The 138,219-nt window shown below is 34.0% G+C and overlaps 3 protein-coding genes across 11 annotated transcripts; all 3 read right to left on the bottom strand.

Moving 5' to 3' along the window:
• Nucleotides 1-23,182: 23,182 nt before the first annotated feature.
• Nucleotides 23,183-38,089, bottom strand: LOC123313726 (protein peste-like). Of its 3 annotated transcripts, none has more exons than XM_044898715.1 (7): nucleotides 37,931-38,089; nucleotides 28,277-28,712; nucleotides 26,509-26,706; nucleotides 25,647-25,938; nucleotides 24,785-24,987; nucleotides 23,583-23,656; nucleotides 23,183-23,524 (listed from the first exon to the last, which is right to left on the bottom strand). In XM_044898715.1, exons 2-7 carry the CDS (start codon nucleotides 28,700-28,702, stop codon nucleotides 23,236-23,238), a joined length of 1,482 nt encoding a protein of 493 aa, XP_044754650.1. In that variant the 5' UTR covers nucleotides 28,703-28,712; nucleotides 37,931-38,089; the 3' UTR covers nucleotides 23,183-23,235. The 3 variants fall into 3 exon arrangements, with proteins under 3 accessions (XP_044754650.1, XP_044754651.1, XP_044754649.1); XM_044898716.1 differs by having other exon boundaries at nucleotides 37,935-38,079; XM_044898714.1 differs by lacking the exon at nucleotides 37,931-38,089 and adding an exon at nucleotides 33,113-33,271.
• Nucleotides 38,090-41,738: 3,649 nt separating this feature from the next.
• On the bottom strand, nucleotides 41,739-66,760 carry LOC123313345 (protein croquemort-like). Of its 2 annotated transcripts, none has more exons than XM_044898201.1 (7): nucleotides 66,633-66,760; nucleotides 65,522-65,959; nucleotides 53,492-53,695; nucleotides 51,116-51,407; nucleotides 45,286-45,488; nucleotides 45,152-45,225; nucleotides 41,739-42,294 (listed from the first exon to the last, which is right to left on the bottom strand). In XM_044898201.1, the coding sequence occupies exons 2-7, from the start codon at nucleotides 65,942-65,944 to the stop codon at nucleotides 42,015-42,017; spliced, it is 1,476 nt and encodes a 491-aa protein (XP_044754136.1). In that variant the 5' UTR covers nucleotides 65,945-65,959; nucleotides 66,633-66,760; the 3' UTR covers nucleotides 41,739-42,014. The 2 variants fall into 2 exon arrangements, with proteins under 2 accessions (XP_044754136.1, XP_044754135.1); XM_044898200.1 differs by lacking the exon at nucleotides 66,633-66,760 and adding an exon at nucleotides 66,175-66,327.
• Nucleotides 66,761-77,285: 10,525 nt separating this feature from the next.
• On the bottom strand, nucleotides 77,286-137,254 carry LOC123313523 (protein peste-like). 6 transcript variants are annotated; one of them, XM_044898443.1, is made up of 7 exons: nucleotides 137,132-137,254; nucleotides 84,754-85,200; nucleotides 81,963-82,175; nucleotides 80,725-81,019; nucleotides 78,456-78,655; nucleotides 78,330-78,403; nucleotides 77,286-77,739 (listed from the first exon to the last, which is right to left on the bottom strand). In XM_044898443.1, exons 1-7 carry the CDS (start codon nucleotides 137,153-137,155, stop codon nucleotides 77,478-77,480), a joined length of 1,515 nt encoding a protein of 504 aa, XP_044754378.1. In that variant the 5' UTR covers nucleotides 137,156-137,254; the 3' UTR covers nucleotides 77,286-77,477. The 6 variants fall into 6 exon arrangements, with proteins under 6 accessions (XP_044754378.1, XP_044754381.1, XP_044754379.1 ...); XM_044898446.1 differs by lacking the exon at nucleotides 137,132-137,254 and adding an exon at nucleotides 122,214-122,407; XM_044898444.1 differs by lacking the exon at nucleotides 137,132-137,254 and adding an exon at nucleotides 108,266-108,636.
• Between the last annotated feature and the right edge of the window lie 965 nt (nucleotides 137,255-138,219).

Below are 138,219 nucleotides of genomic sequence, written 5' to 3'. Positions count from 1 at the left end.
TGAAAGTGTTAGATGAACTTCATTTTAGAACCAAATATCATAATATTCAAAAATTGTTGCAAGCAAAGTTGTGGCTATTATATAAGTTTTTTCTTTATATAAAATCATGTTTCATGGCTCAACGATTCCAGAACCAGAAACAAAATATGAAAAACTAACCTAATCAGAATCCGAATTATATATGAACTACTATCATGAAAAGATTTTCAGTTACAAAATTTCACATAAATGAAATTTCGAGGAGTAGCTTTTGTTTCGAGGTATGGACGTAATCTCTATGCAAATACGAGACGAAATTTTCTAAGGGAATTTAAATTTTTTCAGGAAACTTGTTTTTACTTATTCCTGGCAGATTCCACACTAATTCATTAGAAACTAGTTATTTATGTTTTTTTTTTATTTTAATTTGTATTACTAAAATGATAAATCATGACATGAGTCATTTCATGTTTACTGATTTTATTATATTGAGTTGATAAGTTTTTGTACCTCGAATTAACAATGTCTCAAATCTAGGATTAATATTGTTGATCCTATAATAGCTCATTTAAGTAGCTATCAAACATAGGTACCTACCTAACCATTTTGCTGTAGATTTGATTATCGAATAAACAATGTATGAGGAATTATCGATATCTGTCTATTCTTTCAAGATTCCGAAAAGCTGTTAATCAGTTTATTACTACATCAATGGTAATCTCAATTTCGAGAATTTATATTTGTATTATTACATTAATCTATTGTCGGGAAAGATTCCCTATTCGATTTTCTATTCAGTGTGAAAAATTATAATCATCGGTAAATAGTAGCTGAAACACCAAAGCTATTTAGGTATATAGGATATAGGAACTATTCGAAGTTGATGTCCATTTTTTTTCCATATTTAAACCATAATATTTTCGAGTGCATTCCAAACTTTTTAATTTGCTACAGAAATTTTATGAAAAAAGTTCAAACAAAAAAGCGATGAACAAAAAACACTACAAGATTGAATGAAAATTCAAAGCAAAAATGTAATAGATATTTCTCTCTACTTTCTTGACCACTGTCACTGACAAATAACATAGAATTTCGAGATTGACAGTCATTTAAATTATACAGGGTCTTTTTATAAATAATTGTACCATCACAGTGAGATCGAAATAGTCTCACTTTGATGATTTCAATAATTTTTTCGTTTTCGAAACGGGAATAAGAATTGACGATACAAAAATTCGAATGACTGCCAATTTAAAAAATCCATGATATTTGTTGATATGGAGTGGCAAAGAATAGTATCGATAAAGACTCTGTAGCAACCTCAATTTTTTATTGAAATTTCGTGAACTTTTCTGCTTCCAAAACCATATTAATAGCACATTATAAATCCAGGGAGTCCGATAGGGTAACAATTCGCTGAGGAATTAGAAGAACTTTGGATCACTTAATTAATACACTTGAAATGCGTGAAATCGTACATCGTTTTTGAGATATATAGTTAATTCAAGAGCGTTTATTTTTGTTGTTATACCTTGAAAGTGCTGATAGTAATGTTGCCCTATTCATATATTCTGAAGCGTAAGCCAACTGATGAAAAATTTTGTTCAATACATTACCTGGAAAAAATCGTAACGATGTTATTGCAATTTTGAGAACTGGACTGATTGATTCGATGTGGACTACTTATCGTATTACCCATGTAACTGCCATCACGTATATCACTTATGAAAGAAAGTGACAACACCAATTGATTTATGATACGTAACAAATTTGATTAACATTAAACAGGAGCTGCAAGAGCAACAAAACAAAATAGATGGCAATCAAAAGAACTGTTAAAGGACGCATTGAATTAATTCCAATCTGCCCAGAGTAGGTCAAGGTAAAAGCCAAGACTCGAATCTCACCAACCTTACAATTTCGAAAATGAATATGCCACCATTGAAATTGTCAACATTGACAAATTATCTCATACAGAATAAGGACTTTGAATGCTACTCCTATTCATTGAGATACATATTTGTGTAATTATGCATTTTATTCCTTATCACTCATATTCCTTCAAGATTCCTTTGAGGTTGAAAATATTTATTTGTAGTTTTTGAAGGTGCTAATGAGATCTGAACCAATAAAAGTCTTGAGTTGGTCTCTCATTCAGGGTTACGTTTCATTGTTTCAACCAAACTACAAGGACTCGATTTCTGCAATTTTTTTTCTATTTAGCTTTTGAAAAAATCGTCACCAGTCATATTTATTTTCTATAGAGTCGAAAACAGGGTGTTCCCAAATGAAACTATTCAACAAATGAGTGATTTTTTAAATGGAACACACATTATATTTTTGCATATTTTCCATGCACTTTAATACCTCTATACCATGATGCAAAATATGAGGGATGTTTTTCCAACGGTACGGATCTTATTCGGATAAAACTGCAAAATTTCGACGAAACAGTAGTTCAGTAAAAGCCCTTTAACGATTTCCAGAAGCGAGGAACATGAATTCGATCAGGATTTCTTTTAACTTAAGAATTTGCTTAGTCGTCGTTTCTAAATGATCAACCTCTTTTATACAGGATGTCCGTTATCAATGTCCAAATATGAAGAATTTCAAATAGTTTTTTCTCCTTTTTTTCAAATGTAACACCCTGCATTTTTTTCCATGATGATGTACGCAGTTTAAAACCTTACATATTTTCAGAAGTAACCAAAGGGCTATTTTCACTCCTGCGTCCAGCGTGCATGAAAAATGAAATCAGAACGGAAAATTTTATGAATAATAATTTTTTTGGTTGCCGATAAAACTCTGTAATCGTTAGAATACAGGGATTCATTCAAAATATCCGTTAGTGATTATGTTCATTATTCCTGAAATTTTTGGTTGAAATGTCATTTTTCGTGTCCGCTGGACACAGGAGTGAAAATAGCCCTTTGCTTACTTCTGAAAAAATGTAAGGTTTCAAACTGTGTACATCATCATGGAAAAAAATACAGGGTTAGGCATTTGAAAAAATCGAGAAAAAACAATTTGAAATTCTTCATATTTTGACATTGATAACGGACACCCTGTATAAGAGAGTTTGATAATTTAGGAACGATGACTAGGCAAATTCTTAAGTTGAAAGAAATTCTGATCAAATTCATGCTTCTATCGCTCTCGGAAATCGGTAAAGGGCTTTTACCGAACTACTGTTTCGTCGAAATTTTGCAGTTTTTTCTGAATAAGATCCGTACCGTTGGAAAAATATTCCTCATATTTTGCATCATGGTAGAGGTATTAAAGAGCATTGAAAATATGCAAAAATATGAGGTGTGTTCCATTTAAAAAATCATTCATTTGTTGAATAATTTTATTTGGGAACACCCTGTACATATATTAGAAAATAATTTCCTGAGATGCAGAATTGAAAGTAAAAGGGGAATGCTTTTCAACTGAATTCCTAAAACTTCTGGTTTGGCAGCTATGGAAGTCTAACGCACTATTGCAGGACCCTGTATAATAAACCGCTTTCCGATTGGTGTTTTAGAATCAATCTGCCAAATATACGTTTCCACATGGTGGAAGTGAAGTCAAAACCATATTCATTCACTAATGAATGAAATGTCTGGGCTGTTAGCAATCCGTAGTTCTTCGTCTGACTCATTTAAGTTCAATAATTGATTCTTGACCTTAACACCGCGACAAGAGTTGGGTCATGATGAAACTTTGGATACTCGTTCAGCATATGAATATGAGATGTAGAGGTGTACATAACTGGGTAATATGAAGACGACAATTTCACAATATAATCTGACTAATTGAAATGGTATTTGTTAGAGAACTTGAATTACAATTGAGTTATCTACACATTGCAACAAATGACATGTGAACAGAATCTCCATAAGTTTGGTACTTGGTCATAGTGTAATATCATTGTCATAAATTTGCGTTTTCGAACCCTAAGTAATAAGGCATGTGTAAGATGAAACAAAATTATCAAACATCAAACCAAATAAATTTCAAGAAACAATTTATAGAGTCCAAAAACATTCAAGAAATCATGGCAAAATGGCTCTATTTTTCAATGGACAACTATAACTTTCATACAAGACATTTTTTGACAACCTCTGTATATTCTGAAATAGTCGATCGTTCTGGTAATTTATCCCTACACTGTATGTGATACCTACCTCTTTCAAACGGAATAAACATAATTTTATAAATTGAAATTGTAGCAAAAAAGGGAGATATAGCATATATTTCTTCCATTCATTTCACAGCGAAATCATCGATAAATCAAACAAACAACAATTCATTATTTCAAGGAATAATTTGAAAATTTTATTTTTCAACTTTCTATTTCTGATCCGGACCCCATTCAAATCATGAAAAAAATTATTTAAGTAATTATCAATAATCCTCTAGAATAAAGAATGTTTTTGAATCCGTTGTGTGAAAATTTGAGCATTAAGAGCAGATAAATGGAAAAATTATGAAGAATTGAACATCTTGGGTTTCTTGATCAGATTTATTCACAGTGCGGAAGAAGTAGGTAATGACAACATAATTGATAGTGAAAAAGTATAATATATAATAATAATAATATATAATTCATTCAAGATCCGTTCATATCTTAAAAGTAAGAACGTTTGTTTTCAAAATATTTCAAATTTAGACTTATACATTGTGTAAATGAGCAGGTGCTAAAAAAATTAAGGGGTGATTTCTTTGTGTGTCTTTCCTATGAAATTCTTTCTTGAGCACCCGCTGCTTAGATAGAGCTCCCTAAAGGTGTCATCTGAGAAGAAATTTTCAATTCTTCTTCTAAGAAACCAGAAAACTGACAGAAATGAAACTGAGCAGAAATTCTATGGGACTGAGAAGGTAATAAAAAAAAAATTGATGGTGTTCCCTTATAATTGCAAAGGGTAGAAAAAGCCATCCCCATTATTGGAACATTTAATTTCGATTGCTTTATTCATTTTGAACGAAAAATAAGTCTCTCGCAATGTTTTGTAATGGTTTTAGGGAAAAGTTATTCATCAACAGGTACATATCTAAGGTAAGGGCTGTATCCTGTATCTAAACAGGGGCTTTAAAAATTTTTATATGAGAGACCCATTCTATTCTTTACAGTCCAAAATTTTAGGTATCTACAATCGAAACTCTATTCACATATTCCAGCATTTCAGCAAATTTAATTTCTTTTGAAAGAAGATCTGAATATTTTTATCAAATAAAGTTATGATATTATTGAATTATTTTTGATTCAGTTCATGCGAGAGAAGTTACGTTTTATGGATGCATTATAATCTTACATCATAATTACCAAGCAGCGGCTGATTCTGAAAAAAAATATCTAATAATTCAGTGTAGGAATTCTCGTTCTGCTATTTCTTGATAATTCCGAACAAATTCGAGTATAGGTATTGATACTGAGTTTAAGTTTAATATTAAATATATAATTAATGAAATATCAGGATATACATTTTGAGTATTATAGTAGGTACTGCATGGTGATTTTCGACAAATCGGGTGAATGTAATGAATGTATATTTTTAAACTAAATGAATTATGTGTAGTCAGTTCAGATGATCGAAATAGGAGTGAAAATGTTCAATACACAGCCACAAGAATATGAGTGCGGTTCGCCCAATGTCTAACAAGAACTGGAAAAATAATTTATGAACAATATTACTCTATAAAATACTGCAGACATGTAGGTAAAGGTTACATTCCGACTCGAGGTCAAAAAATAACATACTATTCTAAGAAATGATCGCTTACATTGCTACATATAAATAACACGAAATTTAGAACGAGAACTTCAATCCTCATTGAAGTGTGAAGACTAGAATTTCATACTCAGTTTTCACGCACAAATCAGCATCGACAAAGTCCCAACACAATGCCTCTTTACAGGTTTCTTCTTGGTAACCTCCACCTCCAGGGGTATATCTGTGGTTTTTGATGCTTCTAACTTCTTGCTGATTCTGTCCAAGAGTTTCTGGTTGAAGAACTGTTGTTCCAATCTTCTTTCAGCGTCAGCTGTCAGAGGTTCGACAAAAATTTCCACGCTTTTACTGTTTCCATCACTAGTTTCATAGACATTTTGGTTATTATCTGACACCCATCTAGCATTCGCCAATTGGTAAGAGAGACACACAAGTACGATAACAGCGAGTTTGAACATTTTGCCGGATGTTTAGTTTTTGCTGTTTTCAGGACTGCGACCGCCGTTTAAATGAATAAATTCCAGGACACTTCTGCGAAATCACGGATTACTGAAATCCCCTACTGTAGTAAATAATTAATTAAGAGCAAGATAAGTGTTGAATATTTATAAATCAATTATCCTTCAACAGACAGATCTTCCTTCTAGAGATAAGATAACTCGAAAATTGCTGTGTTTTGCTCCTCATGTTAAAGATTTCCGACCATTCAGCTTTCTATATCTTTGATCGAGTTCGAGCTGAATGTGAGGGTTTTTTGAAGAAGTTCCTTCACATTGCTATAAAAAAAATGAAAAACCTTGGAATTCTAGAGTTTCTCGGAAACATCCAATGAGCTGTTAGATCGAGAATTGTAAGGAATTTTATTCCAAAACGTCAATAATGTCAGGTGTAGTGAAAATCTTGGATTACAAAAGTCTCCAGATGGAGCTGACCATCTGCTGCACCATAGACTAAGTCTGCATAGGAGCACTATTTTGTTATTTCCAAGTTGTCGAAGTCATAGTTATCTTCCAGGATTAAAAAAAAACGTTGCCTTTCGCAACATTCCCAGTACCTAACAGTAAAATGAACCGGTTCAATTAGTAGTTATTGGGAAAAGCTACTAACTATATGATTTCCTAAAATAGGTACCTTACATTGTACCTGTTAACATTTCCATAGAGAGAGAGGATGTATTTCAGGTACCTGCTGAAACAAAGTGTGAAAACAAGTTTTCAGCGAATACCCTTTATTAGACATACTATAGGCATAGTACTTTAGAGGAAATCAATTCAGATACACAACACTCATTGATTTGAAAATCAAAAGTGTAAGGATATGAATAGAGCTGACTAACAAACTATCATTTGGGTTACCAACATCAAGACTATTCCATCGAGGAAGAGTATATTATTATGCTGACCATGGTTGCTGTCTTAATATTGTTGGACCTCTTCAGAACAATACAACTCTCACTTCGATGGAAAAGGTTTCAGCAGAATACATGGCCCCTATTTAAAAGCCAGTAGATGCTTGAAAGTTATAACAATACTCCAACGCCATCTGGCAGGTAACGATATCTAACTCAATCCCTTCTGAACTTCCAGAATGAAGAGGGTTGAACTCCAATATCGACTAATATTTTTGGGCGTTATTTTCCACTATGGTGCTTTTTCACCTATTTTCCGTCACTCATTTCAGTGATGGAAAATGGGAAAAAACCGTATTAAAATAATATTCTAACTCAAAAATTTCGCTGAGGAACAATCTGAAACAGTTTTACCCTTATTAAAACGATTAGTCGACGTCCAAGAGTGATTAGGATTTCAAGGATTTCAATTTCGCTTTAAGTAGCAAATGTACAATTTAGTCAAAAGAATCACCGATCCTACATCAATCTTCCTAATTTTTTTTATGGATTCAACATCTATTTCTTGTTAATTTCTCGAAATATCATTGTTATTGTTCTTTACAACATTAAGCCTGATTGCTCATACAAAAATGCATTGGTACTTAGTTATTTTACATGGAAGTAGTTGATGTTTGTTTAATTCATCTAATTTTTCATGGTTCTTCAGAGTGCAAGTTTTGTTTGAAACTAATTGAACTGAATTACATGATTTCCACTACGGTGAGTTCTTTTTACGACTTCTTTTGCTATCACAGGTGTTTCTCCAGGTAGTTGAAATTTCCTGTGTTTCACAGTTTGTTCTATCTGACCCCATTTTTATTTTTAAGTTCTTGATATTTGAAGAAGACAAAGCTTTATTTGGGAACATTTTCAGTAGTACTCAGTAGGTGAAAGTTCGTTAATAAAATTGGTCATTAGTGAAGTAGTACTACAATGAGGCAGCAGATCACGAAGAGTCGATTATGAAGGTCACTTTTTCTATTAGGTCAACTTCCGTAATGATAAAACCGGGAATATTCGAAAATAATTATGCTGAACAAATAGGTTCATTCAGCATCAATCATATCCACACAGATCCATAGTTTTTGTGACACCAACAACCTCAATTCGAGTGAGTAAAACGCAGTGCTTATTGCGTCGACTTCTTGATCGATGGAATTTTTATTCGATCTTATTATTGAATATTGATGGATGATCGAGGTCGTTCAGGAAGTTCGAGCTATTTTTTCGGTAGATTGCATAAAGACATGTCTGAAATACAAGAATGACTTCTTAAAGCATAGGTACGCTTTTCATTTATCTACACGCCACATAAGCGTCAAAATTGCCGCGATGCCGATGGTTTTCTTGACACTAACCTAGTCATTTTAATCACGACTATCTAATATGATGAGACTTCACCCAAAATAAAGGAGCTTTCAGAACACTGATCCAGAAAAATGACGACTGTTAAAATAATAAATAAATCATAATATAGGGTTTTTTTTTCAACTTATAATATTCCAGGATTTTTGGAACATGGAGGTTTCATGTGAAATTTGCAGTTTTTCACGTTTTTAAATATTTTATGGTGATGATGACGTTATGATATATCTCAAATTTAGGATACTCCGTATAACATTTTCTTAGATCAACAAGAGGGCAATTTAAAATACTAATCTATAAGTCCGAGATATACGTATATTAATGACAAATAAACAGTTTTTGTTTCACTGAATGTTTTCTGCCTTAGATTCGTACAATTGTATGAAGTCTTCATAAAAATCTCGCAATGTATACAGGGTGTTTCCAAATTAGACGTGAACCTTGGAGGAGGTGTTAGTTTCACTCATTTGATTTCGTTTGCGCCATATTTATTGATAACCAAAAATCAACTCCGAGATATTTGAGTTCCTGTGTTTTTCAAAAAATTTCTCACTTTACTTCATTTTTCGTCAATTTTTTCTACCTTGACCAAGTTCGATTATAATTTTGGAATATTTTCATCAGAAAAAGATATGATACGTATGAAAAAAGCAAAACTATCCTGTATTAGATGTTGAAAAAGAATAAATATGATTGAAAATTTGGTATATGAAGAAGAGAAAAATCAATTTCTAATATCAATTTGCCTGCAACTTTCGAATTCCAAAATTCATGTATAAAAAAATTATTTTAAAAACTTGCCAAATTCCTCCTTCATTCCCTAAAAAAGTTTTCGTTAGAATGCTGTCACTAGTTTCGTTTCCGCATTTTTTTTTATAAACAATCTCTTGAATGTCCAATATGAAAAATAGGGAATGAGTAATCAAAAGGAATCTTTTTCAACATTTAATACTGGATAGTTTGGTTTTTTTGAATTGACGAAAAATGAAGTAAGGCGAGAAATTTTTTGAAAAACACAAGAACTCAAATATCTCGGAAACGGTTGATTTTTTGGTTATCAATAAATGTGGCTCAAACGACAGCAAATGGGTGATACTAACACCTCCTCCAAGGTTCACGTCTAATTTGGAAACACCCTGTATATAATAATGATTCGAATGAGATATCTAGTTGCGAGTCTAAAAATTCTGTTAATTAACCATATGAAGGTATGTTAATCAAATGACAGGTATATTTGTTCACTCGAATATACTATTTTTTATTTTGCGAGTGCGACTTGACTGAACTACTCATATTATACTTTTTCATAGCGTAGATCGAAAACTGCTGATTTCAATATCTTCTGCAAAATTGCCCTCAGAATAACTAGATATATCTGTCACACTACACATATGTGGATCTTTCAAACAGAGTTGTATCCAGCCAAAGTACTCAATTTCTCAAAATTAACAGATAGATACTTATTAATTGTTGAACATCGAAATACTCGAAAACGGCGTATTATAAGAAAAAATATGAAGAATACCTTTATTTTACAAAACGTTCAAAAACCTATAAATATAATATATATAAAAAGATTCATCGAACAAATGAAATACATACTATATTTCGAAATTCATTTCATGCGATGGTGAGATAAAACTCAAAATATATTGTTTTTATGATTTTTCAACAGCCTGTATCTTTTACTGACTGGCTTCGCAAAAAATAGTAAGAGAAAAAAGTGTTGTTGTTTTTTCGTCATTGGCGTGTAGCACCATCCTCAGTCTTTAGGTAACTGGCGCAGAGTATTTTTTTTCAACCTCCTGTTGTTGGGTGTAAACATGTATGTAGAAGCAAAAAATTTCAGTTGTTCTAATTTTGATTTACAGATATTGGGGCCCTTAAAAAGTTTTGCCCCAGAACATTTTCGTCATTTTCTCGATACATTGCAGATATTGTTTAAAATGCATCAAAAATATCTTATTGAATTGCAAAAACATGTATAAAGGGACAAATGATTGAAAACAATTAAACTGGATAGTAAGTTACATATTCCACAGTCTTTTCAGATCTACAGGTTCAAAAGAAACATGGAGAGTGGATTTTGCTTTTGTGGTCGATAATGCGTTGCCTCATCGAGCATAATTAGTGCACAAGTACCGTCAAAAGCAAAATCCCTTAATCGAAGTGAATCCCTCCTAGATCCCCAGACATCAACCCTATTGGATAAAGAAATTTTTCCTAGAAGAACGTCAGCCAGAAACTCTCAGATGAAATCTTATAGAAATTAACTTCAATTCGAACAACTATGAATAGAACACACTTCATTTGTAGCTTCTTTAAAAGTGTAACACTCAACAAAACGATAAAATATTTATTTTATTTCTACAGAAACACAATCCAGAAAACGACGAAAAGGTCTACCCAACATAAAGAAAAACTTTGTAAGGCCTTCAGTGGTTCTGTATTCTCAGCCAAAAGATGTACTAACTAAAATTTTTGATTGCCTTACATTCACACCCTGTTCAACAAGACTAGATTGAAAAAAAATTACCCTGAGTCAGTGGCATATAGAAAGGCGTAGGATAAAGCTTTGCATCTTGGGATCAAAATCAAACATCATCAGAGTGGTTTCGAAGTTATAACTAGTCAAACAGCAATTTTCCATCTGTCCCATATCATTTGCTGCTCAGTTTATTTAGACGCCGCCGTAACATTATGTATTTTGTCATTTCAAGATCAAGGTGACGGCATTTCACATGTAAAAATCCAATGGGTTGTTTTATTAGTCTACTGGAAGATATACTTTCGATCCTTGTCATTCATTTGCATAACGGATTTTCTCGGAATTCTCCACTATAAATATGATTGTGCATGCCATGATTGTCCTCTGATTGAGGTTAAATAGAATTCTAGAAAATACAAGAATAGATCGCAGTGAAGGTGAAGATTATTTCAAGAAGGAAGTTTGAAAATAAGAATTATTAAAAATTGAAGTAACAAGTTGATATTACTTGCTTCTTATGGCGTACTGTTCAATCTTTACAATTTTTGCAAAAATCGATCCGTAACTGTTAATTTGAGATATTGTTTTTTGTTTTGTACACCGAATTCAACATATAGGTACTTGGCTCTCTTGTGTCTAGTCTTGGAGCAACAAACTAACAAATGCAGTTTGAAATGGGTCTATTGTAATCTAACTAAATGGAGTTTTCCCATAATAACTTTTCTTCGAGTCTATCTATCTTTTCTACGTAAAAGAGTCTACGCCTTTCTACTAGAGTGCATGAGGTTTTCTAAGGATTCTATCTGCACTGCAACTATCAATGTGTTTTTGCTTTGAAAATGTTTTTTCGTAGAAAACATCGTGAATGACATAATACTGCGATAATCTGTGTTCGGTACTTCAAAGGAAACGTTGGGCTGGGGAAGTTGTAAATTCCGAGATGAAAAGGCTAAAGTACAGTTTACTTCTACTTTCTTAGCAATCATGCCTTTTGCCAGTGTAGTAAACATTCTAGGAAGTTTTTAGGTCATAGTTTACTAACACATTCATCTTCATGATAAAATGTGTACGATAAACATAACATCTCCCTTAATCAACTAAAAATTACCCCTATGAAATATTCGCTAATATTTCATCATCCGTACCGATGATAACCTAAGCCTTCCAATGTAGTTTAGGGAAAATGATATTACAGGATTTATCATTGAGTTATGGTCAATTTTTGGTGTCAGGACTATTTGTGACAAACTGTTTTAACAGAAGTCTAATACAATTCTTATCATTATTAAGAATCAGATTATTTGAATGATACGTAATTATTATTATTAAAATTTAAGTTCACCTTGAAGTTGAGTTTTTATTTAAAAATATCCACTTATAAAGGTCCATAGAGCAAGCCTTATTAATGTATAATTTTCGAGATCTAAATATTGGTGAGAATTTCAAGACAAAAATTCCTAATCTTCATTAAACTGTTATCAAAGTGGAATTGCTTCTCATTGGTTCAAGAACACACTGATATATTATTTGAACTTCGTGGAGGACATATTATGAAGACGAATTACCCTGCAATGAATCGGGATTGGAAAGCAATAATTTTCATGATTCAAAGAAGCTTAAAACACAGCATAACGCTCATATAATATTCTTCATTACCGGTCTCACCTTTTTTCGAAGTGAATAACTTCGCAATGATCTAAAAAGTTGCAAGCATTAGGTATAATAATATTTCTTTAATCTGTTGATCAACACTGCTGCTTTCACAGGTAACAAAAGAATACATTCTGTATATCATAGATTTTTAATTTTATAAGAAGATGGACATTAGTTGAAGAGATCTTTATCAATTCTTTCAAATGTTTCTTCACTGCCACCTTAAAACTATCCAATGAACTTGAAGATCTTATTCCTTTGGATAAGTCAACAGCAGCTTAACTTGGTCTCCTTCTTCCATAATTTGTCTTCACATTCTTGTCAAGGTAGAACCTTTCCATGTCTCTTGTATTATAGTGATGAACAATGTTCTTCACTTGCCTAATTTTTCTCATAGTCCAGGGCAAAATTTCAAAACCCGAATTTTCAAAAACCTGAATTTAAGAACATTTTTAGAATTTTAATCCAACCATTTTTGTTGCAGCAAGAATTAAGATGTGAAATATTGGTTGTCTCCATGAATTTGAGTTCTGTTTAAAACTATTTTGAATTCATATTGAATGCTACCTAAAGAAAATGTGAATTTGTACGATGTATGATGTTGTCTATGTGATCTAACAGAGTAATATAATAAATGTTTGCAGAAATTGTTTTTCTAGTAATTATCCAAAACTTTTATATTCAAATTTTTCCGATGTTGTAATTCAGTCGGAAATCGTCAAAATCAATATTCACCACTAAAAACCACCATCTACCCCTTTTTTCGACCAACTACACACACCGTTGAGAACTTTTTTCTTTCAATTATGAGCTGTCACTTCATAAGACAAATAAAATGAGGGTAAAAATTTGGATCCCAATAGAAAAACAATTTTATTATCAATCAATTATTACTAAGTAAAAGTATATATTACCAGGTGGAAGATGGTATCACCATACCATCAAAATATTACTAGCAATTAAGTCACTGAAATTCGTTCACATAATTTCGAATTATCTACTAATATTTTATTTCAATAACTTCCGAAAATAAGATTTAGATGAGCTCTCCTATCAGCCATAAAATATTTTTTCATGAAATGTAATCAAGTGATGTTGGTGCCAAACTAGTAGGTACCTAGAACACCTTAATTATATGATCACAAATGATCTGTTAGCTTTTGAAGACAAAATAGTTTGGATAGTGAAACAAGTCCCCTTGCAAACAAAAAACACAAACACTGGAGTCTACTGTATGAAACTTTGGAGTTCCATTTCGAAACATTTCTTCATTTTTAAAAGTAAAGGAATTCATTATATGAACGATTACTTAGTGGGATACGAATAAAGTACATTTACGAAGATATCTCTGTTATCTGGATGATTATGAAATCAAAACGCCGCGATCTAAAGAAATGTTATCATCATTTTTGTGTGAGTTTTCTTTCACTTGTTGTACATGCGCTTCTCTTTTGAAAATATTATGTGAATGTGCGTGATAGTGAGCGTGAGTATGGGCATGATGATCACTTCTTTTAACACCAAAAACCTTGAGAATTCGTTTTGGATACTCGACTTCTATTGCAGCTTGTGGGATGTCAGGAATTTCATCACTAAAACTACTGAAAGTATGGAAATGAGCATGCTCGTGAGAATGCGGATCTCTTTTCCTTCGAGAAATTACTTTAGGGCTCCTGAGAAATTGCCCATTAACTTCACCCTTTTCTGCATTGATTATTTTCGAATGGACCTTTATTTTTGTATTCGAATCTCTTCTACCGATAAGTTTTCCTGCTTGATCCTGGTTCATGTTGTTATTGGTATTCATCAATATTTCCCTCTTATGAACACCATGAGTGTGAACATGATTGTGACCATGTGAATGAGTATGCTTTTTTGGACTTCTTCGTGAATTAGGACTTTCAGAGATTCCATCCTGGACTTCTGATATTTCTGTTTTGTAACCACCATGGGGGTGAATATGAATGTGGTCATGCGACCGGGAGTGTTCACCTAGAATCTTTTTCAATCCCTCAATAGGACTCAATTGGTTGCCATCTTGATCTATTTGGTTGCCTTCTATCTCGATGAAATTTGTTGATTTATATTTGTACACATTCTTCATTATTTGATCCAAAATATCACCATATGATTCAGTCATGATTTTTGAAAAACTTTCCGGAAGTTTTTCCTCTTGAATAAGATTCTGTTGCTTGTCTAAATTTCTGCTGAGATCTTCAGGAATTGCTCTCCTGTTGATACCATGATCTTCAACACTCATTCTCGAATTGGAAGCAGGAGTTGTGGCGTTTTGTTCAAAATTATGATGTGTTTTGGCGTTTGGTCCTGGGTTTTTCTCCGTTGGAGAATTTTCTTCCAACTGATTCAGATTTTGTTGACCGGATCTCTTATGAAAATGGTGAACTACAATATGACTATGCGTTCTAGGACTTCTTCTTCTTCGCATCGTTACTTCAGGAAGGATAGTGTCTTGGTCGATATAATTGTTTTCTAGTTCTATGAAATTCTTTACTTCGCTCAGATAACCGTTCATTTTTCTTAGAGTTTTAGTACGCTCAATATCTGTTAATCGGTGAATCTTTTCATTTAATTTCTGGTCTAAGTTTTTTCTGGGTTCACTTGAAATTTCCCTTTTGTGTTTGTGGATATGAGTATGAACATGGATATGTCCGTGAGAATGATGGTGCCCCCTTGGATCAGCGGACCTCTTATTTAACAACTGCCATTCCCTTTCATTCGAATGACCTTTAAGAATGATGTGTTCATTTTTGTACGGTGGAATTGTTGGGTATCCAATTGGTACTGAATGTTGTTTCTTTGGTATTGAGGATTTGATGTTGTCTCCTTCTGTAAGAATTCAATTGATCACAGTTAGTCATCAGACAGTCATATACAGAGTAGAAAGTAACGCACAAAATTCATAACCTCGGTTTTACTGTTTTGAAAAAAACAATTTTTATTTGATTTCGCACCTTTTCGTGTATACAGGGTGAGTCTTTAATTCGTAAAAATATTTTAACAGTAGTTTCTGGAGGTCAAAAGAAACACTTTTTTCTTTACCATTTTTTTTGAATTGGCTTGGTTTAAAAGATACAGGCTTTTGAAAAACCATAAAAAATGTCATTTTTAGTTCTATCACACAAACGGTTGTATCGAATGATATGAATTTCGGAATACAGTTCTTCATTTAATTGATGAATCATAATCGAACACAAGATATCAACCACGTGTTACAGTTTTTTCATTATGACCACTACGTACCATAAAAATACCAAAAATTCAAAGAACCAACTCAACTAAGTTGGACGCTATGTAATGAATATTTGAATGTTTTGATCAAAAGATCAAACGTATTCTTCACATTACCTCTTATAACGAGACGTTTTCGAGTAATTTGTTGTTCAAAAATTAAAAAGTATCTGTGAAATTAGAAAAATTGGATAGGTACTTTGGCTGAATACAACTCTATTTAAAAGATCCACAGATGTGTAGTTTCACAGATTAAGCGATTTATTCTGAAGGTAATTCAGTTTTTCCATGGGTGGCATGAAACCTTAAAATGACTATATCTTTTTATTAGGGCCGAATCGGAAAAAATTGTTTGAAAAAGAAGTGTTTCTTTTGCCCTCAAGAATCTACTGTTGAAATATTTGTACGAGTCAAAGACTCACCCTGTATAATTGGTTAATTAGTATAGATATTTAGAGAGGCTCGACATCAGTTCATAATATTTATAGTCCATTCAAGAATGCTTGACATCTCTGGTGGCTATGGAAAATCGAATTTAGGTTGGTAATAGCCCTTAAGTGGAGATTTTTTGTTGCGGAATTCAGGTTGGTATATTGAATGAACACTGATCGATAGATCTATAATATGTTAATCTATGCACCGACCGACGATAATTTGAATTACTGCTGTTCATGTTCTTGATTTAATTTTAAAAATTGGAAACATAATTGCATCAATTTTGAATGCTGATTAATATGCTCTGCATTCGAATATTTCTACTTTTCAAATACTTTTCTAGGATATATTTAAATATTCCAGCTCTGTGATTGATTCTACAGACATTATTGAAGATCTTTTGTGACCAGACATTAAGCTACGTCTGGACTTTCAAGGCCTACTGAGATGTCAATCATTCTTAAATGAACTATATACTTCAGATCGTCTTGAATTTCATACTTTTCACCTTGTTTTTTACTGTGTCGTATATATATAGATTATGTGTTCACTAAACAGCATTTGGGGAGGACGTAGTTTTATGCTTTAAGATTGATTCTCACTATTCCCACTATACCTTCCATATCCTTTCCGTATCCTCTCTCTTCCGTCTACATAAAATATTGTTTGATGAGAATCATTGGGAGTATGCACACCATACCTTCCACCTTCTTTCTATATAATATAAAGTAAGAACTTGATGACTTTCCCCATTTTAGTGCGTGTTTTGATCTGAGATAATATGTAGTAACACACTATATTTTCACAAAAAAGTGTGTAGTGTGTTACTATATATTATCTCAGATAAAATAAGACATTTTCTGATAACCCCTGTATACTTTGAAATAATATACAGATCTGGTAATTTTTCCTAACCCATGATCCTATGAAGCTATGCAAAAAATATAACTAAGCACGAAGATTTGATATGGTAGCAGGAAGAAAGACTAATCCCATTATTATATATCCTTACCTTACAACACCCACTATATGACCTTTTCGTCGAAAACATGTGGGCTAAAATATGGAGTAAATATGGAAAGCAGACGGAAGGTATAGTGAGAACGCGCAAGATTTTAACGGAAGTATATGGTATGGATATGGAAAGGATACGGAACGTATAGTGAGAATCAATCTTAAATTGGAAGAATAGTGAATCTGAATCGAATGCTTGTAGAAGTTCACCGTGACAATGCTACAACGGATAAGTAATGCAGGGCATTATTTTGACGTTTCAAGAATGGTGATTTCATCGTTGAAGTCTAGACAGCCTGATAAATAACATTGTAACATATTCAGAAACGCTCGAGTGAATCATTTTTTTCGTACCACAAAATGGACCATGACGTTCGATGAACTATTGAAAATGGCTCATAAATCACAAGTGATTAATGAATAGATGATAAACAAGTCGTGAAAAAGATAAATTAATCAGAAGTTATTTATGAGTGTGGTAATGCTCGCGGAGAAAATGCATATTTGGGACTTAAAACGGGCCAAACTTGTAATTTGTACTCCCAATAGGGAATAAACAGATAAAAAAACGAATTTATTTAGATATAAATATAACGTCATTTTGTTCTTGCCCTATTCTCCATTTTGGATTCGGTTCGCCATATTAAGTATTTTCGAACCAAAGAAAGTACTGTTCTCGGTTTACCGAAATTCAACAACCAAAAATCTTTATTGAAATTTGAATTGTTCTACATTCATCAAATAATTTGTGCAAGTTGAGCTTGCTTTGGCAACATTCGATCGCAATTTTGGTTGTTTTTAAAGTGAAATGGATTAGTGACCTCATAAAAGAGCTTGAAAGGACATAGAAATAGTCTTGCGGATCTTATGGAACTTTTCACCAATATTCTACATTCGAAACAACCAAGAAATTATCAGACTAGCAGTTATAAAACATTGAGATTCTTGTGTAAGCACATGTATTAATTAAATCAAACGATAACATGATTTAGGACGTTTTGTTTTACCTTGAGCCAAATTATTCATTTGAATTATCTCTGTAAAATTTGGGGACTTTGATTGTTCCGCTTAATAACTTGACTTCGAAACATTCGTCAATACATATTATAAAAGTCATAAGAGAATTAATAATAATAATTATTATTGAACATATTGAAGTCGCCAAATATTTGTCTTCTGCAATTTCAATCTTGCTCCCTATGATGATAAATATCTATTTTACACATTGATTCAATAAAGTAACATAGGTACTAGGTATTTTCAGATATAAAATTCCCAAACTAAGTACCTAAGTAAATACATTGTTTTCTAACTTGAAGCATTGAGTATTTTGAAGTTTATTTTTCCCCTTTTTGTGGAGTACCAGTATTCAACTTGAAATCTTACACGAGACGAAAAGATGAGAAAAAAATTCTCCATAATATTGAATTCAAAGCTTACCTTCTTCTGATGAGACAGTCGAGAGATAAACAATCAAAATGAACGAATAAAACAGCTGCATTGTGATTCTGTCTTGTAGTTCAGTTAAAACTTGTGAACTGAAGATTTTATTCTGTTTTATATAGTTATAGCTGATTATTAACTGATGTTCATTGTATCTTCGAGATTCGAATCTAATATGGCGAACTACTTAAAATCACATCATTTTTTTATCATTTACAAAGTAGGTATATGCATTTGTTCAGCAACCATTATTTTTCGAACTAATGAATAATACTACGATTAGTTCGATTCGAAAAATATGCAAATCACAATTTGTTGACCGAATGCACGTAGTTGTTTCAATTCACTTTTTCTGGAACATATATTGAAAGAATCATTTTGAATTAACACATTCACTTTTTTCCTCAGAGATATTGAAAGGAGGAAGTAAATATTCGATGGTGCAAATTAATTCTGATGCAAAACACCCGCTGGAATTAAACCAACAAATGTTACGATTTAAATTGAACTTTATAAGAAACCACCATCACTCAAAGAGGTGACGGCCATTTCGTCGTGAGAGAGTAGATGCTGATCATGGTTTCGGTCCCATTTGTCCTCGTCAGAGTAACACAACACATACCCCGATCCACATGGAATGAATTTACGGCCCCTTTATTCGATGTCAGTTGTTAATACTTTGAGCGATGATGGTTTGTTAGTTCAATTTGGATCTTAACATGTGTTATGCATCTTAATTCTTCATTATTCACCTCCCTAAATCTTCAAGGAGTTATAATAATTATACGAGGATATATTGAAAAATTCTTAACTTACTATAGAACCAAACAACATTAAATGTCAAAATATTTTATTACTCCACATATTCTAGAAAAAAAAATGTTTCTTCTTGCTTTGCAAACCAGACCTCCACAGATCTTATTACCTCCTCGTTGGAAGAAAATTTACGACCTTTTTTTCAGTTGAGGAAAGAGATTGAGTCGGATTGGGCCAAATCTGGTGAATAAGGAGGGTGTTCTAGTAATATATATATATAAATGCCGGTTTATAACGTCTTACGACGTTGTCCGACGCCTAATTTCCATCGGTGTCGCAGTCCGCAATCTTCTGCTGTTAACTGTCTGGCACTCATTGATTTTTCGATGGCCTTCTGCCATTCTAGTTTAGGTCTGCCTCTCTTTCGTCGACCCTGTGGCTGCCATTCCAGAACTTGTTTAGGAAGACGATTATCTTGCATCCTCTTAACATGACCGAACCATGTGAGCTGTTTCACCTCTATGTCTTGCCAAGTGGTCCCCTCAATTCCCATTCTTGTCTTCACTTCTTCATTTCGTATCCGGTCTCTTCTGGAAATTCTGAGCGATCTTCTTATCGCGTCCATCTCAACAGCTTCTATTCTCGATTTCAACCTTTCTGGAATTCTCCAGGTTTCAGAACCATATATGAGTGAAGATTTGATCATGGTCTCGTAAATTTGAAACTTTCTACTTTTGGTTATTTCTCCACTCCATAGCACACTGTTGAGACATCCTATCATTTTTTTTGCGGAAGTTATTCTCCTTTCAATCTCTCCTATGTCTGTTCCGCTCTCGTCGAATCGTACTCCCAAATAGACATAGTCCCGACAGCCAGATATGCGATGCCCGTTTTCAAGATCCAGAAAACCAGGCGGACCACCTATCCTCAAGTACTTCGTCTTCTCCAGGTTAACTGTTAAGCCCCATTCATTGTACTCCTCCACAAGTTTACGTACCATATACTCCATATCCTCTTGGTCTCCAGCAAGAATCGCCTGATCGTCTGCAAATTGTAGGGTATAAATATAATTATCCTTCAGTTCTATCCCCATCCCTCGTATCTTTCTTTTCCATCTTTTCAGGCAGGCTGCCACATAAATTTTAAAAAGAGTTGGTGAGATGCAGCAGCCCTGTCTCAATCCCTTTGTGACTGCGAACTCCTTTGTTAGAAATTTTCCTATCTTCACTCTTGATTTAGATCCTCTATATAGTTCCTGTAGTGCCTCTATGTATCTGTAGTTTATATTGGAGTGTTTAAGGATTTGCCATAGTCTAGATAACGGGACAGTGTCATAGGCCTTCTGAAGATCTACAAAAGCGATATGGGTTTCCATGTTTCTTGCACTTCTCTTTTCTATCACTTGTTTGAGGCAGAATACATTGTCCGTGCAGGATCGTCCGGCTCTGAAGCCACTCTGTTCTTCCTCTTCGTACTCCTCATACTCCTCCTCAATAAGGTCTCTCAAAATTTTACCATATAGTCTACTCATGAGACTGGTGACTGATATGCCCCTATAGTTACTGCATATTTTTTTGTCGCCTTTTTTGTGTATAGGAGTGATATAAGCCTCTTTCCAAGATTGGGGAGCCGGATGTCCATTTATACATTGGTCTATAATATATGTTATATGTTTTATGAGCTTATCACTGCCAAACTTGAGCATTTCCGCGTGGATTCCCTCCGGGCCGCTAGATCTTCCGTTCTTCAGGGACATGATGGCTTTTCTTACTCTATCTTCTCGTATTCTTATTTCCTCTCCAACGATCCGTATTTTCTTAGTCGGTGATTCACCAATGAATTGCTGTCTTGTTTCACCCAGTAATTGTTCATAATATCTCTTCCATTCCTCTGGTTCAATGACTTGGATTTGTGCTTGATCTTCTCTATTGTTTTTTAGCTTTCCTATAAACTTCCAGACCTCCGAGCATTTCCGTCCACCTATGTGCCTGTCAACCTCTTGGCATTTAAGGTCCCACATTCTGTTCTTTTCCACTTTGATCATCCTACGTAGTTGTCTATTGGCGTCTTTATAGTCCTTATGATCTCGTTCATTTTTCGTGTTGAGCCATATCAAGTATTTCCGCTTTTTCTCATTTACCAATGTTTCGATGTCCTCGTTCCACCACAGCTTCTTACCGGTTCTTCTTGCCTTTACTCCTATTGCTTCCGTGGTAGCTTCTTTCAGACTCTCGATGACGTTGTTGTAAACTTCTTCAAAGCTTGCTTGTTCTAAATTTGGTATCAGTTTCTGGTCTAATCTTCTATGATATAGCAGTACGGTACTTTCGTTTTCGAAGCTGTAGAAATTATATTTTATGTCTTCTACCTCATCCAAGCTGTCACATCTCGTGCTTTTGGATTTCAGTCCTCTAAATGGAAAGAGTACTTGAGCTCTCAGCAAGTGATGGTCTGTTCCGCATGATGCTCCTCGTAGGACACGCACATCTCTCCATTGGAATATTGATTGTTGTCTTGTTATGACATAGTCAATAATTGTTCTCAAATTTCTACAATTTTGTATCCAAGTAAACCGATGAATATCCTTGTGCTTATAAAAACCATTTCTTATAGTTAAATTGTGTGCTGCACATAGGTGTATTAATCTTTTACCATTATCATTCAAAACTTCTTCACCGAATGGTCCCACCACCTTCTAGTAATTCAAACCCTAAATCACAAATTTTTTGCATGGCAACATGAGATTTGTGTGCAGGGGCATTGTCCTGCAAAAACAACACATTTTTGGATATCTTTCCGCGTCTTTTCTTTTTAATTTTTTTCCGTAGAGTGGTCAGTTATGTCGAATAGTAATCTCCGGTTATTGTTCTAACCTTATCCAAAAAATCAATTATGATTACTCCATGGCAATCCCAAAAACACTGAAGAAGAACTATTCCAGCAGATTTTTGGACACGAAACTTCTTAGGTCTTGGAGAACCAGAGTGTCGCCATTCCATCGATTGTTGCTTTGTTTCTGGATCGTAGAAATGTAACAAAGTCTCATTCATGGTAACAATTCGGTTTAAGAAGTCTACATCGTTTTCAAATCGAGCACAGATTTAACGCGAAGCTTCTACCCTTGCACGCTTTTGGTCAACATTCAAACATTTGGGGATCCATTTTGCAGCAATTTTTCTCATGTACCAATTTACGTGAACTATACGATGAATGCGTTCGTATGAAATATTCAGTGCTTCAGATATCCGTTTTAGCCTAATTCGACGGTCTGATAAAAAAATTATGTCATGAATTGCATCGTTATTCTCGGGGATTGACACAGAAATTGGCCTTCTCGATCGGTCATCATTTTCAATGGATACAATTTACCTCTTTTGAAGCTTGCAGTCCAATATTTCACGGTCGCTTACGAAGGACATTGATCACCAAGGGTATTAATCATATCTTCGTAAATCTTCTTACCTCTTAACCCTTTCAAATACAGGTACTTGATGATGGCTCGATACTCTAATTTTTCGATTTTCCCAATTTCGATGGACATGTCTTTTGACTTTTTTGACCTTAAACTTCACGTTGTTGCTATGGTGCCGCAATTTTTTTTATGCATGGAACTGGTCTAGGCTAATTAGATATCAATACATCCTCGTACATCACTTCTTTTTTGAACGGACAAAAAGGAGACAACAGAAACCACCCTCATCTTAATGTATTTAATTTACTATTTAATTATATACAAATAATAAAAATTTTCATTTTCCAGACGGCACATTCACTGTAGGAATATCTTGCGTGGAAACCGGCCTTTTCACCTGTTCGATCTGGTATTTCTTCTTCGCACAAGCACAGTCGTAATAAAAGTGTACAAACAATCCTACAAGGATCAATAGACCAATCGTCATGAAAGTTATGGACACTCCGGTGCAGATTTCAGGAAAATGTTGGAGGAGTTTGATGCTTGTAACTAAATGGTCTTTTATGGAGATCTTCTGGTCAAAATAGAAAATTGGCACGTAAACTTTATTCACCGTTTCGAAAAGTCTGAAAAAGGTTTAATTTAAAAAGGATAACTTTTTTATTTTCGAACAATTATACTTACAGAATATTTTGAATTGGTTGTAACAACATATTGAGCTGCATTCTAGCTGCGAATTCTATGACAATTCCTGATTTCTAAAAAAAAAACAAATTACTATATTTCATTCATTGAATGAATGAACTTAATTTGAATGTCGATGAAGCAACAAGAAATTAATGAATTTGAATTTTGAAGTCTCTTTAGTTTTGAAGCTTCGTTTAGCTCTACTAAAAAAAGGGAAATAGAACATGAAATTAGCTGTTAAAACTAAATGATTCCCCTTTCTGAAGCATCCAAAATGGATGAGAAAAATAACAAAAAAATGATTTTTTTCCAAACATTTCACATTTTACAGAGTTAAAACGCGAAGAAGGTCTTTTAGTATCTTCAAATTAAAACAAGAAAAAGATATCAGTGTTCTTATGTGCATATGCATGAATATATAAGATATTGTTTCTGTCGGTCATCTTCAACAATTCTGGTTGATGCTGAGGTAGATTTAATTCCTTTAAAGAAGCATGGGGACTATGGGGAGTGAAAATCCTCAGCATTGCAGAAGGATAATATGTTGAAAAATCTTTAGGAAGTAAAGTGAATATAGCATATAAAATATTTGAATGGGAAAGTGTCGAAAATAGATCTGTTTGAACTATTTTCAATATCTCAATGTCTCTGACTATTGGGGTAATAAAATGAATACATTTAGAGTGACTAGTGGACAGCGAATGAAGTTTCAGTAGAGTTTAAGCTATTATATGTTTAATAATTGCCTTTTGGGAGTTATCTATCTAATAGTTTTGCATCTAAACTTTCAGCACACGAAGGATATATGAACCTTCATCGAATGCAAAGTTTGAAATACCATGCAAAACCCAGCAAACGTTGAAAATGGCAATAAGGATTAGCTGATCCTGAAATCAGTAATCAATGAATATTTCTATTTAGGGCTGAAATAAGAGCCTTGGAAAAGCTTGAAATATCCGATAGAGGAAACGACTAGAATGTCATATGAATAAAAATCTGCACTCTGTCAAGTTTCTCTGGTTGAGATCACGAAGTTTGATGAACCATATACCAAAAGTGATTAATGAAGATTTGATAGTCGATTAGTGAAAAATGGTTCATTAATGAGTGATTCATTGATAAAACAAAGATCAAGCAAACAATAGAATACGATGAGTGTATGCATCGATAGTGGATGAAATATTTTTAGTCCTACTTACTGGCTCCAAAACAATATAAAATTCGTCTCTTTCCTTGTCTGGAACCACACCCTCAATAGAGTTGATGTAGTAGGGGTCAGCATGATAAAAATTAGGAAACGAAAGGAATGTAGGCGATCCCTGCCTACATAGAGATACGTTGAAAACTCCCGAAGGATTACATTCACCATTACAGAAACATTTATTCTCGGGTCGCAGTGTGCCTGAAAAATAACACATTACATTTATTAGAGAAATATCTTTCTTTGTCAAATATTACTCTTTTAGCGCAAAAAGATTTAGAGCAACTTCAAGTTTGAAAATGTTTGAATGAATTCAATATTTTATCACTTAGGCTCGTTTTGCACCGACTTATTCAAGGCAGGCCTAATTTTAAAGGTTTTCAGTGATTACTATGCTGACTGCTATAAAAATCATAAGTCAAAGCCTTAAGGTGCCTACAGATTACTCTGACGCGACGTGGGCCCACGTCATAATGCGCATGACTCAAAAATCTAACATGGGATTTTGCGCGGAAGCGTTCAAACCGGTCTGACGTAACTTTGGACGTGCATTCCCACGTCACGTCAGACCAGTTTGAACTCTTCCGCGCAAAATCCCATGTTAGATTTTTGAGTCATGCGCATTGCGACGTGGGCCCACGTCACGTCAGAGTAATCTGTAGGCACCTTAAGGCTTTGATTTATGTTTTATATTGCAGTCACCATAGTAATCACTGAAATAAGTATGTCTCACCGTTATAAATCGGACCAGACTGGTATAATACTTATAAATGAAAGTTTTTCTTTGTCTAAGTAAACTTTATAGGAGAATTTAGTCATCATATTTTAGTTTGCAGTTTTTTTCAGTTGATTTTGCTTACCATTATCGAATAGATGATCTGCTGTATATTTGTAACCCTTTATACCCTTCACAGTGACCTCCTCAACATATTCCAACACAGCGTATCTGCAAAGTTCTGGAGAAAAGAAAACTATCCTATCCTTAGTAGGGTTGATGGGATAAAATTCACCAGCAGATCCTTTGATGTCGTTGCAGTGTCCAGTATAAAAATCTGTGGTGGTTCTGAAGTTCCATGTTGCAATTTTCCCGAAGTTTTCATCCGTGTCGTAATACATGTTATAATAACCATCTTTTCCTTCGGAACCATTGGTCTGAAAACGACTTTAATGAATTCTGGGTACGATTGTCTCAAAATATTTGGATATTTGGGTGGGCAAAATTCGTTGTCTACTGAGGTGATCTCGAGAACTATATAAGAGCTATAGAAGAAACCGTATGACTCATTTCAGGCCTCTTTTTCAGAGAAACAAAGAATGGTGAAAACCGTAGCATCCCACGATTCTTCGTTTTCCAGTTATTAGCAAAAAATTAGATTCTGAAGATTTCAAAAAGTTCTCTTAACTTTTTTGTCTTTGAAGTTACAGATCTGAAATTTGAACCTTCTACAGGCACTTGTACACTACAGCCTTGCCTATAGAATAGAATACATTTATTGATCCTTCCAGACATTAATAAAAATGTATAAGACACGTCAAGACAATTTTTGAAAAAAATTAACATAGTAAAGAACAAAAACAGAAGAAAAAAGAAATTTTTGATCTTAACATAACTTATCTTCTAAAAATTCTTCAACACTATAATGACACTTGTTGATCAAAAGTAATTTGATCTGACTTTTAAATTGCTTGTCAGTCATACTCTTAAATTTTTTATTTACTCACCCCATAAAACAATCCGAATTTATCCTTGATTTCTCCGAACGATGCCAAATTCAATATACTCAAAATACTGTCGTCGAAACCATCGAACAGAATTTTTCCTGCTGGTTCTGTAACTTGGACCGAGCTCAAACTGGAGAGAGAGTAGGAAATTGCCTTTCTGGAAAAATATCCGGAATGCCTAACTTTGTAACCTATCGTCTGAAAAAAAAAAGTATGTCTTAATACTGGAATACAACGCTGGAATGTTCACGCTTTGAGATGTCCTGTTGAAAAACGAACACAGGTATCTGCTCTTGTCGAAATCAGCAGGAGCCAAAATACATTGTTTGTACAAAAAAACTAGCGTTTTCGACAAAGTCAGTGTTTGTCAAAATTACAAAGAAATTTCCTACTAACTATTACTAACTACTAATAAAATTTCATCTAGAATGGACTTAATCTGTGAAAAATATGATTTCAATCACCAGAACAGCTTGAAAAATTAAGAAAGACGAATTTATGTAGCAAAAAGGATAAATTGCTCTCTATAACAAATCTAGAATCAACTTGAGGTGGTAATGTTTCTATGAAAGTAAAATGAAACGTTTTCCTAATAATTGGGGAGCCGACGATGCTAATAAATCGGGATTTACTCGAGCGTCGTGGAGACCTAGTGGATTTTGGTTTTGACCCATTAATCTGACACTAATTAGGGGGGGTTTTCTCAATTTGACACTTTGAAGATGATAAAAATGCTTTTTTTTTCGAATATTCCCCTGCCTGTACCTCTAATCGTTTCTGTATTCATTATGAAAGTTGTAGATAATAAAACTCTACACAACTTTCGTCTGAAGCAATTTTACATACTCTTTCTTAACCATTCTCGAGTTAGAGGGCGATAAGGGCGAGGAGCTTAGCCACGCATGCGAAAGGGCAAGGTCAATGTAGAATCCCAGTCTAATCTACTTTCATCCAATTGTCAAAATGACAAGGTATTTCTATGATGACAATTTCTAAATTAGTCTCTGACTGAACCTTAGAATGTACTATTTTCCAACGAGTGGATTTTCGCTTCAGCTTGTATCGCATTTATCGCCATATATATCAAAAACGTTTGAACGTAGAAAAATTGCTTAGGACAAAATTTGTAGAAAATGTTATGCTCTACAACTTTTATAATGAATGCGAAAAAGATTTGAAGCCCAGGGGAGGAGATAATGCAAAAAAACTAATTTTTGTGACCTTTATGGCCAATTTTTATTGTTTCGGCTTGCTTAAACTGTCAGACTATATTTTTCCCTTATTCTTGAATCATTAGCTTCAAAATAAGAAAAAACGCCACCGAGCTCGAGAAATTACACGTGACGTTTTTTTTTGCAACTTTGGCGCCCTCCCACACATTTTTGACACGCTTAGATTGTTAGATTAAGAGAATATATACTTTTCAACATGTAATTAATCACATATATCTTTCTTACACGCTCGAGTATGTACAATGGTCGTTTTTCTTTACTATTCTGACAGGCTATCTTATACAATTCCCCCTATATACAGGTCTAATTTTTGGTATAGGTACTCTACAGGGTCCAAGGTATGTCCCCTTATATAAATCTGACACGCTCGAGTAAATCCCGAATTTCCCTCTTCGGCTCCACAACTATAACGATATTATTCGATAATTATTTCAATGTTAGCGTTATTTGAAAATTGCAAGGTCATTTTCCACTCGGACATGATACCTCAAAACGTGAAAGTTGGCCATACTCTTCCTTATGAAAACCAAGCTTACCAGTGAAACTGCATTGACTGTGGTAATCATGTCTTCTAAAGGCCTAACACTTTCTTTTGCATCGAAATGATACAGTTTCCTATGCTTGAAAGAAACTGTTTTGTTGCTGTTCCATGTGATATTTATTTTTTCTCTGCATTCCTTGAATTTGTATGGACCGATTCTCTCGAACTTGGGCTTTATACCCCGGTTCCTTATATCCTCTGGATTCGTCCAATTGAAGAGATAAACGTCCATATCTAACGGAGGATTGTTGATGAGCCATGCTGAGTATGATGCTGATCCTTCTTTGAAGGTCATCGCCGTTTTAATGATACCATCGTGTATTGGATCGAGGAATACTAACAGAAGGATGCCCAAAAGGCTCAAACTCAAACCCAGGACTAAAACGATGATTTGGACGTAAAGCCTTCTTCTCTTCTTCATGTTCACATTTCTGAAAAAAAAGCAATATGATAATTAAATATCTTATTCGAAATATAAAGTGTTGAATAGATGTGGCCGATACTTGATGACAATCCATTATTGAACTGAAAATCTGTATTATGATTTTCTCTAACATTGCGTATGTGACTACGACACGTGTTTCGCTATCACAGTAGCATCTTCAGGTGTGTTAAGGTGAACTGAATTATTCAGTATAGAACGAAAAGATATATACACAATTAATGATAGTTTCCAGAATATTTAAAACCATTATACTACAGGTACAAATCGAAGAGTAAATCAAAATAGTTATTTATGTACCAAGAACGAAAAACTGTCTATTACGGTCGAGTCTGCAAATTGATAGCAGAGGCGCAGCCGAGGATAGCAAGCAGGCGAGACAATATAAAGAGTTTTTTGCCGAGGTGCATATTACATTTTTTCGCCGACCTCACATATCTTTTATAATCCTGATTATAATGAACACTTATATTCAAATTACGTGCCTAATTCACATCTAGCAGATTTCGTAAAGATTTAATTTGACAACAGCAAATGACAGTTATTGTCACGAACACTCATGTTTTCATAAAATTCTGTATTCCCAAAGTTGATTCAATTGCCACTTTATGCAGTACTGAATCTTATTGAAAAAAAGCCATCAGAAGAAAAGAGTTTGCGGACGAAAAGTTTATGCGGACGAAAATTACTTGCCTTCGAAAATAGTCTACTTTTCGTTCGGAAATCGGTGCGTAAAATGTCATACTTTAAGTCGATGAAAAATTAATTTATCAATGTTTAACAGAACAAATTTTAGAGGTGGCTTTTTCCACCTCTTGCAATGATAGTGGAACACCACCAAAATTTTATTATATTGCCTTCTCGCTCAATTTCATTCCTTTCAGTTTTTTGGTTTCTAAGCAAAAAATTGAGTATTGCTTTTTAGGTGCTAATTCTGGGCTGCTATATTGCAGAGGGACTGCTCGAAAATAATATACTAGAGACACAACACAATTTTCTGATACGGAATGACCCCTTATCTACTGCGATAGCGAAACACGTGTCGTGGTTGAATAAATCATGTTAGTGAAAATCTTATAGGTCTTTTAATTTTTTAGTTACATATTTTGAGGATTTTCCATTAATAATTGTAGTTTCAGCAGAAATTCAGCATCATATGAAATATTTTTAAGAGAAATTATCTCCTATGAAATCAAAATCAAATAATCATATTTCTGTATGCAAATACTAGATCCAAAAAGTCTTTCTTGCGCTTAGGAGTAATGTTTTGTGCTCCTCGACCTTCTACTGTCACACTAGGTACATGCAAGAATTCGACCACTCAAATTCAGAACTTTTTGTTCTTCATTCTACCATACCAAAGAAAAATTTTTATGAAGATTTCATCTGTATATATTCAAACAGCAACAATAGTTTGTATATCTATGTAGATATAATGAATTTTGATTCAATTTTTCTCCCAGAAATATATATTCTCTATTATTTCTATGATTCCTTCTATTCTTTGGAAGACCACGGTGTTCACGGATTTCCTCAAAATTGATGATAATTGATGGTTCATTAAAGGTTATCAGAATCAGTAGGATATAGGATAATTCATCAGAGATCAAGGCATGGAGTTTGAAGTTCAAGTTATAACAATTATTATTAGTCATCAAAAATCATTAGAATAAATCACGAGGAAATTTTTTGATTAGTTAAAGCCATGCACCTAATCAACATCCTATCCGACAAAACAAGAATGCTGTATCAGCCAAGGTAGAGAGCTAAATTCACAGGAAAAACTCGAAAGCAATCGAAATATTACTACTTCTCCATAGATATACAAAGTGTCCTGGAATTAGGAGCCAACAATTCAGCATTGTATTCTATGATCTCGATATTGAAGAATGTTCGAATAATTTCCAGTTTTTCAACGGAGCTACAAAACTCTTCCAAGGAACGAATCTGAAAAAGGTTTTTTCATTTTCTCTGGAACTGCTTGCGTGCCAGGGGCATGAGATATTGTGTGATTTTTTTCACTTAGGGACAAAGAGTAAAAAAACTTCGATCTATTTCTATATCACACTGAGGGCTTCAAGGGTGAATATCTCGACAATTTCTTTGTTCCTCGATATTTTCCAATTTTGATTTTTGAGGCACTATTTTGTAAACCCAATGTGGTTACTTAGAAGGCATAGTATTTTCTCTTCTGGAAGCATCATTTTTGAGAAAAAAACTATATATAGTGGATATCACTGAATGAATTTCTGGGTACCAGTTTCAGACGCTTCTGATTAGATGTTCATACTATTTTCATAGAGAAGCCCATAGCTTCCTACAATATTCTTAAAACCGTAAGATACAGTGTGGAATTATTATAGACGGCTAATTCTGGGTCAAGCTGTATGAAAACAATAGTACCTTGTGTTAGTATGACCTTTCAAATCAAGCAGAATAACAGGAGAAATAATCAAAAGCACTTATAGAGCGGAAATATATAGTGGGTGTTCTATTCTGAGGTATGAGTTGTTTTTGTGTTGTTTTTCTCAATATAACAAAATAAAAAGGTAAAAAAAACAGGACCAGACTGAATGAAGCTATATTTCAAATTAACCTCAAGAAAATCTTCCCATACACGGTGTTCCCGGACGAATGCGACAAACGGGAACCATGAACTGAGGTTATCAATGTGAACTAGTACAAAGAGGTTTCAATTGTCTGAAAGCTTTAATTTGGATTGAGAAGTGTATTTCATGTCTGTGAATAATAATGAATAAAAAATATTGACGGCACCAATACAATTACATATATTGTCCTGCCTGGAGGTGTCTGTTGTCTGCTTTAGTTTGGGTAATAAATACAAGATGATAATTAGACCTTGACTGAAATTAAAGTTCAATAAATCTTGAACTAATCAACTGATCCCAAATTTTGCGGGGGTATCTATTATCTTTTTTAACATTCTAAAGCTTTTATGATAAAACATAATTAGATACCTAGTTCCTACTTCCTTTAAATGGCTGTGGATTTCTGCAGCGTTGAAGTTGACTTTATATCTGGGTATTTTATCTCATTGTTATCGTTTGGTAAGAAATGAATACGATGTGATCTGGTTGCTCCACATTTTTTTAAGTGAGTACTTTGGGTGAACTGGAAACAAGTCCAAAGACCAGATTGATATATATCTGCTTTTCTCCCATTTCTGTATAATCAATTATACACTCTTTCTTTGGTAACACCAGAACTGTATAGATGTTCAACTTGAAAAATGAGAAAACTATTTCCGAAAGAATAAGCTGCTACTGTTGACTCACACAGCGAAGAACCCAAGTTCTTAGCAAGAACCGATTTCTGAGGTCATACTGCAGCCGAATATTTCTCCGAAGAATAGATTCAAGATAAGAGCCTGGTAAATTTTGTTATGTACACAATTAATTTGCTGTTAATAGGATATTTGAAAACGTTGTTTCTGGTACTTGAAGATGAATGATTGCCGAAGTTTGCTCTATAAACAAATTTCGAAAATCTCACAAAGAAAGCCCTTATTTATTATTTCCTATATAATGATATGTTCAGTTTGCTTAGATATTGAATATGGAATCCATTCTTCAATAAATTTTTTGCCCGATGTCTAGAATAAATCCCAGTAAGTTTAGCTATATTTGTAAGTATACAGGGTGTGTCATCGACTTTTAAATATACTCGAACAGAAGATACCAGAGCTCCAAAGAAACACTTTCTTCCTCTACCTTTTTTTCCAATTCCACTTGGTTGAAATGATACAGGCTAATAAGAATCCATTAAAAACAGTTGAACCCCACAAGCGGTTTTATCGAATGGAATGATTTTCGAAATTCCTATAGTTTTTCATTGATATGATGAATTACCTTTTTGTTTTCATTAAGAAGATTCAGAAAAAATAGAAGAGAAATCAAGAGGAGAATATTCAATATTTATCGCAAACGAAATGTGGTAACTTATACCTTATAAGTTATACTTATACTTCGTTCACCAAATGCAATGGAAAAAGTCAGGCTTGTTTTTCTGATATAGTAGCTCATTTCTGAGATTGAAATGGTTTATTTAATGTTTGCAAATACTTCACTCTCAGGTTTCCAGAGGTGGCATAGCATATTATGAAAACTTAAGATGACTAAGTATATCTTTTTATCTAGGCCGAATCGAAAAAAAATTTCAAGGAAAAAAGTGTCTTTTGAACTCGAAAATCTCCTGTTAAAATATATGTATAAGTCAAAGACTCACCCTTTATATGGTTTTGAATAAGTGACAGATAAAGCGGCTCTGTCTCCAACTGCGTTTCAACAAAATTTACTTCACTTACATCCAATCTTTGTTGTAGCGATCTCATTGAATTTGTATTGAAAATAGTAGGATTATCATTCTCACCTAAACAAAACGATTCCTTCAATGAAACTCCACACTCTCGAAGCAACATCACAGAACTAAAACACACTAATTATGGTTCATTTTCCTTCAAAACAATAATCTTTGAGAACACTGATAACGTTTGACCCACCAAAAGAAACTGTAGCAAAAATTGATATTGTAAGGTCACTTGAGCACGATGCTACGGAGAATCAAATTGATAATTTCATTTCGTGAACGGCATAATGATGTATATCAAAAATTAAGCGAGGTCACAGCGTTGATGAGTTTTCAAAATTTATATGTGGTAGTAGGAAATGATAAGGGAAGTGTTAATACATAATTAGTTGAAAATATTTAGGTTCTTTAAATCGAACTCTTTCTAATATCAGTTGTTTGACGTATTAACTCCATGGAAAAATCTGAATGGGATACCGTTTATAATTTCTTAATGATGCCTCCTTTCACTTCCCAGAAAAGATAGATTATTCCAAATTTATATTGAGGATTTTTAGGCCTGTTCATGAGATGGATCAATTATCTTGTAATTGCATTCGTTGTTTTCTGATATCATATGGTAAGCCCGATAGTAGAATGATAAATGGAAAATACTCTTCTATTTTTTATATGAGTTGCTCCCATTTCATCAAATGGGAACTATCACTGGATCATCAACAATTTGTTATTTATAAGTTTATTGACTTGTTTATTGTTTTCTTCGAATCTTATAAGAAACTGTGCGGTGTTTAATTTTGATGCAGATAATATTCCTTATTCATTTGTTTCATAAGCATTTATTGAGAAAACAGAAACTCATATATTTCTCCCATTGAATGGTGTCAACTCGATCTTTACTTTAGAAATGATTTAAGTAGTATAGATGACAGTTATAGGATACCGAATCAATTTTGAAAACAAAAGTAGGTGACAGATGATGCAAATATAGATAAGAAATCGTTGATAATTCGAACAATTGACGACCCCTTTCTGATGAATTTTTTATAGAGTTCACAGCTGCTTACCTCACATCGAAAGGTATTTTCGAGTCGAGAACTGTCATCTTTATGAACAAAAACAATTCTTTGTTTTACCAATCTCCTCTTGCTCATTTCGCAAGTAGGAAATCTGAGTTAGAACTGATATTTTTTATGTTTCTTTCAAGCCAATTATGACTAATTGACTGACGTTTGTTACTGTTGTCACATTTTTGTTCATGTCTATTGTATGGGCTCTTTTTGTGCCGATGTTAAGCTGAATCTTAAGATAAGGAAGTTTAAAACCATGTTTATTATCTGAAGAATTCTAGTTTCCGTCTCGTTCTCGACGCTTTTGAACAGTTACTTGCCCGGCTATTTATTTGTTGTTATGAGGAATATTGTTGAAAATAGCCCCTGATTATTTAACTCCAATTATATAGCTACTTCAATATAGAAAATTGTTTGACCAGCATGGATTGTTAATGATATTCCACGATTATACTTATTTTATCGACTCATTTCCAAATTTTCCTGAGACGATAACTCAAAATTATTATTTCCATCCTCATTCTCATTTTCAAGTTTAATTCCTATTATTTGATATCAGGAATATGGCAATTGATTCAATTTTGTTAATTTGTGACGATATTTTTTATGAAAGTTATGTCAGATGAATTATATTTAGAATTTTTGAAAGAAAGAAAGGATCGAATGACAAAATAGGGTTTCCATTTGAAATAAGGAACTTAAGAAAGTAGGATCATGCCAGTGGCGGTTCTAGGAGTAATTTTGGGGGAGACATAATTTTATATTTGAAATTCTGTAAGTTGTGTTTGTTGATAAAAATACGTATTACTTCATATTTGTAATATAAGCTATAGGTTTGACAAAAAACTACTTTGAAATCTATTCTTATTTGAAGAGGGGAATTAAATCAGTTTTCGATATTCGAAAAAATATTTCTATCAAGTTCTCAAAGAGCAAGTCTTCTAGTAATGAATTCGGTCTTGAAGAATTTTTAGCTGACTCAATTTTTCTTGGAATTTTTCTAAGGTCAAATTTCGATACGTGTATCTTACAGAAAAAAGTTATCGTAGATCTAAATGTGGTGAGCAACTCTTCTAGTGACAAATGTCGAAATTTCATCAAGCTCGGTACATTCATTCGGTCCTTACAAATTTTTTATTGACCTCATATTTTTTGGGGATTGGAAAGGTAAACTTTCAATCGCGTATCTCCCAGAAAAATCATTGTAGATCTAAATGTGATATATATTCTGAAATAGCAATTCTTCTAATGATAAATCTCGAAATTTCTTCGACCTTGGTGAAGCTGTTAGATTTTGACTAATTTTTATCTAACCTACTAATACATTCTTCTTCTAGTAATAAATCTCGAAATTTAATTTTTTTAAATTCGAGAAAATATTTCTCTTAGTTTCTCAAAAGGGGCCATGGGGGCATTGCCCTCCCTGGAAATGGCCTTGGATCACGCTCACTCTCGCGCCTGGTTTTCTGGGTTAACCAGGAGTTTTCTTTCAAAGCAACTTAAGTAACGCACAAAATGGTATTTACTGTTTTGTAGCAAAACACGAAGATATTCCTTCTGAATTGTATACGTACTAAATTTTTTATATACAGAGTGAGTCAATGACTTGTACATAAATTTCAACAAAAGTTTCCTGAGGTCAAAAGAAATCACTTTTTCCATTATTTTTAATTCGAATTGGTTGGAAATATGCGGGCTGTTAAAAATTCATGAAAAAATTTAATTTTGCGTTACATCTAACACTTATTATCTCAACGATTTCATTGAATGAAATCATTTTCAGAATATAGTTTTCATTGATGTGATGCATCTTCTACGAACACAAAATTTCACCCTCATCTTAGTTTCTCTTGAAAGTAAGTCGAATGGCTATATATTTTCGTTTATGCCGAATCGAAAAAAAAGGTGAAAGAATAATATATTAATTTTGACCTCAGGAATCTATGGTTAAAATATATGCACAAGTCAAAAATTCACCCTGTATAATTGATTAGAGTTTCTCTTGAAAGTAAGTCTATATATATATTTTTGTTTAGGCCGAATAGAAAAAAAAGGTAAAAGAACAATATATTTATTTTGACCTCAAGAATCTACGGTTAAAATATATGTACAAGTCAAAAATTCACTCTGTATAATTGGGTAGAGGATGTGTCTGTCATAGACCTCAAAATACATAACACAAGAGAGAATTCGCATGCAATTTGTTTAACCATTTCATATCTATAATAAAGAGAGGGTGGTTGAAAACCCTCATCAATCACCCAATCATTAAACAAAAGATTTAATTTTTCTAGCACAAAAAGCTATAGGGTTGTCATTAAAACAAAAATTCAACTACTTTTCAGCCTCCTATAGAGGGTGCATGATAAACTACTTAATTATACCTGAAAAATTCAAATAACGTAATTAAAAATTAAATTGACCAATTTGAGGTATTTTCTATAAAAAAGTAAATACCGAAGTATGAAGTTTGCACGTTGCTTTTTGGTCACTCTGTAGTTGTAGATGTATCGGATCTACCGAAATTATTAAATAAAGGAACTGGTATTTTATTTCGATTCATAATTAGCTAGAAACAGATGAAAATCAAATGATTATCAATAAAATAGTTCACTACACTTTAGTGTAATCGTTCTGTTGAACAGAACTGTAGCTGTTAATCGATTGTACGATTAAGTATGTAATTTTTTTCGAATAATACCCAAAACCGAAAACCGTGAAAATATGTTTTGATACTGCTTTCGATAAGTACAAACTCCAAAGTTCTTTGTGCATTTCCATTCAACCAAACTGTGATTGTTCAAAAAACAAACTTTACCAAAACGCATGGTCCCTGCATAACTATTGCCAATGGAGAATATGTATATAGTTAATGACACAAAAAAACGTTTTTTTTTTCATTTTTGTTGAGTGCCTAATATCTTTACCAGGAGATATTTCAGTTTTATCTATTCTTTCCTAAATATCCTGCATATTAGCATTTGAACACAATAACTCAATAATATTAGTAAAATCTCTCATTTCATCAAAATATTTTTTCCAGTCAATAGGTTTACGCAGATTGTGTGTCATAACTATCAGGATATTTGAACTAAAACATGGCGATAGGACCAAATATGAAATGTGGCTGAATAAATTTTTGAAGTGGAAAAAGATACAAGGCGGGCAACTTTTTTTTCTTTTTCCGAATCAATTCCTAAACACTCTAAGCAAAATAATTCAGTGAAAGGAAATAACATTCAGGTACCCGCAATAGTTTTCATAAATGAAATTATATTTGAAATGCCAGCCTCCTGAAACAATGAACTCAATTCCATTGTATTACGTGAATGCTACCACTTAATTTCCCAGATTGGAATCACGTGGCGCCCGCTATAACAAAATGTGAAGTGAATACATACATAAAATAATATTGATAGTCCGAAGTTGTACCTCTGCGCCGATTTTGAAAACTTTCGACAATGAAATTATTGGCTTACAACTTTTACGCCCTGTATATTTTTCCATAGCAATATTTTAAGAAGGTTATAGTCCTTAGACTATTTCCCAATAGTTATGATTCACACGGTATATTTTATTCACAAAATACTAAAACATGTCAAAAATTCTTCCCGATGGAAATTTTGGGAAGTTTTTTTATGTAAATATAATCAATTTCACGAGATGACATATCGCCTACAAATTTAAATGAAATACGTTGCGAATGAACAATAAATGCAAGAAAAGCAATGGAAAAGAAGACTCAGTCATATGCTTGCATAAAACAAAGGAACAACCTTTGTCACTTCCAAGTTAATAAAATTATAAATCTCACCTACGATCTATTCTTTCGTCTTCAGCAATTTCGATGCAGCAAATTTTTAAACTAAATATTCAGAACACATGCACCCAGATTGAACATGTTAAGTAGTTCTTGTGGACAAAATTAAATGATTGCAGTCAACAGCAAGATAGAAATTATCTACTGAATGAGATAATGACTTACATTTAGCTCGACCTCAGCATGAAGTTTAGTTGATGTTTATTTTCTTGGACAAACATTTTTCTGGGAAATAGTTCTGTTATCAAATTATTTATCTATTAATTGATCTAACTGGGAAGAAATCTATTATCCGGATCTCCTGAGCATATCATCAATATTGCGAAAACAAAAGATCTTTGCCCATTCATATTCTTTATCACCTACTTTTAATTCATTCGATTCTAAATAATGTTGTTTCAAATCAAGATTATCTAAAGAGGAATTGGAAAGTTCTAGGGAAATTTTTGCAACTGATGATGTGATTACTTTTGGGCTTTGAAGTGAGTCGGTAGCTTTTGCGGGCTACAATTCATAACTAGAAGAAACTGAACTGAAGAAAAAAAGTTTTTGTGATATTTCCAAAAGTAAAGTTGTATACTCCATTCACTTTCATTTTAGCACTCGGTTGGCCATGAAATAATTATCTCATTCTCAAGTTTTTGTAATTAGAAAGGAGTAGGGTTTTTACTCATGAAATTTCGTTGATGTCATAACGCCGATGCGTTACAACTAATATCAATTAATATCACAAAAATGCCGAAATTAATTGAAAAAGAGAGAAGACAGGGTTTCAGGAAGTGCCATTTAGAATTCAGGTACGCTCATTCAAATATTAGGTAACCCTGATATTCTAATATCTACAATATATCAGACGGTAGCGAACATATTCAATGTGAGAAAGTTTATATTATGTTTTATCTTAATCTAAACGATTTATATTTTAGCTGAATGTTTCCGCAATCAGAAAGATTGTAAATGAAGAGGATGACAAAAATTTTCTTCTATTGGGAGAACCAAAGAGTGGTGGCATTTGAGAATTTTATTTTAGAGGAACGAATGCGAAAAGTTACTACAGGATTTTCGATGAATGTCATCGTAGAATAAGTTCCAGAAAAATAATTTTTCTATTTTTCATTTGACTTGTCCTATATATTGTAAATGTCCTAAGAGATCAATGAATATATAATTACTATTATATCAAACTATCAAAAATACACAGGCATAAATACAAGCCAGTTGTCCTGTTAATTGTTTATTCATGTGAAATGTTAGTTTAGAGCTGATGTTTCTCTCGCCTTGAAACTTCCTTTAATCATTTTGACATTCATTGATGCAAGATGATTTTTTGTTGAAAAATTTAACATTCTTGTAATTATACGTGAATTCCTTCGGAAGGTACCCATGCATCAGATGCATTTCATCTTCGGATTGATTTTTTTTAAATATACAACTGCTGTAACGTCTTCAAGCCGTAGCCAAAGAAGATAACCAACATTAACTCTCCTCAAGCTGCTGCATAGGTCAATAATTCAATTTTCTTCCATAGCAGAAATAAATATATATATAAAAACTGATCTCTTCTATTTTCCATGCAATTAACTAGATTTGGTATGCCTCCAATCAGTTTGTATAAACGTCAATTATGTTCGTCCCATATTGTCGACTTCATATTTTCTGAAGTATTTCGACATTGTGATAAAATACGTAATTACTGAGATTCTTAAGTAGAACGGACAACATAGCGCTGATTTAAAACCCAAAAATGTTTTGACAAGCGTCATAACCCCACATTTTTGTACTATACATCGTGGAATGTGTAATTTCCATGGCCAACCAAGTGCTAAAATAAAAGTGAATGGAGTATATACAGGCTGTCCCAAAACTAGTGAATCAAACGTCACACCACGATAAAGTAGACCAAATATTATCGAATGATATCAACATTAGTTCAACGAAAATGTACCGTTTCCAAAATAATCAGAATTTTATTAAAATATCTAAATTTGCCGATTTTCGAACTATTTTCTTGATCACAGGCAGGGCCGCCGTCAGTATCGGCAAACCGGGCACCCTGCCGGGGCGGCACATTCTGGGGGCGGCAAATCAGTTGATAAAACGATACCAATTTTTTCACACCATTTTTTTTTCTTCAAAAGCGAAAAGAAGAACATTAAGCACCACAAGCGATTATTTTAAAATTAAAATAAGGAATGTATATGGGTCGAGTATGCCACCATGCCTATCAGAATTTAGTTTCTTATCCACTGGGCGTTGTTCTACGGAATGACCGACTGACCATTTTATTTATTAATAATATGGTCAGTCGTAGTTACAAAAAAATTTCACGCTTATAATAAACGAATTGCACCCTTATAAACGACGCTACGCACATTAAAGCTGACTTACCAGATATTTGTAATGAAGCTCGCTCTTAAGAACTGCTGCATCAATTCTGATTGGCATGGTGGCATACTCGACCTATCTACATTCCCTATTTTAATTTTAAAATAATCGTTTGTGGTGTTAAGACATTTATACGTCTTTGAAAATAAAACGAATTTCCCCTCGTCAACTGATTTTATTTTTTTCAAGCCGTATAAATGGCAAACAAATTCTTGAACCTTATTGAACATATTATTCTGATTGCTTCCATCTGCAAGTCGAAGGTCAGCGAATGTTTTTTGAAGATCTTCCTTTTGTTTCATTATCTGCAGAGTTTTTTTTTACCTTTCTTGGTAAAAGCTGGGTTAAAATCACATCCAGTCAAAGCATGCAGTCCAGAATTTCCCAATTTATGATGCATTCTACTGACATTAATCATCCTCTGATGATTAGTCCCAACTTCTATCTACGCGCATTAAAGCTGACTGACCAGCTGTGTCCCGATTGGACGTTGACTGACTATCATAATTTTGATTTACATACTAAAACACAAAAGTTTATAAAGTTTCAGCCTTAAGAAATTGATTTTATTATGTCGGTGATCAGGACATGTTTGATCGCGCACCTGAGGTACATGTTCTAACATCCACTTGACTGACCGCAGCATTTTATTGTATATTATGATTGTAATCACCTGAGAAAAAACCAGGCGTAATAAATTCAGAGACTTTTTTTGGCTCTGCCTCTCCGTCTATAAGTTATGAAGGACAAACACTTGATTTTTCCGGAGTTCATACTATGGCTCATACATGCCGTATACCCTGACACGCAAAGTATTTACCAATTTGGCCTAGGGCCAACTAGTTTGGCGTGAAACAGGGTTTGGTCGGTAAAATACGTGTAATGTACTAATAAACTTGAACAAAGCGACCCACTACTGAGTACTTACTTACCTCTGACAATTTCCTGTAAAATATTTGGAACAAGATTATCCTCCTTCTATTTGATGTGATCCTATATGTTTCTTTGATAACTGATGTGAATATATGAAGCGATTCATTTATGTTCTGTGTTATTATGATAATAATGAATTATTTGGCCATTGTGAAGAAGATAATAATTCTTATCCATCAGAACGAATTAAATTATAAGAAAAGGCTTGCTTCTTAATAGAAGTTCTTCTGTCTGTCACCTGACAGAAACAACTTTTCAAAAAGATTCGAATAATCTTGTACATATCGAGGACAGTATTGAACAAGTCAGTTTTTTCAAATATATTCTATTTCTTAATGCATGTCACAACAAATATAGTACCTACTATTATAAGTTATTGGCAGAAATCGCTGCTTTTTTTCATAGAAAAAGTGCAGGTTGCTGCTTATACGTTCATTGACCATTACTTTGAGGACAACTGCAAAAATATATTTTTCCACATGCTCACCTGCTGAGATGTGTGTATGATTGAAATTTATCGTTAAAAATGTAGTCTAAATCATCCGTTCGTTCACAAAGGGAAGAAAGAGAGTTCCCAACTAAAAACTAATAAAATTGAATTCAAGTCATCACAAATAGTAAACTGCCATAATTTTGCCATTAAGAAACTATATACAAAATATTATGTCAAATAGTTAAATGGCAAGGAATTAGTGCAAAAATGAATCTTCCCCCCTGCTTCTCAGTCAATATTCTCTCAATTCTCATAATTTAAGGACCCTCAATATTTGTCACAGCCATTTGTATGTGTCATTAGTTTCAAATGTTCTGGGCAGTGGGATAAATTTGCATGTTTCTCCTCTTCTCTTCTGTGCAGATAGTGATAGAAAAATCTTATATGTATAGCTGCACCTGAGATGATCAGAATGTAGGAAATGATTCTGAGGAAAGCTTCTAAGCGGTCAAGCACTTGCACAAGAAGCATATTCCTGAAATCTAACTGATAATCAGCGTAAAACCAAAATAGTGGGATCATCAACTCAGGGACATCTTTGAATTTGCTGAAAAAAAAAATAGATGAATGAACTTCAAATTTCACGATTATTGTTGAATTAAAAATAGAATTATATGAATTGTTATGTTTCGCTATCACAATATCATCTTCAAAGGTGGATGAAGGTAAGCATATGAATGGCGTAGTTTAACAACTCCTGTTAGTTAAAATCATACGACATCAATTCAATTTGGAAATTGTTGAACTGAACGTGAAGAATATGAATCGTGATAAGACCCTTATATGTATTCTTTGCACTTTCAAGAATGGATTCGAACATCTCATAATTACATTGATGGGTGGTTTTTTCAACTTTGAACAGTCGAAAATCACGAAAAAGGAAAATCCTACCGAAAAATGCAGTTTAGGGTGCGTAGGATCGCCTTGAAAACATTCATGAAATATTTCATTTATATTTATATATTACTTATTATTAAAATAACATCAACACTCTGTCGGCTAACCAAAAGAATTTCGGACAATTGCGATTCGGATAATCGGGATTGTACTGTAACTAGAAAGATTAGAATATAAAGCATAATAATTTTTGAGATGTATTGTTTCTACATGTGACTTTCTGATACTATTACGCCCATTACTTGAGTAGATGAATATACAGGGTGAGTATTTGACCAGTATCAATATTTTAACAGTAAATTCTTGAAGTTAAAAGGAGCACTTTTTTTCTTTATCATTTTTGAACCTTTCTCGAACACAAGATATCCCCCACGTCTTCCAGTTTTCCCATCATGATCATTACGTACCATTAAAATACCAAAAATTCAAAAAACCCAACTCTTGAAACTATTGAACGCTTTCTAATGAATATTTGGACATTTCGTAAAATAAAAGTATTCTTCATATTTTCTTGAATAATGCGCCGTTTTCGAGTAATTTGATGTTTAAAAATTGAAAGTATCGGTGACATTTGAAAAATTGGGTACTTTGGCTGAATATAACTCCGTTTAAAAGATCCACAGATGTGTAGTATCACCAGGGCCGCCGCCAGATATTTTGCCCGGCAAAATGATATTTTGCCACCTTGCTGGGACTATAATGAGTTTAAGTACATCATTCTTTATGGAATAACGTACAGCGTACAGCATGTTCAAAATGTAGATATACAAAGATGAGTCTTTTTTATAAATTGATAAGCCTTAGTAAATGTTGAATCTAAAAAAAAAATAAGAACAAAACGAATACAAAAGAGTGGGTTATATACCTACTAACTACACCGGCGTCAGTATCATATAGTAAAATATATACAATGAAACGTTTGAAAAATACAGATATAGAACTGACCTTCAATATGAATCAATTTGAAATTCTGAACTACACAGATAAAGAGATTTATGAAAATCTATAACAGGCTCAATTCGTATAAACACGATATACTATTGTAAAGGGTTGATAGATACTTTTGCTTCTCAAGTATGTATTTTAAATTCCTCCCAGAAATTAACATTTCGAATTCAGATTGACACACAGAATATAAAAATTATTTCTGAATCGTCCCAAAAACTATACAGACTGTGACGTTTATCAAAGAGAACGACTGGCTAGAGGGCAAAAAAAGGGACAGTGAGTTTTCGCTGCGATGGAGATATTTACAGACCGACTTTGATAGTTATTTATGAGTAGAATTTTTGATCGCTTTCCATCTGGCGGTATTCCCCTTTCAGATATCGATTGAAATTTATTCTGGGAGGATTTTGCATTTCTTCATAAACTTTTTAGGGTTTTCACTCCCAATCTCTGAAACAAAATCAATTAAAAATTAAATCAACGATTTGCTCCTGCGTAAATTCTTGCACTAATTTGTCAGGAGCAAATTAACTAGAAAAATTTGTTGCCTGACAATGAACTGAAAGTAAATAACGTTGAAATTATAATTCTAAGTTGTAACGTTTCGGAGTCTCTATCAGACTCCTTCATCAGACGAAAAATCTATTTTCGAAAATCTTCTGAATTGTGGCTTTTGTTTGACATTAATTGTCAATACATATAGAAACAGAGACTGCATAGAAACGTTGATTCATTTAATTTTGAAATTACCGGATGACAGTTCCTTCTTCAGTAAATTGATCCAAATATGATCTATTCCTACCGAACAATTTGCCAAATTATTATCTTGATCTAATAGAATACACGTAGACTCTTTAATCTTTCGTTTATAATGGTCTGGTTCCGTAATTAAAATTTTAGTGTTGTCCCAATCCATCATGTGGTCTCCCGTATTAGAACAAATGTGATCTGCGAACTGTTTTCTTATTTCTAGAGGTCTGGACGTTTCACCTGTATAAGTTTTACCACAAATACAGGGTATGTTGTAAATACAATTTTTTGATTTTTGTTTTTATTTAATTAGTGCAAGAATTTACGCAGGAGCAAATCGTTGATTTCATTTTTAATTGATTTTGTTTCAGAGATTGGGAGTGAAAACCCTAAAAAGTTTATGAAGAAAGGTATTCCCCTTGTTTCTGGTTAAATGCATTTTTATTAGGTACCTTTAGAAGCATATATGTGAATTGTTTGCCGACCAAGCGAAAAAAGCCGCCTTTTCGATTTCACTCTAATAATTAATAATGTTCGTCTTTTCGTTTTTGAAGAAAAAAAAGTGGTGTAAAAAATTGGTATCGTTTTATCAACCGATTTGCCGATTGCCTGGAGGCAATATTGTTTTTACAGGGGTGGCAGAGCTCATTAGGAAAATTTAAAATACTTATATCTTTTTATCAGAGCCGAATCGGAAAAAAAAGTAAAGGAATAAAGTGTTCCTTTTGACCTCAAGAATCTACTGTTGAAATATTTGTACGAGTCGAAGACTCAACCTGTTTGCTACATTTTTTAGGAGATTCACCTACCTTATGCTAGGATTTGGTTCCATATACATATTCATTTGAACTCCGAGCGTCATCACAAGAAGTGTCCCGGTTCTCTGAAAAAATATTGGAGGTTCTTAAAAATTCTAATATCCTCGAATATTTATGATAATTACCGGATGCAACCATATCTCCAAATTGTGTTTACTGCCATTTGGCCTCATACCCTCTATGTCGTCTCTGTACTTTGGATCAGCTCTAGTGAAATGAGGCAGCGATACATAGGATGGCAATCCATACGAACACTTAGAGTAATCTGACACTCCGTACTTGAGACATTTTCGGAGACAAAAACAAGTATTTTTTTTATTATATTTACCTGAAATCAAGCAATAGATTGGTCAAAGTCGAATTCATAGTCTACTAGTGGCGGACTCATCGTCAATTAAACCGAGGAGGCTAAAATTTTTATGAGCAATGGATTCGAGCATAAAAAGTGAAATAGTTTCCAGAATAAGTTTTATCGTCCAGCAAGAACCAGCGTGGAGATTAATTTTTTGCCAAGAAATTATGGTTGAAATTATTCCTCAACATCCAATGTATGTACATTAGTTTCGCAAGCTTAGCTTAGTCTCCCTTGCACTATTGAAAGCTTAGAAAACTGTGAACTTACGTCGATGGAGGGTACCCTCCATAGTCGATCGTGTGCATGAGGGAGTCAGCGGAACCATATTGGCGAATATGGCTATTCTAACTGATGATAGAAAAATTCTCGAAAGATGGAAGGAGCATTACTCACAGGTCTTGAATCAAAATAACGACTCGGATTTATCCATTTTAGACCTGCTTCCCGCGTATAGTCCGATGACATCGCTTGATGACGAAATTTCAATGTCGGAAATCATAAGCGCGATTGAAAAATGATAAGTCACCTGGTCTAGACGGCATTCCGGCGGAGATATTCAAAGCCTTGGATGAGGACATTGTCAATAGTCTCCTAATACTATTCCGCAAGATCTGGGAACAGGGAGATGTGCCACAAGACTTCAGAGACGCTTTAGTTATCAACCTCTATAAGAACAAAGGCGATACGTCGAATTGCAACAATTACAGGGGCATATCGTTGCTTAATGTGGCCGGTAAAATTCTCTCGAAGATTATGGCTAATCGTCTGGTTCCACTCTTAGAGAAGCTTTTACCTGAATCCCAGTGCGGCTTTCGACCAAATCGAGGTACAGTACACCTAATTTTTACTCTGCGACAGCTACAAGAAAAGGCCCGTGAACAACAATCAAGGATTTATACAGCCTTCATCGATTTAAGCAAGGCATTCGACTCGGTGAATCGGAGAGCGCTCTGGAAAATCATGGCACGTCTAGGAGTACCCGAAAAATTCCTAGCAGTGTGTAAAAGCCTTCATACCAACAACACCGCTAGAATACAGCATAATGGCTCTACAACCGACCATTTCTCAACCAACTCTGGAATAAAACAAGGCTGCGTATTAGCGCCTTTACTGTTCAATATTTTCGCCATAGCTGTATCGATAATTGCTGACATGAGCATGCCCGTAAGAGGTGTTGGGATAAGATTCAGATTTGATGGAGGCCTGTTTAACCTGAAGCGCCTCAGAGCAAAAACCCTTACCAAGTTTATCACGGAACTTCAATATGCAGACGACTGTTCACTCATCGCTAGCAGCTCAGAGGATCTACAGATAATGATGGACACCTATAAACATGTATACGAAGCTTTAGGCCTTAGACTCAATATTGACAAGACCAAAATCCTGGTAAGTCCGCCAGAGGGCCTTCGAACAGATGTCAGCCTGGACAATGAAACTCTGGAACAGGTCGAGCAGTTCAAATACTTGGGAAGCTTCATAAATACTAGGGCTAACCTTGACACGGAAATACACAACCGTATCAATTCGGCATCACGGGCATTCTGGAAGCTGAAGGACAGAGTGTTCCAAAATCACGACCTCAATCTGAAGACCAAGACAGCTGTTTACAGAGCAGTGGTCCTCCCAACGCTTCTTTACGGAAGCGAAAGCTGGACTCCCTACAGGCGACATATTAAACAGCTTGAACAGACGCAGCAACGTCATCTAAGACAGATAATGCACATCAGATGGTTCCACAAAGTTTCGAATGCAGAAGTCTTGCAGCGCGCGAGTTGTACAACAATTGAGACTCAAGTAACGAGGGCCCGACTCAGATGGAGCGGCCACATTCTGAGGATGCAAGACACAAGACTCCCCAAAATAGCTCTATACGGCGAACTCACTGAGGGAGCCCGGAAACCAGGAGGCCAGTATAAGCGGTTTAAGGATACACTACATCAATCCCTAAAATCAGTTAATGCTAATCATAACTGGGAACAACTAGCGTTAGACAGGTCACAGTGGAGGTCTTTGGTCCACAGTTATAATGGAGAATCGAGAAGGATACAGCGGCGGCCAGATCTGGTTGGAGACTATCCATGCCCTGAGTGTGGAAGGATCTGCAGGTCACGGTTGGGTCTCTTTAGTCACAGGAGGGCACACAGTCGCAACTAGCACTAAGAAGTTACAAGTCTTTTCAAATTTTTTTTTTTTTCTGTCCTTCTTCTTTTTGTAGATTTATTCCCGGTAACGGGATACAGCAATGATGATGATGATTGGCGAATAGCCTTCTCTAATATGCAACACACATTACAGTATAGCGCCACGGCTGCAAATACATTTTCAAGAGCTCGACTTGATCCAGGCGTTATAAAATAATATTCTGTTTGAATTTATTTATGAAAATAATGATAAATTAGAAATGTACATACATTATGAATTGTATGAGGAGGCTTAGCCTCCCTTGTCGTCTACTGAAAATTATTTATATGGAATTATTCCACGGAAATGTACGTAATAATGGTCAGCAGACTCTGAACACCCATAGTTTCTGTCACCGAAATTATTGAGTTTAACTTCAATTCAAACTGTAATTCTCATGTTGATGTAAGTACTCCTGTTCCCATGTTTTTAATGATCTAATTTTGTGGATTTTTTGTTAAAAATTTAGTTGCCTTGAATAAGGAATAGTGTTTTTTTCCGAAAGTAAGGCTTTAGCACTGAAGAGAATGTAACATCTCAGTTCTTTGACTACAGCAGGTAGGCGACCTATCTTCAGTAGTTCAATTCAGTTAATCGATATCTAAACCATTCAAAAATATTGAGTTCTCTACCACCGTGATTTTTGAGAGAATTTACTTTTTTTAACGGCGCGCCATGGTTATTTTGCATAAATACGAGGATATATTGAAAAAATCTTAGCCTACTATAGAACCAAATAAAATTTCTATGTCAAAATATTTTATTACTGAATATAGTCTCCTCTTAATTGGATATATTCATTACAGCGAACCTCCAACATCTCCAGACCTTTCGAAAAAAATGTTTCTTTTTGCTCTGCAAACCAGACCTCCGAACTTCCTCGTTGAAAGAAAATTGCGACCATTAAATTTTTTTTTTCAGTAGAGGTAAGAGATGAGTGTCGGACGGAGCCAAATCTGGTGAATAAGGGGGGTGTTCTAGTAATTCAAACACTAAATCACGAATTTTTTGCATGGCAACATGAGATTTGTGTGCAGGGGTGTTGTCCTGCAAAAACAAAACACCTTTGGATAGCTTTCCGCGTCTTTTCTCTTTAATTCTTTCCCGTAGAGTGGTCAGTAATGTCGAATAGTAATCTCCGGTTATTGTTCTACGCTCATCCAAAAAATTAGTCATGATTACTTCATGGCAATCCCAAAAAACTGAAGCAAGAACTTTTCCTGCAGATTTTTGGACACGAAACTTCTTAGTTCTTGGAGAACCAGAGTGTCGTCATTCCATCGATTGTTGCTTTGTTTCTGGATCGTAGAAATATACCTCTCATCCATAGCAACAATTCGGTTTAAGAAGTCTACATCGTTTTCAAATCGAGCACAGATCGAACGCGAAGCTTCTCCCTTGCACGCTTTTGGTTAACATTGGTCGCATTCAGCGGACGGAGCGCAAAACGCTTCTGCTACCCATCGGTAGCGGTAGCGGTCGGGAACATGTTGAACGTTCGCTGGCAAGCCGAGATAGGATAAGGCAGTCCAACATCAGCTGATTAGTTGAAAAGTCTGTAGGAAAGACGTAAACAAACGGATTTTTTAAGTTTCGTTAACCTTGTGCTGGTTAAGTCAGTTTTTTTTTGTGAAAAACATAACCTAGAATTCTGACGAATTACTTTGTTGCTCTAGTATATTTCCTATAACTTATTTAACATCCTTCTTTATTACCTTCCATCAATTTTCATTTCATTTTCCTCAACAAACTCAAGCTCGTGCATCTTCCACACTAAATAACAACTACCTACTCAGTTCAAGTCCAACTTTCGCTCCTTTCCGCTACCGCTACCTAGCACAAATCAAATCCGCTCCCAAAAGTGGCGTCCGCTCCAGAACGTGTTGAGAATGTAGCGCATATGTCACCGAACGTTTACGCTAGCGTTTGTTAACAGTTGCGCAACTGTTTCGTCCGCTGAATGCGACCATTCAAACATTTGGGAATCCATTTTGCAGCAATTTTTCTCATGTCCAAATTGACGTGAACTATATGATGAACGCGTTTGTATGAAATACTCAGTGCTTCAGATATCAGTTTTCGCTCAATTCGACGGTTTGATAAAATCATGTCATGAGTTGCAGCGATAGTTTCGGGGACTGACACAGAAACTGGCCTTCCTGATCGGTCATCATCTTCAATGGAAAATTTACCTCTTTTGAAGCTTGCAGTCCAATTTTTCACGGCCGCATACGAAGGACATTGATCACCAAGGGTATTAAGCATATCTTCGTAAATCTGCTTACCTCTTAACCCTTTAAAATACAGGTATGTACTTGATGATGACTCAATATTCCAATTTTTCGGTTTTCACAATTTCGGTGGACATCTTCTTTCTTTAAATTTATTGCGCAACTCTGGTTTACTTTTTCGACCTCAAACTTCACACTGACACTTCTAATGAGTTATTGTTCGTTCCCATGGTTACGCAATATTTTATTTATGCATGGAACTGGTCTAGACTAACTAGATATCAATACATCCTCGTATAATCTAAAACAAGAATTATCTATCTGAAATCCAATTTTAGTGTAAACGAACGGAAATTTCCGAGCTTTGTTCGCTGAAGAGTCGTGAATTCGGTAGTGAAATATCTCTGGAGGTTGGTCTTCTCCAATGTCCTTTTTGTAAAGAAACAAATTGAACCAAGTCATAACCTAGACTAGTCTAGGTTAGAATCTAGATTCTAAATTCTAAATCATCCTTGTACACTTTCACTAAGGCCTCTGTTACAGCGTGTAAATTTTCAGCATCCATCTCTCATTGTGATTGAGAAATCCAAATCTCAAACGTACAGCCACTGGGATGAAGCAGGATACTTCATATTTCAGTGGCCGTCCTTCAAATCCGGTACTGGTAAGTCCCTGTTATATGAGTGGTACTTTTTGCACTTATTTAAAGTTTTCAGTATTGCAGTACACACCATGTGAAGAGGTGTAAGTTGGGCTGAAGAGTTCGTAGTCATGCCTATTCACAGATGAGTTCAGATTTCGTCTGATTGGCGGATGTTGGTGTGGTGAGAAGGGAGTCAACGGTATAATAACATTCCATAACGCTATCACCGCTTCTGATGTTGATTCAGTGTTCATTTGGGAAGGAATTTGTTTCAATTGGCGCACATATCTTTTTATACTCATTAAAACAACCAAACAACCATGGTAGTGGCATTGAGAATTAACTCCCGGGTTTGAATACTCAAAGGTAGTGGTGAGGTAATATTCTCTGGGAAATCTAGCTCGAGCGCAATCATATTTTTCAAGAAAGTGTTCGAAAATTAATAATAATTTATCAAAGAAGGTTCAGTGCCTGATCACCATTCATTTCTGAATTGCAGAAAGTTTCGAAAAACTGTAGAACTATTCCGGATATCTATTACTTACCAGTATCTAAGAAATCTTCTTCTCCTACGTACTTATATGCTTCTAACCCTTTCCACGAAACAGTTCCATTGTAATAAAAAATAATTTTTCTGCAGAAATCTGAGGAAAAAAACTCGATTTTATCTTTTTTGGGATTTTGAGGGAAGAGTTCGGAGGTGGCTTGGAATTGTCCACAATAACCACTGTAATCGGTTATGTTCCTATAATTCCACCTGTATGTTTTACCGATAGTGGTGTTTCCAAGACCAGTTCCCATATTGAACACACCCTCATACATCTCTGAATCATTTCTCTATAAAGAAAATATAATGATCAAATAATACTCAACACTGAAAGGATGATGAAATTACGAATTATAATATAAAGGTTGTGCCATCTAAAATACTCCTCAAATCATAGCAATTCATAGAATTGATTCACTTTCCCAAATTGAATCTCTTCAAGGAAAATGTGCAAAAGCTAACAAACTTAACCCGAATTTAATGCAGAGCGCTGAGCTTGAGCACTCTTTTTCTGTTTCTTCTCTATGTGAATACGTAAATCTTTGAATTCATATTGAGGTGATTGACATCATAAGGAATAATTAAATGATGGTGCTTTTCATGTCATTATTTTAATATGGTCGTTTATGCTTCAAACGGTATTGCTTTTCCAAATCGAACATTCTGTGAATTTTAACATTTTTTAATGTATAAATATGTATAAATGTATAATATAAGTCTACGTTGATTTCCTATGTTTATCTCTGAAGGTATTTGAGTTTAAATCTACGTTGATTTTCTATGTTCAAAATTCACCGTTGTTTGAAAAAAATTAAAGGTGGATACTCGTAACAAACGGTTCACTTTTCGTTTAATGCAATGAAAGACACAATGTCAATTGTGTGGTACCTTTAGAATCTGATATACCTGGGAATTCTCAATTTATGACTACGCTCGTCCTTTAAGTCTCTTACATATGGAGGCATAATAGTTCATATTCAGCTCCACTATATACCGGGTGTGGCTTAATGAATGGATAATATGGTGCATGCGGGTAGAGGACCTCAGAAAAATATGTTTTATGTCTAGTAAAAGTCCCTTGGTTTTCGAGATATTGGAGATTTTCTAAAATTCAAGAAAATTACACCCTTCACCACTCGTTTTGCAGGCAAGTCTCCAAATGAAGGAATTTTTTCAAAGTGTTTTTTGAATAGTATTCCTGGATAGATGCGCTATCGAATGTAATTCATTATTTTTGAAGCGCATGATTCATAAGAATCTGTAAAGCATTTAGTAGAGCTCCTGATGAATACTTTTTGTGAAACTTGATTCAATGAAACGATATTTCAAATTTTTTTTCTCTCGTATTCTTTCATTATTAAGCCCGACAGTAATAAAGTTAATAATTTTTAGGCGAATATCAAGTAATGAAGTGAATTTAAGTACTTTTGTAATTAAGAAAACAAGCTAAAATTTAATCCCTATTACATTGAGTCAAGACCTTTGTTACAAAAATACTGATATTTACTTCATTACTTGAAATTAACCTGAAAATATTGATTTCACAACGGTGGAGTTCAATAATGAAAGAAAACGAGACAAAATAGCAATTTCAAAATATCGTTTCATTGAATAAAGTTTCACAAATGATGTTTAAATTGGCCACCATGAGTTCTAATACATGCTCTACAGTCTACACTACACCTTCTCATTAGAATGATGATTCATTAATCATTGCTTCATTATTGCATGTCAACAATTTTGAAATAACGTCTCATTGAATTAAATTTCACAAAAGGTCTTATCTCGAAAACCAAGGGGCTTTTACTGAACATAAAACATATTTTTCTGAACCGCCATAAGGTCCTCTACCCGCAGGCACCATATTATCCCTTCATTACGCCACACCCTGTATATTTCGATGTCTAGTGTACTTGACTTCTATTATTTTGAGAAATATCTTAATTTGAATACTACCAGGCGTATACAATCAGTACTCATTCCACTCTAACAGAGGGAAATGCCGACTGCATGTTTTGTTCAATAAGTTTCCAAAACAACACTTATTTATAACAATTATAAAAATTTCAAAAAGCAGTACAATAACTCCTCATTAATGTAGAACCATATCGCATAAATGAATAATTGAGTTATTGTTTTCTTGTGTAAACATCACTTTGTGGTTTTTTCTGTTAGACTTGTTTTCTCTTCAAAATTGTATTTTGATCATGAATAATAATTATTAGATATTATTATTATTTTCAACATATAACCTTCGATTTCACCAATATACCCCTGACCGTGAAGTGAAACAATATTCACCATCAAAAAAAGTTTTCCTTAGTTGTCCTTTCCTAGAAAAATAAAAATCAAATAGTACTCCAGCATTTCTAACCTTGTAGAACCAAGCGACCCGGTCGTAATTTGGCATGTCATCCAAGAATGGTAGATAACTTGCAGTTTCCAGGAGAGAATCCTCGTAACCATCAAACAACCACTCCTTTATGGTCGTCGTCTTATGATAGGGGCTATCACGAATTGCGATTGCAAGACCTTTTCTGTAGAAGAAATTCCAGTTTCTCGCCTTTTCAGATGCAAACTGGAAAAAAAAACACGTTGAATATGAACATGGCCAGCTTTTTATATCGATAAGCTTACAGAAATTAATGGTCAATCAGTTAATGACTACAGGAAATGAACAAAATGTATCTCAATTTTCCTCAGCCGTGGAACTTGATTTCAGTACAATCTGAGGACAAAATACCCTTTGAAAGGGTGTCCAGAATGTGTCCCTACTCAATAATTCACCAGCATATTCTAAGATAAAAAAAAAATTTCGAAAAAAATTCTTAAACGGAGCCCTTCGAAGCACGGAATTTATTTTCTTACCACCGCAGCAGAACTCATGAGATTTGGCAAGAAGCTCAAACTATAACTGTGAAGAAGCACGCTAAAATTCATTCAGTAATTAGTAATTTATATCCCACAATTAAAATATAATTTCTTCAGCCGAAATATTTTTGTTATGACATTATAATCTATTGTCGTTCAACATCCAAAGACCTGTGTGTTTTTCTACAGAAATAGTTTTTTAAAGCATAATTGGTCCTATCGTCATATTTCGATCCTCAGTGCATGTCCCAATAGTTACCTTGTACATTAAAACTGAATTAAAATTAAAAATGTCCCGACAAAAATAATTATAATAACTGTCTTTATGAAATCATCAACAATTATGCTGTAACCCATAACATACCTGATATTATACTAATTTATTTAGTGGCGCATGCACTTTGAGTTTGGGGGGTAAGATAATGAGCGAAAGTGGGGCAAAGGGCGGCTGAATTTATTTGAAAGCCAACGGAGAATTTTGAGGCAAACCGCAATATTTGGGACCAGTCAAATCGTAGAGTTATTTGATTAGGTCACAGCTGTATCATTTTACGATATATTAAGTTTTTCAGAGAGAACGCATTAATAAATGAAATCAAAATTTAGTGAAACTGGTTGTGTGCCCGTCGTAAAAAACACCTTAAATTAATTTAATGGTATTCAAAAAAAAATTTACTGTGTAAAAAGTGTAATATTGCTTGTGTTGCATGAGTAAAATAATTTCTTTCAATTAACCAACAAGTACTTATAAGAGATTTATTGTCAATTCAATGCGTGGGTTATTATGAGCCTTGTTTTTACCATTCAGTTTCCAGGACACTTGCAGATATTCTATTGAACCTAGAAAGTCCTACGTGGTGTCAAAAAACTTGTTATTTAGTTTTCTACTTATTAATGCTTTCAAATTTTGAATACTACCAACAAGTAATCAGTGTTGCCAACATTTGAAAATTGTAGTTTTTCTCAAAAATTTTTATGGAACACCCTATATAATAATACATTTCCAAATAGATAATTTCAAGAGCTAATTGATAACACCGGTCAACACCAAATTTGACTTTGAATGCAAAACATAAAATTTCGATATCTTAGATCCTAATTAGACGAAAAAAAAATGTATGGCATGAAAAAGTTTACTTCTATGTTCAGGAGACTGATTCAACGACATTTTTCGAAATCTCTGATTTGAATTTTTATTGAAAATAAAACTATTGAAATAAATATGTTTATTGTTTTTACTATTAAATTAACTTACAAAAAAGTGGAAAATGATTTAAAAGTGCACGCTTTTACTTTTTATTTTATGTTCATAACTACTTCATCTTACTAAACCCCCAAACATCTTTCACAATAACTACAAGCAACAGGTGGAGCCCATGGCTTGTCTTGATTCCAAACAGAAAAATCAAAATATGCTTCATAGGCTTCATAGTGAACGTGAGATGTCTTTAATTTGTATTTCAGGCCCCAAATGTAATAAAATTTACCACATATAAAACAAAATGCATCAGCATCGTATTTACACCTTCTTGACCACATTTGTCTGGGCTTATACACCAGATCGTTGTTTATGACTCGAGTGCCCTCTAGCGAAACTTTTTAAAGGTAAACACCCCACTCTCATCGCACGGTCTTTTTGAAAGTATCAAAAATTATAAAAAAAATGAAGAATGAGTATTATTACTCTATCACCAAAGCAAACTTTATACCAAAAAAAGGTATTTTCCTTTCGTTTTTGTGCATAATTAACCGGAAAATCCTAGTATAAACGTTAGGACAACGAATGAAAAATTTTTTGTCGTGTAATGTCGTGTAATAATCATAGGTCTCCTAGTCTTAATTTAAGAGCCATTAATCAATTTATGTTGAAAAAAAGTAATTTGATTCTTCTCAGTGGATTATTATGTAGAAGCGTGGGTATAGCAACAAAAATTATCTGCATAATCTAGAGCTGACATTTCTAGCTTTGACAAATTTTTTTATGTTGCTTTGGATAGGATTTTATTCATTCATTACTAAATTATACCAATAATCTAGATTTACCAAAGTAAATTACTTGTAACTCTTAAGCTATGACCAGGAGACCCATGATATGCTATATCATTAAATAACTCTTGGAAAATGTATTAATATATAGGGTGTTTCATTTAAAAAAATTGAGAAAAACTACAATTTCCAAATGTTGGCAATACTGATTTCTTGTTGGTAAATTTCTAAGTTTAAAAGTATTAAACAAAAAAGACTTAATTAGAATTTTTTTTGAGACCAAGTAGGACTTTCTAGGTTCCATAAAATATATTTTACAGGTCTGTTGGAAACTTTTTGACAGATAAATGCTTTTGAATAAGAAATTGTAGACCCTCTTTGACCTACGTTTTTGAAAATGTCTTTTCAAGTACTATTCAAATATCTAATCATATACAAGTTGTTCCATTCAACAAAAGGTAGCTTTTTGTTACCACTCTGTCTTTAATTGATTTTTTAAATTTTTTCATCAGAAGAGTAAAATTCGAAAGAACATGAACAACTTTTGTGTGAAACTTTTTCATATGCTTTTTTGAATTTGATATTTCTCACCCCCTATGCCTCGCACCCCTCTACATTATTTTTTCAAATGGGATTATGTATATGGATTTTGATACATCAAATGAAAGATTATTTGATTAAATATTCAGCGGTGTGGCTAAAAGTAGGATTGGTTGTGCCGTTTTTTTATCGAAAAATTACGAACTAATTCACGATTTGTGATTGGAGAGTACTGCAATCAGACCATTATTCTTACTTCTTCATTACTAATTTATTATTGAGGGAAATCCTCGAATCCATGAATTTGTAATTTCGAATGCAGGTCCCCCTATGATTTTTTGAATTTGCATGAAATCTCTCACCCTTTACGCTCCAAACCCTTCTACTTTTTTTTTCAAATAGGAATATGCTTATTTTTGGCACGCTGTCTATCACAATCAATAAACATATTTATATTAGACAAAAAAGGGAAGGGGTATGGAACGTAAAGGGTGAGAGATTTCGAATTAAAAAAAGCATAGTGTCCTGCTTTCGAAACTACAAATTCATGGAATCGTGGATTTCCCTTAATTGAAATGAAATTCCCGCTTTAATATGACCAAGAACCTGCAGACGCTTTCCCCACTGCAGAAAGTGCATACATCATAGAACCCCTTTTTTTACCATCTAATCTTCAGAATCCACGAGGTCTCCACGATGCTCGAGTAAATACTTATTTAGCATCATGAGCTCCCCAACTACAAGATATAAGAAATATTCGAATATTTCAGATTTTTCATTTTGAATCTAAAAAAAGTCTTGCGGGACGTCATGTTGGAGGACTCATAAAGGCAAAATTTTTTTGTCAAGAAACGGAAATTCTATCTGGCATAGTTTGGAAGCATCGTATTTGTCACCACCCTGTATATTATTGTCTAAATCGTCGCCAAATTCTATCATTAAGGGAAAGTAGTACCTACATACGATTCGAGATCAAGACGATCGACTTTGGTTGCTTTACAGATGCTAGCCCAAATACGAAAATGTGTCACATCTTTGAGCAATAGCCTGAATTACGTACTGAGAGGTAATATTAGGAATATTGAATAATTTTTAGTTATTCCTGAATTTTAGCGTAATTTTGGCATATATCGTTATGAAAATCTTTGCATTATATAAACAATTGAATCGCCGATGTCACCCCGTCGTTATTTTTATCGAAATATGTCGAAAAACCGTCTAAAAATGATCGTGAAAACGAGTTTTATTGACACTAACGTTCAAGTATTTTTCTCATAGAACAATAACTAATTGGAAAAAAAAGAGACGGGGTGACATGAAGACGTCCTTTAACTTCAATTCAAAAAAAATCAAGGTTTCACGTAAGAAATTGAAAGCATAAATTAGGAAGTAGTGAATGCCGTTCTTGAATGGAGATTCCTGAGGTATTTCTTCCCTTTAAGAAATTGCTATTTCGGAAAATAGCCAACCCAATTAATTTCATATGCAACAATGTGAGAACAATAATTATGGAAATTTGGCCGACTCTAAAATACCAAATAACTCGTGTAGTGTTTGTTATAAATTCGATGGAATATTCATTATTTTTGTATAATTAATAAGACGAACACAAAGTTGATTTTTTTTGCAATGGTACGTCGATGTCCCCAAGGAAGCTGGGTGCGGACGTGGAGGATGCCACTTTCAAGTGGACCTGGTGCCGACAACATAAAGCATATAATTAGTAGTTATGTTCTCTATTATTAATGCATATATTTAACGAAATTTTTTGTTTCTTCAGATTTTATCTTGCCGCTTAAACCCATAAAATAGCTTTCAAATCAGGTCTGGCCTATCTGCTGTAATACTGAGAAGAATTAAGGGGAAGTAATACCTCAAGAATCTCTATTCAAAAATGGCATTCACTAGTTCCTAATTTAGGCTTTCAATTTTTTACGTGAAGCCTTGATTTTTTTTTTTAATTTAAGTTGATGGACGTCTTCATGTTACCCCGTCTATTTTTTTCCAATTTAGTTGTTTTTTTATGAGAAAACAAAACTTGAACTTTATTGTCGATAAATGTTGTTTTCATAATTATTTTTCGACGGTTTTTCGACATATTTCGATAAAAATAGCGACGGCGTGACATCAGCGATTCAATTGTTTATATATTGCAAAGATTCTCATAGCGATTTATGCCAAAATTAAGCTGAAATTCAGGAATAACTGAAAATTATATTACATCTCACGTGGTAATTTCTACTCTTCAACTGATTCAGTACGTAATTCAGGCTATTGCTCAAAGATGTGACACATTTTCGTATTTGGGGTAGCATCCGCAAAGCAACCAATGTCGATCGTCTTGATCTCGAATCGTATGTACTACTTCCCCTCAATATAAAAATGATAAAAGCTAACAATTTTCCGAAGCATTTTGACGAAGACGTCAATTCAGTTTGTCGACCACACCTTACTAATATGCCAAAAGAAAATACTTGAGTAGACAATAATCTTTATACAATAGTTATAAGAATAATCATATAAATGAGTCAAAAATTCAGATAGATAACATCCATTCTGTCTTATTTGAAGTCGTCAGAGCAACATAACTCACAACTCGAAGAAAATATCGAATTTATGGACTCTTTATTCGAAGCCTACGGACGCTATGATATATTAATAAACCCGAACGCCACCTGACGTGAAACGAAATTCAACATAATTCTCCTTTTACTAAATATAAAGCTTACTATTCTGAACCGCTACAACGTCCTCTACCATATTATCAATTCAATACGTCACACCCTGTATAGGAGGAATTGTCTAAGACAGCCTGAATAGTTAAAAAGACGATCATCAGCTTATCAAATTGAGATATATGTGGTTAAAAGCATGTTGAAAAGTACACATTTTCTTTAAATGACATTTTAATCGTGACAAAAATTTGTGGGAGGGCGCCAAAGTTGCAAACAAAAAAAAACTATCACGTGTACATTCCGAGTGCGTTGGCGTTTTTTGTTCAATTTTGAAGCAAAGGATTCAAGAATAACGAAAAATATATAATCTGATAGTTTCAGGAAGCCGAAACAATAAAAATTGGCCATAAAGGTCACAAACATAAGTTTTTTCGAATTATCTCCTCTACTGGGCTTCCAATCGTTTTAGCATTCATTATAAAAGTTGTAAAACATAACATTTTCTACAAATGTGGCCCGGAGAAGATTTTTCTACGTCCAAACGCTTTTGAGATATATGGCGATGAATAACATTAGACTGGGACTTGCTCTTTCGCATGTATGGCTAAGTTCCTCGCTCTCATCACCGTCTAGCCCGAAAACGGTTAAGACTGGGTAAAATTGCTTAGCCAAAGTTGTACAGAATTTTATTATATTCAACTTTCATAATGAATACAAAAATGATCAGAGGTAAAAGATGGGAGATATTTGAAAAAATGCATTGTTATCATCTTCAAACGTCAGGTTCAGAAACCCCCCCTTGATTAGTGTCAGATCAATGAGTCAACAAGTCTGCAACACCGAGATAAACCATCTGTATGAAAAAATGATACGCTCGACTATATATACCAGTACCGCTTTTTTTTCATTTTCAAATGATCGCTGCTGTGACCTCGCGTCACTTCCGAATTATCAGTCTCTTGAAAAGTAGCTGCCTTCGGCACCAACCAATCCTCTGAAAATCTGACATGTTTCAAATTTTTTTTTAATCATTTTCAACCGTTCCGTACGGCCAGCCCCATCGCGCAAACTGTCAGATTAATATGAATTTATTATTCGAGACAAGTATGGCATATACAGTATCTTAATCTGACACGCGAGTACGATTTTTTTTACATCTTTGAAAACCTGCAGAAGCTTTCCCCACAGCTAAAAGTGCATACATCATAGAACCTTTTTTTTACCAGATAGTCTTCAAAATCTATTAGGTATCCACGTCGCTCATTAATTCTCCTCAAGCATATCATAATATGCACATATCAATAAGTAAATATTCCTTCATATGGCAGAATGTATATTATGTGAACACAGATCTCTTGTACTTTCCACCTATCCTGTGGAATTGTATGAACGTTTATCACATATTTTCAATATTTTTTATAAAAGTGAAAGGAGTATGTATATCAATATTTCGGTCGACGATTTTGTGTATTCGATTCTCAGGATTCAGATCTGAATCAAATGGGAATTCCAATATACAGGGTGCATTTGAAGGTGAGGCTTTTTTTTCAAGAGAAGGTAGAACTGGTCAAAATGAAGCGTTTCCCCAAAAATCACCTATGCAAAACTTCCAAAATGACAAAGTTGAAAAAACATTGAAAATGATTACTGAAATAGATCCTAATACGACTCTAGACCGTTTGTTAGCTGAATTATCTCGAAGCAGTGGGAAAAACTTATTTCCTGATTCGACCATGTGGTTTCGTTTAGGATATTGGCTCGTTCGATATTTACGTGGTAATTGAAATGGAAACTTAGGATTGCCGAAATGTTCTCATTATTTTTTAGTAACTCACACTATTTTATGAAATGGCTCATTTCGATAACAACTGACAGAAGAAACTTAGGACACAAGTGTGAAAAATAGAATACTACTTCAAAATCTCACCAATAAAATTCGTCTAAATTATTCCCGAATTTTTTCACAATGGGCATCACAATCTTCTTATACGAACATTCCAACAATCCTCGTAAGAATGGAATGAAATGGGGAAACATCATAGCACTTTTTCAACATAACTAACATAAGCACTTTCAAGAAACTGCCTCGATTTTCTACATTTTTTTCACCATAAATTGCACGATACAACAATTACGATTTTCAAAAAATGACCTGGTGCATCTAATCCGATGAACTTGGTACTGAACCATTCATTATCCAGCCATATGTTTATGTTTTGTTTCGTTTTTGCGATGCCGGAGTCACCTTCCACAGTCCCGCACTTGAAATTCAATGAAATTTTGCCGAACTTGGATATTTTATATAGACAAATTTTAGTTAAACGACTTATTTTGATGAGTTCTGTCAAAAAAAAAGCCTCACCTTCGAAAACACCCAACAACTGACGAACTGACAATTTTAGGCCTTTAGGGTTATGTCTGCAGAGTCCGCAGAGTGAAAATTTTCAAATATCCTAATGAAAACAGCACCTAGCTTAACGTTCAATATGAAACCAATTTATGAAAAATTTTCAGTGTATTCTCACAAAATCCGAGAGGTAACCCTTAAATGTAACAGTAGACACTAGTCGGAACTCCTGAGTATTAACCTCAGATCAATAAAATCTTTATTTTAATGATCTGAGGTATTAACTCATACTCAAACTCAAAGTCGGAACGTAACGTTGGAACTTCAACAAAAACAGCCTACTTTATGACGAATTCGACGATATATAAAATTGATTTTTCGTGAATATTAAAACATCTTTATTATAGATACTGGTTTTGCTGGAGAGAGACAGATGTTTGATGGATCGAATAGGATGAAACAGATAATTTATAGTCCATCGACACGGCATAATCAGTTGGTATCAACTCATGTTCCAATCCAGGTAGTGAAAAAGGACCTCCCTGAATTTTTTCGTACCATGAATTACTAGGATTGCCACTCAATATACATATTGTCATATTGTACCATTTAGTTAACATTGAGAGACTAATTTACCGAATACCGTTTCAATCCATTAGACTTATCATTTGAAAATTGATTGTTTGGTGTAATCGAATAGCTAGATACGAGTATATAACGTGCGTTCAGAAAAATTCGTCAAGTAGGCTATGGAATTTCGAACGTCGATATTTCGTGTCTTAACGCATACTTCATTCGCTTTTATTTTAGCACTCGGTTGGCCATGGAAATTTGACACATTTCACTCTGCATAGTACGAAAATGTGGGGTTATGACGCTTGTCAAAACATTTTTGAGATTTAAATCAGCGCTATGTTGTCCGTTCTACGTAAAAGACTCAGTAATTACGTATTTCATTACAATGTCGAATCACTTCGGAAAATATGAAGTCGAAAAATATGTGACGAACCTAATTGAAGTTTGTACAAACTGATTGAAGGCATATCAAATCCAGTTATTTGCATGGAAAATACAAGAGATCAGTATAATATCATAATATGCACTAGCTTGAGGAGAGTTAATGTTGGTTATCTCGAAAATATCAACTCGAAGATGAAATTATACGATGCAGTGATTGGGAATGGGAATTAACAGATAATTACAAGAATGTTAAGTTCTTCAACAAAAATCATCTTGCATCAATGGAAATAAAAGGGATTAAAGGAAGTTTAAGTCAAGAGGAACTTGACATTAATTAACAATTAACAGGACAACTGGCTCGTGTTTGTTGCTGTTTATCTTAATACTTTAATATAATAATAATTATTATGTATTTATTAATACTTTAAGACATTTACAATGTTTCGGACAAGTCAAATGAAAAATAGGAAATTCAATTTTCGGGAACTTATTCTACGATGAATTCATCGAAAATTCTGTAGTAACTTTCGCATTAATTCACCCCAACATAAAATTCCCAAATGCCAACACTTTTTTGGGTTTCAGGGCTTCCCAATAGAAGGAAATTCTTAATCATCCTCCTCATTCACGATATTTCTGATTGTGGAAATATTCAGCTAAAATATAAGTCGTTCAAATTCAGATGAAACATTATATAAATTCACTTACAATGAATATGTTCGCTACCGTCTGGCGTATTGTGGATTTTAGAATATCAGGTAACTATGTATTTGAATGAGCGGACCTGAATTCTAAATAGCATTTCCTGAAACCCTGTCTTATGTCTATTAATTGATATTAGTTGTGGCAACGGCGTTTTGACATTAACGACATTTCATGAGGGCCAACCTTACTCCGTTCTAGTTACAAAAACTTGAGCAAGTTATTTTATGGCCAAACGAGTGCTAAAATTAATGTGAATGGAGTATAATTCTTAGCTTTTGCTTTACTATTTTCCAGGTTATAAGTTAGCATTTTGGATTGTTGTTGAATTAAAATTATCAGGAAATTATAAAGATGTTTTTTACGCACGTGCAAAAAGCGTTTATTATTGAACCCTCCTTCAAAATTGAGGAGAAAATAGAAGGAGAGAGGAAATATTCTTTAATGTTCCAGCGACATTCCCAATGTTCAATGTTGTTAAAAAAATCAATCTTTCGACAGTACTGCTTTGGGATGCGTTGACGGAATAGGTGTGTTCAAGCAAGAAAAAGTAGTGGTCGACCAAAAAAGAAAACCTCAGAGTTATTAAGCAATTCAGCAATAATGAAAATATGATAACAGAAGACAGAAACTCCACGAACCTCGGTTAAAATTGTTACCAAGAATTTTTGTGGATTCTTGTGATCTGACTCAATGGAAGAAATGCTCGCACTTTCTGCGAAATTAACTTTTCCTTAAAAGTACCTTTCCACTTTCCATACAAAATTACGTCTAAAGGTTAATGTCATCATTATTTACATTGGGAAGATAAAGTAATTCAAGAAAAGACCTACGTTCAAACACATTCATTTGAACGCACATTACAATGTATGAAAGTGTCACGTGAAAGCCTTCGTTTTTTGTTGAAGCCGGAAGCATCCTCATAAATAGACAGGGTTGAGCAAAAAAATTAATATTTCTTCAATTACTGAAAATGAAAACACTTAAATCCGTCGACTTATTTTTAATTACTCTCATTTTCTGGCAATAAAATTGAGTATTTCTCTTCAACCTCTCAGCCTCAACCTCATGCATCCAACTTTTTTTGAAATGGATACCTACCATGAGTAGACTCATTGGAATGAAGCTGTCGCAACATATCATTTCACCATAACCATTGTTTTTTTTTTCAATTTTGCGGTCATCAAAAGAAACATAAAAAGTCTCTTGAAAAAATAATTGAATTAATAGTTTCCCAGCCCATAACTTGAAATTATGACGCTGAAATACTTTAATAAGCCTGACGAGATCCTAATTCCTTAATTGTATTCTATTAAATTTTTTCATTCTCCTGTAAATTCTCAATCTTTTTATCTGCGTTTGACGTATAAAGTGATATTAGCATAAGTAATCAAAAATTAATTAATTAACTTGGTAAATTTTATCAACAAAATCAAATCATTTCTTACAGCAATTATGAAATATTGTGACGTTAAGTTCTTGCCAAAAAAATACATACCACAATAACTGTAATTTTGATATCTATTTTGAAATATGATATGATTTCGGATTATATTCCGAAAATAAAGGGCAACACATTCATATAAGAAATCATTATAATCCTAAACTGAGAACTTTTCAACAGACTAAAGTTAAAAATAATGAGGTCGGCATGCTGGCATCTTAAAATTTGTAGAGCACGAGCAGAAGGAAGGACATTGCAATAACATCAAGTTTATCAATTTATTGATGTGCTATCTTACAAATATCGAGTTACCTACTTTAGCCAGATTTACAAGATGTTGTTAAATTTTAATGTCCATATCCAATTTTTTGTTGAATCATAAAGCGTTTGATTACCTCTTGATTTATTAAGCACATAACATTCATTGTTTTATAAACGTTTTTTTTCAGATAGTCAGGTACTGGTCATATAAAAGGGGTTCGGAATTTGCAGGAGAATAAAAAGATCGATTAGAAATGAAAAAGGGATTTTTGTACGAAACTAATTCATATTATAATCAATCATCAACTTCTACGTGTTTTTGGAGAAGATAAACAAGAAGAAACTCTAAAAATTAAGGAACGAAATTGTGAAATCTTGAAACTCAATGAATAAATAGTGGACCCCTATCCTGGACGTAAACTCTGTCACTCGAAAGTAATTCCCCATATTTCCGAAAATAAAAACTCATTGAAGTTGGACACCAGTGTCTAAATGTATCAAAAATAATATTTTGAAGGTTGGCTGTATGTATATTGAGGATGATATAATTTTGTCATAGCGAATCCGTGAATGCTGAGGGTTCATAAAAGTAAAAGTAAAGAAGAAAGGTTCACTCACCATGGGCACGACATTCACTGAAGTGACATTGTCCTCTAACGCTGCCTTAGATTTTTCTTCATCCAGGAAAAACACTTTCTTATTTCTGTACGTGACCGTATTGTTTTCGTTGATCGTTATATTCCATCTGTGAGTTTCTTGGTTCATCACTATAGGACCAACTTCTTGAAATTTCGGTTTAACTGAAGGATTGAATAGATCCTCTGGATTCGTCCAATTGAAGAAATAAAATTCTATAGGTAAGAGATTGGCTGCATCCTTCCATTCTGAGAAATAGTAAGTGTTTGGCTTGAGGACCAGAAATTCATCGATTATTATATCGACGATCTTCTTATGAATATTGAGGAGTACCATGCCAATAATTAAAACGAATCCAGATAAAGCAGGTTCTAAATATTTTCTACATCCTTTGTTCACTTTCATCTTGGAAACGGTCAACTGAAAATGTCATCAACAGGCCCGTTGAGATAAACGAAAAAACAGAGTTAAATTTGAATAATTATTTTCAATCTCGATTGTAGAACCTGAATATTCTCAATGAAATAGGGGAAATAATAAGAAAGTGTGCGAGTGAAATAGTTTTCTTGTAATGAATAGGTCCAAGTAGCAGAAAAGGTGAATTTATAATGAGATTTTCTATAAACAAAACATACTTGTAGAGTTTGGCGTGGAAGCGATGAGGACAGAGCGGATTCGATTAACCGATAAACAACCCATCAAAGGTTTGCAAGGTACTGCCAAGAGTTCTTTTTCATGTCTGCAAAATCTGAACCGTTCTGACCTTGACAGAAGTTGTCAAAATCTCGCCACCACCGTAGATTCAATTTGGGAGTAGGCTATGCGAAATAATAACTTATGATAATTCTTGGGATGTTTAATCATTGGAGCTTGACCAATGATTCGAAAAACTCAAGACAATGTTAATCATATACAATGAATTGTGCATCAAGTGGTTGAGGGAAACAACATTGGTGAATAAAGCTAGGAAATGATACAATCAAGAGATAAAACAATCTGATTATTACACCCGATACTCGTTAAAATACTTGAAATATTTCAGAAATTCGTTAGAATCATGTATAAAAAATTATTATTTTTTTAATTTATTTACCTTCACTATATGTTGGCTTCTAAAAATGAAAACGACTTGAATAAGAGAATGAGGAACCGCTTTTTCTGAAATTTATAAGCAAATGGAAGATGTGTGACAAACTGAATCTTTTAATGAATTGCTGAAATATAATCGATACTTCAAATCAACCTTCTAATTGTATTTAATTAATGATTTGTTCGAATATATATTCTATTTTATGGAGTAATTATATAAACTTACACTGATAATGAATTACGTTCAAATAAATCGAATGACTCCAAATGAACAGTTTATCCGACTGGTTTATTGTATACCTTCTTCTCTTTCAGAAAAAAGGATTATTTTCAAATGACCATACTCAAGGATTCTCAATTATGTAAATGGAAATTAAAGAGAAAATTCAAACACTTAATTTCTTTTACTTACATAAATTGTGTAGGTATCGTTCAAGAATGGGGATTTTTTTTCACTTGAATCTTCCATCGAAGAAGAGAAATATTTTTGGATATATGCAGTAAAAATTCAATCATAGTCGCTTATAGACTACCAACCTTCTTATACTTTTGAACGAAAATTCTCCGCATCAGTGAAAGTTTAAAATATTGATTTGATTCTTGACTTGAGTAGGTGCATTGAATGAAATATTCAAAATAATACACATTGGTTCATTATTTCATTTTCACGCTTTATTCCTGTCTTTGAGGAATTATTTCAGGGATATTTCAGATGTTTCATAATCGAATTTTGATTTTGAAGGCCGATTATTTCTCGATTGAATATTTAAAATAATTTTCATTTCTTGGGTACATGAAATTTGACGCCACATTATATATGGGTGAATTTGGTAAGATACTCGAGATGTATGAGGCACTTTTTCCGATATTAAATATTTTTCCACGAGGGAAACTTGAAATTACACAGAAAAGTTGCTGACAGAAGAGTTTGCTTATCTCTTCCTTCAACTCAAACTCTTAAGGGACTGTTACCATTTGAAACCACTCAACAGAGACATCCAGAACCAATTAAGAATGGTAAGTTTCAGACTATAATTCATTATTTTCAATGTATGCGAAATATATCTGCTGTGCCTTACCGAAATATTGATAGAAAGACACTTATTATTTGCACGTTTCAATGAAAATAAAGTGAGCTTCGCATTCAAGACTAATTTTAGAAACCCAAAATGATTCATTTGGGTAGTAGTAGTGAAGTATGTAATGAAGGATCGTAGAACTGGATTTTTGTACGAGTCACCTCTCGTTGGTTTGAAAATGTATGATTCTTGTGCCTAATTCGAAAGGTACATATGTAGGAAATGAAAATTAACAAGAACGAAATCAGTTCTATATATTGAGCTGTAATGTCAAGTGAATTAGTTTTTCTATAATTGAAGTTTTTCGTTGAGTAGAGATAAATTTCTGATTTGTTACATATGATGCAATATTTTGTGGATAAGATGAACTCATTAAAAGTATGAAAATTTCATATAACGTGCGTTCAAAAAAATTCGTCGTCATGTAGGCTATGGAATTTTGAACTGCGATATTTCGTGTCTAAACGTAATTCTTAGCTTTTGCTGTACTATTTTCTAGGTGAACTGTGAAGTTAGAGTTTAGCATTTTGGATTGTTGTTGAATTAAAATTATCAGAAAGTTATAAAGATGGTTTTTACGGACGTGTGAAAATCATTTATTATCGAATCCTACTTCCAAATTAGATAGAAAATAGAAGGAGAGTGGAAATATTCTTTTATGTTCCAGCGACATTCCCAATGTATATCCCAATGTTGCTGAAAGAAATAAATTTTTCGAAAATACTGTTTTGCGATGCGTTGACGGGACAGGAATGTTCAAGCAAAAAAAAAGTAGTGGTCGACCAAAGAAGAAAACCTCACAGATATTCAGCAATAATGAAAATATGATGGCAGAAGACAGAAGCTCCACGAACCTCTGTTCGGGTTTTATCTCAAATGGCTGGAGTATCTGTTGGCATATTTTATGCCACACGATTTTGAATGAAAGACATCAATCAGTATGTTTTCATAAAGGTTGAGGTGTTATCAGAAAATTGAAAAGATTAGTTACCTATCCTTGTAGCATCCTAAAAAAATTGGAGTTCGGTAATCGGTATGCATCAGTCAATGGCAAAATGTGGGACCTATTTTCTTTTAGGGAACTTTAACAGTACAACGTTATGAATAAGGAGAAAGCGTCATGCCTTTTTTATAGCTAAATGGAATTTTGATAAATTGTCCAATATTATTATTTTCATGTAATTCAGTTCTTTAGTTCAGTCCTGGATTTTCAGTAACGACCAAATTAATCAATATTTATAGAGAATTAATAAACATATTGAGATTCTTACTATGCTTTATTGATATTACTGAAATAGGTAGAATCTTTTTACGAAAAAAAACATAATACCACGATCCGTTCAAGATACATGTCTCTTACTTATGAAAATAGTGGACATCAGTTAAAATTTTTAACAAAAATTTTTCTAACCCCCTCACTGCCCTCATATTGTTTGGATTCTTGTGATCTGACTCAATGCAAGAAATCACAATAACTTTTCCTTAAAAGTGCCTTTCCACTTTCCATACAAAATTACGATTATAGGTTAATGTCATCATTGTTTACCTTTTGGGAAGATGAAGTAATTCAAGAAAAGACCTACGTTTAGACACCGAATATCAACGTTTATAATTCCATAGCCTACTTGGCTACGCACGTTATATAGTTGATCACTTTATCTAATTCATTTACGAGAGAAGCATAAATTAAAAAAAAATTGTTATGGAAGTAGAGTATTCTGATACAACCTGATTACAAGATGAATAAAAAATATAGTCTGACCAAAATATGATAGAGCTAATTAATGAAAAAGAGGGAATATTGTGTTTTCCACAGTACACAGAAAAAAGAGTCATGAATGAATCACATTACCCATTGCTAGTTTAAAGTATCTGATTACAACCTATTACAAAAAATTACCACAAATATTTGAGATGGATATCAATAGCACAGAAGATAAAATATAACCATAATCCTTATTTTTTCACAGATCGTTAAAGAAAATTAAGATTTTCTCAAAGCAGTTCTAACTTAATTACATTTGCAATTCATAAAAATTTGGCTATTTCAGATTTTTAAGGATATTGGTATCACCAATTATGACTGTTAGGTAAGTTTTAATTACGAAGCGAAGCATCAATATTAATCAAGAGAACCTTCGGAATGTGGAATCCCGTAAATTAAACGCAAACATTGTTCTTGTCCTGGCTGTTCAACTTGCATGGACAAGACTCAAGGCACAATTTTGTTAATTTTTTTCCATTCAGGGACGTCACATAAAAAAATGAATTGCGTTTCCAATATACGGAATAAGTTGCTCAGCTTGATCACTGTTGGTATAATGAACAGAACAGGGTGTCCGAAATTAATATAAAATATATTTAATAAGGAGAGTTGGAGGAAGTACGTAATCGGAATATGAGCGTTTTTACCAACATATTTTAATAGCGGAAGATCTACTCCTATGTTAGTGCCAGAAAGGGATACTTTTCTTAACTGTTGTTCGCCAACCCTCCACCCTTTGATTCTTTTTCGAAATAGCTAAATAAAAACATGATCACGCCAATTAATATTACCTAAAACATATCAAATGCAACTTCGTTTCTTCGAATAGAACACCACGTATATTTTTCTATTTTAGTAGTTCGTGCTCCCCTTATTTAGAATATTCATTCATATGTGGGCCCATCTTCAGAGTTTCAAAATTTCGAAATAAAAATACAGAATACAAAAAATATGTGAAATTATTTCAAAATTCTTTATATTCGAACAATTCACCTAGAGAGACTCGTCTCTCTTTTTTTTCTGAAAAATAATTTCGAGAATAATTAATTAATATCATACAACGTGAATAAAATTTTTTCGTATCTATTTTTGTAACAAGGTGAAATTTTATATTTTACTTTTATATTTTCAGGAGAATATTTAATAATTTATTATTTTGGATTCCCTATGTCCTCATCTATTATGATTGGTCTTCAAATTTGTTTATTTTTCGAATTCGTCTTAGTGATGTGTAAATGATTCACTGAATTGATGAATAAATGAGAAATGCTTCAAAAACAGAACCTCTCTGGATATAAGTCTTATTTGTCGCAGTAAAATATACAATTGAAATTTTCTGAAAATTCTGTAGGAAAGTTTAATTTCTAGGTTCCCCAAAAATCCATGAATTCTCAAAGAATATTTCATTTATCAATAAATGGCTCCTATGAGCTCAGTGATATATTTATAGAGAACCAATGTTGGACTGTCTCATCGAGATTTTAATTATGAAGAATATTAGGTTTCACGGATGAAAAAAACATTTTTTAAATTTGGTTGTTGTCGGTCGGAGAATCTTACTACCACACTATATGGACAGAGCTTCATCATGATAAAGATGGCCAGTAAATATCGTTGACACTAACATTGAATAGCAGCAATTTTCATACATATACAGGGTGTACCAAGTTCGAGGGCCTATTACACGTTTCTGAAGAACTGGACCTATTTGAAATCTGAAAATTTGGATTATGATATTGTTCGACATAATTTACTGAGCTGAAATATTCTTGAAGCCTAAGCACTTTCAGTTATACAGGGAATGGAAATAAATTTAAAAATTTTTGTTCCATTTTTTCATTTCTGATATGTGTATTCAATTTTGAATACATTTTTGTTCAATTCGTTCCATTCGTCCAAATGGTTTTCATAATATGGAGAACAACTGAAAAAAAAGTATGTAGTGTAAAATCAATAAAATCTACGATGCATTTTGTGGAATCGAAAAGTAATTGTGATTACTAGATTTGTTACATGTGAATTATTGGGAAAATTTATTTTCTATGAACATGGATTTTATTGATATGAAACAGATTCAATTAATTTCACTCTACGTATCACATAAAATCAGAAAATCCTAAATAACTCGGGAATTATTTATTTTAGGAGCATTAACATGTTGGAACACTTTCATTATTTTTCTTCGCAGAAACCAACGCAATCATAAAAAATTAGGTTTCTAATTGGAAAAAACAAAAGTTTTGGATTTCAAATAGGTTTAGTTCTCCAGAAACGTCTAATAGGCCCTCGAACTTGGTACACCCTATATACCACATTATGGTATCACATACCAACAAATTCTTTCATTGAATTTGTTACATCAAAAGTGCGTCGTATAGTTTCGTAGCAAAGTGTATTTGAAAAAGAATTCCTAACAAATACTGCAAACTAATTATTTCTGCAAAATCTGCCTCTTGCCATATAATTTCCAAGCATGCACGATCCTCAAAAATATTCATAAGAATGAAAAATATGGATTATAAGGGTGACCGGCCACCGAATGCGAAGTTGAGCGAAGCTGAACGTTTTCACTGCTAAATGACAAGCTGCGTCACTCGATTCGTAGCTTGTCAATTATATTAGCATTGAAAACGCTCAGCTTCGCACAACTTCGAATTCGGTGGCCGGTCACCCTAATAATATAGGTTTGGGTAAGGCTATCCTCTGCAAGGATGAATCCATGTGAATAAAATCTTCGAATTCAACATTTTTGCCATATTCGCTTTATAATTCTCCCTTTAATTTTTCATTATTCTTCACTTCAGGTTGAATGAACTGAATGTTTTTATACTCGTAATTATTCCAGAATTGATATATTCTATTAGATATCAACTCGAAGAGGTCTGACGAGTGTTACTATTCGATTTCATCGAAAACAGGTATAAGAATTTTTTTGCCGCCGGTTATGCAAATTGTATCAAATTTAATCGTTTTTATTTTCGTCTGTTTTCATATAAAACTAACAAAAAGCAGTTATCTGTTTACGGAGAATATACATTATATATACATAGGTATGCCAAACAATAGAGAAAAAATAGAGGTTATAAGTGCACTTGTACCTATAATTAGCGAAATATCCTATACAACTCATTAAAAAATACTGCCGGTCCCTGCGAAACCGCTTGGTGGAAATTTTCAGAGATTTCGAATTATTGTTATCTGATCCTCATTTACATTATTTATAATATCGATATAGTATACAGGATTGACCAAAAGTCTGGAATAAAATTACGAGGATATATATTGAAAAATTCTTAGCCTATACTATAGAACCAAACAAAATTTCAATGTCAAAATATTTTATTACTCAACATATTCTCCTGGATACATTTATTACAGCGAAACTGCAACGTCCCTAACCTTTCAAAAAAATGTTTCTTCTTGATCTGCAAATCAGACCTCCACAGCTTTTATTATCTCCTCGTTGGAAGAAAATTTACGACCTTTTAAACTTTTTTTCAGTTGAGGAAAGAGGTGATAGTCGGATGGAGCCAAATCTGGTGAGTGAGGGGGGTGTTCTAGTAATTCAAACCCTTACGTCCAGTTTCATAATCAAATTTAAAGTCACTTCAAGCTTAAAGCTTCCTTTAATGTCATTTTTAGTAGGGTTAAAGGAAGCTTTAAAATTGAAGGGACTTTAGGTTTGATCATGAAACCGGCCGTTAATCACGAATTTTTTGCATGGCAACATGAGATTTGTGTGCAGGGGCGTTGTCCTGCAAAAACAAAACACCTTTTGATAGCTTTCCGCGTCTTTTCTCTTTAATATTTCCCCGTAGAGTGGTCAGTAACGTCGTATAGTAATCTCCGGTTGTTTTTCTACCCTTATCCAAAAACTCAATCATGATTACTCCATGGCAATCCCAAAAAACTGAAGCAAGAACTTTTCCAGCTGATTTTTGGACTCGAAACTTCTCAGGTCTTGGAGAACCAGAGTGTCGCCATTCCATCGATTGTTGCTTTGTTTCTGGAACGTAGAAATGAACTCAAGTCTTATACATAGTAACAAATCGGTTTAAGAAGTCTACATCGTTTTCAAATGGAGCACAGATCGAACGCGATGCTTCTACCATTGCAAGCTTTTGGTCAACATTCAAACTTTTGGGTATCCATTTTGCAGCCATTTTTCTCATGTCCAAATTGACGTCAACTATATGATGAACGCGTTCGTATGAAATATTCAGTGCTTCAGATATCCGTCTTAGCCCAATTCGACGGTCTGCTAAAATCATGTCATGAACTGCATCGATATCTTCGGGGACTAACACAGAAACTGGCCTTGCCGATCGGTGATAATCTTCAATGGAAAATTTACCTCTTTTTGAAGCTTCCAGTACAATTTTTCACGGTCGCATACGAAGGACATTGATCACCCAGGGTATTAAGCATATCTTCGTAAATCATCTTACCTCTTAACCCTTTTAATTACAGGTACATGATGATGGCTCGATATGTACTCCAATTTTTCGATTTTCACAATTTCGGTGGATATCTTCTTTCTTTCAATTTATTCCGTAACTCTGGTTCACTTTTTTAACATTAAACTTCACACTGACACTTCTAAGGAGTTATTGTTCGTTGTTATGCTAACGCAATATTTTTTATGCATGGCTAACTAGATATCATTACATCCTCGTATTGTTTCTTTAACCAATAACACAAATTGAAAACGCTGAAACCCATCAATTAATTTTTGTTAACTCCTATTTTTTGGCGATAAAATTGTTTATTTTTTGTAAACCTCAAGGGGTTGACGCCGCAACCCCATCCAACTTTCGTTGGATAAAATTGATAGATTCTCAACCAATACCTTGAAATTAAGAAAATGAAAAGTATAATAGTTCCTATTATACTTATTTTGCAAGAAAAATAATATTTTTTTGCAACACCTTAGCCACAAACCTACATCTAAGATTTCATTAGTTGTATTTCGATCACATTCCTTATTTCAAGTTTTTTACCGACACATTATTTTCGGCCAATAACATTAAAGTTTGGTACAAGAATTCGGGTTATACCGGATATGAGGTTTGTGATCAAAATATAAAACATTATTTACCAATTAGTTAAAGCTGGGCTCATATGAATCTTTTCACTCGTAGTAATATTAAATAAATTCAGAATAGTGAACCGAAAATAATTCCAGGGTGATAAATGGTTTTGAGCTTTCTTTCTGTTCCATTGGTATTCACATTTTTTAAGGTACCTACCTATTGACTCATGAATTATTATTTAAAATAACTTAAGAACTTACGAATCCCGTATTAGTGCTCTGGTTTACCATAGTGCCAAAATATTTCCACATTTAAAATGAAATCAGCAATCGCCTGCACTAAATAGAATATTCACATACAAATGGGGATGACCTTTGCTCCTTATAATCTGGCAAAAAACTGGATGATACTGTTTGAATTTCAAATGATAGGGACTTCAAATTTTTCCAGAATATTAAAGTTATTCTCGTACAACACACGACACCATTCTGAAACTCTTCGATGCATTTGAAATGCTGCTAGTAATGACCTGAAAAAATGACCACTACGTTCTCTATTCTTATGAAATAATTGCGACTTGAATTATCTTATCAATCGCATCTGGCTGACATGTAATCCTGAAGTTATTGCCCTGTCCTCATGTATGCAACAAACTCCCATAATTTCAATCAAGTTAGTGTGCCAGTTCAGTAGAAATTGTTCAGAAGATGCATAATGAAAAACCATAAACCCGAATTGTTAATGAGGATTATGAAAATGATAATAAGGTATTTTTTCTTTCGGTTAGAACGTTCTGGTTGACCTCATAGTAGGGGAGCCCATGATAGTGACTGGGGATTTACCTCGGGATTTACTCGAGCGTCATGCAGTTTCAGTGGATTATAAACATCAGATTGTAGGAGGGAGAAAAGATTACATGGGCGTTGCCCTTCCATTGGTGGTGTGAACGCCTTCAGGGGTCCAAAAATATTCGAAACAAAATAGTCAAATGAACATACCCTAGCGTTTCAGCTAATAATAACGTTTATAATACCTCACATGTCTTTGTGAGGCACTTGAATAACTAAACCATAGAATGTACCTACTGAAGGACTACATTCGCGATTATTGTACTTTCGCCCTGTATCTCAAAAACTGTTAAATGTATAGAAAATTGCTTCCGACAAAACTTGTAGAGAATGATATACAACTTTCATGATAAATACAGAAATGATTAAGGGCTCATAGGACGGGATATTTGAGAAAAATCTCATTTTATGTACTTTTAATGACGTTTTTTGTTTTTTAGGTGATACAATTCCACTGTAGATGGCCTACTAGACGTTTTTTAGAGAAGTAATCACAATTTTGTGCTGAAAATTTGCATGGAATTTTTTCCCTAAAATATTTTCAGATCTTACTATCCTCTTATTTCATGTGGCACACCTAGCACATATTTGCATCTTTCGATAGTTGATTTAACAGAAATTTCAACAGTATGCCATACCTTAGGTGAAAAGTCAACGGCTGATGAGTTATTGAGATTTTTATGACAGAAATTATGAAAACAGAAGGTCATACTTCTCTGAATATTTCTGCTGGAGACGTTTTTTTCTTAAATCTTCAACATTCTCGATTCTGTCATTATGCAGTTTCATAACGCCATTTGCTGTTTGGACCGAAAATGAACAGGGTTTTTAGGAGAAGATTATCAGGTTGGATAAACCGAAATAATAAAAACTAAAGATTTTCAGATTAAAACCAACAGTTTTTATTTTTTCAGTTCATCCTACGCAAAAAAAGAGGATTACTCAAATTAACCCTATAACTAAATCCAAAACTTTCAGAGTTATCAAGGAAAAACAATTTCGAACTTCTCCAGCAGAAATATAAATTGTAACCTACAGCCTTCACCATTTTTTTCATAAGAATCCCGCAATGACTCATAAACCATTGACTTTCTATCCAAAGTGTGGCAAACTGTGGAAATACTATTGAATTAGCTATCTGACGATGTAAAGATATACTGTGTGTGCCATTTGAAATAAGAAAATGGTAGGCTGTTTCCGGTACAAACGGTAGGTGCATAAATCTGAAATTAGGGAGGAAGTTCTTAGTCGAAAATTCTAACAAGCAAATTTTCAGTCCCAAATTTTGTTGGTTCTCTATACCTAAATGTCTAATAGTCCATCAACCGTGGGACACCCTGAACAGGTTTTTCACGTTAATCTTGAATAATTTTCTTCTCAATACATTATATTATATCTATAAAAATATCTTGGGAAAGGCTGGAAGACCTAGGTCGATAGCCGTTTGACTGACTGGTCAATAAAGTTTTTCTCTCTCTAACTTGGAAAATTAGAATTTTTTTGAAATGTCTGGAGCAGAATAGATAACATATTGTAGTTTAATTTTGATTGGGGCTCATGGAAACGATTGATTTCCACTTTTGTTTGTATTTTGAGAAGTATAAAATTCGAAATGTGATCGAGAAAACTGTTTTTTCCGAATATATCTGAGCATATGCCTCCTAAGACAATGGTGCTATTTCCATACTTACTTTATTTTTCAACGTAGATTCCATTAAGGCTTTAGAAATATGGGTTTCTAATTCGAAAAAACTGGTGTCCATTCCGGTGAAAATGGATGTCTCAAGAATCAAAAAAAACTGTTTTAACGAACGGCATTCACGTCATACCCTATATAAGCCGTGACACCTTGGAGGTATGATTTTTCTAATTTGTCACGACCCTTTGTTTCAAATTTGTTTGAATGAATGGTAGGTAAATACAAATGCCTGAAAAACATGGATTCAATTTAATGACTAAATTAAAAATCGTTACAAAATATATCAAAAATTTACACAAATTATTACGAAAATAACATTCAATACAACATATTCGCACATTTGAAGAATTATCCATAGGATCCTAGGAAACTAAATGTTCATATCACAAAGTGGTCTCATAGATTAATATGTCTTCGCGTTTGTATCACCTCTTTTCTTGGTTAAGAGGAACAAGTTCTTTGTTGTAAATTTCTTCGGGTCTGGTCCACAACGGCGTTGTGCAAATTCGGTAGACCGCAATTGACATAATAATAATTCCACTACAGATCATAAGCAGACCTGTCAGTATGCAGATTTCCTTCAGCCACAGTAAAAAGAGGAGACCAAACGAGTATTTGGTCGGTACCTCCACGACTTGTTCAAACCAGAAGATAGGGAAGAAGACGTCGTTTCTATCTTCGAGTAATCTGAAATAAACAAATAAGTACAATTTTCATAATAAATGCTTACAAATTTATGTGAATGATTATCGCAATAAAGACGAGAATATAATTGTGGGACAAGTTTCCTTCTGCGGTGACTCTTTCTCAACTGGATATTTCGGAATAATGGGAATAATACGTGAAATAAGAAGTTCTCTGAGTTCATGATCAATCCGGTATGCATCTGAGAATGCGTGGTATGGATGTGTGTGGATACAGTTTGTATCGATCAATGTAATTCAGTTTTTCTGTTGAATGAGTGCAATATTTCAGAGATAAGCATTCCTTCAATAGAGAACTACTATATAGCACCATTATGACCATTATATTATTGTAAAAGGAATAATGAATATTTCTGTTTTTTTTTATTTAACACAATTTTATACCAACAAATCTCCGTCATAATTAATATGAAGTGTTCTATAGGGTTCTAAAGTTTATTTTCTGCATTTCTGCTGTTTCGAAATATTCCTTCAAAGTTCATTGCGACCTTCTTTCTGTCAATAATTTGGTCGTTGATTGCAGAGGTCTTTTATTGCCAAGAGCGAATATTTTGAAATTATTTCGATACATACCCAATACCTGGAACATTTTTCACGAGCAGATTTATCTGGAGCCTTGCTGACACCTCTAGAGGAAGACCAGTGGTCTGCAAGAATTCCGAATCAATAAACATTTCCTTCACCTTTGTTTTCACTTACCGGTTCGATGATCATGTAGAAGTCATGCTTCTTACTTGGTTTCATACCATCCACGAGATTGATGAAATATGGATCTGCCTTATAGAAATGAGGTAATGAGACAAAACCTGGAGATCCGTACCTGCATAGCGATATATTCATCACTCCATAGGGAACGCAGTCACCGGAACAGTAGCACACATTTTCTGGATATATGGTTCCTGGAATTTAGAAAATGTGAGTTGGAGGCTATGTTCTGAGAAAAACCTAAAACAAGGCGTTGCGCGTTGCTTATATATTCTCTGTGTTTTTGTTGTTTCCTTGCACAACCTCTTAGATATACAGGGAGTCTCAGAATTATTGGGAAGGCTCATAAGGCTTGAAATAAGGCGAAAAGTTTCTATGAAGGTATGCCCGGATACGCTTCGTTGAAGAGTTACGTTACTTCGAAGATGAAGACTTGATTATGGATCTATTCAATTTTCTCGACATGGGACCAAGATGAACAAATGAAATTTTGCAGGATTATTTTTTTAATAGGGATGCATCTGAAACTCATTTTCTCACTCATGCCCCATAGCTAGTGAAGGGTGAAATCGACAACCCTTTTATATATTCGACCATAACTTTCCAAAGGCTTTGAATATCATCATTAAAAATTATGTATTGAAGGGAAACTTCCATATCAAAACTTTACTATTTCTTTTGAATTTTAATCGTAGCAATGATATGATCTACGTAAAAAAATGTAATATTTTCATTGCCCCCTTTTTGAACAACTTAAAAAAACAGTCTCTCGTTTTTTTGGATCGATCTTCTGTAACTTCGAATGCCAGTTTGACCACCCGCAGAGTATTAACGGTTTACTTCGTTGTGTGTACCTGCGATTTGTGCTAAAATTATGCAAAAAATTGTTCAATTGACGGAAATGCCGATGTAATGTTCAAAAATAGTCTTCTTTTACGGACACATTTTAAAAGTTATGTTTCCAGAAGAAATCTATGGGAGATGAGTGAAAAATTGAATTCTAGGTGCATCTCTATTTGGAATGTACCAGTCGTCATCTTTAAAGTAACGTAACTAAACCTCATTTTCGTCTTATTTTGAGATACTGAGCCGAATTTATTCCCATTAATAATGAGACACCCCATAAATAATTCGCTGGCGGAAAAATTGAATCGTTGATGTTTTTGTACATTTTTCAGAGATGAAAATTATCTTATTCATATTATTCGATCATTCTTATTATCACTGTGTGAGTGAGTGCGTGTTTGAGAAGTTTCAGAAAGCCTGGTTGTGATCCTACTTCCTTTTTTTAAAGGATTTTGCCTCTTCATTTTCCTTAAAAATCTGCATCTTTTTTTATCTTACCCTATCCTACCTTGAATTAGCCGCAAAAAATTACAGAGTAGAAAGAGCAACTTTTATAGAATAACGAAAATCATTAATTTGAAAAAAAATTGCATTCCCTTACACCCGATTCTGCTGACGCCTATGACAGAACCAGATATTCAAGTGATTTATAATAAACGAGTGTATTTAACTGTATATTTTCGTAAAGTTTCAGAAATACTACTTAGTGTTAGTGATTATTTTTTATTTGAAGAATAATTTGGTTTTGTCAATACTTTTGATATTTTATTTATCTAAGAAATATTTTGACTACAAAAAAAAATTTTCATATTTGGATTTGTTGTGTACCTACTCAAAATTTTTTCGAAATGGAGTTTCGTGAATAATGAATCATCATCATGATAATGAGATAGGCACAAGTATTCTCCAATTTCTACTTCAGATATTATATTGGTGAACGAAATGGCGAATGCGCCGGGAATGAAGTAACCGTCTTTATAAATAAAAATCGCAGTAGGTTGACGTAACTTTGAATACCTATCATATTTAGTTCACAATCCTCCAGTAAAGAACACCACAGATAAACAAGTTTCTAGGATTCTATTCTTTAGTTAGATACGATGAAGGAAGGCAAGGCTGTATATATATAATCTAAACACCCAGGATACCTTTCGGTGTTTGGGTCTCAAAATAACACATATTCCTATATTCATTATAACTGGAACTTAATAAATGAAGGCTGTTTGAAATGAAAAATGAGGTGAAAATTATAGAAAGATAGTGCATATTTATTCCATTATCTTTGAATAGATTTTTTTTTCTTCATATTTCGTTGGACTTAATTTATAAGGTATATCGAACAGGTAAGTCGTTCTATATTTCTCATTGATTTTTTCATATACAACTGACTATACACTACACAATGACTATCACTCACCGTTATCAAAGAAATGGTCTCCCAAAGTGAACTTATATCCATTGATCATTTTCTTCCTTTCTTCCTCGACGTAATCAAAAACGATCGTTCTGCACATTTCGGGGTTGAAAAGTTCTAGGGGTTGTTTTCCCAATCCTGCTGGAAAGAACTCCCCAGCAGAGCCTCTAATATCACCACATCTATCTTTGAAGAATGGAGAGTGTTCCATATTATTATATTTGTACAATTGACCGAACTTTGTTTGAGATCCAGTGCCCATGTTATAACGCCCGTCCCATTCATTAGAACCGTTTCTCTGAAAATCAACATAAAAAAATGTTCCATTGGGTTTTTGGTATCTAGCCATTGATATATGACATTTTTATGAGAACTTGAGGGAAAATCAGCCAAATCAAAAAATGAGGAAATTACTCTCATTAACTTGAAGACAAGAGATTTTCCCTGTTTGTGTTTAAGTTGCACCTGGAGAATAGTTTTTGAGATTAAGAATTTTCTTTCAGGATTTTTTATTTATCGTTTCGTACGATAAATAGAAAATGCAAAATTTCGTATTTTGCATAGTTTTTCGTTTCCGCACTACTTACGCTCAATTTCATGAACAATTTTAAAGTCCGTTTAATTTTAAAGTCTTCTCTGGTCCTACTGAAAATAAAACTAAAGAAAGTTTCATTTTCATTTGTTCGGTGCTTTTTGAATTATGGAAAAAAAAATTAGGTAACTATAACTCCAAAATCATCGAGCGTTTTTACACAACGAATAAACTAACAATCTCAAGTAATTGTGCAACTAAACAGGTTTTAATATATGTACATATTTGAAAATTATTAGGTATTAGAATTTTTTTTACGGAAGAACTTGAAAAAATCTTTATCGATATAAAATTTAGACTGAAAAAATTACAGGCTTCGCGACTGGGGACATTGGGATATGGTATTTAGACGGGTTTCAACCCATTTTTTCCATTTAAACTCTCGGTTATCTCGATTAATCACCTTGTATAATAATTTCGACATTGAATAAATCCACTCGTCAGTTGTAATACAATCTCTGAAAGTGCAAGCGCAATTTTTTTTTCCATTTGAATTTTTTCGTTTTTTTAGAACGGAGATAAATTCCTTAAATTTTTCTGACCTTTGCTAATTTCTCGAAGAACGTTTTTTATTATTCGAAGTCTGTATGTGAAAATTCCCTCTCCCTCATACATGCATGAGGGATGAACAAAAAAAAAATGCAATTACCTTATAAAACCAACCAAATTTGTCCATTGGAGGGACTTTTTGTTTCACAAATGGTAGGGATTTTCCCAAATTGATGAGTGGGTCTTCGTAGCCGTCGAAGAACACGTTCGCAACGGATTGTGTCATGTCCATCCGTCCCAGAATGGATCTTATTCCGATAGAGAATAATTTCTTCGTCCATATGCTCTCGTGTCTCATTGCATAACCACCCGACTGAAATGATGGGTTCAATTAATCCTTCGTTAAGAAATAAAAAAAGGATTCTTCAGATAATATGGATTAGATTGAATTTTTGATGTCCCAGGAGTAATATGGGAATAAATTTGAATATATGTAGGTAGAGAAGCTCAAAATAAGACGAAAAGTTCCCATGGAGGTATGTCTGTTCCTAAAACCCTAAAACTGGTAAAATAATAATCTGAGGGTCATTTGCAGGAACATATGGAATTTTTTAAAATTTCAGATGCCCCTTTTGGTGGCTTCTTGTTTATCTAGCTTCTTCTAGTTGCTGATTATTAAATTTTTTGTCTAATTTTTTAATGAAAACCTCAAAATATCCTTCGAACATTAATACATGGTGAAGAACCGTGGATCAAATAAAATGGATTGACCGAAATTAAGTTCTTTACTTCCAAGGAAAATGGAAATGTAGGTATTAAAACTGGTAACATCTGACTCGGTCATTCATTGGTTTGTGCTCCTAATTGGATAACATTTTCAGGGTGTAAAGACAATGAGCAAGCACCACTGACTACACCATATGCAGTAAACATTTTACTGCAAGTCAATTGAGAACCAACCGTTCATCCACGTAAATTGTTCTATTGCAGGAAGCATCCCTTGTATGAAGGGCCCACTTAGGGGAATTTATGACCTTTATACGTCCATTCAATGATTCTCAATTTCTACTTCTTCCATATATTCAGAAAGGCGAAGGTTTTATTGATTTCGTTTTGGGAATCGAGTGACTGTCCAATCAACGATTTGACAGTCATTCAATTTTAAGTGTTTTATTCATTCATCAATCAATTTGTATATCGTATATTATAATAGAGTGTAATAAGTGTTACTTAACTTATTTTCACATGGCTGATTTTTATATATGTTTTCAAGAATATCATTCTGAAGTTATATTATAAGAGACGGACGCCTTCCCTGGGCCAAAACACTTGCCAGACGCTTTGAAGCTGCACAAAAAATGGATAAGTTCGCAGGTATTCAAAGCACATGAGTCTCTACTGAGATCCTAAAGTTTCATCTATGTGAAAATAAGTTATGTCTGGTCGCTCCCGTAACTTGGACTACAAGAAATCATAAAGAAACTATACTGACGGGCTAACCACAGGTTTTGTATACCTCTGTTGTAATGATATATTGAATTAATATTCAATTAATCAGTATGAACTAATGTTGATACTAATTTCTGATATAAATTGTACAAATTCAACTAAGTTAATCAATTCAAAACAATGTATTGCACAGAAAGAACACCTTTGACGTATAGCAGATCACCATATATTGTTGTGTTCTATTCAAAGATTTCAAACCATGACTGCAAATGAAAATAGAGCACATTTGACAGCGTTTTTCATTGATATCAATTGATTCCCAACAATGAAACATTATGAAATGTTATGAAAATAAACAGCCTGATCACAAAACAAAATCATACTTCTGTTTTGTCGCTCAGAATGTTTGTTTTCTGGTCTCAACAAAGTAGATAATGAAATTCAATACAAGAAAATGGAATTCGAATTTCGCGCCCTTCAATTATAAAACAGAAAAATGTTATTACATAGACATAGAGACATGGACTGAGCAATGTCAGCATGAAATTGGCTATTTATTAGAAAGAGAGAAAAGCTCGTCGGGATATACCTTTCTCTTTTTTGTTCACATAGAGGTGAGTGTAGACCAATCAAAATTCTAGAAACAGACAACTGCATTCCCGACGTGTTTTTCTCTCTGTCACTTTTTTTGACCGTATTTCATGCATAGATATAAAGGGAAGGCACAGTCCATGTCTCTATGTCTATGTGTTATTAACCATTTTTTGTATTGACGGTACGTTTTCAGCGCCATCTCATTGTCAAATGTGTGAAACACGGAAAAAAATGTAGTCGGTGAGTAGCGAAGACCGGTTTCGCTCTTGTATGAGCTCGTCAGTATCGCATAACTCAACCAAACGATGCCGACTGAATGAAGCAGAGGACCTTTTGTTGAAAGCCAGTGGGAGCATAGAAGTAGTAAATAAATCGAAGCGACATCTGGTGTTCAACGACCTAAGCTCTCTCATTCATGACTACTCAAAAGTAGAGATCTGCGTACAAACAAGAGCGAAACCGGTCTGTCGCTACTCACCTTCGATGCCGGCACGTTCTCCATGGTACTACTGAAAGTGTAGATTTCTACCAGTCCGATTAATTTCATTACCATTATTAACCTTCGCGCGTTAAACGCTCATAAATAATTCAGTATCCATCCATTTTGTAGAAAAATGCTCAAAAATGATTTTTAAAAAAATTGATAAACTTTTCATATCAGCTTGTCATGCACCCTCTAGGAGAGTAGCTGGCTTTGTTCATCAGGTATGAAATGGTTGAACTAATTGAATTAGAATACATTTTTTTTTCAATTTACTTTCTAGACAAATACATACTCCTTAGGGTTGATTGATGTTTCTTGAGTTTTTAGAAAACATCTCCTTTTCATCAATTTTCGACACTTTTCGAATAAACTATCGAGTGGTTTCATGGAAACTAAGAAAATAAAAATTAAAATAAATACTCACGGCTGCAACAGGATTAATTGATGTTATCGGAGTATGCAGATCATAGGGCGAAAACTCCTTATCAAAGTACCACCTCCTGGTTCTGTTGTAAGAAACCGTTGAATTATCATGGAATGTGATGTTAGTCTTTTCCATCACTTCTAAAAAACGAAATGGTCCAATTTCTTCGAACTTTGGTTTCACTAGTGGATTACTAAACTCTTCAGGGTTAGTCCAGTTGAAGAAGTATATGTCCAAATAGATGTCGAAAGGGGTTTTCTTGAAGATTTCGTATGACTTACTTCCAGGGGTCACACTCAAAACTTCACTTTTTAAACCGTTGTAAATTAACGTCCTCAAAATGATCAATATGATTCCCGAACTTATGAACACTAATGGAGTTATGAACGCACACACTATAAATCGAAGTTTTTTAGTCTTGCACCGATCATCGAACATGTTTGTTTTCTGAAACATAATTGAATATTATTTGATAAGTTCAACGAATGATGTTAATTATCAATGAAACATGTAATATCGATTATTATAAACACTAAGTTCGATGACATAATCTAATAAACTCTCTGAAATCATCCACTTCAATTTAATCAACTATAATCTGGATTGTCTAGGCTGGTTACGATTCGATATAGTGTTTCCTGACTGCAAATCAGGAAATTTCAGTGAAAAATCAATTTGGAATGATACGACGATCGTTTAATAAAACTTCCTAAAAAGAAAGAGGTGGCGCTCGTATAATATCGTAAATAGTAAATGTTTTTTTCAGCAAGCATCATTACCTACTTTAACGAATCAAATTGAGTGAGATAGCTGAGGCTACAGGCATATCACAAGATGCAGTGTTCTAAATTTTGCACGATAAATTGGGCGTGAAAAAAATTTTTCGCATGATGGGTGCTACGTTTTTTCTCAGGGGAAAATAAAAAATCCCAATATGTTTAGTGGTGGGATTCAAATCTCGATATTTTGAAAAGACTCCAGGGGTTCCTCAGGTGTCTCATCTAGGTATATTCCTAGTACCTTCCATAATTTCCTGTACATACCTTGTTTAATTGAAATAAATATTAATTATTTTATTTCCTGTGTTTTCATTGTAAAGTTATGATATTTTCATTAGTTGATTAACTATGTGAGGAACAAATTTTTCATTCGGTTGGGATTAGAAATCAAACCTCTCAATTTATGATAAAACTTATGTAACTTGAGGTTTGATTATATATGGATACTGCATACAAGAAGCTTTGAATTGATGTACTCTGTTGTTTTCATTGTTAAGTAGCAGAAGTAGCTTATATTTTTATGTGAATAAATTGAATCCAAAGAAGAAGCACACTTATAAAAACAAATTTTCCAATCTTACTTGGTGCTATTTTTAAAATATTCTGTTCGAAATTCGAACATTATTCTAAAAAATAATCAAGTTCAATAATATGGAGGATTCCATCTGAATTATTCACAAAACTGGGTCACGCCGAGCGAGCCGTCGATCTACCGAAATCTGCTGACTGGCTAGAAACAATTGATGCAACCGGGGACTCCGTCAGTGCAGTAATACCAAATATGGCAATGTTATTGTTATCGTCATTATTCAATTTAGTATATAAGCTTAGACTGTAATTAATAAAATCATCATTCATCTTCAGTTTGATCAATATACCTCTTGGGCAACTGTGGAGTTAAGACAATCCCTTGAACGTTCTGAGTCTGGTCGTTCAGTTGCCCTAAAAACTTCAAGCAAGTGTTGTTTCAACCAAAGAAACAACATTTTTTGGTCCTTCGAGCCGGATCGAGAGAAAGGATTTACGACCCTAATCTCGATCAAAACATCAACGCCTGTGGGGAAGTCTTCCAGAGCCAAATCCAGCGCCAGCAGAAGCCCTCCAGAGCCAGCACCAGCATCCGTGAAGAAGCCATCCAGCGCCAAATCCGAGCCCGTGAACTAGCCTTCCGGATCAAAAATTCAAAAAAGCCAGGGAACACACCGAGTCCACTGGAAAAATAAGAGCTAAGGATTTACGACCCTTATCTCAATTAAATCATCAACGCCTGTGGGGAAGCCTTCCAGAGCCAAATCCAGCGCCAGCAGAAGCCCTCCAGAGCCAACAACAGCATCCGTGAAGAAGCCATCCAGCGCCAAATCCGAGCCCGTGAACAAGCCTTCCGGATCAAAAATTCAAAAAGCCAGGGAACACACCGAGTCCACTGGAAAAAATAAGAGCTAAGGATTTACAACCCTTATCTCAATTAAATCATCAACGCCTGTGGGGAAGCCTTCCAGAGCCAAATCCAGCGCCAGCAGAAGCCCTCCAGAGCCAACAACAGCATCCGTGAAGAAGCCATCCAGCGCCAAATCCGAGCCCGTGAACAAGCCTTCCGGATCAAAAATTCAAAAAGCCAGGGAACACACCGAGTCCACTGGAAAAAATAAGAGCTAAGGATTTACGACCCTTATCTCAATTAAATCATCAACGCCTGTGGGGAAGCCTTCCAGAGCCAAATCCAGCGCCAGCAGAAGCCCTCCAGAGCCAACAACAGCATTCGTGAAGAAGCCATCCAGCGCCAAATCCGAGTCCGTGAACAAGCCTTCCGGATCAAAAATTCAAAAAGCCAGGGAACACACCGAGTCCACTGGAAAAAATAAGAGCTAAGGATTTACAACCCTTATCTCAATTAAATCATCAACGCCTGTGGGGAAGCCTTCCAGAGCCAAATCCAGCGCCAGCAGAAGCCCTCCAGAGCCAACAACAGCATCCGTGAAGAAGCCATCCAGCGCCAAATCCGAGCCCGTGAACAAGCCTTCCGGATCAAAAATTCAAAAAGCCAGGGAACACACCGAGTCCACTGGAAAAAATAAGAGCTAAGGATTTACAACCCTTATCTCAATTAAATCATCAACGCCTGTGGGGAAGCCTTCCAGAGCCAAATCCAGCGCCAGCAGAAGCCCTCCAGAGCCAACAACAGCATCCGTGAAGAAGCCATCCAGCGCCAAATCCGAGCCCGAGAACAAGCCTTCCGGATCAAAAATTCAAAAAAGCCAGGGAACACACCGAGTCCACTGGAAAAAATAAGAGCTAAGGATTTACGACCCTTATCTCAATTAAATCATCAACGCCTGTGGGGAAGCCTTCCAGAGCCAAATCCAGCGCCAGCAGAAGCCCTCCAGAGCCAACACCCGCATCCGCGAAGAAGCCTTCCAGCGCCAACTACGAGCCCGTGAACTAGCCTTCCGGAAAATCAACAAAAAAAAAAAAAAAATCTTCAAAGCAGAGATTTCATGAAACCTTCAACCAACATGGAAGAGAAATTGGAAGCAATGTACAAAGAATTCATGTGGGAATATATCGAACTAAAACACATGACTCCAGCAAATCAGACGACCAGCACAAGATACTACATTCCGCTAGAAGCAGTAATAAAAGAGGACAGAGAAACAACAAAACTGCGTGTCGTATTCGACGCTAGCCAGAAAACCAGTACCGGAATCAGTTTAAATGATATATCACACACTGGTCCCAAGCTTCAACAAGAATTAGATGTGCTGACGCCTGGACATTTTCTCATAGGAAAATCACTACATTCAATCCCTGAACCAGAGATCAATGAAAAGAATATCACCCTACAAGATAGATGGAGGCTTATACAAAAAATGAAACAAGACTTCTGGAAGAAATGGACATCGGAATATCTCTCCAGATTGCAACAAAGGAGCAAATGGACGGATGAAAAAGAAAACATGAAAATGGGAGATATCGTACTAGTCAAACAGGACAACATTAATCCCAACTATTGGCCCTTGGGAAGAGTGACGCAGTGTCACCCAGGAAACGACGGATTTGTGAGAGTGGCTACGATACGATGCAAAGATGGGAAAGAGATCAGAAGACCTATAACCAAAATCTGCATACGTCCACTCCTTCGGAACCGAAGAACTAACAGATCCACCACGGAAATAAATGAAGTAGAAGCCGAAATTCCATTGACCGAAATCACACCGAGTTCAAAACCACGCCAGCAATGTTTCGACCTTGACCAGCTCTACGCCGAGGCGAAAACAGAATTCCAGACGAGAGACCAACTCCGGACGTCAGCACCCATTCATGACCATGCCCAATAAAGCACTCGATCGAGTGTCACACGAGTTAGAAATAGGAAATTAGGGAATAGGACAATAGAAGTAACAGATTGCCAACACTGGAGCTCCAACATCATAGCCTGCAGCATTTCGGCCTTGGGAGTAATGTTCGAAATTCGAACATTATTCTAAAAAATAATCAAGTTCAATAATATGGAGGATTCCATCTGAATTATTCACAAAACTGGGTCACGCCGAGCGAGCCGTCGATCTACCGAAATCTGCTGACTGGCTAGAAACAATTGATGCAACCGGGGACTCCGTCAGTGCAGTAATACCAAATATGGCAATGTTATTGTTATCGTCATTATTCAATTTAGTATATAAGCTTAGACTGTAATTAATAAAATCATCATTCATCTTCAGTTTGATCAATATACCTCTTGGGCAACTGTGGAGTTAAGACAATCCCTTGAACGTTCTGAGTCTGGTCGTTCAGTTGCCCTAAAAACTTCAAGCAAGTGTTGTTTCAACCAAAGAAACAACATATTCCCATTATATGTATTACGAGAAGAGAATGACAAATTTCTCACTGCACATAACAAATATATCGAGTAGTACAATATTGAACTCAATTTTAATTGTCACAGTGAAATTGATGACAAAATGTAATCTATAACCACAAAAATGTATGGTCTAATGTTATTTCAAACATGAATCGATGTAGTCATCTTTTTCTGAGGAGAAACGTATTTGCCTCCACGTTTTCGTCTGTAAATTTTTGGGTATTCTATGGAATAAATAAATGAAGTAGAATTATATCTTCAACAAGAATATGAATGAATTATTGAAAAGCATACCAACCGCTGATATGAATATCAACAAATATACGATGTGAATCGAACTAGCCAATTTGTCATCGTCAGAAAAACGAGAGAGAAAAGTTGCTTCGCAAGAGTGTGTCATATCATGTGTCAGTTGGATTGATGGGAGCAGACACTCCGCATCCGAATATTGCTCAAGATGATAAAAATAGAAACACATACGATAGTATTATATTTCATTCAATGATTTGCTTAGGTTATTGTTTGTGTAAATATTGACAATTAACGTTCAAAACCTAAAAATATTATCGAAGATAATCTCTATCTAAACGTGTGCTTGTCAGTTGAAGAGTTCAAGTCACTATCAATTTTACGATTAATCAAAAAATTAAGCGTAGATGTGTTATTTATTTGCATCATACTCAGATAAAAATAACGCCTTTTTCTTCGTATCTACACGAAAATGAGTTTGATTCGAAATCGATATTAGTTAATGAGTATAAACATACCACTTATTACCATAAACTGGATAATTGATCTAAAACCGTGTAGGTATTCAGTTTATTGAAATCAGAAGTCAAGAGGTTATTTTTTGATAAAACAATTTTGGAGGATGCAGGTTGCTAACGGAATGTTTTATTTTTCATCAATTTATTACTGTGTTGACAAAAAATTGCAGCACCCAATAATTCAAAGCCAATTGGAATGTTTCAATCATTCATCAAGATTCTGTATTTGAGCTACAGTGAATTGGGGGACAATATACCACCATGGTTTTCTGAGGGGTAAGGCTCCTCGTTTCTGAGATACAGAGTAGTTTTTTCAAGTTTTGTAGATATTGCAATCTCTGTTCACCAAACTGTTTATTTAAAACATAAAAGGACAATACAGGACTGAAAAATTTTGATTTTTGTTTTAGGGTCTTATGAAATATGAGATATCTAAGATCTCTGAAAATCAGCTTTTTTCAAATATGGCCCGGGTACAGTGCGCTATATTTCATAGTGATTGATCTGAAATTCAGCCTGACTCTGACTCTGTCAGTTTTCAGGGAGTTATGCCATGAAGCAAAATCCAACTAATCATATATAGTAGGATATCAAAAATTTCACGAGAATAAAAGCGACAAAATATAGAGTGAGTCAATGCTGGATGGGTCGATAACTCTTATAAATTTTGCTCTAGCAGAATGATTCAGGCTTGCCCAGAATCGACTCTACTTTGCACTATAAGCTAAAATAATTTTTGACTTTATAGGTACGTTCGAAAGTTAAGAAACAAGATACAACCCCGTTTTCTCAAATGAGAATCCACCATTTTCATATCATATTTGAATGTACAGGGTGGGCAAAATTCGTTGTCTACTGAAGGGATCTCGAGAACTATAGCAGCTAGAAGAAAACGGACGACACATTCTCGAGCTCTTTTTTCTTGACTAATCCAAAACTGAAAACAGATCTAGCCTAACGTTCATAAATTTTGAGTTATGAACGAAAATTGAGAAATTGTCATTTTCAATGAAGCTGAATAACTCGTTTATTTGAACTCGTATTCGAAATCCGTTGTTACATTCTACAGGCACTTTTTTATGAGGAATTCGAATATGATATTGTCAAATTTTTTGATCCAGTCATTTTCGAGATACGACAGGGATTTCTGATTTTTCAAATGTAAACTATAGTTGAAAGTCCTTTCATTCTGCTGCAATTTTTTTGCTGATTTCAAAAATGTATCATATGTCGCTATTCACATGAATATAACATAAGAAAAAAAATTCAATACTTTATTCTGCCCTTCGATTCACTGTTGAACTTTTAGTAGGCTAGCGTAACCATAGCGACCGTTGAAAATGCATTATGGTTTGTGAACTCCACATAATCCTATGTGAACTCAACCTGACGAATAATTATTTCTTTTATATATCGAGATCGATATCCTTTAAAAGAGAGTAAGACTTTCGTCTGATTATTAAAGAAGAAAATTTATTCAATTATCGTTTTTCAATTCATGTAAGAAATTTAAAGAGTGAGTAATATAAATAAAATACGAAAGCTGTCTATAATTATGATTTTTACAAAAGTAAGATGATGAAAAATAGGTACGTCTGTCCACGGTAGTAGTCGAATTGGTAAACCATCGTAAGATAAGCATGCCAAACATAGCGAGAACAAACGATGGCAAATTAATCATAGAAATATTTATTCAGCAATCCGTGATTTCAATCATAGAGGCTCAGGTTCACAAAATATAATCCATATTCAACGGTTGCTATGGTTACGCCAGCCTACTAAAAATTCAACAGTGAATCGAAAAGCAGGAAAAAGTATTGAATTTTTTTTCTTATGTAATATTAATGTGAATAGCAACATATGATACATTTTTGAAATCAGCAAAAAAATTGCAGCAGAATGAGAGAACTTTCAACTATAGTTTACATTTGAAAAATCGGAAATCCCTGTCGTATCTCGAAAATGACTGGATGAAAAAATTTAATGATATCATATTCCAATTCTTCATAAAAAAGTGCCTGTAGAATGTAACAACGGATTTCGAATACGAGTTCAAATAAACGAGTTATTCAGCTTCATTGAAAATGACAATTTCTCGATTTTCGTTCATAACTCAAAATCTATGAACGTTAGGCTGGATCTGTTTTCAGTTTTGGATTAGTCAAGAAAAAAGACCTCGAGAATGTGTCGTCCGTTTTCTTCTAGCTGCTATAGTTTTCGAGATCCCCTCAGTAGACAACGAATTTTGCCCATCCTGTACATATGAAATTCTGATTTTGAAATACATACCCTAATTGTCATAATTTATCTGTATTATTTTTTGACGTAGGTCACTTTTCCCGACAAATTTTATGGTTAGGTTATGATATTTTTAACCAGAGATCATATCGTGAAAATCGTTTGAGATAATTTTTTATTGAATTCCGAAAGAGTTTTCAAGTGTTTCGGAGTTTTTCGGATTACTGTACACAGTGTACAGGGTGGGCAAAATTCGTTGTTCACTGAGGGGATCTCTAGAACTATAAGGCCAGAAGAAAACGGATGACATATTTCCGAGCCCTTTTTCAGAGAAATAAAGAATGGTGAAAACCGCAGCCTCCTACGATTCTTCAATATTGAGTTATTAGCAAAAAATGAAATTTTGAAGATTTAGAAAAATTCTCAAATCTTTTTTGTCTTTGAAGTTACAGAACTGAAACTTGAACCTTCTTCAGGCACTTTTTATTTACGTAGAATTCCCTGATGAGCTCAAAGCTCAAAATATTTTTTCATTTCAAATCATTAAACGAACTTTCGTTTCTTCAAAAGCAAACTTTTATTGAATTTGTTATGTTTGAATTGGAGAGGAATATTTCGTCAGTAGATTTTACGTAGCCTGAGAAGGTTTAAGTTTCAGATCTGTAACTTCAAAAACAAAAAAGTTATGAGAACTCTTCGATGTCCTCAAAATCTTATTTTTTGCTAATAATTCAAAAACGAAGAATCGTATGAGGCTGCGGTTTCCACCATTCTTTGTTTCTCTGAAAAAACGCTAGGAAATGTGTCATCCGTTTTCTCCTAGATCTCGTAGTTCTAGAGTTCCCCTCAGTATATAACGAATTTTGCTCACGCTGTACAGAGTCCGAAAGACTATAATTTTTCGAAAATAAATTTAAAAAAATATCAATGAGTCAAATTTTTCGAATGGCATGCCTTTGACTTTTGTCATTTCTTGGATAGCCTAGTGGGGGTTCTTCATTTCTATGGAGACTTTTGAAGCCTAAAATGAATTTTTAAAACGATTCGTTTCAGGCCTGAAATGTTTCCATGAAAATGATGAAGAAAGAAGAAATTGTGTATTCTCATGTGGAAAAGCACTGTGATATTGTGTTTAACCACTTTCGGATTATCTTATAAAGTCACAAATAATTTCAGGATTTGAGCTAATTAGAGTCTATTCCGTCAAACATTGAATGATTCCCCTAGTCCTAAATTTCTAAGAGTTACGGCCGATCGAGTAATGTTAACCCTTTATTTTATACACGTAGAAATTAATAGAACTAAAAACAAATTATATGAATCTCACAAAAATGAGTTTATAAATAGCGATACGTGTTTCGCTATCAAAATAGCATCCTCAGGTTTACCTTCCCACTTGATGATGCTATCTATTGTGATAGCGAAACATGTTTCGTGGATTAAAAAATAATTTTTGTGGAAATCATATAATCTGTTTTTAGTTCAATTATGGATTTTCATCAAGTATCAGCCACATCCATTTTATAGAAATTAATGAATTGTTCATAAGAGAAGTTCAAACAAGAAAATTTCGCAATAAGTTCTCATAGATAGATAGCGTCTAGCATCTGATAGATAAGCATGCATCTGTTGATGGATGCTGATCGGTTAAGAAAACTGTAGAGTTTTATAACTAGTTGATAGCTTTATTTGTCAGAAGTTATTGAGTGACAATTACTGTGAATAAAATGATACATCATATCATATATCTGCTAAGATTCTACTTTGAGATAATCGTGACGAATACGAAGCCATCATGGCTGCCACAGATTCAGACGTTAAACAAGCCCAACATTTCTTGGCAGCAAGGAAAAATGTTTCCAAATATTTATAAAAATACAGATCATATAAAATTGAAAACTAGGCATTGATTTGAAAACAACCTTTGAAGGTGTTGCAAAATTTGAGTGTCATCTCAAAAATAAAGACTAAAATTTAGATGACTAACTACGAAACCATCCAGCGGATTTCGCTAATTCAAAAACCAAACCTGCACATTTGGAATATACACCTATCCTGTTTGCAACCGGGCTGACAGAATTGAGATTGACCAATGAAGTCCTCTTTGATAGTTTTTTCGGCTCGAAACTCTAAAATAACAGACATTTGAGCAAAATTAACACGCTGTCTTTCCCAGAAACAACCTACAAAATGACTTTGACTAAAATCCAACATTATAATATTTATTGAAATTCATTCTGGGAGGATTCTGCATTTCCTGAAACTTTTTAGGGTTTTCACTCCTAATCTCTGAAACAAAACCAATTTAAAAAATGAAATAAACGAAAATCGATTTTCGAAAATTGATTTTCATCTGATGAAGGAGTCTGATATAGACTCCAAAACGTTACAATATAAATTTATAATTTCAAAGTTCTTTATTTTCAGTTCATTGTCAGGCAACAATTTTTTCTAGTTGATTTGCTCCTGACAAATTAGTTCAAGAATTTACGCAGAAGCAAACCGTTTATTTCATTTTTTCAATTGATTTTGTTTCAGAGATTGGGAGTGAAAACCCTAAAAAGTTTCGGGAAATTATAATATTTGCTCGAATCATCAGCTAACATGTCTCGGTTCGATTTTAAAAGGGTTATTTAGAAAGTTTTTTCCACCTACCTCCAAAAAACAACTGTAAGGATTAATACACGAAAAACCTTTGACAAAATAAAATTACGGAAAGCGTGTTCAAAATAAAATTTGAATAGATATGTGATCGCATATCTGGGTATTGGCTGAATGACTAAAATGAGTACTGCTCTTTCGGCCACACCGTTTATCTATTCGTTTATCGATGTGCTCGAGATAATTATGATCGACGACCTTCAATTTTCTACAACAAATATTGAACATACAAGCGTAGAGGTGATTGTTCGTAGAAAAAATAAATATATCACCCCCAAGCTCCGGCTTGTTTTCATCCTTCATTTTGATTCCTGTCAGGGCTAGAACAAATGTGCCGGCTATAGGCTGACCCAAATTGCAGCCTATCCTATATTTTTTACAAAACTAAGAATGGGTAGTAAAATATGCAGGATGTCCCAGGATTATTGGGAATAAATTTGGATATAGTTTCAAAATCTCAAAATAAGACGAAAAGTTCCTATGGAGGCATGTTCGGAAACGCTTCGTTGAACAGTTAAGTTGCTTCAACGATGACCTGAAAATTGATTTATAAAAGTTTTTCAAAGTAGGGCACAGATGGAGGAGTAAAATTTTGCAGAGTTATTTAACGATTAGAGATTCACCAAAAAATGAGTTAGACACACAATTCAATTCAGAATGAAAAGTAGTATATTATGGTATATTAAAACGGGCATGAAACTAGCTCAGTCATACGATAAATCGCTTGCGAAGATTTACCATGCAGGGAAAGAACTAACGATGTCGATCAATATACGAAAGAAAAATCTCTAAATCATTTCATGTAATGCACTCAGTTTATGTACAATAATATTAATAATGTTCATTTCGAGAACAATTGTATTTAATTTGTCATATTTCAAATAATATGAACGGATTTTGTTGTTGAAAACGCGTTTTTCTCAGCTGTAAGGAAAATTGACATCGATGGTTGTTTCCCTGTACCCTTCAATTATGACATTGTTGGTTTTCTTGGTTAAAACTCGATCACTATTGTCCTATTTGTTCAGAAAAATATGAAGAGCCACCAACATGGGAATGTATCAAGTGTTGTGTTCACCAGGAACCATAAAGCAGTGCTTGTAAAAAGGCCCTTCTGTATTGACAATAAACAGCATTTCTCTAATATTGTAACATTTTGATGACATTATTTTGTACTTTGTTTTGATTGTGTGTTTCACTGAGTACTGCGTTCACTTACCCCGTGAGGGTGCGCACACTTACCCGTAATACGGGGCATGTGAACGCACTCCCACTTTCACTATTAAATTTTTTCTTGCGGAAAGAAAACGTTTTTTTTTTGTTTGCTTTTTGATGTTTTTTTATAGATTAGAAAATTCTCAATCTTATGAATATGTTTTAATTTTCCTAGCATCAACATTTGAAACAGGGTAAGGCTTGAAAGGCAAAAGTGCGTAAAGTTGCCCCGAATGACATAAATCAACATACAGCTTGTAGAATAACCGCCATTATTCTGTCATTCTATTATATTATGCACTTAGTAAAACATATGAACCGAGGATACCTCTCTTTTGCACTCTGAATGATCTAGATTCCAGAATCCTGATTTATATTCTTCAGTCAGTAGAGATTGAACTTATCAAAGAATCGAATTTGTCATATGATTAGGAACATTCGGAACATCCCAAATGAGTAAATGCTTTCAATAACAAGAATTTCAACTATTATAATAACATGAACAAGAATATAGATTAATATGTCTTATTCAAATCCCAAAAAAACCTTTTTTCGATTAACCCAAGGTATGGATTTTCAATTTCACACGGTTATCAAAGATTACAGGTGTTGATGTGACACTCAATAAAAATCGATAATTAGACCAAAATGGACAAATTCATATAGGATTTTCATCATTACCTATTAGCAATAGCAAAAATACTTATGTTCATCTCGTGCAAGAAATGCTAAAAATTTGTTATTTGAATAACTATTACGATCATGGGTGTAAAACAACTTGAGGATAACTGTTAGTTGATGAGTAAATTGTCCCACCTTTTATTTTTGTTTGCAAAGTATGTTCCCACCAGTGACAATTTAGAAACTACTTCACAAAGACTACCTAAATGATTGACAAAATATTTTTTTGCTATTTTGATACATACATATATCTGATGTATCGAGCAGCAAATACTTAATTGTTATCTCCTCAATTTTCGGACTAGCATGTAGCATATCTTGCGGTATATGTTCTTTGAAGATTGAAAAACGATAATTTTTAATAAATCTCCGACTTTTTCAAGTGGACGAATCAGTTGACCCATTTGAAATGTCATCCGACAGAATTCACTTATCTGTCATCACAATAACTTATTATTCATTCATTAATATTTGCGTAATCTAGGAATATTATGCAACGAAATATTATTGATAAGCTTTTCGCTATCGATAAGAGAGATCAGGTTTACCGAAATCCAATTCGAAATTTTTTGACACCATAATGCTACTCATACAACACAGGAAATTTTCATCAGAATATTTCAAATTTAGTTTCTGTTGGTTACCATTTATTCAGAAATTTCAACGGTATGGTCATGAAGTTCAGGGAGGTTATGGTATTATATTGTGTTTTGATATAGAGTTGAAACTTAATGGCTTTTCAAAATATCTTAAACACAAAAGGAGGACCACATACATGAGATAATGTCTTATGAAATATTCGCAAATGATGCAAATATTTTTTTGCACTTGCTAAGGCACTATAGTGGCTTATAGTGAAGCAATTCCTCTTTACCAAATAGCAATTACAAAAACTCAGGAATATTTCATTGTATCGTGAAAATAATTTCTATCAGAGAGTGGTCTTGGACGATGTCAATGTAAAAAAATTTTTGTAGAGGACTTTGAACAGAAATAAACAGAATCACCTGCTTCAAACTAAAAATGCTCTTTTAACTGACTGTGACAGTGCGATATTAATAAATCATAATGAAAATTTCAAATTTAGGCCCTAGGGTGGCCTGATATTCTAGCCCCAAAGAGAAGTGGCCATGAATAATGACAAATGCAGAAAGATGTCTATGGAACACGTTGTAAGCTTAGACAAAAGTTTATTTTTCTAAATTCGACATATAAAGTGACACTTTTTAAAACTAATTGACGTTTTGAAACATTCCACTTTTTCTAACTAGTTACGAAAAGTAAAATATTTCGCAACTGACAAAGAAAAGATATTTGCTTCCAAAGTAACGAAGTGGAAAATTAAATATTGTCGATTTAGAAAGAATCCGTGAGGGACGCTTGTATAGACGATTGTTTAATTGTAGTATTTATCTATAATCAAAGAAGCTGTTCAATTGGCCGATCCGAAAGTTATCACACTTATCCTCATATGAGTCCTTTCTGTACGTTATAAAGTATAAGATGATCTCGGTTGATCTTGTCTAATTAAGACATGTGCACTACGAAATACGCTTAACTTTCAAAGGACATTGGGTGTCTGGTTTACTACCTCCTATCATATCATCACTTGAGTCGGCACGTTTTGACTGTAATTAAAAAAAATTGTTCAATGGAACAACTGATACGCTGAAATTTCGATATCGAACGGAATTCACATAAGTGGAATAAAAAACTTCAAAAGGAGCTGGCTATGGAACTTTTGAACTTGAACTTGTACTGAAAACAACCTTGTATTGAGAAATACACAAATTGCATGCGAAAACACATCTAGTGTCAGCGACCACACACTCAGAATGTTTATATAACTGACAATATTGACATAAATAAACTGACATAGTCTAAACTATATGATTGAAATCAAAAGGAGATTCATAAACCATTACACGTGTGCTTTTTTCGACAAAAGCTTTTCAAGGCAATTCCTATCCGAAAAGCTAGGAAACCATGCCATTTTTAGTAGGCAATCCAAGGCACGCGAAATTTTGCCAGTTAATTGATTGGGTTAGAACAGATGATGAGAGGCTATTTATATACTTAATAATTTATAACTTTCAGTTCACATATTCATTCAGTTTCAAGGATGTTGACCATACCTACTTGTTTGAAGGAAATATTACCTAAAAACAAAAATTTGAAATTTTTCTGAGGGTTTGGACACTTTTACACTCGAAACCATGTAAGTCTGGATCACTATTGATAGCATACATCAGTCAGTAGGGATGTATTTTCCATTTTTTTTGAAAAATACACAGTTTGTGCACAAATGAGAAGAAAAACCTTTAAATCCCTAGATGTTCATAATTTCACCAGGTTGTACAAAAAATTTCATCTCCCATAGATGCCTCGGCAGGCCATTTTTTCCGTTTTGGCCCTGATAAAAAGATATTGCGATTTCAACTTTTCATAACGAGCTGTACCACCTCTGGAAGAACATATCTACCTTCAGAATAACTAGCTAAATCCATGACACTACACATCTGCAGTCTTTTGAAAAAAAGTTGTATTCAGCCAAAGAACCCAATTTTTCAAATTTCACAAATAGGTATTTTTGAATTTTAATCAAATTATTCGAAAATGGCGCATTACAAGTGAAGAAAATATGAAGAAAACTTTTATTTTACAAAACGTTCAAATATTCATTAGATAGCGACCAACTTAGTGTCAAGAGTCGGGTTCTTTGAATTTTTGGTATTTTTATGGTACCTAATGGTCACTATGAGAAAACTGGGTGATATCTTGTGTTAAAAAAAAAATTATCAAATATATGAAAAACTATATTCCGAAATTCATTTCATTCAATGAAATCGTATGTACGATAGAACTAAAAATGGTTTTTCAACAGCCTGTATCTTTAAACCTAGCCGATTCGGGGATTCGGAAAAAATGGCGAAGGAAAAAAGTGTTTCTTTTAATCTCAAGAATCTACTGTTGAAATATTTGAACGAATCAAAGACTCACCCTATATATTTAAACGGAGAATTATAGATTTGATAATTGATATCAAACAGTAAACTACTGCAGAATACTCCAGTTATCTTTGAGATTTCTTGATTTATACTTTCTTGTATGTGTATTTTGACGTTTTCCTTGAATACAGGGCTCCTGAGAATAAAGTCCTTGTTATTGTTGTTATTTATTATTGAATTATTTTCATCCATGCGATGTTGAGTGTCGTAAAAAAATACATTTATAGCTTTTTCACTCAATTGCCTATATCGAATATAGAGTTTTTTAAAACTATAGAATTGAATTATATTCCTGCGACCATAAGATTTAGACGACAACACGTGTAGCGTGTAGCTCTATAAAAATAGCTTTTTTTGGCGGGCAAAGATAATACGAAACACGAGTAATGTTAAAAAGTTCCGGTGTATTCAAAATCATCCAATTTATTTTTTCAGGTTTGTTGCAAAGTCCTTCAAAGTATCGGCCAAATAAATTCCATTTTTTTACACAATTCACGTCGAATCAATATAAAGCAATCAATTATTTCACACACTACATATATTTCCCATTTGATTAGAAGTTTCACTTCGAAAACGCCGTTCCTTTGATATCCTATAAACATTGCTCGGTTTATATACATATACCCACAGAAAATTAATGTATGGAGCGAGTTACATATAACCCTGACACTTGTCGGGGACCGTATACAGGGTGTCCGGGATTTAAAGCAATAAAATTTGATGACAGATACTTGAGACAAAATTAGGAAATCCCTATTTATGATTTTTGCCAGAAGGCCTCATCTTCCGGAAATACAGCACCCTAAAATTCTCACCTCAAAATAGTCTCTACTTTTCATCTCAGGTATCCGGTAATACAAAAATCACTGAATTCGTTACAAGATATGACACTTTTTACTAGGCCATAATGTCTTTGGTACCTGTAAACATTAACTGCGTATTTGAATTACTTGAAAATTGTAGGACAGTGCAGTTTTTCCATGATACGGAAGATTTCTGAGAAAAATCTAAAAATTTGATCAACAAGTAGAATTCCGATATAATTTCGAAATGTGTTCAATCACATTTTCAGATTTTACTGTAGAATCTTGCGTTTCATGAAAAAATTGTTAGAAAGCCGATGCAACTGAAGAACCCTCTTGTTTCTCGCACATTTTTCATGAAACGCAAAAATGTTGAGAGAAAGCTGAAAATTTGATTATCTTGTCTCGCTTGCTTACTGCGCCTGTTCTATAAAGGGTGGGCCATCCATAACTTTCCACCACGAATTTTGAGCTTTGGGATGGAATAACGAAAAAATGCTCAAACACGTCAAATTTCGTTGAAAGGGGGACAAATGAGGGTGTTCAAATGAGTTTGATATCACTACCCCTTTCTCCGCAACCCCTAACGGCTGTCATTTTTGAATAGGGAAAAGGGGTCGAGCAGCACCTTGTTGGAAAGGCAATTCAATTTCCTGCATGAGTGTATTTTTTTTTTCATCGTTTTATTATTATACAGAGTGACTCAGTGTTCCATCAATAACTTTCACACGCCGAATTTGGATCTCTAGCCGCTACCACTTTATTTTTGAATAGAGATAATAGGTCGTAAATCGTGCGCTTTCGTTTAAATTGAAATAATTGCTGTTAGGGTAGCGGCTAGAGGGGTAGTGATATCGAATTCATTTTTTGACCCGTCCGAGCGTTTTTTCCATCTCAAAGATCCAAATTCGGCGAGTGAAAGTTATTGATGGAATACTGAGTCAATCTGTATAATAATAAAGAGATGAAAAAAAAATACACTCATGCAGGAAATTGAATATTGCCTTTCCAACAAGGTGCTGCTCGACCCATTTTCTCTATTCAAAAATGAGAGCTGTTAGGGGTTGCGGCTAGAGGGGTAGTAATGTCAAACTCATTTGAACACCCTTATTTGTCCCCCTTTCAACAAAATTTGACCTGTCTGAGCGTTTTTTCGTTATTCTATTCCGAAGCTCAAAATCCGGGGTGGAAAGTTATGGATGGCCCACACTGTTTATTCGCAGGTTCGACTATATAGGGTGAGTCTTTAACTCGTACAAATATTTCAGCAGTAGATTCTTGAGGTCAAAAGACACACTTTTTAATATACCATTTTTTCGACCTTCCTGAAAAGATATAGCCATTTTGAGTTTTCATTATGAGCTGTGCCGACCCTGGAAAAACAAAATCGCCTTCAGATTAACTAGCTGAGTCTGCGACACTACACATTCGTGAGTCTTCTAAACAGAGTTGGATTCAGCCAAAGTACACAATTTATCAAATTTCACAGATAAGTAGGTACTTTTTATTTCTGAAAATCAAATAACTATTTCTTTGAATTGTATGTAATTTTTTTCTTATTTTCATAGTCATGATACTTTGGGTGGTAGAGAGAAAAATGGAAACTAGCGCCTTATTTTTGCCCCGCAGAAGTTTTCTGCACGGTGTTGTGATTTTAGGCATTCAGCTTTTCAAAGTACGTCTGCTTTGTAAAGATAGCCGTAAATACAGGGTGTATTTGAAGGTGAGGTTTTTTTTTCAACGGAAGGTAGAACTGGTCCAAATGATGCGTTTCACCAAAAATGACCTATACAAAACTTTCAAAATGGCAAAGTTGAAAAAAAAATTTTAAATGATTACTGAAATAGATCCTAATACGACCCTAGACCGTTTGTTAGCTGAATTATCTCAAAGCAGTGGGAAAAAACTCATCTCCTGATTCGACCATGTGGTTCCGTTTTATTTATGATATTGGCTCGTTCGATATTCACGTATTACGTAGAAATGAAAATGGAAACTTAAGATTGCCGAATTGTTCTCATTATTTTTTAGTAACTTACACGATTTTATGAAATGGCTCATTTCGATACCAACCGACAGAAGAGACTTAGGACACAAGTGTAAAAAATAGAATAATACAAAATCTCACCAATAAAATTCGTCTAAATTATTCACGAATTTTTTCACAATGAGCATTAAAATCTTCTTGTTCAAACATTCCAACACCCTAATTGCACGATACAACAAATATGATTATTTCAAAAGTGACCTGATGCATCTAATCCGATGAACTTGGTACTGAACCATTCATTGTCCAGCCATATGTTTGTGTTCTGTTTCGTTTTTGCGATGCCGGAGTCACCTTTCACAGTCCCGTACTTGATATTCAATGAAATTTTGTCGAATTTCTAGGGGTTGTATCTCAGCCATCTTGGATATTTTATATAGACAATTTTTGGTTAAACGACTCATTTTGAATAGTTGTACCTTATGTCAAAAAAAAAACTTTACCTTTGAAAACACCCTGTATATTGAATTGATGTGGCCGATACTTGATGAAAATCCATAATGAACCGTAAATGTTGTGTGGGGTAATCAATCTCACCCCAGATCATAAAGGGTGAGTCTCTGACTCGTACAAATATTTCAACACTGGATTCTTCAGGTCAAAAGAAACACTTTTTTCCTACACCATTTTTTCCGATTCGGTCCTGATATGAAGATATATAGCCAACCTTGACGAGAAATAACTGTTTTTTTTTTGGGAAAAGTATCCGTAGGTATTTTTGAATATAAAAGTTCACAGAAGAATTGAACCGGTTCCTCATAACTACCCCTCTCATCTGTCGCCGAAGGACGAAATTGATTTGTTATATTTTCTCCATAGAGTTCTCAAAACCATAATCTTATTGGGTCAGATAAATCCACTTTATAATTAAGTGCAATAATAATATATCAACTCTCAACTCTGACCTAGAGTAGTAGATTCGGAAAAAAAATCAGTGACTAATGGAACTCAAGAGCTAGTTGCACATTAGGTAGACATGTGCAAAATTTCATGGAAATCGCATCACAAGAAGATTAATTCATTTTTCTAGGATGAAGTACATACCTACCATACATAGTTATCAACTTTATTAGACCTTATTTTCAGAAAATTAGAAATTTTTTTTTCTAGAAACCATCATCCAAGTTCGTTACTTGGAAGGGTGACCGTTTTGATTATGAATTTGAACAAGCCTGAAAGGAATCCTGAATTCTTTTTGATTATCTTTGATGTAGATAGTAGAGTTACCTATATGCATTCACAGATTTACGAGGGTAATGCAAACCATTCCTTCATAGTGACAACTATGCCGCATCTACGTCAAGGTTCTCACATATGATGAGCTGAATATGATCAACAGTAGTTATTAACCAATCACCAAATGATCTTGCAGACCTCAGATAAATCAGCGTTAATCTCCTCAGAATACCAGAAATCTTCAATCCTTCAAAAATGCGGTTATAACTAACGTTGGAAATATAACAATTTTATGAGTAACTATATAAGTGAACATTTTATAAGAATTCGCCTGAAATTGGTTATTGTTTAAGGTATGAAAAAATATAATGGGTGCATCAGTCATAATTATAGTGATAAAAATAGCAGATATATGAAACAATAACAGAAAGCATTCACCAACCTCAACCGCAGTTTCGTTAACCATTTTACCACAAATTAAGACAACTAAACTCGACAATGGTCTTCGACTAATAGTGGTAACAAATTATGAGGATGCTCGGGCTCAAAACTTTGTTATCTACGTATTGATAGTTTTATCGATTTATTCAAAAATATTCGATGAAACATCCCGTAAACTAAAAATAAATCGACACTTATGTATTTTTTTTTAATCGAACCTCATAATTGCACAACTTGACCCTTGGATATTATTAATTGCAGTACTATCTGCATAAACTGCTCCTTCTATATATTGTTTGATCTAGAATACTATCATTTCTTCTTCGAAGAAATAGGTCACTTTCCTTCTTTATTATTTGTTCGAGATATTATACAACAGCCCTTGTTTACTGGCTGTCGCTCGCTCTGACGATGACGTGTCAAAAGGGAGCGATACCACTACACTGAAGTAAATTCGCATAGGAATGTTGACGTGAATCACATCAAATTTGGCTGTGATTGAAACAATAAAAAAGTGCCTGGAAATCAACTCAAAACCTTCCTTGCCAGAGGTAAGACACGATCAGATAACATGTTTTGTATTGTTAGGTTTGGTTAAGGTACCAACCATCTAGAGAAGCAGAAAATTTTTTGCAAGTGGAATAATTGATGATTCAATAGGCTAAAAGAAAACCTATAAGGATTCGAATCAAACTATATATTTCGTGAAATTTTGTCAGCTTTCATTATGGTGGGAAGTAATTTTTCTGTAGAATGCTTGGAATTATGAGCAAAATACTCAACAAAGTCAGAAATTTTATGGTTTTCTGCCATTTCATAGTGAATCTATATCCGAATACAGTCGACAATATGATTCAGATTCAACACCCCAAAAATAAAGTTTCAAAACACCAAATGAATGGACTATGTCTTGTTTCTTGATGTTCCGATCGGGAAGGAAGACCATAGCTTTTCTAATGAAGTATGAGTTAAGTGACAAAGTTGGTAAGATAATAGAAAACCAAACTTTGTTATAGCTCAGCAAGGAAACCTGTTGGAAAAAATCAGAGGACGCAACTGGATTGATATCAAAAAGTGTCTGTATAATTTAATCATTTCAACATCCTAGCACAAACAGAAACGGAGATAATGACCAAAGTTGAAATCGCACAAATTAAAATTTGGAACTAAAACTCAAAAACAAAAGGAGATAGAGGAATGCAGTTGATGGCATTATTAGTTTCTCAAAACTATACTATCGTAATGTGCCATTCTTTTTCCTTTTTCTCGTTCGGTTAAAAAGTTGTAGTTCAGGTTTCACCAATTTTGTCCAGCCTGTATATAATGGAGCGATAGAGTGGGATACATCATAGACTTTTATATTATGAATTTATGCTCCTACATCTTCAGATATTTCAAAGATATGAAGGGTTCGTTATACTACGTTTACTACGTTTTCAAATTGACAAAATATCAATCTCGAAAACTGTATTGGAAAGAGGGTTGTCATCTATGGCATTTTCCCGAAAAAAAATTCGAGAAACTGTGACATCCAGCAATTTGAAACAGCCTGTAGTCATCGGAAATTATCTGTCGCTTATTTTCTTTGATCAACATACTAATCATTCATGAATGTATATTCATAAATTAATATATATCGGAAATTTCACACGATAACGAAATGCCTTCTGAACTTTCATTCGCAAAAATTTTAGAAATTATCAATAATAATACCGCCCAACATCTTCCATAGAGATGGTTTTGTCCTGTGAGTTATTTTCAATTTTGACGACTAGCGTATTCAACATGATGATAACAATTCTAAAAAATTTCTAAAATGTTTTGAGTGCTGATTTATTCGAAATAAAAAACCTTGATTTATATGCTTGTGTTATTTTCGAATAATTCAAAAGTATATCTGATATATTCAGTTATATTTTTATAGCTCAATGTTTATGAGGATTCGAATCAATGGAGAGATATTTATTATTGGAATGTGATGTTCATTTTAAACTTATTTCCTTCGGAATAAAATCGATTGTAATGAAATTTTTAGTGGTTCCCCACTGTTCGGGAATGCCAAAACAACAGGCAGTGCTGAATTAAAATGCAGTCCCTTTAATAGATTTCCGTCGGATATCAACCACATCTATTCAATAATTCAACATGATAAATATTGATATGAGAAATGATGCAAATTTGCATCCAAAATAATGACATTATCTTGGTCATCATTTCAAAGAATATTGCTAACATTCTTCAACGAATTAATTTGTATAGTATACTCTGTGTGGTAGGGTTCAAAAAAATTGATTCCATTGATCTCGTAAGTTGAAAATAAACTACTGAGATTTTGAAATACTAGTGGCGTTGCTTGCATAAATATAGGGTGAGTCTTTGACTCGTACAAATTTTTTTTTCGTTGTTGTGAGTTTATAGGCTTTGCCTCTACTCTTTCTTTATTGTAATAATAATAATAATAATAAATAATTCAACAGTAGATTCTTGGGGTCAAAAGAAATACTTTTTTCTATACTATTTTTTCCGATTCGGCCCTGATAAAAAGATATGGCAATTTCAAGTTCATAATGAGCTATGCCACTTCGAAAAACAAAATTACCTTCAGAATAACTTAGTCAAATCTGTCACACTACACATCGGTAGATCTTCCAAACAGAGTTGTATTCAGCCAAAGTACACAATTTCTCAAATTTCACAGATACTTTTTGATTTTTCAACATCAAATTACTCAAAAACGGCGAATTATAGAGCAAATATGAAGAAAACTTTTATTTTACAAAACGTTTAAATATATGTACATCAGATAGCGTCCAACTTAGTTTCAAGAGTTGGGTTCTTTGAATTTTTGGCTTTTTTATGGTACGTAATGGTCATAATGAAATAACTGGAAGACAGGGGTGATATTTTGTGTTCGAAAAAGATTCATCAAATAAATGAAAAACTATATTCCGAAACTCATTTAATTCGATAGGACCATTCGTGAAATGGTTTTTCAACAGCCTGTATCTCTTAAACCGAGCCGATTCGGAAAAAATGGTAGGAAAGAAGAGTGTTTCTTTCGACCTTATCTACTGTTAACATTCTTGTACGAGTCAGAGATTCACCCATGTATATATACAGGGTGTCCCAGAGGTCGGCGTCATGCCGCAATCGGGTAACAATCTGAAAAATATAGAAAAGTATAGAATTTGTATCTCAACAAGGTAATTTCGATCATCATTATTTCTCCCGAGAGTTTAGGTTACAAAGAGGATAGTTGCTACTAGTCATAAAACAGGAAAATCACAATGGTGTTTATGGAAAGTCTTCTTATGAGATCGAGAGGATGTCTTTGACTCAAAAACCATTTTGTAATTTTCATCTTCGCCTCCGACAACTCGAAATTCAATTATTCATTCTCATGGCACCTTTTACGGAACACTCATAAGGACTTGGAGACATTTTGAGAAATTTTTCTTATGTTGATTGCTCTCATCAGTCTTATCTCGACATTATGTTATAATTGATCATCTTTAAATGTTCTTGCTGACCTGTTATTCTATCTATACGTTTATATTTGTTTTGATTGTAATTTTTCATCTATTGTAATTTATTTTATAAAGTGTTTCGTTTTTAACTCGAAGAAGGCCTAATAAAGATACCGAAATGTCGATGAAAAAATAGAGTATTCTGGTTTTATTCCTTTCTCAATGACAAGTCTTCTCAAGCTCTATTCCCTACCCAAAAGTGAACAAAATAGTGTTTTAAATATGAACAGACAAATATCCAGTGAATATTATAAGAAAAAGGTTGAACCTTAACTTAGAAACAGTTTATAAAAATTCCATACAATCATACCTTCCAATTTCCTTCTATTCGAAGGAAATATGCTTATCCATTTGCAGAACTTCAAATTGTCCATATTATTCCTAATTGTGCAATCTAACTTCCTGATAGTTAGTCACCGCACCGCACTACACTACTCAACTGTATTATCACTATTTACTGAATGCGACTGAATTTTCGTCAGAAAACGATAGAACAGAGGAGTTTTCCACTTCCTTTCATTCACCACGTAGATCATGATTATCAATTATTTTATTAGCAAAAATGGTTCGAGAACCATTTATTGAGAACGTAAATATTCATAACATTCCGGGGAATAACAAATTAGGATTTATTGTTCAGCGGATGAGCAGTTCGACATTAATTTTATTTCTTCTAATCAAGGTGAACGGAAAGCCGCAAGTAATTTCTCAGCAGTGTGCGGAATTGAAATTGATTCCGAAAATCTAATATATATTCCTTGGACAGACGGACGGATCGATTGTTCTTTTCACGGAGGCGTCAGGTTTATTGATACAGGGACGTACCCGATGCGATCTGATCGTTATTTCGGTATTTTCTCAATATGAGAATGAAGGAATACAAAAAGTTGGTTCAGGTGGAAGACTATTTCAATATGCGAGGATGTATTGATATCTAGTTAGCCTAGCCCAGTTCCATGCATAAAAAAATATTGCGTTACCATAGCAACGAACAATAACTCAATAGAAGTGTCAGTGTGATGTTTGAGGTCAAAAAAGTAAACCAGTGTTACGCAATAAATTAAAAGAAAGAAGATGTCCACCGAAATTGTGAAAATCGAAAAATTGGAGTATCGAGCCATCATCAAGTACCTGTATTTAAAAGGATTAAGAGGTAAGCACATTTACGAAGATATGCTTAATACCCTTGGCGGTAATCAATGTCCTTCGTATGCGACCGTGAAAAATTGGACTGCAAGCTTCAAAAGAGGTAAATTTTTCATTGAAGATGATGACTGATCGGGAAGGCCAGTTTCTGTGTCAGTCCCCGAAAATATCAATGAAGTTCATGACATGATTTTATCCTCGATTTTATCAGATAGTCGAATTGGGCTAAAACGGATATCTGAAGCATAGAATATTTCATACGAACGCGATCATCATATAGTTCACGTCAATTTGGACATGAGAAAAATTGCTGCAAAGTGGATTCCCAAATGTTTGAATGTTGACCAAAAGCGTGCAAGGGCAGAAGCATCGCGTTCGATCTGTGCTCGATTTGGAAACGATATAGACTTCTTAAACCAAATTGTTACTATGGATGAGACTCGGGTACATTTCTACGATCCAGAAACAAAGCAACAAACGAGGAATGGCGACACTCTGGTTCTCCAAGACCTAAGAAGTTTCGTGTCCAAAAATCTGCTGGAAAAGTTCTTGCTTCAGTTTTTTGAGATTGGCATGGAGTAATCATGAGTGATTTTTCGGTTAAGGGTAGAACAATAATCGGAAATTACTATTCGACATTACTGACCACTCTACGAAAAAAAAAATCAAGAGAAAAGACGCGAAAGCTATCCAAAGGTGTTTTGTTTTTGCAGGACCACGCCCCTGCACACAAATCTCATGTTGCCATGTGATTTAGGGTGTGAATTACTAGATTCCCCCACTTATTCACCAGATTTGGCTGAATCCGACTATCATCTCTTTCCTCAGCTAAAAAAAAGTTTAAAAGGTCGTAGATTTTCTTCGAACGTGGAGGTAATAAAAGCTGTGGAGGTCATTTTTTTTGTAAAGGTCTAGAGACGTTGCAGGTTCGCTGTAATAAATGTATCCAATTAAGAGGAGAATATGTTGAGTAATAAAATATTTTGACATTGAAATTTTGTTTGATTCCATAATAGGCTAATAATTTTTCAATATATCCTCGTACCATTAAATAGTTATCCCATAATACGGACGGAATTTCCAGCAATCTGTACCCTTCCTATATAAAGAACGCGATATTATTAGCAAACTACTCAAGATATAAGAACAAGAATACCGCCCTGCCTCGCTATGTCAATATTTAATTTAACGTGCTCGTATCTGTTGAGAACTTAGTCAGCGTTTTTTCCACTCTATGAGACGCTTTTAACACGTTGAGCGCCACAGCGGTCCGTAGGGACCGCTGATAGTCTTACTTGTAGGACCACGGCGGTCCGTAGGGACCGCTGTTTTGGAATTTACGACTACTCTTCAGTAGTATTTTTTTTCGAATTTTTATTCGAAAAAAATTGAACAGGTGTTGTTATGGTTATAATAAGGAGATTGGACTCGACAAATTTCACCTGTACCGCATTTGCTGTGCGTTTCTATTTTTCTGGGGACCAGAGCGGTCCCGTGGGCCCGCTCATCAATATTCTTGATATCAGGCGATATTGCACTTTTAGCGAGAATCTGAGCAAAGGGATTATCTATATGATATAAGAGCAAATCAAAATATCGACACAGAAAATTTGGCCCCACAAGAAAATATATCGATATTTGGATGGCGCTCAACGTGTTAATAGCAGATGAAAATAAAATAAATGGCCTTCCTAAAATTTTCATAGTTCATGATGTACAAAGACATGGAGATTCTTAAACTCGAATAAAATATTCGCTGTGTATCACTCAGAATTTTCGTTGAAAACTACTCCAAAGGAAGAACAATTTCCAACAAAAGTGTAGTATCTTTCACGAACGAAGATTGTATAAGATCGATTAGAATTTTCTTATGCGAGGGCAAAAAGGGTGTATATAAAGCCGTTGAGTTCCAGTCGAACTTGTTTGAACTTTTATTAATCTGCGAATACCATAAGCAGCTCAAAATATACTATATTTCACCAAACATTCGATTCTTTTGATTTCAATGTTCATTTTACTCGCTAAAATTTGGATATATCAGATATTCACATCAGTTCTTCTATTAACCTTGAGGTGGGACTTTGTACTTATGTTCTCTGTTCTCTACTTTTAGTTTCAAGTTGATATTTTCTGAGAACAGGATGAGTGATAAATTCTTGATGAAGAAATTCATATATTATCTTAAATTGATCGAGGGATGCCATTTGGGCTTCTAATTCTGAAAATTAGAACTCCTTCAATTATGATTTACATGAGTGCATGGCGTAACAGAGTTGTGTAAAATATGTACCGAATTTCAAGTGTTGCCATTCAGTTGGTTCCGAGAAAATACGCTATGACTGATAGATATAAAAGATTAGCAAGTAAACCTAGGAGGGCTTTCTCATTAGATTAAAGAAACCTTAAAATCATTGTTCAAATATTAATTTTCATTTGTAGCCGTAAAATGAAATTCATGATAGAAAATTTGGAGCAATAATCCGAAGTTATAGCTAAATGAATAAATTGTTCATAGCGGAAATTGATTAAGAAAGCCCGTATATTTATGAAAAAAGGCGTATTTCGAAATAGTAACAGGAGACCAGTCAAATTAGGGTTTTGGTTTCTAAAAATTGCTAACAAGCTGGAAATGGAAGAATATCGAATTCTTCGTATCTTGACCTGAAACCTCTTGGTCTTCTAGAATAGAATTGCAGCAGGTATGGCCTTACAATATGAACATAACGCTGAGCATTTTATGGCAGCTTTTTTGCAGGAGCATGCTGCTGAACAACCTTTCCTGCAGGTGCAGAAGATGTTGCTCAGTAAATCTTCTGAGTCTGTAAACAGGTCAGTGGTGACTTTGACTTTGAGACCAGTGTCTATTGTATACCAACCCCCGTTTTTTTGGATCTGATATTTTGGACTTCCACAGATCATCTACAGCATCAGTAGAGAATCAATAATGGTTAAGGAATTGCTCTATGATATAGCTGCTGTATCATACTCATGAGTTCATATGATATAATACACAACTAAGTACTTCAATTTTGAATCTATGGATTTGAGATAATAAATAAGTGGTTGGCATACTTGCTAGGTTGAATTTGGCTTTGGAGTTGGCCTTCTGAAACAGTTGCAGCCGAGTTGCCCAGTGTTTAGTTGCTCACACCTGAGTAGACAGTCGCCATGCATAGTGCGCCTATAAGTAACTTTATCAGATGTGGTATTGGGTATATGAAAATAGATGTTCTTGTGGTCTGGGCTTTTTCAAATGACCTTGTGAACATCATTTTCCCTTCCTGAAAAAGGCCGATGATCCACTTAAGGCGCAAAGAATAAATATTTGTTTTCAAGCGCTTCAAACGACTTACAGATTCTTTCGGACTATTAAAACATGTGTTTTTTCTTTCTTTTCTCTCTATAAAATTGCCAAAGCGGAGAAAATGTTCATTCATCGATAAAAACAAATGATATGGGCGTGGTAACCCAATTTTTTCTTCATTTGAACTGAGTAGTGAGAAATTACCAGATTTTGGCGATCGATTGTTGCTGAACCACTTGTAGGATTCAAACGATGTCATTTCCTCATCTACAAAAGTAGTGAGCACACATTTTTGGTCCGATGCACACTCCTAAGTGAAAATTGCGAAAAAACTAAAAAAGTACGAAAATTCCGAGGTTTCTAGGTCCCCAAATTCAAGCCCTGTCATAAAATTGTCGCAAACTTCAGTTTTTTATGATTGAGATGCCCTTCGTTTTTTGAAACCATTTCAAGGTTATCAGCAGTTTCTAGGAAGCACGGCTCTTTTTCGACCTAATTTGCTTGGGTTATGGCTGTCAACATAGAAGATTCTAAAAAAGTGAGTGAAATCCTCATATATTGATTATCATGAGGTATAAAAAATTTTGCGTAGAGAAGTTGAAATCGTGAAATGAATAACCATTGAAAGATACGGAAATGCAGGTAGGTGTACGAAACGAAATTATCCTCTGGCCTTGGTTTTTAATGGTTTAATTAGCAGTTCCATTTGAACGACAATAGGTTTAGAGGTGTAATTCTGCGCTGTAAAAGTGGTAAAGAGCTCATCAGAGCACTTAGTTTTCTTGACTAGTCATGTACAGTGTGTTTCGCGTAAGCTAATGGATTTTTTGACTTATTATTCATTGAGCAAAATTGAAAAGTGAAACATAACATATTTTTCACTGGCTATTCAGATATGCTATCGAGAAAACGCACATGGAAAGTCAATGTGGAAAAAATGTTTAAAAAAGCAATTCTTTAGACTGGTTTTCATTTGTACAGAAGCAATTACTGATTTTCCTTTCATCAGGTATTCCCAAAATCGCCAAGTTTCTTTCCCGCTCTCCTCCTATTTTCTGATTGCTAAAAACTTTCCAATTCGAATATATAAATACAAAAATTATCCTGAAAAAATTGAGAATTGGACTTCCGAAATTATATCAATCTATGGTCCAATAGATTCTTGATGTCAAATTTTGAAATATTAACTAAATTGACAGTAATGACATAATCATAGAATATGGACATAATATTCCTAATTGATTGCACATGAATTAACGTAAAATAAATATTGAACCATAATAATATTTTCCGCCGACCTTTTAATAATAGCACTGTTTAACGTACACGACATTAGCTGTTAATGAACCCTTTTATTGGTTAATTTCCAATTAATGCATTATTGTCATGGGTAATCGAACATAGAAGTATGTATTCAGCAGCTTCACAAATAATTATTTTATTTGTATACTTCATTCAAATTTATTTTAGCAGTCGGTTGGCCATGAAATAATTTTCTCAAGTTTTTGTAACTAGAACGAAGTTAGGTTGGCACTCATGAAATGTCGTTAATGTCATAACGCCGTTGCCACAACTAATATCAATTTTTATTACGAAAATTCGAAAATGCCGAAAGTGATTGAAAAAAGAGACAGGGTTTCAGGAAGTGCTATTTAGAATTCAGGTCCGCTCATTCAAATAGTCATACCTTGATATTCTAAAATCCACAATACGTCAGACGGTAGCGAACATATTCAATGTAAGAGAATTTATATAATGTTTCATCTTAATCTAAACGACCTATATTTCAGCTGAATATTTCCACAATCAAAAAGATTGTGATTGAAGAGTATGACAAAGAATTTCCTTCTATTGGGAGACCCAAAAAAGTGGTGGCATTTCAGAATTTTATGTTTGAGTGAATTAATGCGAAAATTTAACTACAGGATTTTCGATAAATGTCATCGGAGAATGAGTTCCCTAAAATGGATTTTTCTGTTTTTCATTTGAGTTGTCCTATACAATGTAAATGTCTAAAGGTACTAATAAATACCTAATTAATATCATTACATCAATGTACTAAGATGAATAGCCACAAATACGCGCAAGTTGCCCTGTTACTTGTTTATTCATGCATGTGAAATTTTTGTTCAAAGGTGAAGTTCATCTTAACTTGAAACTTCCTTCAACTTCTTTTACTTATATTGATGCAAGATGATTTTTATGGAAAGATTTAACATTCTTGTAATTATCTGTTAATTCCTTCGGGAGATACCCATTGCCAACCACTGCATCATATGCATTTCATGGGTTAATATTTTTGAAATCTACAAATGATGTAAGCCAAAGAAGATAACGAACATTAACTCTCCTCAAGCTAGTGCATATTATGATATTATACTGATCTCTTGTATTTTCCATGCAAATAACTGGATTTGGTATGCCTTCAATCAGTTTGTGTAAACTTCAATTATGTTCGTCACATATTTTCCGAAGAGATTCGACATTGTGATAAAATACGTAATAACAGAAACTTTTACGTAGAAAGGGCAACATAGCGTTGATTTAAAACCCAAAAATGTTTTGACAAGCTTCATAACCCCACATTTTCGTACTATACAGAGTGAAATGTGTCAAATTTCCATGGCCAACCGACTGCTAAAATAAAGTTGAATGAAGTATATGTCGCTTTGATTTTCGTAGTACTTAGCGGGTGAATTGAGAAGAGATGAATTGTGGAGTAGCAGGAAAATTATGATGGTTAGAGAGTAATCAATGTATCTATGTACTACAACTCCAGCTTCCACCAGCTCCACACATTCTTTAACATATATTATAGGGAACAATATTGATGTGATTTACTCAAAATGTCAGAACTCGAATGTGCCCTCTATGGACTCGAATTGTTCTATCGGCAGCATAAATATCAACATTCCGATATGAACATAGAAAATTTATAAGGTGTCAAATTTGACTCGGTATCGATAGAAAATTTTTGCAATCAAGAATTCAATTCAAAATGTGGTCGACGGAAAAATCTTGTAATCAACACGTGTATTAATTGAGCGATTAATGATCTGGAACATTAAAATATCTCAATCATTAATCGCTTTCATTAATAACCTAGTTGATTAAATAACTATTTCGAGGTTTCCCAGAACGAATGAGTTATCTTGAAACAAATAATATAGAAGAATTATTGGGAGCTCTGGAAAAAATTTATTCCCTCTAGAAATGTATTTTTTTTTCTGAATAATGATAATAATTATTATTTGTACAGAAAATTGTTCAAGACTCAGGAACATATCCTTTTTAAGCATTAAAAAAACAAAAATCGATCAAGCACACAGGTGAAAAACAGAAAAAAAACCCAACACGTTAGGTTCCCTTGTATCACGGTTACAAATAAATCATAACCATCGGTTATTGTATGGTAAAACTTTCTTCTTGGAATACCAATAGTTATGTAAAGAACTACTAACTAATAGCTGTTCTCATTTCATGGAAAAAAATCCTAACTTTTCCTAATAAAATAAGATAAAAAGTGAGCCTTTATGGTGGAAAAATCTATAGGTATAAGAACCAGCAGTAGTGCCACAAGCTCACGACAAGCGCACGACTCGACATTAATACTTTTTTCCCTACTCTATCTTGAAGTGGAGTGGGTGAAAACTGATACCAGGGATGATCGATTTCCGCTCTTTGAAAATTTTGTGAACACGAAAATTGTCTGGTATAATCAGATTGCCAACAACGCCTTATCATATTCGATATCGATAAGTTGTTGACAGATTGTCCCCCCATGAGTATCGAAATCCATACGATCTGTGATCATGTGAACTTTATTTCGAAGGTTATCTGAGGGGATTACCCTCCCCCATAAAAAAATAATTATATCAGCCTTTGAATTAGGTAAAAACGAAGAGAAGAAAACACTTGACTTAGTTTCACAATTTTTAATTATAATATTTGTTGACACGCGTGTTTCGGGTTTTATCCCATTTTCAAAACTGAGTACATAAATACAGAAAGAACACATTCATATAATAATATAATCAAATAGCACATGCTAAAATCGGAGACAGGTGGAAATCTAATTGATCGTTTACAATTGGATTAGATTTTTCTAGGATTTCTAAAAGATCTAAACGTTTACCTTTATCACCTTTATGTAGAATTTTTACATTATTAAAATCTATGAAGTGATTGAGAGTAATGCAATGATTAGAGAAAACAGTTGTTGATTTATTCTGCAGAATAGATCTTTTATGTTCCTCAAGTCTAACCCCGAGAGAACGGCCAGTTTGACCTATGTAAAATGCAGGGCATTCATCACATAACAGCATGTATACACCACTTAACTGCGAATTAGACAGTCGATCCTTGCCATTAAAAAAATATTGATCTTAAATTCCTCTTATTGGTACATATAACATCAATTTCATTTTTTCTGATTCTTTTACAAAATTTTTCACTGAGAGATGGGATGTAGTTGATGTACGTAAATTTCTTGATTTCATCTCTAAATTGAGGTGGATTAATTAAAGTTAACAATTTTGTATGTTGTTTTTTGAAAATCAATTTGTCTATTAGAGTCATTCGGGGTAACTGAGCGCAGTGGGTAAGTGTGCGCAGTGCGTATATCTCGACTATGCAATGTATGAAAGAGGGGTTCATTTGGGTGAAGCAAGGGCGCAGAATCGCCATATTAGTTTTTCATAGGAGTGCGCCGTGCCACGTTTCTTTAACTTTTTATTTGCAATCAATCAAATTCACTAGTTTTCTTGTTAATTTTTAGCATCTCTGCACATTCTGCCAGGTCCAAGTTTCGAGTCCCTCAGTGTTAAACAATATTTTATTCGATCATGAGTATATTAATCTAAATATATAATAAAAAATTTTAGGTTCTCTTAGCTGCTCAACTCTATAAGAACGTCAATTCAAATTTTGGCTTACTGGGGAAAGTGTGCGCGGGTAAGTGTGCGCATAGATTCATTATATGGGAATTAGTTCAGTGAGGAATATATTATGACATTGTTGATTTTCTTGGTTAAGACTCGATCAATATTGTCCTATTTATTCAGAAAAATATGAAGAGCCACCAACAGGGGAATGTATCAAGTGTTATGTTCACCAAGAATTGTGGCACGAACAATAATGCACTGCTTGTAAAAAGGCGCTTCTGTATTGACAATAAACAGCATTTCTCTAATATTGTAACATTTTTTGTAATTTGTTTTTGTTTGTTTGCTTTTTGATGTTTTCTTATAGATTAGAAAATTCTCTATCTTATGAATATGTTTTAATTTTCGTAGCTTCAACATTTGAAACAGGGTATGGCTTGAAAGGCAAAAGTGCGCACAGTTGCCCCGAATGACTCTATGTTAGTGGAATAGCCGTTGTTTTTGGCTAATAATTTAAGGACTCTAACTTCATTTTCAAAACTGCTTTTTGACAAAGGGATCGAAATTAACCTATGTACCAGGGAGTGGAATGCAGACATCTTGATCTTATAAGGGTGCGAACTACTGTTTGGAATCAGACATAATAGACGAATTGATTTTCAAAAAACAACAAACAAAATTGTTAACTTTAATTTATCCACCTCAATTTAGAGATGAAATCAAGAAATTTACGTACATCAATTACATCCCATCTCTCAGTGAAAAATTTTGTAAAAGAATCAGAAAAAATGAAATTGATGTTATATGTACCAATAAGAGGAATTTAAGATCAATATTTTTTTAATGGCAAGGATCGACTGTCTAATTCGCAGTTAAGTGGTGTATACATGCTGTTATGTGATGAATGCCCTGCATTTTACATAGGTCAAACTGGCCGTTCTCTCGGGGTTAGACTTGAGGAACATAAAAGATCTATTCTGCAGAATAAATCAACAACTGTTTTCTCTAATCATTGCATTACTCTCAATCACTTCATAGATTTTAATAATGTAAAAATTCTACATAAAGGTGATAAAGGTAAACGTTTAGATCTTTTAGAAATCCTAGAAATATCTTCAGTATAAAAACAAAATCTCCCAATTGTAAACGATCCTTTAGATTTCCACCTGTCTCCGATTTTAACATGCTATTTGTGCTATTTGATTATTATATGAATGTGTTCTTTCTGTATTTATGTACTCAGTTTTGAAAATAGGATAAAACCCGAAACACGAGTGTCAACAAATATTATAATTAAAAATTGTGAAACTAAGTCAAGTGTTTTCTTCTCTTCGTTTTTACCTAATTCAATTCATCATGTTTCACCAAGAGTTATGTGTGGAATGAATTTCGAATATCAGCCCTTGCCCGAATACGTTTGGATTCGTATGAAATACGATGTCTACTAACGTAGTCGCGTCTAGCGAGACAACCTAAAGATTTACTGTCAATATCATTGGTATATTTCATGAAAAAACCGGAGGATTGGATTCATACAACGTAATGTACCTACTAGAATTTATTACATTGAAGAAAAATTATATTTCCATAGGGGAGATTTTTGTTTTTTGTTCAGAGTGCCCAAAAGTTCTTATATGAGGTGTTTCAGGATTATCCATTTTTTCTGGGACACCCTGTATATTTGAATTAAGAATTATTTATGTATTGTAAAAGAGAAATTGTGTCGTTTTCAGGAAAACGGAAGTTGACACAAAGAGAAAATCAAAAAAGTTCTCCATCATACATTTGCATTTATTGTTCTAGGAACCAGTCCAATCTATCAAATTCATTTTTCTCGAAAAACGTTATTTCCATGATGACTTTCCTGGCCCGAGTTCGATAGGAGTTTTTCTGATAGCAAATTTGGATAGTCTCAACGCGCCATGTTTCTGAGATGATTAAGTTCCTTTCCACATCAGTTATCCTACTGACAGAGATATGGAGAATGAATCATTGTACGCGTTGAATCGATTGCACAACTCATTGTCTCGAATAAGTCTGTTGAATAACTGACGTGCACAGGAATCATTTAACGAGCAATCTGCTTCATTGTTATGCATGTAATGGTTCTCGAGAATTCGAGTCATATACTGTGAAGTTTGCGATTCATCATTCATCAGATTTCAATCGTCATCCTTTTTGGGAAGGAATAGAACAGCATCTAAATTTGATTCAATTCCTACAGGTGCTCAATTTAATGCGCATTTGAGGCATCTCGAGATCAATTCTAATCTCGAGAGATATAAGAGTTAGAGAAAAAATGTCGGGCCTCCCTAAATCACAAAGCAGATCATATAGATCTTGATTCGTTTTTGAGTTACAGGGCGTTTCTCGATAATTAGTGATTAAATAAATATATCAGTTGCCTATTTGAGGTATATTTTTTCATCTGAATTTCTGAACACCCTGTGGAGGTAATTAGTGACGCAATGATGGGCCTTCGAATGAGTTTTTGAGGTCTGATCGTCTCTTAACATTTTCTTGTTTAATTTACGTCAACAGCTCTTTCCTGATAGGAAAGTTTCGAATGAAACTATGCAATTTGTAACATTAACGATAACACATTAAGAATATACAGATAAAATTATGAAAATTGAGCACATTCTTTAATTCCAATATTGAGAGTCCACGTGCTCTTATCACTGCTTCCAGGTGGGGTAAGCTTCCAATATAATTGGCAATTGCCTGTGGTGGAACGTTTTCCCATTCTTCAAGAAGAGCTGTTTTGGGAGCTGAAATGGTTTCCGGTTGACGTTTGAAAATAAGCCTCCCTAATATGTCCCACACAAACTCTATGGACGAGTTAAGGAACGTTTGCCACCCTTGTAAATAATAGAAAAAACTCTTTCAATGGAAATGTATTTTTTCAATATTATATTTGTGCCATTCGGTTGCTTTCATCATTTTACAATCTTTGGAATGTCCCCGGCTCTCAAGTCCAAGTGATATGAAAAAAAATTTATATTGTATTTTCAAGATAATTTTTGAAGTTATTCAGGCGTTTTTTTTTCGTTCTTCGTGCATTATATTTATGGTTTCATCCATAGACAAGGATTTATTTATTATTAAACTATGGTTTCATCACAGAACACATTTTTAGTTTAGGCGTTCTGTGATTAAACCATAGTCAATAATGCATAAATTGTTAGTCTCTGATGAGAATATAATGAACGAAACACGAAAAAAAAGCCTGGATAAAGTCAAAACTTACCTTGAAAATACAATATAAATTTTCTTTTATATCACTTGGATTCGAGAGCCAGGGATATTTCAAAGATTGTAAAATAATGAATGCAACCGAAAGGTACAAATATAATTAAAAAAAAAATACATTTCCATTGAAAGAATTTTTTTCATTATTTACAAGGTTGGCAAACGTTCCTGAACTTCTCCATTGGGTTTAGATCGGGGCTACGTGGAGGCCAGTCTTATCGATGAATGTTCATTTCATCGACCCCCTCTGGGGGTATCAACGCTCAGTGAACATCGACTTCGATGCTCATGTAACCTCTTGAAATCTCTTGGTATTCAACACTGTTATTATTCGACATTTTCGACTTTTAGTGATTTGAGGTGGTGAAAATCCGTCATTAAAATAAAGAAACTGAATTATTGATTATTTTGAGATAGTTTTTTACCACCACACTAGGTTCGCTACTACAATATGTTATACAGGAATTCTGAATAAGAATAGGTATGTCATATCAGCTGACGATCGGAGGACCAATTTGTTTCACTTGATCCGTGCTTTCATCTCCCCTTTGTTACACATCTTTATCTTGGAATTATGTGCTGTGATTGATTGCTCGTTATCATTCCAAATGTAGTATGACTTTTCAAACAACCGCTGAAGTTGGAAAGCTGGACATTTTTCACTTCAATTCATAAACCATGTATAATTAGCCAGTATCAATAAAAATGGATATGGTGTTATGATGAATTATTTCAAGCATCAATTGAATTAACCTAAACACTTATCAATCATTGTAGAATTCAACCTCTTTAAGCTAGGAAGGAATTTAGCAATGAGATACCCTAACATTTTTTTTATTCTAGGAAATAATTCTGAATTGGCCACGCAAAATGGCAAATATGAATTCATGAGTGTTATCGTTGTTTCACAAGTGCATTGAAATTGACGATAATTTTTATGACTGTATGAGTCAATTTTCTTAATTATAAGACATTTTTCACGAATCATGACAATGGACGCATGCAATTTTTCCGAGGCATCAGAGCATAAGTATAATTTCTGTGTTATTAGTCTAAAACTGGATATCGTCATTATCTATAAGGCAGAGGAGGGATCCATAAAATATTCAACTCGTTATTAACTGAGAGATTTTCTTTGCAGATTCATGACCTTGAGAGAATCATTTGGCGTTCATAATGTAATGTGTTTTTAATATTCATATTACAACTCTAGGACAAGAGAGGGAGAAATGCAGGGAGCCCTGTGAAGTTGGCACCCTCAAAAGAGAATTTGAAATAAAAAAATCAGTGTCGTTTGTTCGCCGTAGGTCCATGTTTGTCCAACAGTTTTTAATTCGACCAGGCACCGCTAAAATACGTAAAATTTCTGTGCATTCTCTGAACATTCGTAGATCCCCAGATTGCTTAAAATTTGTTTCAAAGGCATAAACCGTTCTCCTAACGTTTATCCTTCAACCAATAATTTCATTTGTCCATACACAGGACTAAAAAAAATTAATCATATAAAATTTTGGAAAGTGAAAGTGTGTTGAAACCCCCCAATGCGAATTTTAAAATCGAATGTCTGTCCATAGAACGTGAAAATTCTACAATATTGGGAAACCTCGAACCGGAGCTAAGTGGTCGGATTGTCGGATAATGTTTCATATCAATTTATCACACATTCAACTCACCTGTTCTTTGAAAATGGTGAAACGTCAATTCGGCATCATATCATTGATACACAAAGATGTGAACTGACATAAGTGTTTCCCGGGAAGTTAGGTTGCAGATAAACCCACAGTAATTAAACTTCGTCGGTTATTAAAGAAGGAATTGAATTCTGGAAGATTTGACCTCCTGGTTATCGAGTTAATTATTCAGAACTCACTTATATTCTTCAACGTGGGTGATTTTGTCGGTATCCATATGTTCGACAGAAGAAATTGATTCGAAAAGAATTAACATAAATGAAATTGTATAAAAAGATATTACTGATAATATCTCCTAAGACGAGTCACACCAGAGGTTGTTTTCAACAAATTGAGTTCAGTCAACCAGTGCCTTGTTTCTGAAAATAGTGCATTGTGTAAAAATTACTGAATTGTAAAAAATTTTAAATTATTCAGCACCCAAAACATGAGCGATCAAATCATGAAAGGAAATGGCTCGTTTAGATTGGCTCAAAAATATACGTTAAGTCGCATCAACTCTTTTTCTTGTGAAATTTTCATGAATAATTGCATAGGTATTCCTCTGTGAAAACCTGATGAACTTGATTTGAAAATTGAAGAAAAAATTATGTCCCAGTTTCATCAACTTTCTGAAACGGTTCATAGGTCATCATCTTTTTCACGAGATGAAAGAAAAATAGTTGGAAAATTGAGCAGGTAACAGACTTCCTTGATAGACATTCTGCATATCTCCTATTTTACTCATGATTCGATCATTTCCAGCAAATTCCGCTGTGGTTGATATGATGATATGAAATGACTACCTGCCTGGATTACCAAGAAATAATGTTAAAAAGAATTCTTGTGATTCTCGAAAAGTCAAAGATTACAAAATAATTTTTTTAAATGCGCCCTCAGAAAACGCCAAAGTACCTTCATATTTTTTTTACAATTTTGCAATTCAAACATGAAAATCAGGAAAAGAAATCCAACAAGAACGTCCGCAATCAATATCATTGCACTTCTACTATAAAACATAGTTTTTGCTGTGGTTTTCATATCTGCTCTTGTAAATCGTTCGAATATTTTTGAAGATTCTCGAAAAATTTTTTTTTCAGTTTTCGCAACACTTCAAGTATAATTGAAGAGTTTCTCATGCATCCTCTACGCAAGGTGACTTGTGAATGAAATTTCTAAATGATAACCCTGCTAACTTTTTGTGCCAAAAATGGATAGACCATTAGTTGCTGAGGATAACTTTTAGAGTACAACCCTTGAGTATTCAACTTTCAACATTGATACTCAATGATACAACTGAAATTATTATTTTTTTTATCAAGACTTATTTCTTTAGAGAGATGAAATAATGTGAAGTCCTATATATATACACTTTACGAGTGATTGATCTTATAAAAACATGCCTCTCGTAGTAATTGATGAATTATCTGAAATGAAAATCACAATCTCAAAAATAAGTGAAATTGTTATCAATGCGTTAATGAATCTTTCATCAATCATCTACTACACTCCAAAAATGCAGGTTTTAGGATAACTTGATGTCAAAAACATCGAGCACTTCTGAAGTGTATGTCATTGACCTCGAAATACACAAAAAAAGTAAAACACAAACTATGTTATCCTTATTACAAAAAAAATGTTGATGAAAAAACCCTAATAGTAACCATGTCTTTAACAAAAGGTAAGGGTTGTCATTTAAAAAAAACTCCTGCAGAGGGTGCATGACAAAGTTGTAATGGAAGAGAAAACGATTGCAAACCTTGTACCTAGTACTTATAATGGAAAAATATTTTCTATTTGAGCTTCTCTACTCCCTTAATCATTCAACAATCTTTGGAATTGTGCTTGAAAAGAAGGGTAACTTGAAATAAAAATAGACCCGTTTGAAGAATATATGAATTTTATGCCTTACTTTTACTCCCTCTGTATTATTGTCTCGAGTTCACGTAGGTACTGAAGTTGGGGAAAAAAAATTAGGTACTCACTTTGAGAAGAGATTCCAAGATTGATTTATTTAAGTCCCGTGTGTGCACTTCACACTAACACAGCCTATCGAACTCCATTAAATTTAATCGGATAAAATTCATAATACAAATCAAACACTGTGATGATAACTGATTGAACCAAAATTCAAAACTCTTGCTTCAAAACTATTGCTAACATCTGAATTAGTAGCGGGGAAATGAATTGAAAATAAACATTCATTTCCCCTTTAAAAATTTACTCAAATTATGATGGAGTGATTCATTGTTTAGTGGATATTTTTAAAATTTGCTGTGTCATAAATAGTTCCTCATCTCGTAAAATCATTCATAACCGAATTCGTACGTTTCATGGTCGTAAATGCTGTATCATTATGGGAGGAACATATTTACACAGTCTACTATTATACAATATAGATAAGATAGGAAAGGTATGATGTAGTCCTATAATAAATCGTTCCGATGTATTTTTACCGTCGGAAATCAGCACTTTCCTGATTCGCTTTTTGTACGAGATAATAATGTATCAATTATTATTAAAAAAGTTTGCAAAGATGTAGAAGAAACACATACAGAGTGGGCTATATTGAAAACAGCGGCTCTGTAGGTTGGCAGAACTTAATTATAAAAACGCTCGGACACCTCAATTTTGTAATTCAGAGGAAAAACTTCTAAGATCAAATTCAAAACCGTATCGCATTAACCCTTGGTGGTAAAACCGAAACCCCTATATTTTGATTAAGGAAGATGGAATAAGTAATGACTCATTCGAAAGTTCAATATATGGAAGTGTAGCTTCCTGAGAGAAGGACAAGTAAGCATTTCACTTCTCAATTTAGATTTCCTACTAGTCCATTTCCGATTCAAAAGTTCTTTCTATTCTGAGTTTAACATATTTTTTTTCATTCAATCCGTTCGTTTTTGAGATATTTAGGTTCAACTTTTGTACAGAATTGGTCATTAGGTTAAACATACTGTGTGAATAGAACAAATTTTTATTGACTTATATTATGGTTTCGATGATAATCATTAACTTCCATACACCAGACATCAGAATATTACCTATAGTTGGGGAGCCCAAGAGGAAAAAAAATTCGGGATTTACTCGAGCGTATTGGATTAATATAAAGAGAGATATCTTGGATCCTGTAGACAGCCAAAAATTAGATCTGTTAGTATATCTTAGAACATGGATGTTTCTCTGTCTAGCGCGACACTAAGGCAGTGGCGTAAAATACATAAATTTATATAGCTCCTACCTTTTTGTACCAAAAATTGACGTGACAATGATGTCACGTGTACATTATCGAGCCTAGACCAGTTCCATGCATAAAAAAATATTGCGTTACCATAGCAACGAACAATAACTCCTTAGAAGTGTCAGAGTGAAGTTTGATGTCAAAAAAGTAAACCAGAGTTAGGCAATAAGTTGAAAGAAAGAAGATGTCCACCCAAATTGTGAAAATCGAAGTCAGTGTGCGAGTATCGAGTCATCATCAAGTACCTGTTTTTTAAAGGGTTAAGAGGTGAGCAGATTCACGAAGATATGTTCAATACCCTTGTCCTTCGTATTCGACCGTGAAAATTGGACTGCAAGCTTCAAAAGAGGTAAATTTTCCATTGAAGATGATGACCGATCGGGAAGTCCAGTTTCTGTGTCAGTCCCCGAAAATATCGATGCAGTGTTGAATTAGATTCGATAATGACAAAATATAAATCAAGTAGGAAGTTTGGTCAGCTTTCAGAAAAAGATCAAGTTTGCTTTTTTGACATCTGTCAATAATAAAAATATAAAATAAATGTTGCTGAATAAATAGAGTTACGAACTTGTGAATCTCTTTTATTAAATACAGAGTGAAGCAAATATTAAAATATAACAGGTTATGGGCCCAGAAGCACCAGTGATTGAAATATAATAAGTGGACAATCTCAAATTTCGTAAAAGGAAAGTGAAGAAGTGCGCAGTATCATATAATAATTAAAAAAAAACCAGTGGGCAGTAAAACAAGTGAAACTATGGCTTTCAATGACGATTCTAATGAAATATCAAATATCACAAAACTCAAGGATTCATCGACGTTTTCAATGTGGGAATTTGAAATTAACATTCTGTTTGAAGCAAAGAACATAAAAGATATCGTAGATGGATTAGAAGAAAAACCAAATGACCCAGAAAAACTGAAGAAATGGAAGGTTAGAGATGCTCAAGCCAAAAATTACATCTTGAAAACAGTCGACAAGAGTGTGAAGACTCATCTTTTCACTTGTGATTCTTCTAAAAGTATGTTCGAAAATCTTAGCAAGATATACAAAAGAAACACCAATCAACAGAAGTGTAGTCTCCTACAAGATTTCCATACGTTCAAATTCGAGAAGAACAAAAATGTAGCTAGTAATATAAGTAGTTTGCTTACTATTTCTCACAAACTAAAAAGTATGAATGAGGAAATCAAAGATATTATGTTGATAGCAAAAATAATGTCAGTGTTACCTGAAGAATATAGACATTTCAGTAGTGCTTGGGATTCTGTAGCTGATTCAGAGAAAACTTTAGAAAATCTTCAAGCACGTCTTACAGCTGAAGAAGAGAAATTGAAAGAAGGAAACAAAGAAAATGTGGCTTTCAAGGCTTTCATGAACAATTCAAGAAGTAACATTGTTGCAGGAAAATTCCAAGGAAAATGTTTCAAATGTAATAAAATAGGACATATGGCTAATAAATGCCGAATGTTGAAATGCAGAATTTGCAGAAAAACTAATCATGAAGAAAAAGACTGCTACTTCAGAGATGAAAAACTTAAACAAAGTAAAACGTTCAAATGTAATATTTGCAGAAAAGACAATCATGAAGAAAAAGACTGTTTCAAAAATAAAAAAAGTGAGAAAGTCAGTTGTCTTGCAGAAGTGTTGACTGTAACCAAAGAAGATACTCCAGAAGAATCATTATATACAAACGAGGACAAAGATGATATATTCATTGTTGATAGTGGATGTACAAATCATATGGTTAATGATCAATTTATGCTCACCAATATTAAAAAGGAGAAAAACAAGGTAAAAAGTGCCAAGAAGGGGGCATGCATGAATACAATTGCTGTTGGTGAATATCAATCCAGTAAAATTGAATTGAAAAATGTGTCTGTGGTGCCAGAATTAAGTAAAAACTTGATGTCAGTTAATGCCATAACTAACAATGGTGGAGAAGTATGTTTCTCGGAGTATACAGTGAAAATACTCAAGAACGATGTCGTGGTCCTGGAAGGATGGAAAAATGAAAATGGATTATATGAAGTGTGTCTCAGTAAATGTCGAGAAGCTCTCCTGACTCAGTCTGACATAACAATGGAATGGCATAAGAAGTTAGGACATATTAGTTTTGACAACCTTAAAAAAATCTCCAAAATATGTGATGACGTTCCTGAATTCAACAATATAAAAGAAGTGTGTGAAATATGTATGACCTCTCGCCAAAATAGACTACCATTTCGAGAAATAAGGGAAAGAGCTACAAGACCGTTACAGATCATACATACAGATTTGTGTGGTCCGATCGATCCTTCTACTCATGATGATAAACATTATTTTATGACAGTTGTGGATGACTTCACTCATTTTACTTCAGTATATTTACTGAAGTACAAGAATGAAGCAGAAAGCTATTTGAAGGAGTATATTAATAGAGCAGAAACACATTTCAATCTAAAAGTGTCAAAAATAAGGTGTGATAATGGTGGTGAATTCAAAAGTAACGACCTGAAGGAGTGGACAAGACGGAAAGGAATCATGATAAACTTTACCTTTCCTCATACTCCACAATTAAATGGAACGTGTGAAAGAATGCATCAGACAATCATGAACAAAGCGAGGGCTCTGTTGTTTGACTCACAACTAGATAAAGAGATGTGGGGAGAAGCAGTGTACACAGCAACATATCTTATAAACCGTAGTCCAACAACTACAACAAATTTTCTTCCTTCTGAAAAATGGTATGGAAAGAAACCTAATATGTCGAGACTCAGAATTTTTGGTAATATTGCCTATGCAAAAGTACTAGGACCTCTAAAGAAATTGGACCAAAGAAGTAAGAAATACGTTTTTGTTGGATATGCCGACAATGGTTATCGATTGTGGGATCCAGCAACGAGAAGAATATCTATTCACAGGGATGTGGTAATTACTACAGGAACTCCTATTCAAGAAGAAGACAATGATGAAATATTTATGAGAATAAATAAAGAAAATTTTCAAGAAGATGAAAATGAGAATCAAGATACTGTAAGTCAAGAAGAAGAACTAGTTGAAGATAATCAAGATGAAACAGTAAAAGATCATCAGGATGAAAATAACCATTATGATGAAGCGAATGAACATTACGACCAAAATGAATGTAATAGCAGACTGAGAGACAGAAGAAACATAAAGAAACCCACAAAATATGATGACTATTTGATGGAATCAGATGATGAAGAAAGTTTTTTGACTTATCAGGACTGTATCAATGATGAAAATAAAGATAAGTGGTTGAAAGCAATAAATGATGAAAAAAAATCGCTTGAGGAGAATAACACATGGAATTTTGTTGATGAAAATCAAGCAGAAGGTAAAGAAATTTTAACCAGTAGATGGATTTTCAAAGTCAAAGATGATGGAAGATATAAAGCAAGATTAGTTGTCAGAGGATGTCAACAAAAATCAAAATTGGATTTCAAAGACATTTTCAGTCCTGTGGTGGAAAGTAGTTCGCTAAGATTGTTATTAGCAATTGCAGCTCAAAATAATCTTCAAATTCAGACATTCGATGTGAGAACTGCATTTCTAAATGGAAAAATTGACAATGAAGTTTATATGAAAGTTCCAGAAGGATATGATATGCCAGGGAAAGTGTGTTTGCTTAATAAAGCACTTTATGGATTGAAACAAGCTCCATTACAGTGGAACAAAAGGTTAACTTCTTTCCTAAAAAATGAAGGAATGATTCAGTTGAAATCTGATCAGTGCTTATTCAAGAAGAAAAATAATAACCTATATTTGGCAATCCATGTAGATGATGGAATGATGGTTGGTCAAAATGATGAAATACAAAATTTTATAAAAAAAATTGAGTCAAGAATTTAAAATAGTTATAACAGATTTTAAAAATTATTTGGGCATGGAAATAAAGAAGAATGAAGATGGAATACAACTATGTCAAGCTGAATATGCTAAGAAAATTTTGAACAAATTCCGAATGGATAAAGCGAAACCAATGAAAACCCCTCTCGTTGTTCAAGGACATGCAGAAGATGAAGGTTCTTGTGAAAATAAATTTCAATACAATGAAGCAATAGGGAGTTTGCTGTATTTGACATGTAAAACAAGACCAGATATATCTTATGCAGTAAATTATGAAAGTCGTGCTACTGCAAATCCAAGCAATGAAGATTTTCAGAATGTGAAAAGAACAATGAGATATTTGAGAGGAACTATTAACACAGCAATTCATTACTCATCGGAAAGAACAGAAGACAATATAAAAATACAAGCTTATTGCGATGCAGATTATGCTGGTGATAAAAGAGACAGAAAAAGTACAACAGGATATGTAATCATGTTTGCTGGTGGACCAATATCATGGTGCTCGAGAAAACAGAGTATTGTGGCTTTATCAACTACAGAAGCGGAGTACATCGCTGCTGCAGAGTGCTGCAAAGAAGTCAAATATCTAAAAACAGTCATAGAAGAATTATTGAACACAGATATGCAAGTCATAATGCATGTCGATAATCAAAGCGCAATAAAACTGATTAAATCTGGTCAAATGAGTCGCAATAGTAAACATATAGATGTACGTTATCATTTCATTAGTGAACAATTCAAAGAAGGATGGTTTCAAATAAAATATTGCAGTACAGAAGAACAAGTTGCTGATATCATGACAAAACCTCTGATGAGTACCAAGTTTGACTACTTCAAGAGAAAGATTGTATTCGCCATTATTATGAATTGAGGAAATTTGTTTCTATTTCAATAATTTTATATTTGAGTACTTTGTCATTAAGGGAGAGTGTTGAATTAGATTCGATAATGACAAAATATAAATCAAGTAGGAAGTTTGGTCAGCTTTCAGAAAAAGATCAAGTTTGCTTTTTTGACATCTGTCAATAATAAAAATATAAAATAAATGTTGCTGAATAAATAGAGTTATGAACTTGTGAATCTCTTTTATTAAATACAGAGTGAAGCAAATATTAAAATATAACATGCAGTTCATGACATTATTTTATCAAATTGGGCTAAAACGTGTATCTGAAGCACTGAATATTTCATACTTACGCGTTCATCATATAGTTCACTTTGGACATGGAAAATTGCTGCAAAATGAATCCCCAGAAGTTTGAATGTTGACCAAAAGCGTGCAAGGATAGAAGCATCGCGTTCGATCTGTGCTCGATTTGAAAACTATGTAGACTTCTTAAACCGAATTGTTACTATGGATGAAACTTGGGTACATTTCTACTATCTAGAAACAAAACAACAATCGATGAAATAGCGAGCACTTTGGTTCTCCAAGACCTAAGAAGTTTCGTGTCCAAAAATCTGCTGGAAAAGTTCTTGCTTCACTTTTTGGGATTGCCATAGAGTAATCATGGTTGATTGTTTGGATAATAAAACAATAACCGGAAATTACTATTCGACATTACTGACCATTCTTCCGGAAAAAAATTGAAGAGAAAAGACGCGAAAGCATTCCAAAAGTGTTTTGTTTTTGCAGGACAATGCCCATGCACGGAATTCTCATGTTGCCATGCAAAAAATTCGTGATTTGGGGTTTGAATTTCTAGAACACCCCCCTTATTCACTAGACTTTCTCCATCCCATTCCTCAACTGAAAAAAGTTTAAAAGGTCGTGAATTTTCTTTCAACTAGGAGGTAATTAAAGCTGTGAAGTATGGTTTGCATATCAAAAAGAAACATTTTTTTTTGAAAGTTCTAGAGACGTTGCAGGTTTGCTGTAATAAATGTATCCAATCAAAAGGAGAATATGTTGAGTACCTAATAAAATATTTTGACATTGAAATTTTTTCTGATTCTATAGTAGGGTAAGAATTTTTCAATATATCCTCGTATATAAAAACACAGTCTTGTTTTTCTCACAAAACTGGAAAGTATCAAGATAGAAAGAAATAGAAGTGATTGATTTTTTACATATATTTCCGTTCGTGTTACAAAGTAACTTAGATTACCTTTACCGACCTGAAGATTCGTTATATCGAAACACGTGTAATAGACAATTGATCCTCGTGTACACTAGGTAATTGACTTTTTAGTATAACTATGGATTTTTATGAGGTATCGAACACATCATTTTAATTATTTTTGATATTTTAAGAGCCTTTTCATTATTGTATTTTGTCAGTTCCATGTAAATACTAGGTATAAACATGTTTCATCTTGAATATAACTCTTTCATTCCCTTCCGACTACAACCTTGAAACTGCCCGTGAACATCGGCTATTTATTGCGTGCACAAAAATTATAATCTGATCTTTACAATGGATGATTAAGAATCTGTAGGAAGATGAATTATTCAGTCACAGATGGATTGAAAATCTCCTGATTTAGCAAAAAGATTTTCAATCGATATTTGAAAGTAGAGTTAATTTATAATTGACCAAGTCTACTCAAGAATGTGACATTAATTGCTAATTAAAGATTGACTCGTGTTAATGATTCTATATCCATGTTAATTAACGTTACTATTCGGTACCACAGGATGTATGAACAATTACATCTTCATGGAAGAAATAAAATAATTTCTACATCCAATTATACGGCACATGTTAACATGAGAAACTATGAAGAATATCAATATGAATTCTTGATGAAATATTCAATTACTTTCTGGTGAATCGTATAAAGGCACTGCAGGGTGTCTGTGAACAAATGAGAAGGACTTAGGGAGATTAAAATGAGCAGGGGTAGTTTCTATAAAATTTTTTCGAAATCGACCTCCCTTCCAAGATACAGCCTTTGGAAGGCGATGACGAGTTGACAGTTTTTAATTCTTTTTACGGGTTCTAAAAAACCCTGAGTCATAAAACTATACATAATATGAAGCACTAAGTAGATATTAATCACACAATTTTTTTAGATTTCATGACTTTATTATTAGGGGTTGGAAATAACAACCCCTTATGGTTTTCCTTCAAAAATTGTTTCCGTGGGATAGATTTTCGAGAAATAAAATTCTCTTATGGTTTTCCATTCAATCCTGGAGAAAAAAAGTCTCTTGCAAAATTTCGATACAGTCGATGCTTTTTTCGGAATAGATAATAAAATCTTACAACCTTGCAAGCAGTATACGAAGAAGGTCTATGAGGCAGAGAGTTGATGCATGTATTTTAGCGGAAGGTAGTCATACTATGGGACACTTATACGATGAAATGGAATGAACAATGATCAGAACTGCTTGTAAGTTTTTATTTATTCCGAAAAAAGTATCGACTGTATCGAAACTTTGTAAGAGACAAGATTTGGAATATTCCAAATCTTGCTTTTGACCGGGAGGGTTTTTCGACCAGGTTCGGTCTTCCAAGTGATGATTCTTCTGTTCTTCAGTTGTTCGAGAAACGCTAAAGGACCAACTCTTGGGGAATATCTCCCAAAGTTATGTTAGTGATTATTTATTGTGGACATACGTATTCTTAATTAGTTTTACTGAATGAGTATTCAGTTTTATTTTATTTTTCTGATGCCTTCAAATCGAGAAAGTAGAAATGAAGAGCTCTTTATATCGGGGGCGCAAAATATCATCAATGAAATATCGTAATCAATTGATTGAGAGCCGACAAAAGTATGCGAAAACAGATAAGATAAAAACCCGCTGTTTGTTTAGACGGCAGAATGTTTAAACATCTTTGTTGATGTTTATGTCGGAACCTTTTTCCTCCATATTAACACAACTTTTTGACATTTCATTATTGTAACATCTAAAAATCCCAATAAAGAAGGCACCAATTATTTCAATATAAGCAGTCATGAGAAATGATAGTAGTTTACTCTTGTGGTTATCACTATGTTACTCTCATTCCGAATATCGATATGGTTGAATGGAAACGGCCTGTAGAATTATACAAGATGTTCTCTATAGTACAAGACATACGATTTTGTTTTTTTTTAGGTAATTCGATTTTGATTTATTGATCTTTAATACTATCAACCCTCAACATTTTCAGTTTTCCTCTCGAGACATACCAGAAAAGGAATAAAGAGAATCCCATACGTAGCCTCCAAACTTTCCACTGAAAAAATTTCGATGGAATTTTGTGAAATAATCGATCATCCTTACGAGGATATATTGAAAAATTCTATAGAACCAAACAAAATATAAATGTTAAAATATTTTATTACTCAACATATTCTCCTCTAAATTGGATACATTTATTACAGCGAACCTGCAACGTCTCTAGACCTTTCGAAAAAAAAGTTTCTTCTTGCTTTGCAAACCCAAATACCACAGCCTTTATTACCTCCTTGTTGGAAGAGAATTTACGACCTTTTAAACTTTTTTTCATTTGAGAAAAGAGATGATAGTCGGTTGGAGCCAGATATGGTGAATAAGGAGGGTGTTCTAGTAATTCAAACCCTAAATTACGAATTTCTTGCATGGCAACATGAGATTTGTAGGCAGGGGCGTTGTCCTGCAAAAACAAAACACCTTTGGATAGCTTTTCGCGTCTTTTCCCTTAAATTTTTTTCCGTAGAATGGTCAGTAATGTCGAATAGTAATCTGCGGTTATTGTTCTACCCTTATCCAAAAAACTCAATCATTATTACTCCATGGCAATTCCAAAAAACTGAAACAGGACTTTTCCAGCAGATTTTTGGACACGAAACTACTTAGGTCTTGGAGAACTAGAGTGTCGCCATTACATCGATTGTTGCTTTGTTTCTGGATCGTAGAAATGTACCCAAGTCTCATCCATAGTAACCATTCGGTTTGAGAAGTCTACATAGTTTTCAAATCGAGCACAGATCGAACGGGTTGCTTCTACCCTTGCACGCTTTTGGTCAACATTCAAACATTTGGGGATCCATTTTGCAACAATTTTCCTCATGTCCAAATTGACGTGAACTATATGATAAACGCGTTCGTATGAAATATTCAGTGCTTCAGATATAGCCCCATTCGACGGTCTGATAAAATCATGTCATGAACTGCATCGTTATTTTCGGGGACTGACACAGAAACTGACCTTCCCGATCAGTCATCATCTTCAATGGAAAATTTACCTCTTTTGAAGCTTGCAGTCCAACTTTTCACGGTCGCATACGAAGGACATTGATCACCAAGGGTATTAAGCATATCTTCTTAAATCTGCTTACCTCTTAACCCTTTTAAATACAGGTAATTGATGATGGCTCGATATACTCCAATTTTTCGATTTTCACAATTTCGGTGGACATCTTCTTTCTTTTAATTTATTGCGTAACTCTGGTTTACTTTTTCGACCTCAAACTCCACACTGACACTTCTAATGAGTTATTGTTCGTTGAAGAACCACTGGTATATCTATGGAAGATGATTCTCCAATAAAAGGGTCCTGTAGTGTTCCTCGAACAACTGAAGAACAGAAGAATCATCACTTGGAAGACTGGACTTGGTCGATAGACCCTCCCAGTCAAAAGCAATATTTGGCTTTTATTAGTTTGAGTACTGAAGGCATTTCTAACGACGAGGGTGATCCTCCACCAAAATCAACAGAAGATTTTTGACACAGAGATGATATTTTTCTCAGTGCGATTGGAGAACAATAAGTTATGTACTTATTATTAATTATTCTTTCTCATCTCATCTCATCACGTCTTCGAATCAGTTTTTAGGAGGGCTGTATTATTTACTTTTCCTTTGTCGTTTTCTGCTCTGGTTTTTTGTTTCAGATATAACGAGATAGGGGGAGGATAGAGAAATTTGTATGTCAATGGAAAAGAAGCCCTTCAGTATTGAAAGCCTATTCTGTTAACAGATTTGTCATCACTACACTACTCACGGGGGACAGGTTTTTTTATTAAGGTTTTTCCCTAAGCTCTGTTAAAACTCATATATATGCTATATTGTATAATAATTAAAAATGTATTGCTGACATTCGAAAGAATAAATACAGGGCGAGTTTTTGACTCGTAGAAATATTTCAACAGTAGATTCTTGAGGTCAAAAGAAAGCTTGGTTTAAAATATACAGGTTGTAGAAAATCAAACGTTTTTATCCAACGAGATGAATTCCGGTTTTTCAATTATTCAATGAATCGATGTGAATCGAACACAAGATGACAAGATAGCACCCACATCTCCCAACTCTTGTGGGTAAGTTGGACGTTATCTAACGAATATTTGATTTTTTTGTAAAATAAAAGTATTCTTCATATTTTCTCTCATAATGTTCAGTTTTCTAGTAATTTGATGTTCAAAAATTAAAAAGTATCTGTGAAATTCGAAAAATTGAATTGAAAAGTTGTAGTCAGGTAGGTACCTGCCTATCACCAATATTGCCCACCCTATTTACACCGGAGTTTCATAATAACATTACGCGTTTGGTTTTTCATCTAGTGTGATTTTATAACAAAAAATTATACATAGAAAGAAGATTAACCAATTTTGAGAAGAATCCAATTTTTCCAAGTTCATCAATGAAATATGTACTCACGTATTGATAAATTAGATATTCCAACTATCTAACCAACTCCATTCACTTTTGTTAAAGCAGTCGGCTGGAAATTTGACACATTCCACACTTTATAGTACACAAATATGGAGTTATGACGCTTGTCAACATTTTTGTTTTTAAATCAGCGCTATGTTGTCCGTTCTTCGTAAAAGCCTCGGTACCTTATAACGTATTTAATCACAAGGTGAATTATATCGGAAAATATCAATTCTGAAATATATGATGAATACAATTCACCCTTCAATAAATAATTGAAGGAACACCTTATTTGCATGGATAATAAATGAGTAGTACAGGAGATCAGTATTCGAGTTTATTTACTTTTGCTATGATAATATCAAATTAGAGACACATAACATGCAGATGCTTGAAAAGAGTTAATATTGGTTATCCTTATAGTGGACGACGTTACATCAATTTCATCTAGGAACACAAATGTGATTTTTAATCTAAATATTTATATTCTGAAAATTTTCCCAGGAAAGTAATTCTAGCTGCAATAACATTTCATTTCTTTCATTCACAAAAAATTTTGCTTTCATTTTGTATTAAAATAATCCATTGATTTTGAAATTTTGAACATTGATGTCGCATATTGAGGTTATTATTTTCCCATTATACAATAGGTTACAAACAGAAATTTTTCTGTTACAAATAGTTACTAACGATTGGCTTTCCAACTGTACTTTATATTTCGCGAAAAATCAGACAATGGTTAGCACCCAGTGAAATGCGGTGTTTTTTTACCTTTATCTTTGAGGTACAAACAAAAATTTTGTTGTTACGAATAGTAACTAGATACTAACGAATGCAAAAAAATTATCTGCATTTTCGAAATAGTGGACGCTAACTTCAAGGACAAAACTTTTGCAGCGTAAATGTCACTTGCTATATCCACCAATTTCACAACAATTTCCATCCAAATGGTAGAAACTATAGTATTTACTTTTCCTGTAATGACTAATTCCCACTCATTTCAATGATTATGAGTATTATCTACCATTACAAGTGAATTATGATATTTCCTCACTAACGACAAAAACGTACATGATGTCTGTATGTTAGAATTAAACTCGACTTCTTTTTTTGGCTTGAATTCTAAGCGATTACAAAAAATGACGCACTTTTTCGAAATACTTTATATCCCCCTAAACTGTCGCCTTTTACCACCAAGTTTTTTCACTTAACCTCAAAGCATTTTAAATGAGCCGCTAAACCGAAATCGCGTAACTCACCTTTGATGGATGACTGTAGCACATTCTTTATGCATATAATTAACAGTACAGATAAACCCGAGGAAACTTGCGAGGAACTTTTCCAATGCTAACCTTTCCGAGCTAAATTCGAGACTGTTGAATCCCGGTCGGGAAAAATGAATCGCCATCAGCCTTGAGCTACCTAACAGCGTTATTAGGGCAACCCAATCGATGGTTTAACAGGATTAAAAAGAGCCAGTGACATGTCAACCACCATTTTCATTACATCATACAGACTCAATTAGGCGGATTGAGTTTTTCGTATGGAGATTCATGAACTCGATAGCATGTTCGTCGAGACGGAATTGCTCTGTCGCTGTCGTCGAAGCATCGCGACGGAAAATTGTACGCGTCGGCGTTCCATAGCGTGGGAGTTTCTCTTAGGTTACAATACAGGGTCAGTGGCGCAGCCAAGATTTTATTTATACTATATAGAATTTTGAATTGTTGGTATTATTATTAGATCTTTCGTTCTCTACCCTACTCATTCATAGGAACCCAAGGAGGCCGTCAATGGTGTTGATAAAACAGACAACATCCTTAGGGGCCTTGGCCGTTACCTCGTGAGTATCCACTATCCAGGACCGGTTTCCATGAATTGTTGGTAACGGCGAAAATGCAACCCCCAAGCCTCCCTTCCCTAGCTACACCAGTATACAATGAAGAAACTGAAAAACAAGTAAAGTTCTGGAATTGACGAAATTCCAGTTAAAATTGGGTGTTGATGCTATCTCTTCAGTATTGTGTCATATTGTGAATAACTCTCTGAGGCTTGGGGTGTTTCCTGAGCAGCTGCAAGATTTTTGAAAAATCGGTCCACCCAAACTGCTATATTTCAATTCACTAATAATATTTTGAAGTTCTTGGAAGAAGGAATGTTGGTCTCAGGATTATTCATCGATCTATCTAAGGCATTTGACTGCCCAAATAAAGATTTTCTCATTGAAAAGGTCAGAAAATATGGAATGTGTCGTATTTATATGATCACTCCCAATGTGTGAGAATTACCGCTTATCACCAAACATATTCTTCAACTTGGCTCATGAACGAATTTAGAGTACCACAGG

Source organism: Coccinella septempunctata, chromosome 5, assembly GCF_907165205.1.
Source record: "Coccinella septempunctata chromosome 5, icCocSept1.1, whole genome shotgun sequence".
Taxonomy (NCBI): Eukaryota; Metazoa; Arthropoda; class Insecta; order Coleoptera; family Coccinellidae; genus Coccinella; species Coccinella septempunctata.
Note: the sequence above shows the minus strand (reverse complement) of the source record. Positions and strands in the feature narration are given on the sequence as shown.

Coding starts and splice junctions, on each gene's coding strand:
- LOC123313726 (XM_044898715.1), bottom strand. CDS start 28,702: ATGAAGAAGAGAAGAAGGCTTTACGTCCAAATCATCGTTTTAGTCCTG. Junction 25,939..26,508: donor AATTCGGATTGTTTTATGGG/GTGAGTAAATAA, acceptor AGTCGTTTTCAG/ACCAATGGTTCCGAAGGAAA. Junction 23,657..24,784: donor TTTATATTGTTTTGGAGCCA/GTAAGTAGGACT, acceptor TTTTTTTTTTAG/AAATCAGGAATTGTCATAGA.
- LOC123313345 (XM_044898201.1), bottom strand. CDS start 65,944: ATGAAAGTGAACAAAGGATGTAGAAAATATTTAGAACCTGCTTTATCT. Junction 51,408..53,491: donor GGGTCGCTTGGTTCTACAAG/GTTAGAAATGCT, acceptor TTTTCTTTATAG/AGAAATGATTCAGAGATGTA. Junction 42,295..45,151: donor GAACCAAATCCTAGCATAAG/GTAGGTGAATCT, acceptor TTTTTTTTTCAG/CAAATTCAAAGATGTCCCTG.
- LOC123313523 (XM_044898443.1), bottom strand. CDS start 137,155: ATGTGCTACAGTCATCCATCAAAG. Junction 78,404..78,455: donor TCTACATGATCATCGAACCG/GTAAGTGAAAAC, acceptor GAATTCTTGCAG/ACCACTGGTCTTCCTCTAGA. Junction 77,740..78,329: donor AAAAATGTTCCAGGTATTGG/GTATGTATCGAA, acceptor TGTTTATTTCAG/ATTACTCGAAGATAGAAACG.